The 126,357-nt window shown below is 40.6% G+C and overlaps 5 protein-coding genes and 1 long non-coding RNA gene across 9 annotated transcripts; 3 read left to right on the forward strand and 3 right to left on the reverse strand.

The window, feature by feature from the left end:
• Positions 1-38,863: 38,863 nt before the first annotated feature.
• Positions 38,864-40,309, reverse strand: LOC310985992. The gene is made up of 3 exons (XR_014595387.1): positions 40,196-40,309; positions 39,178-39,241; positions 38,864-38,929 (listed from the first exon to the last, which is right to left on the reverse strand). It is a non-coding gene; the product is annotated as an uncharacterized lncRNA (long non-coding RNA).
• An 18,474-nt stretch (positions 40,310-58,783) lies between these two features.
• On the forward strand, positions 58,784-62,265 carry cnpy2 (canopy FGF signaling regulator 2). Its single transcript, XM_083971516.1, has 6 exons — positions 58,784-58,881; positions 59,242-59,338; positions 59,443-59,558; positions 60,174-60,371; positions 60,498-60,594; positions 60,700-62,265. Exons 2-6 carry the CDS (start codon positions 59,251-59,253, stop codon positions 60,741-60,743), a joined length of 543 nt encoding a protein of 180 aa, XP_083827642.1. The 5' UTR covers positions 58,784-58,881; positions 59,242-59,250; the 3' UTR covers positions 60,744-62,265.
• Positions 62,266-69,822: 7,557 nt separating this feature from the next.
• LOC310985835 (EEF1A lysine methyltransferase 3-like) lies at positions 69,823-72,726 on the reverse strand (the record flags this gene model as incomplete). Of its 2 annotated transcripts, none has more annotated exons than XM_083971498.1 (3): positions 69,823-70,209; positions 72,275-72,386; positions 72,483-72,726. In XM_083971498.1, 3 exons carry the CDS (start codon positions 72,626-72,628, stop codon positions 69,850-69,852), a joined length of 618 nt encoding a protein of 205 aa, XP_083827624.1. In that variant the 3' UTR covers positions 69,823-69,849. The 2 variants fall into 2 exon arrangements, with proteins under 2 accessions (XP_083827624.1, XP_083827623.1); XM_083971497.1 differs by having other exon boundaries at positions 69,823-70,253; positions 72,483-72,647.
• Positions 72,727-73,733: 1,007 nt separating this feature from the next.
• On the reverse strand, positions 73,734-85,659 carry stx16 (syntaxin 16). 3 transcript variants are annotated; one of them, XM_083971654.1, is made up of 8 exons: positions 85,218-85,659; positions 80,957-81,064; positions 79,759-79,899; positions 78,538-78,700; positions 78,286-78,374; positions 76,485-76,628; positions 75,450-75,530; positions 73,734-75,358 (listed from the first exon to the last, which is right to left on the reverse strand). In XM_083971654.1, exons 1-8 carry the CDS (start codon positions 85,296-85,298, stop codon positions 75,257-75,259), a joined length of 909 nt encoding a protein of 302 aa, XP_083827780.1. In that variant the 5' UTR covers positions 85,299-85,659; the 3' UTR covers positions 73,734-75,256. The 3 variants fall into 3 exon arrangements, with proteins under 3 accessions (XP_083827780.1, XP_083827782.1, XP_083827781.1); XM_083971656.1 differs by having other exon boundaries at positions 80,957-81,090; positions 85,157-85,659; XM_083971655.1 differs by lacking the exon at positions 85,218-85,659 and adding an exon at positions 81,208-81,275.
• Positions 85,660-89,535: 3,876 nt separating this feature from the next.
• dgkab (diacylglycerol kinase, alpha b) lies at positions 89,536-107,636 on the forward strand (the record flags this gene model as incomplete). The annotated part of the gene is made up of 23 exons (XM_083971837.1): positions 89,536-89,608; positions 91,650-91,726; positions 92,260-92,404; positions 92,703-92,777; positions 92,896-92,945; positions 93,984-94,058; positions 94,165-94,281; positions 95,265-95,382; positions 96,638-96,726; positions 97,813-97,923; positions 98,922-99,020; positions 99,125-99,175; positions 99,944-100,017; positions 101,058-101,132; positions 101,716-101,801; positions 101,902-101,991; positions 103,514-103,674; positions 105,033-105,097; positions 105,187-105,277; positions 105,356-105,554; positions 106,348-106,468; positions 106,610-106,670; positions 107,556-107,636. 23 exons carry the CDS (start codon positions 89,536-89,538, stop codon positions 107,634-107,636), a joined length of 2,184 nt encoding a protein of 727 aa, XP_083827963.1.
• A 6,906-nt stretch (positions 107,637-114,542) lies between these two features.
• On the forward strand, positions 114,543-121,619 carry LOC310986076 (putative nuclear hormone receptor HR38). The gene is made up of 7 exons (XM_083971833.1): positions 114,543-114,709; positions 115,945-116,888; positions 117,924-118,053; positions 118,316-118,479; positions 118,610-118,812; positions 119,288-119,466; positions 119,575-121,619. The coding sequence occupies exons 2-7, from the start codon at positions 115,947-115,949 to the stop codon at positions 119,835-119,837; spliced, it is 1,881 nt and encodes a 626-aa protein (XP_083827959.1). The 5' UTR covers positions 114,543-114,709; positions 115,945-115,946; the 3' UTR covers positions 119,838-121,619.
• The last annotated feature ends 4,738 nt before the right edge of the window (positions 121,620-126,357 follow it).

The following is a 126,357-nucleotide window of genomic DNA, read 5'->3' on the forward strand; positions in this document are numbered from 1 at the left end:
TGGTTGAGAGAAGTCAACAGGAGGATTTTATTTGCACATGTGTGGTTAACGTTCACCCACCAACTATAATTTAAAATTTCAGGTTAAATTCATAAATTTAAAGAGGCCCAGAGAAGGTATGCTTTTGGTTATAAAAGAGTCTCCATCTCATCAGAGTGATGACAATATTCTACCAGCCACTCAATGTTTTTTTTACCAGCCACCATTTCATTTTTGTGTCATTTGTAATTTGTATAATTATCCCACCATCCATAAGTCAACAAGAACATTTGGACAAAAACAAAACAGCTTATCTACCTTCCTGAATCACCAGCCTCTCAACACACACCCTTCTCTCTCCTTCCCTCCTCGGCTCACCTCGCTCCCTCTCCAACTTGGAATAAATAGCCTACCTGGTTCTGAACGGTAGCTTTTTAAAAAAACATGTGTGAGAAGTTTAACGATGTCCGCAACATTTGCGTGTGTCTGTCTCGCATGCATTATTATGTCTGACTCCAGCAATAAAGCTGCAGTGACTGTTTTTGTTGCTGCAGGTAGCCTAAAATTTACAGTGGTTCTCAACCTTTTTGGGGTCCGGGACCCCCTGCATATTTTTGATCGACCCTGAGGACCCCCCCCAGTTTGCAATTTGATAGAAACGGCGGGAAAAGTGCATTTTAAATTGCATTATGGCATTTATTTACTCGTTGAGGCAAATATAAGCTTTCAGTTGTAACTTCCAGAACAAAAAAAATCATAGGCCTACTTATGCAGTGGCTGCAGACACCTTGAGGGACATTCAAATAGGCCTGATTGAAACTGAATTAACCTTTTTCCCTAATAATTTGGTTGTTTAGATTTTATATTTTTATTTTACAGTACTTGTGCACATCATTTTTCAATTATACACATCTTTGGTGTTTTGTATGATATAAAATTTAAAATCTTGACATAGCCTATCATCATTTATCATCATAATTTTGCTGACCATCAGGTCTGTTGTGATGATACATGTCATTGGTCCTGACATGTGTTTCTCTTCTGTAACACACATTGTATCTCGGAGGCGACGTCTCTCCTCTTTTTTTCAACTTGAAAGTTGCAACAACAACAAACAGTTCAGTAATTCCAGCTCACGTAACAGGCGACGTCTTTCCACACACGGGCTTCCTTCACCTTTCAAACGAGGCAGAGCTCAGTGGGAAACAGTAGGAGAGACACAGGGCGAAGGCAGCGGGACACAACACCGGGGGAGAAGCAGGTCCGTGCGTGCAGCTGTGCGCCGTGGACGTGCACGGAAAAACAACCGCACACCGCTACGGTTTATGAGTTGGGAGCATGCATGAAGCGCGTCTACATAGAATGGGTTTGAGTGCGCGCAAAAGACGCTTCATCTCAATGGCCCCTCATGCATGATGCACAGGGCACACACAGTTGAACCAAGGCGGCGGCCAAAGTCACCCACGGCCTTTGCAGACAGGGAAAACCCTGCGAGTCCAGCCGGCGGTACCTGGGTGTTTCCTTATCCCAGTGCTGGGGCTCACCGGCACACACAAACACTTTGAGCGTGTTTTCGTGTCCCAGCGCATTGACTTACAGGCGCACACAGACGGAGAAATACAGTACGCAAACTATTAAAACTCGTGGAACCGGATTGGAACGTCCGGCGGATATTTTCACGGACCCCTGGTTGAGAACCACTGGCCTAAAACATCAACAGCTGCTTGTCAGCAGTGAAACAACGCGGCCACACGCACACGCGCGCACACACACACACACACACACACACACACACACACACACACACACACACACACACACACACACACACACACACACACACACACACACACAGCCTACAGCTCTGGCTGATGTGCCCCCTGAACCCACAACCACAGACAGTCTCTGCAGCTCACAACAGACACTCCACCTTTAGTCACGCTCGCAGGGCCGCCGGCGCCTCATCCTCACTAGATCGCAGGATTTTCAACCTGCTATTTGAGTGATTTCTCGCAAAATCTGGCGACTTTCCAAACGCTCTTGACGACTAACGGCGAGCAACGGGGTTATTGTTATTAACATACCGGTATGTGCTTTGTATCACGGAGCTGCACGGAGCTCGAACAAGCTGCCGAGCCGCCATATAGCCCCGCCGCCGCCCCCTAAACTCGAGTTACCGCCGGTATCTCGTCTTTGGCAGTCTATTCTAGGCTAACATTAGCTTAAGTTAGCTAAAACACTCACCACACATTAGCTGAGCTCAAACAATTTTTTTTGCAAATTCCCCAGCGTCTAATCTGACAATAATAGTAATGATGGTTTAATACAAGAATTTAACATAATAGCAAGACATGCCACTCACCAGTGTTGATAGCTCCTTGCTGCTGCTGCTGCTGCTGCTGCTGCTAGGGACTGCTGCTATGTAGGCTTGTTCAAAATAAAAGCGCGCAGTGACCGTTATGTACACGTGACTGGAACTCCTCACACCATTGGTCAACTGCACAGGCAGCAACAAGTAATTCACAAAAAAGAAAAATATCTTCTGAAAGTATATTTTTAAGAAACATATACATTTAAAGCAAAACATAACTATTTTTTAATGGAATTTTTATGAAATAGATGAAATGATTTTATAGTTTTGATATTATGTCTACTGCACACTTTATATATTTTTGTTTCTTGTTCTATTTTTAATTATTTACTTTATTGTTCTGTATTATATCTCCTAATAAGGAAATACAGTCATTACTGATAGGGGGGGGACAAACGGGTCTGTTGTCCCGGGCCCAGGGGGGGGGGGGGGGGGCAGAACTGCGCCCTCATTCAATTATGGAATCTTTTATTTATTCAATTATTTTATTCAAAATAGGCCCATTTCTGGGGGAAATTTTTAATATTTTTTATTTGTTTTATTCCTAATTGTCTTGGAAAAAACGGCAAAGAACCCCCCCAAAAATGGTTTGGCCAAGGACGCACGCGGAGCTCGGTCAGCTGCAGGTGAATGACAGGTGATTGTGAGCCGACTGGAGAGCGCAGTGCCGTCCTTTTTTATTTGTGTGTGTTTTTTTCTCTGAATGGAGGCCGCGGTTGAAGTAATGTCACATAACTCTGAGACCCTCTTGATAACTCTCCCTCCTGGTAGTTGTAGTCTGTGTGGTAGTGTCCTGTGGCAGGTTGACCCGTCACGTCAGAATCGCCTCATAGCGTATTTGATACCGTTTTAAACCAGTACAGGACGGGTTTGCTTTTGGGTTTGACCCTTATTATCCTACTCGCATTCTGTGAAGAGCTGCTGCACTCCGCCTGTGATCGGATAAAACTCGTCTGGAGTTTTTTTTTTTTTTTTTTTTTAGACGATTGACAATGTTCACCACCGCGAGTAGACACGGTGAGCTGTCAGATGTACGGCAGCCTCAGAAGGACAAGTTCTCCATTCACAAAAAGCCTGTGATGAAAGTTGAAGTGTAGCCTATAACTAAATTACATCCTTCATTAAAGACTAACAGTAGTTGGTATTAAAAACTGCATTCACCAATAATAATAATAATTTATTTCATTAACAATATCTCCCTGCTCCTATTTTAATTTGTTGAAGCATGCAGTGGACTATACATCACATTATTGCTGTATCTTCCTTTATACTAATGGTTTGTTGGAGATTTTATTCAAATCTCACATGTGCCTGGTTGGTCTCTCTGACACATTTTAGCTCTGACAATATGGCCACTACAGAAGCCTGCAGAGTTAGAAGAAAGGGAATGAATGGAGCTGCTAACATTGATTTCCATTCCTATAGGAGTTTATGATTAAAAAGTTGGACATTGGTTTATTTCTATAATATTGTCCATTAGTAACAAAGCACTAACTGTCAGTCTTTTGTGTGAATTGTGTTTTAGTGATGAAATTCACTAGGCTACTTATTGTTTTTAGAGGTGGTAACAAGTATTTTCATACCTGTGCTACAACCTTTCCAGCCACAAAATGATCACCCTCTGTAGCACCAGCTATGTGCTCAAAAAGTTAACGTACAGCCCCAGCCCTAGCCTACTCCCGTGTCAGTTTTTTGCTCCAAAATATGACTGAAGGCATGCGTGGTAGTTGGCATGTGTTGAGTTAACTGCTAGTATTACAGTAATCAATGTTATTATTGGTTAAAGGTGAAACGGTTAATTGGTCACAGAAAAATTGGGGGGGGCCCTCTAAGATTATCTTGTCCCGGGCCCAGGCAAGACTGTCAGCTGGCCTGCAGACAGTCATCAACACAGTTGTCAACCTGCCTGGCCATTCCATTCTGCTCCTGCCTCACAGAACTGCAGCTGCTGTGATGCGTGTTTTCCCCCCTGCAATGTGTGATAGACGTCAGACGTGAGGGGGGACTAAAATGCTCAAACCATTCACCATCAATCAATTTTCAATGTTGTAATAAAATGTAATGGTCGTTGTGTTGGTTGTTGGTATCTATAATAGCCTAGGACCGTGTGAAATCCAAGATTATGGAGAGTCTACCCCATCTCTCTCTGTCTCATGTCAAACCAGATGACAAAAATGTACAGAAACAGGAAAACTGGTGGAAAAAAGAAAGGCAGAGCCAGTCGCTGCTCATTGTCATGGAGGAAATGCATCCTTTGTGGGCCATCAACAGCTCTCTCCCTGTCTTTCTTTCTTTCTTTCTTTCTCTCTCTCTCTCTCTCTCTCTCTCTCTCTCTCAAGTTCAAGTTAAAATTTGCTTTATTTGACAGTTAAAACAATGTTGCCAAAGCATTAGAAACTCATGAAACCAATTAAATAAAAAAGTACGCTAGGCCTATTTTGTTTCCGAAACAATACTGAGTAAAATTCAAGCTGGTAGCCTATCGGTGATATCGATCCGATACCGATACCTTGTACAAATGCACCTAATGGGCCTGGTAAATCTAATAAAATCGAAAAGTACTATATTTCAAGTCATAGCTTGGATGCAAGACTTCAGAGTAACATATTTATTTTAAACTCTGGACTATAATGAGGTAGTGGCCTCGTTTACTGTAGAATGTTGCCAAAAATAGTAAAATAAAATATAATAAAACCATAAATTAAATAAGAAAATGATTAAAAAAACATATTTTTTTATTCATTCATATATAATATTATCTATAATTTAGAAATTACAGACTTCATCTTCATTGATTGTGGCACCATGTTTTGTGGCGCCACTTTGCTGCTGCACTTATGCATTATGCACTTACCCAGGCGGAAGAAAAGTAGTTCCTGCCAATCGTGTGTTATTTGGACAAGATCTGACTAGTTTGGTTATTTTCCACTGTGTTCCTGTTAATGATAGCCTATTACCACAAATGATTTCAGTATCAAAAGTATCAATCTTTTCATTTGAGTATCGATTCTAGAGCAGACAGACCTGGTATCGGAAGTATCGATATTTCAGTATCGATCTGCACCAAGGCCTATACATAAAATTATTTACCCCATGCGTGTGTGAGTATGCACGTGTGTTGATTACGTTCCCTCTCTAGTCTAACTGACAAATTAAAAAAAACAGTTGTGTGTGTGTGTGTGTGTGTGTTTCAGCTCATCAGGCATCATTAGACTGTTGCAAGTTAAACATACTGTAGGCATCAGAAATGATGACAGTAAAGAATGATAATAAAAAAAAACAATATGGTTCTGACCAGCATTCATACTTTTCTCTAGGCAGTTACACGCTGTCACTCATTCTTTCTATTATGTTTGTGGGAAAATTACATTTGCAGGATTATTACATTAAAAGCTGCATATTTTTTTTTATAACGTTTGTGGTTTATTACGTTTGTGGGCATTACAATGGCGGGTGTTACAATGTCACTGTTACTGAAGCAGCATGGGTACATGCCTATGTTGCCCAACTGTATCCCCTATGGGGCCTATAGAGTAAGCCCATATGGGCTTACCATGTGGGACCAATGTTGCTTCAGTAACATGGGTCCCAGATATTGTTACCGAGTTCCACCCCATGCCCACTTTGCCCCATTGTATCCCTTATGGGACCCATAGAGTAGACCCATATGGGCATACCATGTGGGACCAATGTTACTTAAGCAACATGGGTCCCAGGTATTGTCACCATGTTCCACCCCATGCCTATGTTGCCCAATTGCATCCCTTATGGGGCCCATAGAATAGGCCCACATGGGCTTACCATGTGGGACCAATGTTGCTTCAGTAACATGGGTCCCAGATATTGTTACCGAGTTCCACCCCATGCCTACTTTGCCCAATTGTATCCCTTATAGGGCCCATAGAGTAGGCCCATATGGGCTTACCGTGTGGGACCAATGTTGCTTCAGTAACATGGGTCCCAGATATTGTTACCGAGTTCCACCCCATGCCCACTTTGCCCCATTGTATCCCTTATGGGACCCATAGAGTAGACCCATATGGGCATACCATGTGGGACCAATGTTACTTAAGCAACATGGGTCCCAGGTATTGTCACCATGTTCCACCCCATGCATATGTTGCCCAATTGTATCCCTTATGGGGCCCATAGAATAGGCCCACATGGGCTTACCATGTGGGACCAATGTTGCTTCAGTAACATGGGTCCCAGATATTGTTACCGAGTTCCACCCCATGCCCACTTTGACCCATTGTATCCCTTATGGGGCCCATAGAGTAGGCCCACATGGGCTTACCATGTGGGACCAATGTTACTTAAGCAACATGGGTCCCAGGTATTGTCACCATGTTCCACCCCATGCCTATGTTGCCCAATTGTATCCCTTATGGGGCCCATAGAATAGGCCCACATGGGCTTACCATGTGGGACCAATGTTGCTTCAGTAACATGGGTCCCAGATATTGTTACCGAGTTCCACCCCATGCCCACTTTGACCCATTGTATCCCTTATGGGGCCCATAGAGTAGGCCCACATGGGCTTACCATGTGGGACCAATGTTACTTAAGCAACATGGGTCCCAGGTATTGTCACCATGTTCCACCCCATGCCTATGTTGCCCAATTGCATCCCTTATGGGGCCCATAGAATAGGCCCACATGGGCTTACCATGTGGGACCAATGTTGCTTCAGTAACATGGGTCCCAGATATTGTTACCGAGTTCCACCCCATGCCTACTTTGCCCAATTGTATCCCTTATAGGGCCCATAGAGTAGGCCCATATGGGCTTACCGTGTGGGACCAATGTTGCTTCAGTAACATGGGTCCCAGATATTGTTACCGAGTTCCACCCCATGCCTACTTTGCCCAATTGTATCCCTTATGGGGCCCATAGAGTAGGCCCACATGGGCATACCATGTGGGACCAATGTTACTTAAGCAACGCGGGTCCCAGATATTGTTACCATATTCCACCCATGCCTATGTCGCCCAATTGTATCCCTTGTGGGGCCCATAGAATAGGCCCACAAGGGCTTACCATGTGGGACCCATGTTACTGAAGCAACCTGGGTCCCAGGTATTGTTACCATGTGCCACCCCATGCCTACGTTGCCCCATTATATCCCTTATGGGGCCCATAGTGTAGGCCCACATGGGCTTGCCATATGGGCCTCATGCTATTGAAACCACATGGGGCCCACAAATCTTGCCTACTTCCAGCCAATGCCCACTTTGCCCATTCTTATCACTTACAGGACCCACACGGTCAGCCCACATGGGCTGACCATGTTGGACCCAAGTTGAAGGAACCGTATGGGGCCCAAGAAATGATACCCAGTTCCACCCAATGCCCACTCTGCCCACTTATACCCCCTATGGGACCCTTAGATTTGGCCCACATGGGCTTCCCATGTGGGGCTCATGTTAAGTGACCCATATGGGACCCAAATAAACCACCTACTTCTATCCCATGCCCACTTCGCCGACTCATATCCCTGATGAGACCCATGTGGTTAGCCCACATGGGCTTCCTATATAGGACCTGTATTACTGAAACCATACGGGGCCCAGACAATTTGCCCAGTTCTAGCCCATGCCCACTCTGTACCCATGCTGCCCATTTGTAACCCATATGGGGCCCACATGTACATGTTGGCTGGGACATGACATCACATGACATGACATGACATGACATGACATCACATGACATCACATGACATGACATGACATCACATGACATCACATGACATGACATGACATCACATGACATCACATGACATCACATGACATCACATGACATGACATCACATGACATGACATGACATGACATCACATGACATGACATCACATGACATCACATGACATGACATGACATGACATCACATGACATCACATGACATCACATGACATGACATGACATCACATGACATGACATCACATCACATGACATCACATGACATCACATGACATCACATGACATGACATCACATGACATGACATGACATGACATCACATGACATCACATGACATCACATGACATGACATCACATGACATCACATGACATCACATGACATCACATGACATGACATCACATGACATGACATGACATGACATCACATGACATGACATGACATGACATCACATGACATCACATGACATGACATCACATGACATCACATGACATGACATCACATGACATCACATGACATGACATCACATGACATCACATGACATGACATCACATGACATGACATGACATGACATGACATGACATCACATGACATCACATGACATCACATGACATGACATCACATGACATGACATGACATGACATCACATGACATGACATCACATGACATCACATGACATCACATGACATGACATCACATGACATCACATGACATCACATGACATCACATGACATCACATGACATGACATCACATGACATCACATGACATGACATGACATCACATGACATCACATGACATCACATGACATCACATGACATGACATCACATGACATCACATGACATGACATGACATGACATCACATGACATGACATCACATGACATCACATGACATCACATGACATCACATGACATGACATCACATGACATGACATGACATGACATCACATGACATCACATGACATCACATGACATGACATGACATGACATGACATCACATGACATCACATGACATCACATGACATGACATCACATGACATCACATGACATGACATGACATCACATGACATCACATGACATGACATCACATGACATGACATGACATCACATGACATCACATGACATCACATGACATGACATGACATGACATGACATGACATGACATCACATGACATCACATGACATCACATGACATCACATGACATGACATCACATGACATCACATGACATCACATGACATCACATGACATGTCATCACATGACATCACATGACATCACATGACATGACATCACATGACATGACATGACATCACATGACATCACATGACATGACATGACATGACATGACATGACATCACATGACATCACATGACATGACATCACATGACATGACATCACATGACATCACATCACATGACATGACATGACATCACATGACATCACATGACATCACATGACATCACATGACATGACATCACATGACATGACATGACATGACATCACATCACATGACATCACATGACATGACATGACATCACATGACATGACATCACATGACATGACATGACATCACATGACATCACATGACATCACATGACATGACATGACATGACATGACATGACATCACATGACATCACATGACATGACATCACATGACATCACATGACATGACATCACATGACATCACATGACATCACATGACATCACATGACATGACATGACATCACATGACATGACATGACATCACATGACATCACATGACATCACATGACATGACATGACATCACATGACATGACATCACATGACATCACATGACATCACATGACATGACATCACATGACATGACATCACATGACATGACATCACATGACATCACATGACATCACATGACATGACATCACATGACATCACATGACATGACATGACATCACATGACATGACATCACATGACATGACATCACATGACATGACATCACATGACATCACATGACATCACATGACATCACATGACATGACATCACATGACATGACATGACATCACATGACATGACATCACATGACATGACATGACATCACATGACATGACATCACATGACATCACATGACATCACATGACATGACATCACATGACATGACATGACATCACATGACATGACATCACATGACATGACATGACATGACATGACATCACATGACATCACATGACATGACATCACATGACATCACATGACATCACATGACATCACATCACATGACATGACATGACATCACATGACATCACATGACATGACATCACATGACATCACATGACATCACATGACATCACATGACATCACATGACATGACATCACATGACATCACATGACATGACATCACATGACATGACATCACATGACATGACATGACATCACATGACATCACATGACATCACATGACATCACATGACATGACATCACATGACATGACATCACATGACATGACATCACATGACATCACATGACATCACATGACATCACATGACATGACATCACATGACATCACATGACATCACATGACATCACATGACATGACATCACATGACATGACATCACATGACATGACATCACATGACATGACATGACATCACATGACATCACATGACATGACATCACATGACATCACATGACATGACATCACATGACATCACATGACATGACATGACATCACATGACATCACATGACATCACATGACATGACATGACATCACATGACATCACATGACATCACATGACATGACATGACATGACATGACATGACATGACATCACATGACATCACATGACATGACATCACATGACATCACATGACATGACATCACATGACATGACATGACATCACATGACATCACATGACATGACATGACATCACATGACATGACATCACATGACATGACATGACATCACATGACATCACATGACATGACATCACATGACATCACATGACATGACATCACATGACATGACATCACATGACATGACATCACATGACATCACATGACATCACATGACATGACATCACATGACATCACATGACATCACATGACATCACATGACATGACATCACATGACATGACATGACATCACATGACATCACATGACATCACATGACATGACATGACATGACATGACATGACATGACATCACATGACATCACATGACATGACATCACATGACATCACATGACATGACATCACATGACATGACATGACATCACATGACATCACATGACATCACATGACATGACATGACATCACATGACATCACATGACATGACATGACATGACATGACATCACATGACATCACATGACATGACATCACATGACATCACATGACATCACATGACATCACATGACATCACATGACATCACATGACATGACATCACATGACATCACATGACATCACATGACATGACATCACATGACATGACATGACATCACATGACATCACATGACATCACATGACATCACATGACATGACATGACATCACATGACATCACATGACATCACATGACATCACATGACATGACATGACATGACATCACATGACATCACATGACATCACATGACATGACATGACATCACATGACATCACATGACATCACATGACATCACATGACATCACATGACATCACATGACATCACATGACATGACATGACATGACATCACATGACATCACATGACATGACATGACATCACATGACATCACATGACATCACATGACATGACATGACATGACATCACATGACATGACATCACATGACATCACATGACATCACATGACATCACATGACATCACATGACATGACATGACATGACATCACATGACATCACATGACATCACATGACATGACATGACATGACATCACATGACATGACATCACATGACATCACATGACATCACATGACATGACATCACATGACATGACATCACATGACATGACATCACATGACATCACATGACATCACATGACATGACATCACATGACATCACATGACATGACATGACATCACATGACATGACATCACATGACATGACATCACATGACATGACATCACATGACATCACATGACATCACATGACATCACATGACATGACATCACATGACATGACATGACATCACATGACATGACATCACATGACATGACATCACATGACATCACATGACATGACATGACATCACATGACATGACATGACATGACATGACATGACATGACATGACATCACATGACATGACATGACATGACATGACATCACATGACATGACATGACATGACATCACATGACATGACATGACATGACATCACATGACATGACATCACATGACATCACATGACATGACATGACATCACATGACATCACATGACATGACATGACATCACATGACATGACATGACATGACATCACATGACATCACATGACATCACATGACATCACATGACATGACATCACATGACATGACATCACATGACATGACATGACATGACATGACATCACATGACATGACATGACATCACATGACATGACATGACATCACATGACATGACATCACATGACATGACATGACATCACATGACATCACATGACATCACATGACATGACATGACATGACATCACATGACATCACATGACATCACATGACATGACATGACATCACATGACATCACATGACATGACATGACATGACATCACATGACATGACATGACATGACATGACATCACATGACATCACATGACATCACATGACATCACATGACATCACATGACATGACATCACATGACATCACATGACATCACATGACATCACATGACATCACATGACATGACATGACATCACATGACATCACATGACATGACATCACATGACATCACATGACATCACATGACATCACATGACATGACATCACATGACATCACATGACATCACATGACATCACATGACATCACATGACATGACATGACATCACATGACATCACATGACATGACATCACATGACATCACATGACATCACATGACATGACATCACATGACATGACATCACATGACATCACATGACATGACATCACATGACATCACATGACATCACATGACATGACATGACATGACATCACATGACATGACATCACATGACATGACATCACATGACATGACATCACATGACATCACATGACATGACATCACATGACATGACATCACATGACATCACATGACATGACATCACATGACATCACATGACATCACATGACATGACATCACATGACATGACATCACATGACATGACATCACATGACATCACATGACATCACATGACATCACATGACATCACATGACATGACATCACATGACATGACATCACATGACATGACATGACATCACATGACATCACATGACATCACATGACATCACATGACATCACATGACATCACATGACATGACATCACATGACATGACATCACATGACATGACATGACATCACATGACATCACATGACATCACATGACATGACATCACATGACATCACATGACATCACATGACATGACATCACATGACATCACATGACATGACATGACATCACATGACATGACATCACATCACATGACATCACATGACATGACATGACATGACATGACATCACATGACATCACATGACATCACATGACATCACATGACATCACATGACATGACATCACATGACATGACATCACATGACATGACATGACATCACATGACATCACATGACATCACATGACATGACATCACATGACATCACATGACATCACATGACATGACATCACATGACATGACATCACATGACATGACATCACATGACATCACATGACATGACATCACATGACATGACATCACATGACATGACATCACATGACATGACATCACATGACATCACATGACATGACATCACATGACATGACATCACATGACATGACATCACATGACATGACATGACATCACATGACATGACATCACATGACATGACATCACATGACATCACATGACATCACATGACATGACATCACATGACATCACATGACATGACATGACATCACATGACATCACATGACATGACATCACATGACATCACATGACATGACATGACATCACATGACATCACATGACATCACATGACATCACATGACATGACATCACATGACATCACATGACATCACATGACATCACATGACATGACATCACATGACATGACATCACATGACATCACATGACATGACATCACATGACATCACATGACATCACATGACATGACATGACATGACATCACATGACATGACATCACATGACATGACATCACATGACATGACATCACATGACATCACATGACATGACATCACATGACATGACATCACATGACATCACATGACATGACATCACATGACATCACATGACATCACATGACATGACATCACATGACATGACATCACATGACATGACATCACATGACATCACATGACATCACATGACATCACATGACATCACATGACATGACATCACATGACATGACATCACATGACATGACATGACATCACATGACATCACATGACATCACATGACATCACATGACATCACATGACATCACATGACATGACATCACATGACATGACATCACATGACATGACATGACATCACATGACATCACATGACATCACATGACATGACATCACATGACATCACATGACATCACATGACATGACATCACATGACATCACATGACATGACATGACATCACATGACATCACATGACATGACATCACATGACATCACATGACATGACATGACATCACATGACATCACATGACATCACATGACATCACATGACATGACATCACATGACATGACATCACATGACATCACATGACATGACATCACATGACATCACATGACATCACATGACATGACATGACATGACATCACATGACATCACATCACATGACATCACATCACATGACATCACATGACATCACATGACATCACATGACATCACATGACATGACATGACATGACATCACATGACATCACATGACATCACATGACATCACATGACATGACATCACATGACATGACATCACATGACATGACATCACATGACATCACATGACATGACATCACATGACATCACATGACATCACATGACATCACATGACATCACATGACATGACATCACATGACATGACATGACATCACATGACATCACATGACATCACATGACATCACATGACATGACATCACATGACATCACATGACATGACATCACATGACATCACATGACATGACATCACATGACATGACATCACATGACATGACATCACATGACATGACATGACATGACATGACATCACATGACATGACATCACATGACATGACATCACATGACATGACATGACATCACATGACATCACATGACATGACATCACATGACATCACATGACATCACATGACATCACATGACATGACATCACATGACATGACATGACATCACATGACATCACATGACATCACATGACATCACATGACATGACATGACATGACATCACATGACATGACATCACATGACATGACATCACATGACATGACATGACATCACATGACATCACATGACATCACATGACATGACATCACATGACATGACATCACATGACATCACATGACATGACATCACATGACATCACATGACATCACATGACATGACATCACATGACATGACATCACATGACATCACATGACATGACATCACATGACATGACATCACATGACATCACATGACATGACATCACATGACATGACATCACATGACATCAGATGACATCACATGACATGACATCACATGACATCACATGACATGACATCACATGACATGACATCACATGACATGACATCACATGACATCACATGACATCACATGACATCACATGACATGACATGACATGACATCACATGACATCACATGACATCACATGACATGACATGACATGACATCACATGACATGACATCACATGACATCACATGACATGACATCACATGACATGACATCACATGACATCACATGACATCACATGACATGACATGACATCACATGACATCACATGACATGACATCACATGACATGACATCACATGACATGACATGACATCACATGACATCACATGACATGACATCACATGACATGACATCACATGACATGACATGACATCACATGACATCACATGACATCACATGACATCACATGACATGACATGACATGACATCACATGACATCACATGACATCACATGACATGACATGACATGACATCACATGACATGACATCACATGACATCACATGACATCACATGACATCACATGACATGACATCACATGACATCACATGACATCACATGACATCACATGACATGACATGACATGACATCACATGACATGACATCACATGACATCACATGACATCACATGACATCACATGACATCACATGACATGACATCACATGACATCACATGACATCACATGACATGACATCACATGACATGACATGACATGACATCACATGACATGACATCACATGACATCACATGACATCACATGACATGACATCACATCACATGACATGACATCACATGACATCACATGACATGACATGACATGACATGACATCACATGACATCACATGACATGACATGACATGACATCACATGACATCACATGACATGACATGACATCACATGACATGACATGACATGACATGACATGACATCACATGACATCACATGACATGACATCACATGACATGACATGACATGACATCACATGACATGACATGACATGACATGACATCACATGACATGACATGACATCACATGACATGACATGACATCACATGACATGACATCACATGACATGACATGACATCACATGACATGACATGACATGACATGACATCACATGACATGACATGACATCACATGACATCACATGACATGACATGACATCACATGACATCACATGACATCACATGACATGACATCACATGACATGACATCACATGACATGACATGACATGACATCACATGACATCACATGACATCACATGACATGACATGACATGACATCACATGACATCACATGACATGACATCACATGACATCACATGACATCACATGACATGACATGACATGACATGACATCACATGACATCACATGACATGACATGACATGACATGACATCACATGACATCACATGACATGACATCACATGACATCACATGACATCACATGACATGACATGACATGACATCACATGACATGACATCACATGACATGACATCACATGACATCACATGACATGACATGACATCACATGACATGACATCACATGACATGACATGACATCACATGACATGACATCACATGACATGACATGACATCACATGACATGACATCACATGACATGACATGACATCACATGACATGACATGACATGACATCACATGACATGACATGACATCACATGACATGACATGACATCACATGACATGACATGACATCACATGACATCACATGACATGACATGACATCACATGACATGACATGACATCACATGACATGACATGACATCACATGACATGACATGACATCACATGACATGACATGACATGACATGACATGACATCACATGACATGACATGACATGACATCACATCACATGACATGACATCACATGACATGACATCACATGACATGACATGACATCACATGACATGACATGACATGACATGACATCACATGACATGACATGACATGACATCACATGACATGACATCACATGACATGACATCACATGACATCACATGACATGACATCACATGACATGACATCACATGACATCACATGACATCACATGACATGACATGACATGACATCACATGACATCACATGACATCACATGACATCACATGACATGACATCACATGACATGACATCACATGACATGACATGACATGACATGACATCACATGACATCACATGACATCACATGACATGACATGACATGACATCACATGACATCACATGACATGACATCACATGACATCACATGACATCACATGACATGACATGACATCACATGACATCACATGACATCACATGACATGACATGACATCACATGACATCACATGACATGACATCACATGACATCACATGACATCACATGACATGACATGACATGACATCACATGACATGACATGACATGACATCACATGACATCACATGACATCACATGACATGACATCACATGACATCACATGACATCACATGACATGACATCACATGACATCACATGACATGACATGACATGACATGACATCACATGACATGACATCACATGACATGACATGACATGACATCACATGACATGACATGACATGACATCACATGACATGACATGACATGACATCACATGACATGACATGACATCACATGACATCACATGACATGACATGACATGACATCACATGACATCACATGACATCACATGACATGACATCACATGACATCACATGACATGACATCACATGACATGACATGACATCACATGACATGACATCACATGACATCACATGACATGACATCACATGACATGACATCACATGACATGACATGACATGACATCACATGACATCACATGACATCACATGACATGACATGACACGACATCACATGACATCACATGACATGACATCACATGACATCACATGACATCACATGACATGACATGACATCACATGACATCACATGACATCACATGACATGACATGACATCACATGACATCACATGACATGACATCACATGACATCACATGACATCACATGACATGACATGACATGACATCACATGACATGACATGACATGACATCACATGACATCACATGACATGACATCACATGACATCACATGACATGACATGACATGACATGACATCACATGACATGACATCACATGACATGACATGACATGACATCACATGACATGACATGACATCACATGACATGACATCACATGACATCACATGACATGACATGACATGACATCACATGACATCACATGACATCACATGACATGACATGACATCACATGACATCACATGACATGACATCACATGACATGACATGACATCACATGACATCACATGACATGACATGACATGACATCACATGACATGACATGACATCACATGACATCACATGACATGACATGACATGACATGACATCACATGACATCACATGACATCACATGACATGACATGACATCACATGACATCACATGACATGACATCACATGACATGACATGACATGACATCACATGACATCACATGACATGACATGACATGACATGACATGACATGACATCACATGACATCACATGACATGACATGACATCACATGACATCACATGACATCACATGACATCACATGACATCACATGACATGACATGACATCACATGACATCACATGACATGACATGACATCACATGACATGACATGACATCACATGACATCACATGACATGACATGACATCACATGACATCACATGACATCACATGACATGACATCACATGACATCACATGACATGACATGACATGACATGACATGACATCACATGACATCACATGACATCACATGACATGACATGACATCACATGACATCACATGACATTACATGACATCACATGACATCACATGACATGACATGACATCACATGACATGACATCACATGACATGACATGACATGACATGACATGACATCACATGACATCACATGACATCACATGACATCACATGACATCACATGACATGACATCACATGACATGACATGACATGACATGACATGACATGACATCACATGACATCACATGACATCACATGACATCACATGACATGACATCACATGACATGACATCACATGACATCACATGACATCACATGACATGACATGACATCACATGACATCACATGACATCACATGACATCACATGACATCACATGACATGACATGACATCACATGACATGACATCACATGACATGACATGACATGACATGACATGACATCACATGACATCACATGACATCACATGACATCACATGACATCACATGACATGACATCACATGACATGACATCACATGACATCACATGACATGACATCACATGACATCACATCACATGACATCACATGACATCACATGACATCACATGACATCACATCACATGACATCACATGACATCACATCACATGACATCACATGACATCACATGACATCACATGACATCACATGACATCACATGACATGACATCACATGACATGACATCACATGACATCACATGACATGACATCACATGACATGACATGACATGACATCACATGACATGACATGACATGACATGACATCACATGACATCACATGACATCACATGACATCACATGACATCACATGACATCACATGACATGACATCACATGACATGACATCACATGACATCACATGACATCACATGACATCACATGACATGACATGACATGACATCACATGACATGACATGACATCACATGACATGACATCACATGACATCACATGACATGACATCACATGACATCACATGACATGACATCACATGACATCACATGACATGACATGACATGACATCACATGACATGACATGACATCACATGACATGACATCACATGACATCACATGACATGACATCACATGACATCACATGACATCACATGACATCACATGACATCACATGACATCACATGACATCACATGACATGACATGACATGACATCACATGACATGACATCACATGACATCACATGACATCACATGACATCACATGACATGACATCACATGACATGACATCACATGACATCACATGACATCACATGACATCACATGACATGACATGACATGACATCACATGACATGACATGACATCACATGACATGACATCACATGACATCACATGACATGACATCACATGACATCACATGACATGACATCACATGACATCACATGACATGACATGACATGACATCACATGACATGACATGACATCACATGACATGACATCACATGACATCACATGACATGACATCACATGACATGACATGACATCACATGACATGACATCACATGACATCACATCACATGACATCACATGACATGACATCACATGACATCACATGACATCACATGACATCACATGACATCACATGACATCACATGACATCACATGACATGACATGACATCACATGACATGACATCACATGACATCACATGACATCACATGACATCACATGACATCACATGACATCACATGACATCACATGACATGACATGACATCACATGACATGACATCACATGACATCACATGACATGACATCACATGACATGACATGACATGACATCACATGACATGACATCACATGACATGACATGACATCACATGACATCACATGACATCACATGACATCACATGACATCACATGACATCACATGACATGACATCACATGACATGACATCACATGACATCACATGACATCACATGACATCACATGACATGACATGACATGACATCACATGACATGACATGACATCACATGACATGACATCACATGACATCACATGACATGACATGACATCACATGACATGACATGACATGACATGACATGACATCACATGACATGACATGACATGACATCACATGACATGACATGACATCACATGACATGACATCACATGACATGACATGACATGACATCACATGACATGACATCACATGACATCACATGACATCACATGACATCACATGACATGACATCACATGACATGACATGACATGACATCACATGACATGACATCACATGACATCACGTGTGTGTGTGTGTGTGTGTGTGCTTTTTTTTTTTTTTTTTTTTTTTTTTTTGTGTGTGTGCGTTTGGACCGTGCCCTCATAAATAATTCCTCTCCATATTGCTTTTAAACGATAGCATCCCACCGCTGCAGCTTCGCCCATAAATGATTCTGTCACGGCTAAAACTAAAACTCAAACACGCCAAACACGCCTTCCATTATGAAGGAGGAGGAGGAGGAGGAGGAGGAGGAGGAGGAGGAGGAACGCTGCTCCTCCTCCCCCCCCCACCGCTGCAGCGCTCTGGCCATGCAGCGCTGCAGAGGAGCAGCAGCAGCAGGTTTTTACCCAGAATCCCCGGCTGCATGCAGGAAGCTGATGGATGAGCTGAGCCCGGCGTTCCCAGCATTCCCCCGGGAACGCCGCCGCTGCTGCCGTGACTCAGGCTGAACGTAACACAGTCCAAACCCGAAACCCGGGGGGAGAGGCGGGTCTGAGAAAAGCTGCTGAGACGTGACGGGTCGCCACGGAGACACAGACACACACACACACACACACACACACACACACACACACACACACACACACACACACACACACACACACACACACACACACACACACACACACACACACACACACACACACACTGCTCCACAGTAAACAAAACAGTTACCCTCCAGGTGAGGCGTGTCCTTCATCAGAGCTCCTTTGTTTTAAAAGAAGAAGATGACAATGATGATGATGATGATGAATTTGATACATTGATGTAAATCAGAGGTCACAGTGACCTCACACAAACCAGCTGAAACACTTCATACCTTCACCTGCATCATATGTTCTATTTATCAATAATCCATAAATACATTACATGGTTTTCACTTCACAGTCTCCCATTAGAGTTAATTAATGTTAACAAGCTCCTGTAACCTCAGACAGATAAACTGTGATTTCATCAGTTAGATTAAAGTGATTGTTTCAAACATTTTCCCTTCATGATGCAGTTTTGACAAAAACAATTCAATGGATTATTGGACAGTTTCACTCTGCTGAGCAACAACCTGAACAGGATCAGTCCTGATTCTCAATTATAAAAATATCAAATTTTACCAATGCAAACTTGCAAGGCAAGGCAAGGCAAGGCAAGGCAAGGCAAGGCAAGGCAAGGCAAGGCAAGGCAATTTTATTTGTATAGCCCGTTTTTACAAACAGTTTGTCTCAAAGGGCTTTACAAGGCATCGTAACAACATCCTCTGTCCTTAGACCCTCACATCGAGGAAAAACTCCATAGAAAACCCTTTTAACAGGGAAAAATGGGAGAAACCTCAGGGTGAGCAACAGAGGAGGATCCCTCACCCAGGACGGACAGACGTGCAATAGATGTTGTTACAGACAAGACAGTTTACAGTTTATGTCACAGAATGTGTGAAATATGGAAATGTTAGCAGGAGTTGATGAAGTCAGCCTCTGGTGAAGGGTGGGGGGGGTAGGGAGAGCTCAATGGGAGGACTGGGTGGCAGACTAGTCCATGGGAAGGGAGGGCAGGCCGGTCTAACAGCAGAGGAAAGGGTGGGAGGGGGGGTGCAGGTGGCGGCTGGTGCAGAGAGATGGAGCTCCGGTGGATCCATATGGAAATGTGGATCCGGTGGAAATGTAGTTAGAGTGTCTGCCTCTTTGACCCATGGAGAGAGCTGGTTCCACAGTAAAGGAACCCGGTAACTGAAGGCTCTACCTCCCAGTCTGTTTTTAAGAGATACTGGGAGTCACTAACAGACCTGCGTTCTGGGAGCGGAGTGCCTCTGGTAGGACAGTAAGGAATGATTAGTTCTTTCAGATAGGTTGGAGCTTTATCACCGTGGTGATGTTCGCTAGCTCCGTTTTCCCTGTCTGTAGCTCAGATTTGATGCAATGTTATAGCTTTCTGTTGATGTAAGGTGTCTAAAGATAACTTTTGGCCCTAATTTCTTCAGAGCATGTTGTTTGCTCCATTGGCTGCTTGCTATGGCCTGGCTTCATTTACCTTAAGAGTGATTTGCATCGTCTCCCCGTGACTTTGGGTCTCGGTTGAAATGCAAACAACAGTGGGCTGCAGGACCAACCTCTAAAGTAACAGGAACCAAATACACACATTCACGTGTTTATTGAATTACTGTATTTTCACCTGACCTGCTGATTTACATTAATATCAGATGTCAGGATTTGAATGACTGCATCATCATCTTCCTCTCAAACAGAGGAATTCTGATGAAGGACACGCCTCACCTGGAGTGGAACTGTCATGTTTTGCGTGTGTGTAGGGGGGGTCAATATAAGACAACAGGTCTTTTATTTTGAAGGTATATTGTCGTTCCTGTAAAGTCTGCTTTTATTTTTACATCATTGTGACACTTTGGTTCTGTGATGTCTCTGTTTGACAGCTTCAATCATGGAGAGGACAGGACTCGTCCTCCTGCTGCAGGTCACAACGCTCTGGTGGACAAGTTGTGACCTGCACATTCACCACGCTATGAGATAATAACAGAACGTTACCAGACAGAGTTGTTTTAGAGGGAAATGCAGAGACTGCTTGATGAAAAACTGTCCCTTAAAGCAGAAGTAAGCGATCCGGTCGTTTTGGCTAATGCTGCGTTCCAGGCAGGCTTTTGAAACCGTAAATTACAGCTTCAAGTCACAACTTACGACTTTGTAGCGTTCCAGGCAACCCACTCGTGTTTTTCCGACCTGTTTTACCGGTGAAAGTCACTATAACGGCCACTCGTAACTTCCGACCGGTGAACTCGTACCAGATCGAACTGGTACCACTTCACAGGTCGGAAAAACACGAGTTACGAGTTTCCTTGAACGCACCATAACAGTCCTCGTCCCTACGTCTCCACATTCACGGCGTCCCTTGGCTGCACACACAGCCCTGCATGCCGTTCTCTCTCCTCATTGGATAAAAACTGTAGGATACGATAAAAGTTTTCTCCTCGACTCAGAGCAGAGCAGAGTGACTGACAGACCCGTGTTTCAGACCAAACACTCTATGTAAGTGATTGCTGTCGGAAGATATAACTATTTAAGACTTATATTAACACAAATATATCACTTACTTCTGCTTTAAGGCAACGCGCATGAGAGGCTTTGCATGAATTTCCCTCTAAAACAACTGGTAACGTTGTGTTATTATCTCATAGTGTGGTGAAGAAACACCCATCAGTTGCCTCCTCATTGTCCTAGTGAAGTCAATTAACACATAGGTTAGTGTGTAAGAGATAATGGATTCAGATGATCAATTGAGCACACACACACACACACACACACACACACACACACACACACACACACACACACACACACACACACACACACACACACACACACACACACACACACACACACACACACACACACAGAAATTATGGTATGATTAAACATAATGGTAAGATCCACATGTCTTTAGAAGTTCTTCTTGCAGTGAGTGAGGTGTTTGCTTTCAGCTTCTGTGGGAGGCAGATGTTCCATAAATATTAGGGTCGACATTCCCCACCATGACCATGATGGCACAACCTATGACTCTTTAGCAACCCTGTCTTAAACAAAATATTGAAGCTGTAGGATTCAAATGTGCACAGTTTGCATGCAGCCCATTTAAAGAATACAACAGATGGTTTGATTCAAGCATTTTGCATACAGTGGAACAATACAGCCATGGATAAACAAATGATTTTCAAAAACTGTGGCTGATACTGAAATTAGATACTGTAACATTACGTAGCTTACAGCCACATGGTTAAACAAGCAAAACTTGAATAATGCTTTTCTCATCAGCTCTCTTGCTGAGCACAGCACCATGTTCCTCACCATGAGATGTCATTTATATCGAGTTTCTTCACACTGTAACACACTGTTACAAAGCCAACTTTATTCCAACCTGAATTTTGTTTAAAACCCGTTTAGAATGAAGTTTGATTTTATATCACATCACATGCAAAATTAAGTTGATGTAATTACCAACATTATTATTTGATACCATCAGAATATTCTCAATTTTTTTCAGGAAGATTGAAAATGTATTTAGCAAGAATTTGATGGTATATGTTTACAGTACTGTTTACAGTCAAACGTTTTCATGCACTGTAGGCTCAATTTTTGCTTAATCAAAAATCCGAGAAACAAGTTTTGTGGAGGACAGTCTGGAGATGCTCTGTAGCAAGTTTGGTGACAATTGAGCAAAAATTGTGGGAGGAGATACATTTTAAAAGTTTTACAGTTATTGAAAAAAACAGAGTGATGGACTTCATAATTTGTAATAAGTTTAAGTGGACAAAAGTTTCAGCAGTATTGAGGCTACATCGTGGTGAAGTTTCAACACTGTAGCATCTACCGTTGGTTTGGTAGGAATTTTTAAAGTTTTTAAATTTAAACGCTTATTGTGCCCCCCCCCCCCAGTTGAGTGAATCTGGCATGGGACTGGACCTTTGTGCAAAGTTTGGTGAGTTTTCACCCATGGGAAGTATGACTTCCTTGGAAGAAGAAAGAAGAAGAAGAAGAAGAAGAGGAAGAAGAAGAAGAAGATTATAGCTGCTGCGCAGCGATGGGTCGGGTCCGGGCTACTTTTGGGCAAATTTTGGCTGAGCAACAAACAGGAGAATAGGAAGACAAGACAGTTGACCTTATAATGTCCAATTTGCACCAGTTGAGGATTGAACCCACAACCTCGAGAATCAAAGACCGTTGTCTATCGCACTGAGCTAATTGACAAGTGGCAGTTTGACAGTGGCTTCACAAATTGAGTAAGCCATTCACTGTCGTGTAGGCAGATTTGAAACCACAGTAAAAAGAAAAATCAGTTTTTGAGGTAATGATAGGCTATGTATTTGTTAAACATCTACTATGAGTCTAAGATGTTAGGAGCCTTCGCACATGGTCCAGTCCAAGCTATTTCGATTTTTAAATTTAGAGGCTTGCTGTGATGCCACCATTAGGACAATTGTCTTGTGTTTCGTGTTGAGGACATCTGACATTTTGATCTGTCATCATCATCATCACCCTTGCTGGGTCTCGAACCCACAGCCTCTGACACCAAGAACCAGCTCCTAACTCGCTGAGCTAATTGGCTGGTAGTGAGACCTGCTGTGTAGCTTCATTTATCGATTCAGGGGGTCAATGCCCGGGCATCTGTTGTCAAGGCAGATTTCGGAAATGGTCAAAATGTCAGAAATTCTGTTATCTAAACAAAAATCTGATAATACATGGGATCTGGCATGGGGTTGGACATTTCTGTAAGGTTTGGTGAGTTTTCACCCATTAGAAGTATGATTTCCTTGGAAGTAGAAAGAAGAAGATGACACTGGACCTTTGTGCAAAATTTAGTGAGCTTTCGCCCATGGACCGGTCCAAGATATTTCTTTCTTTTTTTTTTTTTTTAATTTAGAGGCTTGCTGTGATGTCACCATGAGGACATCTGGCATTTTGATGTGTCATTATCATCATCACTCTTGCTGGGTCTTGAACCCACATCCCCTCGCACCACAAACCAGCGCTTTACTCAGTGAGCTAATTATCTGGAAGTGAGACATGGTGTGTGTCTTCTCAAATAGACTCAGGGAGCAGTTGTAGAGGCAGATTTCAAAAATGGTCAAAAAGTCAGAAATTCTGTTATCTAAACAAAAATCTGTTAATACATAAATTGGATCTAGACAGCAAAACAGCTTGAGGACATCAGACATTTTGATCTGTCATCATCATCATCATCATCATCATCATCATCACCCTTGCTGGGTCTCAAACTCACAATCTCTGACACCAAGAACCAGCTCCTAACTCGCTGAGCTAATTGGCTGAGAGTGAGACCTGCTGTGTAGCTTAATTTATCCACTCAGGTGAGCCAGTGCCCGGGCAGCTGTTGTGATGAAATGGTCAAAATGTCAGAAATTCAGTCATCTAAACAAAAATCTGATAAAACATAAATTGCATCTTGACAGCATGGAAATGTTGGTGATTTGTTTTTAATGATAAGTATTTTGCTTCATAAGAGAAAATCTGATGTTTAAAAATTCCACTCTCACGTTGACTGCAGTTGTTCCCATGAGAGCAGAATTCAAAATGTTCTCAAAAATTCAGTTTTTGAGATGAAATTCTGATATTTGCCAAACTTCATCAACCATGACTCCAGAATATTGTCATTTTTTTCAGGAAGATTGAAAATGTATTTAGCAAGAATTTGATGGTATACGTTTACAGTACTGTTTACAGTCAAACGTTTTCATGCACTGTAGGCTCAATTTTTGCTTAATCAAAAATCCGAGAAACAAGTTTTGTGGAGGACGGTCTGGAGATGCTCTGTAGCAAGTTTGGTGACAATTGAGCAAAAATTGTGGGAGGAGATACATTTTAAAAGTTTTACAGTTATTGAAAAAAACAGAGTGATGGACTTCATAATTTGTAATGAGTTTAAGTGGACAAAAGTTTCAGCAGTATTGAGACTACATTGTGGTGAAGTTTCAAAACTGTAGCATCTACCGTTGGTTTGGTAGGAATTTTTTAAGTTTTTTAATTTAAACGCTTATTGTGCCCCCCCTAGGAATTTAATATTCATCTTAACTTGTAATTTTCTCTAAATTAAAGATGAAGATATTAAGCTCAAAAAGTATCTTCTAAATATCACTCTTACAGTAAGCAAGCACTTGATTATTACATCATTACTCACATCTCCTCTGCAGGTTTTAGTTCCTGTCGACTTGTGTTGCAGCTGTATGATGAAGCTGTTGCAGGTGTGAAACTATTTATACATGAAGTGGGAGCAGCCACTGAGTAATCACATTCAAAGTTCTTCAAGAGTTAATGTTTGACAGTAAAGCCAACTATACAGAAGTATATGACCAGATTTTTATATACCTGTAGGCTATATAATGAGACATGAGTCATGTTCTGATCTATCCATCCATCCATCCGTCCGTCCGTCCATCCATCCATCCATCCATCCATGCATCCATTGCTGTGCATATTTAGGGTCCGGGCAGCTAAGCTGCCGGGACACTATTGTATTCCTAGGAATTCTTCTTCTTCTTTCTTTCTTTCTTCTTCTTCTTCCAAGGAAGTCATACTTCCCATGGGTGAAAACTCACCAAACTTTGCACAAAGGTCCAGTCCCATGCCAGATTCACTCAACTCCAAGGACATGTGCCCCCCCCTCCTAGGGGGGGCACAATAAGCGTTTAAATTTAAAAACTTAAAAAATTCCTACCAAACCAACGGTAGATGCTACAGTGTTGAAACTTCACCACAATGTCGCCTCAATACTGCTGAAACTTTTGTCCACTTAAACTCATTACAAATTATTAAGTCCATCACTCTGTTTTTTTCAATAACTGTAAAACTTTTAAAATGTATCTCCTCCTACAATTTTTGCTCAATTGACACCAAACTTGCTACAGAGCATCTCCAGACCGTCCTCCACAAAACTTGTTTCTCGGATTTTTGATTAAGCAAAAATTGAGCCTACAGTGCATGAAAACGTTTGACTGTAAACAGTATTGTAAACATATACCATCAAATTCTTGCTAAATACATTTTCAATCTTCCTGAAAAAAATTGAGAATATTCTGGAGTCATGGTTGATGAAGTTTGGCAAATATCAGAATTTTATCTCAAAAACTGAATTTTTGAGAACATTTTGAATTCTGCTCTCATGGGAACAACTGCAGTCAATGTGAGAGTGGAATTTATAAACATCATATTTTCTCTTATGAAGCAAAACACTTATCATTAAAAACAAATCACCAACATTTCCATGCTGTCAAGATGCAATTTATGTTTTATCAGATTTTTGTTTAGATGACTGAATTTATGACATTTTGACCATTTTATCACAACAGCTGCCCGGGCACTGACTCACCTGAGTGGATAAATGAAGCTACACAGCAGGTCTCACTACCAGCCAATTAGCTCAGCGAGTTAGGAGCTGGTTCTTGGTGTCAGAGGTTGTGAGTTCGAGACCCAGCAAGGGTGATGACGATGATGACAGATCAAAATGTCAGTTGTCCTCAACACGAAACACAAGACAATTGTCCTAATGGTGGCATCACAGCAAGCCTCTAAATTTAAAAATCCAAATAGCTTGGACTGGACCATGTGCGAAGGCTCCTAACATCTTAGACTCATAGTAGATGTTTGACAAATACATATCATTATTTTACCTCAAAAACTGATTTTTCTTTTTACTGTGGTTTCAAATCTGCCTACACGACAGTGAATGGCTTACTCAACTTGTGAAGCCACTATGGAACTGTCACTTGTCAATTAGCTCAGTGTGATAGACAATGGTCTTTGGTTCTAGAGGTTGTGGGTTCAACCCTCATCTGGTGCAAATTGAACATTATAAGGTCAACTGTCTTGTCTTCCTATTCTCCTGTTTGTTGCTCAGAATTGCCTAAATTTGCCCAAAAGTAGCCCGGACCCGACCCATCGCTGCGCAGCAGCTATAATTATTTTTATCTTTTTATACTGGTCATTATCTTGTGGTGTTGTTTGTTGTTGTTGTTTGTTTTGTTGTTGTTGTTTTTTCTTTTTTTTCCTTTTGCATGTATGTGCGCGTGTATGTATCTGTATGTGGACACGTGTATGTATGTATGTATGTTTGTATGTTTGTATAATTAGTATGTATGCATAATTAGTGTGTATAAGTAAATTATTAGTAAACGTAAATTAAATTAAAACGTAAAGTAAATTATAAATAAACTATATTCATGATTTTGTAACATAAGATATGTTTAGACAAGGATCTTAGCTAGACATATATAAGGAGAGGGGGTGGGAGTTTATAAGTTTTACTTCTTCTCACTCCTTTTCGAATATGTATTCTATTTTTTCATGTTTAAATGTTTTGTCTTATTCTCTTTTTTATTACTTTATTTTCATATTCGAAATAAACATTTCAATCAATCAATCAATCAATCAATCAATCAATCAATCAATCAATCAATCAATCAATCAATCAATCAATCAATCAATCAATCCATCCATCCATCCATCCATCCATCCATCCATCCATCCATCCATCCATCCAGAATAAAGACAGGAAATGTATGAGCTCCTTAAAAAAATCTTTTTTATTTAATCCTTTCTATGAACGCTCTATGACGACTCTCATCCTTTAACAGTTGTTTGTTGTCAGACACTGGTCCAAACAAAACTGGTTCTGTGAAAAAGACAGTTTGTCACGTTACGGAATAGCAGGACCTACAGTAAATGCAGACTTGGCAAAGAGCAACCAAGTGTTTTATTTAGGGAAAAGGTAAATAAAAGGTAATCATAGTAGCTACAACAGAAACAAAGTAGCAACAAAAGAGTCAACGAGCCTAAGTCTCGGACAGGGGAACAAACGAGGAATCCGAGAAACAAATTTTGTGGAGGACAGTCTGGAGATGCTCTGTAGCAAGTTTGGTGACAATTGAGCAAAAATTGTGGGAGGAGATAGGTTTTTATAAGTTTTACAGTTATTAAAAAAAAACAGAGCGATGGACTTCATAATTTGTAATAAGTTTAAGTGGACAAAAGTTTTTGCAGTATCTAGGCGACATTGTGGTGAAGTTTCAAAACTGTAGCATGTAAAAGCAAAAATCTTCGCACATCCACTTCTCAGGCAGGTGCGTCGGAGGGCGACAATCAAGTCCAAATTAGAAAAAGAAGAGTTCCCGCACACTAAGCCAACTTGCAGAATTTTATTATGCAACGTTTCGGTACTAGACCAAATGTTTGCGCCACCACAGGAAGCCAAGATGGCTTCCTGTGGTGGCGCAAACATTTGCTTGAGAAAGGTCTAGTACCGAAACGTTGCATAATAAAATTCTGCAAGTTGGCTTAGTGTGCGGGAACTCTTCTTTTTCTAAAACTGTAGCATGTACCATTAGTTTGGTATGAATTTTTAAAGTTTTTAAATTTAAACGCTTATTATTATTATTATTGTGTGTGTGTGTGTGTGTGTGTGTGTGTGTGTGTGTGTGTGTGGTTCATGAATAAATTCTGTCATGATCATATTCTCTATATCCAGCAAACAAATCTGTGTTTTATTGTAGTGTGAGGCAGAATGCAAACTTGGGCGTGATGAGACAAAGGTCCATGAAAACCCACTTGTACTTTGGCAGGTAGATACGACCATGACTTACAGTAAATTGGTTGTTGAAATCTGAAATGAAAGTGAAAGTTGTCTTCTTTCAGTATGAGTGTGATTTTGTTTATGAGGACATGGGTTTTCTTTCACTCTCTGTTTAGTAAATTGAATCATTGTTCACACACATCTAAGAAATCTCTAAACCTCCAACACTGTGGATGGAAACTAGTGTTTATGAAAACAGTGGGTCAAAACTATAAAGTTGTGGTTTGTAGAACCAAAACAATGAGCTGAAAGGTGCTAAAATGAATGACCCGTGCCACCTTTCACACACACACACACACACACACAATGGATTTTTATTTTATTTTAATTTTTATCTTTTTCTCTACAACACACCTGTGTGCCTGTACTCTGTTTTTACTCTGAGAAGGAGTTGAAGATTTCTGATGAAGAGGAAGATGTACCGTTTCCTCTGAGAGCTCACTAACTGTCTGTGACACCACAGGTTCACTAGAAAATCTGAAAACCTGTCCTTTCTCTGCTGAGATTTACAATAGATTGAATAACAAAATGAACAATGTGAAATAAACATTTTCCATCTGGTCCATGGGAACGTTTTGTGTTTATAAGCACAAATCTTTATTGTACCTTTCAGCATTTCCAACATGGGGAAATAAAAATCGACCTTGACATAGAAAGCAAAACAGAGCAACAACTGTCACAGGTGGGAATAAGTAGTTTTTTTAAGCTTGATCCATTATTTGTTTATGAGTTTGATGTGCCCTTACTTTATATTTACAGTACATATATTTATTGCTTATGATGTGTTGGTGCCTGGTTTGTGTTTGCTTTTTTTGCTTTTTCTAATTCATAGCTGGATCAAGTCAATCAGACTATCAGGTACACCTGTGACAGACTACTCTTGGGATTGGGAGGAGCTCACAGCAGAGAGCTGCACTGATTAACACAGGTGTGAGTAGCAGAGAGGAGGTCACACAGACAAAGGAAAATGGTGTGAGAGGAGGCAGAGGGAGAACAAGCTGCAGTGGAGAAAGACAAGTGAGGCGACGGGAGAGCGGTGTAAGGAATGGAAGACAAGAGGCTGGATTCAACACAAACAACTTGATAAGTAAAACAGGAACAGAGGACGGATTCAGAACACCACAACAAGATTGGAACAGAGGAGTTGACGGCCAAGACCCCCATCTTCACCTTGCCACATTCTGGCGTTGTCGGCAGGATCCATGTAGCACTAGGGGTGGGTCCATGGATTCCTAATATGTGTGGCAGCCTGCGCGGAAGCACGAGGACGTGCTTGTGAAAAGAGGGGGAGAGATGTGACAGTGGTGGTCCTGTCACTATGCCTCCAATTGATCATGTGCCCTGGCTACTTGGCCAAGGGGATGTCCCTTTGGGTGACTGGCAAGCGCGCATGACTCTTACCCGGGAGGTGTGGGTTCAATCCCCGCCCGGGCCCTCTTCACCTTGCCACACAACTTTAACATCAAATCCAACATGCAGTTTTTAAAACCTGGTAATGTCAACAAGATGATCATCATGTCCGTCCTGGGTGAGGGATCCCTCCTCTGTTGCTCGCCCTGAGGTTTCTCCAATTTTTTCCCTGTTAAAAGGGTTTTCCATGGAGTTTTTCCCCAGTCGATGTGAGGGTCTAAGGACAGAGGATTTTGTTGTGATGCCATGTAAAGCTCTTTGAGACAAACTGTTTGTAAAAACGGGCTATACTAATAAAATTGCCTTGCCTTGCCTTCCTTATCTGTGGTCTTCTGTAGAATCAGGGTCTTTGTTATCTACGGTGGTTTATTATGTCATGGTCCAGGTTGGTATGTTATCACTCTCCTCAGCCTCCTCCCTCTTGTGTCCTACAAAGAATTGCAAAAAAAGTGATAACACAGAACAAATGATCTATTCTCTATATATACTCAGTCTGAGTGCATAAAGCAACAGCAACTGCACGAATAACATGTTACAGGGATTTCAAAGGAGGTTAAATCGAAAGCAACTGGACTTAGTTATTTGTCTAGGAAGACGTTTCACCTCTCATCCAAGAGGCTTCATCAGTTCATGTACGCAACTGACCAGGCTGTTACAGGGATATATATTTGATTACGTCTAAAGGAGTCAAAGTTTGTGTGCTGTGATGAAACAAAGCGCAGTGACATCTCTACAGAAATGATAGCTGCTATTAAATACTGTACAGCACAGAATACAGTACATTCACTCTCTACAATGTGTTACAAATCTATCTATATGTGTTGGATGGATGAACTTCATGTTACACCTTTATATTGTGATAAATTCAACAAAATGGAGCTCAGAACATTATTAAAAGATAATCCTGCCACATCTAAATGCCAGTACTAACATACTGTATATCCCTGTGCAGCTGGTTCAGTTCAACAGAAGAATCACGCAAATGATAGAGACTAGAGGTCAAAATATGTTTATTATCCCTTTACCATTAAAGGTGTATACAGAAAAGAAAATTGAATTTGAGCCCACTCTGGGTAATACAATTTGTGTAATAATAACTCATCTATCAGACGTTGTAGGCCAAACTTTGTGCAAAATTCTATTTTTGAGTAAATCCGGGATGAAAGTGTGAATTTTTTTTCCGCATTGGATAATGCAGGCGCACGGATTATGCGTCAGTCTGCTCACGATTCATCAGCCACTGATATTGGATCCGTCATTCAAACGTCTGAGACACACACATACACAGGGACCTCGGTCTTGCCCCAAGCTTTGAATATCCTGCCCGCTCGATAACGTCCAATCAAATTCGTTTTCCTTACTCGGGTAAACTCGTGTTGCAGCTCGTGACAACTCGGCGGGACAAACTGGACAAACGGCCATTTCTGTACACCTTTAAAGCAGAAGTGAGTGATATATTTGTGTTAATATAAGTCTTAAATAGTGTCCGACAGCAATCACTTCTATAGAGTGTTTGGACTGAAACACGGGTCTCTCAGTCCCTCTGCTCTGCTCTGAGCCGAAGAGAAAACATTTATCGTATCCTACAGTTTTTATCCAATGAGGAGAGAGAACGGCATGCAGGGCTGTGTGTGCAGCCAAGGAACGCCGTGAATGTGGTGACGTAGCGACGAGGACTGTTATGGTGCGTTCAAGGAAACTCGTATTTTTCCGACCGTGAAGTGGTACCAGTTCGATCTGGTACGAGTTCACGGGTCAGAAGTTACGAGTGGCCGTTATAGTGACTTTCACCGGTAAAACAGGTCGGAAAACACGAGTGGGTTGCCTGGAACGCTACAAAGTCGTAAGTTGTGACTTGAAGCTGTAATTTACGATTTCAAAAGCAGCATTAGCGAAAACGACCGGATCACTCACTTCTGCTTTAAAGTAGTTTTAAGCTTCTATGTTCAAAACTCATTGAAAAGTGAGTTTGTTTGTTTTTTACATTAAAGCAGAAGTGAGTGATCTGGTCGTTTTGGCTAATGCTGCGTTCCAGGCAGGCTTTTGAAACCGTAAATTACAGCTTCAAGTCACAATTTACGACTTTGTAGCGTTCCAGGCAACCCACTCGTGTTTTTCCGACCTGTTTTACCGGTGAAAGTCACTATAACGGCCACTCGTAACTTCCGACCCGTGAACTCGTACCAGATCGAACTGATACGACCTCACAGGTCGGAAAAACACGAGTTACGGGCTGCCTTGAACGCACCATAACAGTCCTCGTCCCTACGTCACCACATTCACGGCGTTCCTTGGCTGCACACACAGCCCTGCATGCCGTTCTCTCTCCTCATTGGATAAAACTTGTAGGATACGATAAATGTTTTCTCCTCGGCTCAGAGCAGAGCAGAGTGACTGACAGACCCGTGTTTCGGTCCAAACACTCTATGTAAGTGATTGCTGTCGGAAGATATAACTATTTAAGACTTATATTAACACAAAAATATCGCTTACTTCTGCTTTAAGTTTATTGTAGCCTGTGTAGTCATTGTCTGTCAATGTTGACAAAGTAGGCCCATATAGGTTGGTGGTTGAATTGGTATCCTATAGTCTGAATTATTTTACAGTGAGCATTTTTACGTTTAATAGATGCTTAAAAAAACGTCTATGTTCAAAACTTGTTCAAAATTAGTTGAAAAGTGAAAGTTTTCTTACTGGCTATATGTAGACGTTTAATGAACGTTCATCTACCATATTTAACCAAAATTACCAGTTATGATCCACCATAACAATATACTATGTCTGCACACTAAATAAGCAGAACATTTTCAATATAGCATTTCCTGGTGAAATATAGTTTATATATGAACGTTGAAAAGATGTCACCAAATAGCCGGTAAAAAAAAACTTTCACTTTTGAACCATTTTTTGCTTGCTGTTATGATGCTATGTGAAACCCTTTGACACAAACTGTTTGTAAAAATGGGCTATACAAATAAAATTACCTCGCCTTGCCTTACCTTTGTCCCTGCACTCTGTTTTTACTCTGAGAAGGAGCTGAAGATTGCTGCAGAAGTTTTCAGTATTTATCAAATGAAAGTGCCCTCCCAGCTACTGTTTCCTCTGAGCTCACCAACTGTCTGACACCACTAGGTTCACAAAGAAAATCTGCTGAGATTTACAATAAAATCGAATTTAAAAAATCAACAATGTGAGATAAACATTTTATAAGCACGAATCTTTATTGTAGCTACATTTGAGCATGTCCAACATCTGAAAATAAAAACACAACGACTTTGAAATAGAAAGCAAAACAGAGCAACATCTTTAACATCAAATCCAACATGCAGTTTTTAAAACCTGGTAATGTCGACAAGATGATCATCATGTTCCTTATCTGTGGTCTTCTGTAGAATCAGAGTCTTTGTTATCTATATGTTTAATCATGCCATGGTCCAGGTTGGTATGTTATCGCTCTCCTCAGTTTCCTCCCTTTTGTGTCCTGTTATGTGTTTTATCCCTGTGTGGGTGTGTCTTGTCTGTCTATTTTTTTTTACATGTAATTTTTTTTTCAGTTTTATATACAATTGTATTCTGTTATATTAGCTAGACAAAAAAAATAGGACAGTAACTACTGTCAATGAAGGACTGGGCTAAGACTGAGAGGTGGACATGAGGAATATTTCAATGCTCCTCTGCCATAGTGACAAAATATCCAAACATTTTGACTTACAGTGCTCACACGATGCCAAAGGGACGATGCATTTTGGGGGCAATGACTATATGAGAAGGAAACGTAGTTTTGACACATGAGTGAGCTGTTTTGAGAGAGAGAGATGCGCTTTTGCAAGTGTTGTGCTGAACTGTAACACTGTTTTGCCAAATGATCTTAAAGCAGAAGTAAGCGATATTTTTGTGTTAATATAAATATTTATATCTTCCGACAGCAATCACTTACATAGAGTGTTTGGACCGAAACACGGGTCTCTCAGTCACTCTGCTCTGCTCTGAGCCGAGGAGAAAACTTTTCTCGTATCCTACAAGTTTTATCCAATGAGGAGAGAGAACGGCATGAAGGGCTGTGTGTGCAGGGACGAGGACCAGTAGATCCATGACGAGGGCGGGGGCTGCTAACTCCATCGGCTCACAAGACGTTATGGTGCGTTCAAGGCAGCCCGTAACTCGTGTTTTTCCGACCTGTGAAGTCGTACCAGTTCGATCTGGTACGAGTTCACGGGTCGGAAGTTACGAGTGGGTTGCCTGGAACGCTACAAAGTCGTAAGTTGTGATGTGAAGCTGTAATTTACGGTTTCAAAAGCCTGCCTGGAACACAGCATTAGCCAAAACGACCGGATCGCTTACTTCTGCTTTAAGAGTTTTGAGATTGTAATTTCTGTTTTCAAAAATGAGCCAAACCAATGGAGAAAAACTGTAATAATAAAGAAGACACTCAGTCAAACAGTTTCCCTATTTTAAGCCCTAACTTCATGACTCCTGCTCCAACGCCAGCTCCCACTGCTGCACCGATTGGTCCTCCTATTAATCCAGCTACTCCTCCTACGGTTGCCGCTACATCTACTGCACGTCTGTCCACCTTTAATAGGAGATTAGACACACACACACAACAAATGAAACTTAACAAATTTGATCTACATGGTATATGTATTTATTTTTATTTTAGTGTTTTGTCAGTCTAACAGAACATGTTTTGCCTAAACTTGATTGTTGCCTCCTAATTGTCAGGCAGATTCCTGTAAATCCACCTACCTGAGCGGACTCAGCTTCTCCATATCGTCTCATTGTGGCAAAGTGCTCACAGTTCCAGTCCATGACACCGTAGTCCACATCGGCACCCACCATGGAAAGAGCCTCAGACACAATTGTCTGGGTTGGTCGAGGATTATATTTGTTATCATATTTATTATTTACTTTCCAATCGTCACCCTTCACCACATCCTTGAGTCTCTCTTTCAGTATTTTGCCTTTCTTCCCTGAGCTGGAGGAGCTGGAGGAGCTGGAGGAGCTGGAGAAGCTGGAGAAGCTGGAGAAGGCTCCTGATTCTAAGGATATTAAACATTTAATAAGTTAACATGTTTTATGAGTTTCATGTTTTGTTATGTTCATCACTTCAGTTTAAAAAATAAATGGTGGTTGGTTTATTCAACTAAATAATCATGGTCTACACAGCACTGTGTCATGGTGAAGTGAGTGTTTGTGAGCAGCAGTTCAGACTCTGTAAAGACGGTAAAGATGTGACTTACTGAGGTTCACCAGGTGAACAACGTATTCATCTCCAGCGGACCATCCAACATACACAGCCCAGTGTTTATACAATCCACGGGAGATTTCAATCAAGTCACCAGGTGAAGGCTTGATGGGAGAGACCATTATTCAAGAAAGAAATTAAATATATTTGACAAATTATGGTGCTAAATGAGATTAAATGTTGCTGCATTTTTATCTCAGCTCAATATTTTTCAGGTCATCAGTCTCTCGCTCTTTCTCATGATCTACTGTATTTAAGTTTTATTTAACTAAACAACAAAAGGTGGTGAAGCCTTGGCAGAGGTCTGTGTGAGTGCTCTGCAGTTCACAGTGGTCGATGGGAGTTTACTCACCATAGTTTGAGTTGTTAGTCTCAGATGTTTGGCCTGATTTGACCTTTTCTGACAGAATCAACACCTGAAGGAACAAATCAATAAAAGATGACAAAAAAAAAGATTTGATTCGATCATCATGTGAAAAAAAAACAATAAGGAATAGAAGTTGGCAATCGGTGATACTGATTATAACTAACAAGGTTACATTTAATTGTACTTCCTGCAACACCGACCCAAAGATGAGAGGAGATCTGAGGCCTAACAAATATCTTCCAAACATCACTCTTAAAAATAAGAGAACGCTTGATTATTACGTATTTACTCACACCCTCTGTTAGAGCCGTTTTTGTTTTCAATGTACAGTGAATGTGGATGTTTATTTTGGTGTAAGTACCTCAAGGCCACACATGCAAATAACCTATATTATAAAACAAGATGAACATACACTTTAGTCCTTAATATTGATTATTTGGCCTTCATAATAATGTGTTGTTTTGGCTTTAAACTCATATTAAATAATTTAGTTTTGGGCCTATAATATTCTAAAAATGTTTTACACATCAAATAAACATTATCCTTAATTTTCATAATGAATTATAGTTTTAATTATCAGTTATCAAAGGCTAAAGTGCATCATGGTGTAAGCCTTTGTCTCACACTTCATTTAGTTTGTCTTTGCAGTGCAGGAAATTTATCTTGCACGTAAAAATGCCTACTTGCAAGCGTGTGTGTGAGAGAGAGATAGAGTTGTGTGTGAAATATGCATGACAGGAAGGAAGAACAGACCGCACACTCTCTTTCGAGACTGAAGTCTATTGTATGATTTGTTGTCGCAAGGTTTTAAAGTCTTCTGTGTCTATGTTGTCTAGGAACCTGCCTTGGGACTATATATGGCTGAAATGTAACAGTTATGCTAACTCCGGCACATTTACACTGATGTTTAACGCATTAATGCTGATGAATGTGCAACTCAATAAATCAATAAATACATGAAAAAAAAATGAAATGAAAGTGCAAACAGAAATCACTTTCTTACCTTATCAGTCGTGAGGCGTGCAAGGACTTTGATTCAAATCGTCTGCTTCGTCTAGTCTACTTCTCACAAGGAATGTAAAAACTAACTATCATTAAAAACCAAGTTCACTCCTTGACGAGACAAAGAGCAGAAAGGATAGATTTGAGACCCCTCTTATAGTCTCTCCACAGGGGAACTCCCATAAGGTGGAAACAGTAGGTGAAGGCTACACCCCCTGTGTGAAATACGTATGAAACATCTGATAACATCAGGAAAGGGCTCTGTGTGACTTTTGGCCAAATAAATGATTTAAAATATTTAGATGAAAAGAAACAGAGAAAAGCAGATAATCACTAAACTTTCACGACTGGGTCAGAGCGTCTCAAAAACTGCAGCTCCTGAGGGATGTTCCCGTTCTGCAGTGGTCAGTATCAAAACTGGTCCATGTACCTGATAGAGATATTTGTTAAAGGGATAGTTCAACATTTTTGAAAATTGGCCCATCGCCATGATCCCCCTAGTAATAGCAGTAGGTTCGTTACCTTTAATTGTTGGTCCAAGCTGCTTTTAGATCGGGGGAGAAGAATACCGAGCGGCGCAGCTACACTACGGAGGCTAATGGAATTTCTTGGTTTTGCTCATCAAACTCAGCAAATACACAACCAAAAAACTCAAAAATGCTGTGGTGGACAAGTTGTGACCTGCACATTTACCACGCTATGAGATAATAGCGGAAAGTTAAGAGAAGTGAAGCAAATACTCGGAACTACTTTCTTCAGTGAACCACTGGTCGGAGGGACACAGTGTGCGCACCTCAGCCAGTGCCGTAGTATACGGACGTATCTGCAGTAAACAGGCGCTTTTGAAATCACTCCGCCGAGCAGCCGTCTAGAGTGTAAAGTCCGACTTTGCCTCTAAAACAACTCCATCTCGCAACTTTCCGCTATTATCTCATAGCGTGGTGAATGTGCAGGTCACAACTTGTCCACCACAGCGTTTTTGAGTTTTTTGGTTGTGTATTTGCTGAGTTTGATGAGCAAAACCAAGAAATTCCATTAGCCTCCGTAGTGTAGCTGCGCCGCTCGGTATTCTTCTCCCCCGATCTAAAAGCAGCTTGGACCAACAATTAAAGGTAACGAACCTACTGCTATTACTAGGGGGATCATGGCGATGGGCCAATTTTCAAAAATGTTGAACTATCCCTTTAAAGCCTATAAAGGAAACTTGAGCAGAAAGCTGATCTCCACGATTTATTCGGCTTTACAGAAGGACAGGGGTTTCTCCACAATGTATATTAAATCAAGGTGGGAAAAAGAAGCTAACATACAGATATCTGAAGATGATTGGATAAATATTTGTAAGACAATGTCCACTACTTCTGGCTCAGATCTGTGGAGGGAATTCACTTGGAAAAACACCATAAGATTCTTTATAACTCCCAGAATCAAAAGTTTACAGACCAATAACCCAGCTCAAGGACGGTGTTGGAGAGGGTGTGGTAATGTGTCAGCTGGCCATTTTCACATATTCTGGGAATGTCCCACAATTTCATCTTATTGGGAAGACATTATAGCAGCAATCACTTCAATAATCAATTTGCAACCTGATCTCAGTTTCAATGTTATATATTTAGGAAACATACCAACTGAGATAAATAAACAAGACAGATACCTATTACAAATACTATTGGCTAGTAGTAAAAAGGCAATAACCAGGAAATGGCTGAACAAGGAGTGTCCAACAATTTCAGAGTGGACAGGAATAGTTGAAGAAATCTATAACATGGAAAGGTTAACATTTTCCCTGAGATACAATACTGAAAAAGGTGACCAATACTGGAAGAAATGGAGGGACTACATAGATGAGAGGTAATCGCATATTCTGTGTGGGACAATCTGTGGTTTTTGTTTTGTTTAGTTTAGTTTTTTTTAAAATTATTATTGTATTTTCCCCCTGGGTCATGAGCCATTGTGGACCCAGAGAGACTGGAGAACTGTGGGTGCCTTAGCCCCTGGACATGATCCATCAGCCTGATTTCTGTTAGCCCGTTGTTTAGAACAATAACCTGCCATTGTGTTTTGCTATGGATGACCCTGTCTAATGTACCTGTTTTGTGTGTATATTTACATGTTTGTTCAGTTTTTTCTTTTCGTTCAATAAAAATAAAGTAAAAAAAAAAAAAACTGGTCCATGTGGTGAACTGGTGACATGTTCATGGGCGGTCAATTGGCTCACTGATACACGTGAGGAGTGAAGGCTCACCCGTGTGGTCCGATCCAACAGACGAGCTACTGTTGCTCAAAATGAGTACACATTGTGCATTGCAGTTTGTTGCTCATGGGAAATGGTTCAAGAAAATGGTTTGAGGAGCTCAACAACTTCCATCCTGCTTACTTAACCAACATGTCAACATTGTGTGTGTGTCTGTGTGTGTGTGTGTGTGTGTGTGTGTGTGTGGTGTGGTGTACTTCAGCCTATGCCAGTGTTTTGCAGATGTTTCCTGTTGTTCTACAATATGACCCTGTTTTACAGTAAATCGGTTGCTGGCATCTGAAATGAAAGTGAAAGTTGACTTCATTCAGCATTAATGTGATTTTTATTTTTATTTTTTTAATAAGAAAATTACCCTTGTCACCTTTCACATAGGTGGACAAAGGTGTGTAGTAGAGAAAAAGTTCTCTACAACACACCTTTGTCCCTGCACTCTGTTTTTATTCTGAGAAGGAGCTGAAGATTGCTGCCGATGAAAGTGTACTGTTTCCTCTGAGCTCAATAACTGTCTGTGACACCACAGGTTCACAAAGAAAATCTGAAAACTTTATTGTACCTTTGAGCATTTCCAACATCTGAAAATAAAAACACATTAGCCTAGAAATAGAAAGCAAAACAGAGCAACATCTTTAAAGTGATAGTTCACCCAAAATTCAAATTTCACTCATTATTTATTCACCCTCATGTCGACTAAGAGCTGTGAGAAGTTTCAGAGTCCTCCGTGCCTTCTCAGAGTTACGGTGGGGGGGGGGGGGGGGGGGAAGCAGTATTTGTCCATATAATAGTTGTCAATGGATACCAACTTTCTTCGTCCAAAAAGACACACCAAAAAAACACACCAAAAAAACCTCCAAATACCTCCATACTACTCGTCTGTAATGTCCCTCTTGTATTGAAGCCCCGACATGAGAAATTGTTCAGAAAAAAATAAAATATGTCTATATTTCAAGCTTGTTTGTAGCGGAAGCTCCCAGTGTCTCAGTTCACTGCATTTACAGTAAATCGGTTGCTGGAATCTGAAATGAAAGTGAAAGTTGACTTCATTCAGCATTAATGTGATTTTTATTTTTATTTTTTTAATAAGAAAATTACCCTTGTCACCTTTCACATAGGTGGACAAAGGTGTGTAGTAGAGAAAAAGTTCTCTACAACACACCTTTGTCCCTAGCCTGGCTCTCGCCAGACCCTTGTAGTTCCGCAAAGCTCCACCAGAGGCGCTACGCTCAGCTTCACACAAGGGTCTGGACTCGAGGCCAATGCAAACTTCTTCCCCGGAGCAAAAAATAATGAACCAATCAGGATCGCCGGGCGGGACTTTCTGAGGTGTGACGTAGCGCTGAAGCGACTGTTTGAGTCAAACAACAATGGCGGCTCGCAGTGAGGAGTCGTGCGTTGGCATTGATTCTGCTATTTCAACTGTTTTGTCGAATCTATCGAATATTAATTCTTTGAAAGATGAACAGAGAACGGTTTTGAAGGCGTCACGGGTTGATTACGATGTGAGTGGCTGAAGTAGCACGTCATTCAAGATAACGGACAAGTGGTTTATCCAATCACATATAAGATTTTTTTACAAGGCCCCGCCTTCTGAAATGAATCGCCTATGGAGCAGTCCCAGACCCTTGTGTGGAGCTCAGCGTATAGCTTTGCGGAACTACAAGGGTCTGGCGAGAGTCAGGCTACTTTGTCCCTGCACTCTGTTTTTATTCTGAGAAGGAGCTGAAGATTGCTGCCGATGAAAGTGTACTGTTTCCTCTGAGCTCAATAACTGTCTGTGACACCACAGGTTCACAAAGAAAATCTGAAAACTTTATTGTACCTTTGAGCATTTCCAACATCTGAAAATAAAAACACATTAGCCTAGAAATAGAAAGCAAAACAGAGCAACATCTTTAAAGTGATAGTTCACCCAAAATTCAAATTTCACTCATTATCTATTCACCCTCATGTCGACTAAGAGCTGTGAGAAGTTTCAGAGTCCTCTGTGCCTTCTCAGAGTTACGGTGGGGGGGTCCGCGCAGCAGTATTTGTCCATATAATAGTTGTCAATGGATACCAACTTTCTTCGTCCAAAAAGACACACCAAAAAAACCTCCAAATACCTCCATACTGCTCGTCTGTAATGTCCCTCTTGTATTGAAGCCCCGACATGAGAAATTGTTCAGAAAAAAATAAAATATGTCTATATTTCAAGCTTGTTTGTAGCGGAAGCTCCCAGTGTCTCAGTTCACTGCATTTACAGTAAATCGGTTGCTGGAATCTGAAATGAAAGTGAAAGTTGACTTCATTCAGCATTAATGTGATTTTTTTTTTTAAATAAGAAAATTACCCTTGTCACCTTTCACATAGGTGGACAAAGGTGTGTAGTAGAGAAAAAGTTCTCTACAGCACACCTTTGTCCCTGCACTCTGTTTTTACTCTGAGAAGGAGCTGCAGATTGCTACAGATGAAAGTGTACTGTTTCCTCTGAGCTCAATAACTGTCTGTGACACCACAGGTTCACAAAGAAAATCTGAAAACCTGTCCTTTCTCTGCTGAGATTTACAATAAAGTCGAATGAAACATTTCAACAATGTGAGATAAACAAGCACAAATCTTTATTGTACCTTTGAGCATGCGGGGTCCGCGCAGCAGTATTTGTCCATATAATAGTTGTCAATGGATACCAACTTTCTTCGTCCAAAAAGACACACCAAAAAAACATCTTAATACCTCCATGCTGCTCGTCTGTAATGTCCTTCTTGTATTGAAGCCCCGACATGAGAAATTGTTCCGAAAAAAATTAAATAAGTCTATATTTCAAGCTTGTTTGTAGCGGAAGCTCCCAGTGTCTCAGTTCACTGCTCTGCCTGTGTCAGTGCACTGACCGGCGGAACAATTTCTCATGTCGGGGCTTCAATACAAGACAACCGCTGTTGAATTAAATCACCGTGGGCGATCAGCACCGGAGAGAGCTCCCCAAACAACCCAGACCCTATATGCTACACTGTCCGTTAACTAGCTACATCCTACTAGAAAAACTGACAAGTCAAGCTGTAGTTTGTGTTAGAGGACTAATTCATCTGACATAACCTGACCATCTCTCTCTCTCTCTCTCTCTCTCACGGGCAGTGACACGTTGTCATTCATTCATATTTCAGCACTGAGACAGTGGACAGCGCACTTGGTCACAGTCACACGGCTGCCACAATTGTTAGATTTCACCAATGAGACCAACATTTATCTCCTAAATATAAAACCAGCCAGCAGGTAAACCTCTAAAAACCTAGTATGGGTAAGTTAAAGCAGATATCAGTGGAATGTTTTTGTTAATATAAGTCCTAAATAGTCCTATTTTCCGTCAGCAATCACTTACATGAAGTATTTCAGCCTAAACACGAGTCTCTCCGTCACTCTGCTCTGCTGTAACCCGAGGAGAAAATTTTCCTTGTGGGATACAAGTGTTATCCAATGAGGAGAGAGAACGGCATGAAGGGCTGTGTGTGCAGCCAAGGGATGCGCGTGAATGTGGTGACGTAGCACGAGGACCAATTGATGCCTGACAAGGGCGGGGGCTGCTAACTCATGGTGCGTTCAAAGAAACTCGTACTTTGTGTTTTTCCTTCCTGTGAAGTCATACCAGTTCGATCTGGTACGAGTTCACGGGTCGGAAGTTACGAGTGGCCGTTATAGGGAACTTTCACAGACAACAGGATGGTAAAAACACGAGCTACGGGTTACCTGGAACGCTACCAAGTCGTAGTTGTGACTTGAAGCTGTAACTTACGGTTTCAAAAGCCTGCCTTGAACGCAGCATTAGCCGAAACGGCCGTGAAGCTGATATCTGCTTTAATTAGCGTTTGTTTTCTCCTCCGGGAGGACGACGTATAGGCTGGCCGGCCGAGCACGTCAGCAGACCGGCTGGCTGCCTCTGTGAGGTCCCGGTCATTGCTCCACAGGTGGAGGAGGGTGCGCACTTCTCCAAGAGCAAGAAGCAGACTTCTAAACAGCCGTCATTTGGATAAACTAACCGCACATTGGGGGTCTAAACAGTTACTTTCTCACTTGAAAAAATGTTAAAAGTTAATAAAGTGCATAAAGGCTCGTGTAGACTGGTAAAGTAGGCCTATCTTTGAAAAAACTTTGCGAGATCTCGCAAAAAAAAAAAAAGTCCTTCCATGTCCCTTTAGGGGCTCCGTAACATTTGGTGCTATACAGTTTACTACAGAATGAAAAAAAAAAGTGACTTTGTTGAGTAAACCTGTTGGCAGTGATGACAGGTGAGGTGAGCTGTATGGAGCTAATAAGTCACTAAAGCAGTAAAATAAGTATTTCATTTCAAATATATTTTTCAAATTAGTACATATGTGAAGCCTTGGCAGGGTTTAGGCCTTGGCAGTGCTGTCCACAGTGGTTGATGGGAGTTTACTCACCTTAGTTTGACACCTGAAGAACAAATCAATAAAATATGATCCAAAAATGCAAAGATTTGATCATCATGTAATAAATAAATAAGAAAAAAAACAATAAGAAGTGGGAGTTGGCATTTGGTGGGAATGATTGTAACTAATTATTTAATTTTACTTGAAAACTTCCTTAAAGTCCTGCAAGACTGACAAAGTGACAGCTTTATTTTGAAGGTCTTGTCATACATTAGCCTAATTGTATAATTATAATTGTATAGGCAGATCTCACCAAGACCCTTTAGTATAATTGGAGGCTGTCAACTTTTACCCAGCAGTTATTTATTCAATAATGGGTGTGGTCTAGGCAGAGGTAAATTTGTTTTACTCCTTTATTTGTGACTTTATTTACAGCTGTGCTTGTAGGAGCACAGGAGACCAGTGGACCTTATCTCATTTCAGAAAATTGTTCATTAGCTTTTCACACTCTCCATTCATACAGTAGATGTCATTTTTGTTGTACACTTTTTTTTTATACATACAGTAAAAATGGTACTAAATACAATAAAATTAGCCTCATGAATGTATGTGGAACTCAAAACATTCCTGTCATATCTACCTAACAAATTTCAAACGTGAACATGGAAATAACAATAGATTTTTTTTTAACATTATAGCTTATATCAAAATTAATTGGTCCAATTTTTGATTGATAAATTATCAGTGATGGCTAAGCACTAAAAAATCGGGATGAAGTTTTCTCAACCATAAAACAAAGAGTCATCCAGTAGAGGATCAATATTAAAGTATGGTGACCCTCATGCCATGTCAGGGGCTGATGAGTTTCCACGCTTCCCTGGGCAGGGCTGTCCCTCTTGATGGTACACCTGACACCGAACGCACCAAATGGTTAAGGCAACACCTGCTCCAGCTGTTAGTCCAAGTGCTACTCGTTCCTAGGAGATCACACATGCACACACATACAAAATGTAAATTATTATAATTATTAATACAATAAAATTAGCCTCATGTCATGAATGTATGGAGCTCCTGTCATGTCTAAACAAATTTCAACATGAATTTTCATTAAAAAAAACAACCAGAAAAAAAAACACACATACAGTATATGGAAATAACTTGATTTTTTTTTCAACATGTAGCCTATATCAAAATGAATTGGTCCATTTTTTGATTGATAAATTATCAGAACCGGGATGACGTTTTCTCAACCATAGAACAAAGAGTCATCTAGTAGAGGATTTATATTATTGTATGGTAATACCATGCGCTGACGAGCTGATGAGTTTCTGTGCTCCAGTTGTTGCCGCCCTCAATATAAAATGAGGGCAACCATTGCTGCTCCTCGTAAGACCTGTGCAGGAGATCACACACACCACAATGTAAATACATTATTTTATCGAAGTCCTTATTCCTGACAGATTCCAAACTGTAAGTCCACCTACCTGAAAAGATTCCTCGATGCCATATCGTAGCTTCATGGCAAAATGCTCACAATTCGAGCGAAGGAGATTGTACCTCTCATCGTCACCCACCATGGACAGAGCCTTAATCACAATTTCACGGGCTGGTCGAGGTGTGTGTTTTTTGTCAATTTCGTTATTTACTCGCCACCTGTCATTGCCCACCACTTTATCAATTTTCTGTCTCTTTACTTCGCATCTGCCCTGTCCTGGTGAGACAGAAACATAAATAAATTTAACTTTGTATATGGTGAGAAGGTCTTGACCTGTTTATGTTGAGCTTTGTTTATTACTTTAGTTTATCATAAAATGTTGTTTGTTTTATTTAACTAAATAATCATGGTCTGAACTCTACACAACACTGTATCATGGCTGCCAAATTAAGGCCTTTATTGTGCATGGACAGTGACAGAGAGCAGCAGCTCAAACTCTGTAATGACAGAAAATAAGTGACTCACCGAGTTTCACCAGGTGAACAACGTATCCATCTCCAACATACACAGCCCAGTGCTCATACAATCCACGGGAGATTTCAATCAAGTCACCAGGTGAAGCCTTGATGGGAGAGATTATAATTAAGTGAGAAATCAATTCAATTGGAAAAAAAAACAGATTCAGAATTTATGTCTACAGAGTTTTTTTTTTTTTGCTTTGATGGTGGAAATCCTTCTTCCTCGTGCTTTTGCATTTGCTTGATTTCCCTCTCTTTTTCTTATGATCTCCTGTATTTGAAGGTATAGCGTCTGTAGGTTTGTTTGTTGCAGTTTGTAAACACAACATTCAAATTGGGCCCCAGTTTTGTGATGGTGAGACTCCTAGGTCAGAGCATCTCAAAAACTGCAGCTCCTGTGGGGTGTTGCCAGTCTGCAGTGGTCAGTATTTCCTTTTTTTTTTTTTTTTAATCTCAACTGCTAAGTTGATGGCAGTGTACTCACAGTTGATTCCTGTGATCCCATGTTTGGCCTGATTTGACTGTCTGACAGAACCAGCACCTGAAGAAACAAATCAATAAAAAATATATATACAAAAAACATGCTTAATGCTGATGAATGTGGTGCAACTCAATAAATCAATAAATACATGAAAAAAAAAGAAATGAAAGTGCAAACAGATCCGAAGCAAAGAGGTGCTGAAAGCTGCCAAAATGTAGTAGTTGTAGTTAGTTCATAGCTTGAGCAGTCAACTCTCAATTTTGACATTTCATTTTCAACTCACTAATTAAGGCCCAATTCCGATTCTATTTTTCATCCCTACCCCTACCCCTAGCCCTTGAAACGGAGCTACAAGGAGTAGGGAACCCCTACGAATTGGGACACCACTTCAACAATCACATGCGTCATCAGTCGTCTCTGCTGGCTTTCACATAAGCAGACGTGACAAGCTTTTGCCACAAATCCTCTATTCAGAACCACGTTAACTTAATAAAATAAAATTTAATGAAGAATGATCGGTTCATTGTAAAACATTTATTTATTGATGTAAATGTGGTGATTTCTGTACGTAGGCTACAGATCCCCCAGGCAGTGCTGCTGTGTCCAAAACACTTGAAGCTTCACTTTTAATTCAAACAAATTAAAGGTGTACAGAAATGGCCGTTTGTCCTGTTTGTCGCGCCGAGTTGTCACGAGCTGCAACACGAGTTTACCCGAGTGAGGAAAACGAATTTGATTGGTCGTTATCGAGCGGGCGGGATATTCAAAGCCTGGGGTGAGTCCGAGCTCTGTGTGTGTGTGCGTGTCTCAGACGTTTGAATGACGGATGACGGATCCAATATCAGTGGCTGGTGAATCGTGTACAGGCTGACGTATAATCCGTGCGCCTGCATTATCCAATGCGAAAAAAAAAATACACACTTTCATCCCGGATTTACTCAAAAATAGAATTTTGCACAAAGTTTGGCCTACAACGTCTGAAAGATGAGTTATCACATTAATTTTATGACCCAAAGTGGGCTCAAATTCAATTTTCTTTTCTGTACACCTTTAATGCGACAATTGTTACATTTCATCAATGAGACGAGCATTTATCTCCTAAAAAGAATGTAACTACGCGGCGGTAAACCTTTAAAAACCTGCGGGTAAGTTAAAGCAGAACTATGCAACTTGGCCGGAAATAGCTCGCTCCTTCGTTGGTTTCTCTTTTTTCCCCTCTCCGGGGCTCCCCCACAGTTCTGGGAGGCACATGTCACTGTCGTAAAAAAAAAACTCCGCCGCCACCTCCTCCACCCCCTCCCTACACGTGCTTGTGTTTACTGCTGAAGGTAGAGAGCTGTGTTTGCTAAGCACGGAGCTAATGCTAACACGGAGCTAACGCTAATACGGAGCTAACGCTAACACGGAGCTAACGCTAATACGGAGCTAACGCTAACACGGAGCTAATGCTAACACGGAGCTAACGCTAACACGGAGCTAACGCTAACAGGGAGCTAATGCTAACACGGAGCTAACGCTAATACGGCCACACACAGACAAAGACACAAAGACACAGACATACACACACACATGAATAAGGTTCCAAAACGCGAAGGCGTGTGTGTGTGTGTCATGATGTATTACATTATCTTATAAAAGATCCATGGTGTGTGTGTGTGTCTGTTAGCATTAGCTCCGTGTTAGCCACAAGCCGAACTTCATCAGTACAAACATGTTTCCATGGTTTCCTCCGACTTTCCGAACTCAAACCAATCACGATTCATGACATGCATGACGTCATCTGCGTTCTTATCTCGTACTGCCGTAAGGCAGTTTCTCGCGATAGTTCTATCCATTGATGAGATTTGGGACACCGAGACGGAGGACTGATCTTGCAAGTGCGGTTTTCAGCCAGTGGGGGGGGGGGGGTGAGCGCATTGGCCTAGACCCCATTCAGGTCACTCTACCATCACAGTGACTCTGAGCCACAATAATTACAGCCGAAATCCTGCATAGTTCTGCTTTAATTAGCGGTCGTCTTTTCTACCGCGACGAGGTCGGGAGGTTGGCCGGCTGACGAGCTCTCCGGACGGGGTGGTGTCTCCGTGACGAGCCGCTGATCTGCTCCACAGGTGGAGGCTCCACCGTGGAGCTTCACTTCTCCGAAAAACATCGGAGCAAACGTCTAAACAGCCTCATGTGGATAAACCGACCACACATTGGGGATCTAAACAGCTACTTTCGCATGAAAAAATATTAAAACTTAACAAAATGACGTAATAACAGCGCTACAGTGAGAAATAAATCAGCTGCCGGTTGCCGCAAGATGCATTCTGGGAAACTTGCCATAGCCCTCGGTCCGTAGTGTGCCCCTGAAAAATCTCCGTTTCGAGGGCGAGATAGCCCTACCCCTTCCCCCTAACCCTCGTCTGAACCAGAATCGGGACACCCCTACCACTTCACGTGAACGCGCAAAACGAAGGGTTAGGGCCAAGGGCTAGGGCTAAGGGGAGAATCGGAATTCGGCCTTAGAGTCAGTAGGTTACATCCTACCCACTAAATCACTTTCTTACCTTATCAGTCGTGAGGCGTCCAAGGACTTTGATTCAAATCGTCTGCTTCGTCTAGTCTACTTCTCACAAGGAATGTAAAAACTAACTATCATTAAAAACCAAGTTCACTCCTTGACGAGACAAAGAGCAGAAAGGATAGATTTAGATTTGAGACCCCTCTTATAGTCTCTCCACAGGGGAACTCCCATAAGGTGGAAACAGGAGGTGAAGGCTACACCCCCTGTGTGAAATATGAAACATCTGATAACATCAGGAAAGGGGTCTGTGTGACTTTTGGCCAAATAAATGATTTAAAATATTTAGATGAAAAGAAACAGAGAAAAGCAGATAATCACTAAACTTTCACGACTGGGTCAGAGCGTCTCAAAAACTGCAGCTCCTGAGGGATGTTCCCGTTCTGCAGTGGTCAGTATCAAAACTGGTCCATGTGGTGAACTGGTGACATGTTCATGGGCGGTCAATTGGCTCACTGATACACGTGAGGAGTGAAGGCTCACCCGTGTGGTCCGATCCAACAGACGAGCTACTGTTGCTCAAAATGCTGAAGAGGTTAATGCTGGTTCTGATTGAAATGTGTCAGAGTACACATTGTGCATCGCAGTTTGTTGCTCATGGGACTGCGTATCCACAGACCAATCCTTTCATGGGAACAGTATTCCCTGATGGCTGTGGCTCCTTTCAGCAGGATGATGTGCAACAGAGCAGAAATGGTTCAAGAAAATGGTTTGAGGAGCTCAACAACTTCCATCCTGTTTACTCTCTGGTTATCTCGATTCCTGGAATGAGGGGAACATCTCTGTTTCATTTATCTTGCACATTAATCAAGAGAATGTCACATTAATCAAGATGTCAACATTGTGTGTGTGTGTGTGTGTGTGTGTGTGTGTGGTGTGGTGTACTTCAGCCTATGCCAGTGTTTTCCAGATGTTTCCTGTTGTTCTACAATATGACTGTGATTTACAGTAGCTAAATCGGTTGTGGCATCTGAAATGAAAGTGAAAGTTGACTTCATTCAGCATTAATGTGATTTTTATTTTTATTTTTTTTAATAAGAAAATTACCCTTGTCACCTTTCACATAGGTGGACAAAGGTGTGTAGTAGAGAAAAAGTTCTCTACAACACACCTTTGTCCCTGCACTCTGTTTTTATTCTGAGAAGGAGCTGAAGATTGCTGCAGATGAAAGTGTACTGTTTCCTCTGAGCTCAATAACTGTCTGTGACACCAGAGGTTCACAAAGAAAATCTGAAAACCTGTCCTTTCTCTGCTGATATTTACAATAGATCAAATAAAAAAATCAAAAATGTGAGATAAACATTTAATAAGCACAAATCTGTATTGTACCTTTCAGCATTATTTTCCAACATCTGAAAATAAAAACACATCAGCCTAGAAATTGAAAACAAAACAGAGCAACATCTTTAACATCAAATCCAACATGCAGTTTTTAAAACCTGGTAATGTCAACAAGATGATCATCATGTTCCTTTAGAATCAGGGTCTTTGTTATCTATGTAGTTAATCATGTCATGGTCCAGGTTGGTATGTTATTGCTCTTCTCAGCCTCCTCCCGTCATGTTTCATCCCTGTGTGGGTGTGTCTTGTCTGTCTATCAGAGGCGTGGTTTCCTCTGCTCCCAGGACTCTGCTGCTCAGCTGCTCTGCTCATGTCTTCTCGTCAGTCCAGGCTCCTTTCTCCCACTGCCAGATTTTACCGTCCATCGTTCGCCACATGTGAGACTTCACCAAGCCAGCCACCTCGTCAACTCACCTCCCTCTGCTCTTCACTATCTTCTGCCACCGCCTCCCCTTCTCCACTCAACCAGCCCAACTCAGCCTGCTTGCCACCATTTGGCGACTGTTACCAATAAATACTCACCTATTTTCACTTTCAGTCTCTGAGTTGCGTGCGTCCTAAAGCAACAGAAACTACTTAAGAAAGATCTTAAGAAATGTCTTAAGAAGAAAGTTCTTAGAAACAAATTTACAAAAAGGCCAACATCAACCGGAAAGGGAATGTACCAACCCCGGGGTTGACCCGGAAGTGAACTTAATTTAAAAACTCAAGGGATCGCCCACACGAAAAACAAAAACGTGACAGTCGGCTCATGTGCTTGCCACAATAGGGGCAAAACATTACTCTTTCGCTCATCTCAGGTCTCCGTTAGCTTCTCCATTGACGACGAGAACTCGTCATGACCGCTCCTCGTTCACTTCCGGGTCCGGTTGGTACATTCCCTTTCCGGTTGATGTTGGCCTTTTTGTAAATTTGTTTCTGCAGTTTGTCAAAGTGTTTTGCCACTTGTAAATGTGTCTTGGTGTTTGTAAAAGTGTTTGGTGTCTTGTAAATTTGTTTTCTGAAATGTAAATTTGTTTCAGATATTGTAAAAGTGTTTTGGTCTTTGTAAAAGTGTTATGTTATTTGTCATTTTGTTTTCTGAAATGTAAATTTGTTTTGCAATTTGTAAATTTGTTTTCTGAAATGTAATTTTGTTTTACAACTTGTAATTTTTTTTCTGAAATGTAATTTTGTTTTACAACTTGTATTTTTTTTTCTGAAATGTAACTTTGTTTTGCATCTTGTAAATTTGTTTTCTGAATTGTAATTTTGTTTTGCAACTTGTAAATGTGTTTTCTGAGATGTAATTTTGTTTTCTGAAATGTAAATTTGTTTTCTGAAATGTAATTTTGTTTTCTGAAATGTAAATTTGTTTTCTGAAATGTAAATTTGTTTCAGAATTTGTAAAAGTGTTTTATGTTTTGTAATGTTGATTTGCACCTCCAGGCCACCGTAGCTTAGTCCTCCTCCTCTGCTGTCCTCTGATCAGAGCGGAGTCCCTAGCAACGGCCCGTTTTACCTAGCAACGGTCTGGCAATCGACTGCTGGAATTCTTTTTCTGTTGTTGTTCTTGTATTTCTACATAGTCAACCTTTAAGAAGATTTTTTTTCTTAAGAAGGTTTTGTGAATCTGGCCCCAGGTTTTTAAAGAGCTTGGGTGTCCTGCTGCCTTCCTCTGCGGGCCGTCCACATACACAGAGTAGCTCCCACAATCCTCCGGGACACGTCCCTGCTGTTTTCCAAATGATGTTAATATGCAAATAATGGTTAAATGTCTGGACTCACGAAAAGAACGGGACAAAAAGCTGCGACTGATATCTCATCTTTTTGATAAAAGATCGATCTCACCTCAGTCGTTTAGCATGGCACATTTCAAAAACAGTGTTACAGCAAAGAAAAGGAGAAAAAGCTGTGCAGAGAAGACACAAGACAACATGATGATAAAAGGTTAATAACAAAAAACAGTGGGATCCATCATGAAAAACCTCAGAGTTTTATAAAAGAAACCTTTTCCTTTTTTAGTCTACTTGCCAGCCCATAGGGCCCCATTGTGAACCCGGAAATGTTGAGTACCCCAAAGTTTTATGTTAGAAATATATAGTATGGGTCCCCAGTATTCAGAAACTGCCGGATGCTAACTTATATATATTGGGTAATTAGCATAACAGACACAATTAGCATAAATTAGCATAATTGTCTATATGGGCAATATTTCAACAAAATTGACTTGGCTGATCTGGGCAATATTGGAGTGGTTTTAGGGGTTATTGATGATGCTGAATCCATTTCTGACATTTTCAAAATTCAAAATGGCTGTCTAAACCGGAAGTGACCAGATTTTAACCGCCAGTGGGCCGATTTTGATGGACCAAAATGGTCTGGCAATTATGCTAATTTATGCTAATTGCCCAATAACAGGGTATCCGCGGGGTCTTAAAAAGTCTAAAAAAGTCTAAAATTTGAAAATCTAAATTTTAGGCCTTAAAATGTCTTAAATTTGTTGAATTATTGTGTTCAAGTCTTAAATAATTTTAGACAGGTCTTAAATTTTCTTTTGCCCACCATGGGCGAGCATGGGCGAGCATTTTTAAATAAAAAGATGTACCGTAATTTCCGGACTATACGCCGCTACTTTTTTCTCATGCTTTGAACCCTGCGGCCTGTACAACGATACGGCTAATTTATAGATTTTTACTGGCTAACGGCCTCCGGGAGGCGCTCTAGCAGGAAGCGCTAGTGAGACAGACATGTGGGGAAGGATTATGCGCCGAAGAAGACACTAATTTTGCGTTTTGGTGCAGTGTTTTATTTTCTAACCAGTCATGTTATTGTCTGTTGGTGCTGTGTTGATGCCGTGTTGGTGCCTCCGGAGTAATTGTGATGGTTTTGCGCTACATGACTTGTTACGAGTGAGAACGGAGGCTCTCTGTCTTCACCTGGCGTCTCACGGCTGAAAACCTGGTCGCTGGTGTCCCAGCTCTCGTCTCTGCTGCACCGCAACACAAACGCGCTCCGTAACCCATAATCTTTTGTTCATGACGGTACTACACAAACACACACGCGTATGTTATGTAACGTTATCCACCGCTCCATTTATTGATTTTTCGCCGGCTTCGTTGTCAACAAATGCACATGGCTAGGAGCGTAACCAAAACAGCGGAAAAGCGAGCGGACTTGTATAGTTCCACACATCTTCCGTGTACTGTCTTTCTGTGTCTCATGTTACAACATGAAAAACCTGCGGCTTATATTCAGGTGCGGCCTATATGTACAAAATCTATTTACTTTTAAAATTTAGCTGGTGCGCTTAATAGTCCGGAATTTACGGTAGTTCACATTTATTCAAGCATTATTTAATACCATAATATATAGGGCTGACCAAAAGCCAATGTATTTACTTCATGTGTCAAATATTGTGCTGGTCATAATACAGAACAGGTTGTGGCTCGTGTCTGTTGATCAAAGAAGTTGAAATATTTCCATGTTTGTCTATTCTGGGTCACATTTAGAAGTCATCACATTTCAGGCCAAAGGGGAAGTGTTGGTGTTTTTACTGTTCTCCAATGTAAAAAGGGGTCACGTGTGACCCTTAACATTATTCAAGGCTGCCTCAATTCAAGCCATCTGCCTGCTGGTTGCCAGTGAATTAAATAAATAATGTGTTACATAAACATTTTTAATTTCACTCCCCAATTTCTTTTTGTGCCCCCAAATAGTTTACTTTAGATGCTCCTGCGACACTTCATTGTGCTTTATTGAATGTATTTTTTTCAACTACAAACAAGCCTAACACGCAACTTATATATTGCAATCAATTTCTAGTTTTGTGACTCCGCATTTCTTTTGTACGTTTTTTATTTGTCATGATAGGTCTTAAATTTCATCCATAATGGTCTTAAAAAGGTCTTAAAAAGTCTTAAATTTGAGCTGGTGAAACCTGCAGAGACCCTGAATAAGTTAGCATCCGAAAGTTTCTGAATACTGGGGACCCATACTATCTATTTCTAACATAAAACTTTAGGGTACTCAACATTTCCGGGTAGGCTACTCATTGTTGGCAAGTAGACTATTTCCCCAAATATTCCACGTGTCTTCTAATAACTGTGCAGACGACCACGGTGCCTCCTGTGCTCACCACTGTGCCTCATTTATCTCTGGAATCTCTAGGTAATAATTTATTATCCCTGTCAGAATAAAGATAATAAAGTCAGAAACTCTTCCCCAGTAAAAAAAAATACAGAACAAAGTATAGACGGCCTCTCTATAGGTTTGTCTATGAATTCTTCATTTTCTATCATAGGCTACTCTGTCTGGAAAATCGACATCCATTCCACTGGGAAATGCACTACTGAATTCCTGAAACCTTTTTGACACAAACTTTGTTTTTGTTTGACTTTTGCAACTGAAATGATGACGCATCATGCCAAAATAAAAAGAAAACCCCACATGTACCAGCACTTCATGAGAAAAAAACGGTCCAAGGTGTAAACGAGAGCATAAAAGTTGACATTATAAGCTATAGGGGTTTTAAAAATGTTTTTTTGGGGGGGACCATTGAAGGGATCAGAGCAGAAAAACAATGATGAACTCTGGGAGGCAAACATTATATGATCTTCTGACTATTATCTGCAATAATCAATAAAAACATGGCAACGACCTCAGTTATTCCATATTTTTAATTGATGACTGCATCATTTATCACATCCTAAAGTTTTCTGAAGAATATTATCTGAGTTTGGGAATAGGTCCCTTGGCCAGATGGGAAACTGGTACTGTACTGTATTGTCAAAGTGATTTAATATGTTTTTTTTTTCTCTGATTTGATGAAGTTGTACAGTGTGATACAGTATGAGAGCTTATTAAAGGGCGATTTTCTTATCTGCTTGTCTTTTGGTCTGTTTTATATTTTTTATTAGTGTTTTTTTTCTTGTTGAATAAAAATAAATGTAGGCTAAATGTAAATGTATTAAATATTTTTTATGAAAAGTTAAAAAGAAACATATCCTTTTTGTGTCCAGCCAATAGTAGGCTATAGTAGTTGTAGAGAGTGAGTAGACTGAGCAGCAACAACTACTTTTACATGTTTTTTGTCCCTTCTGGGATCCTGTTGGAATCTAGGGATCCTTGTCTCTCATCAAACTCATCAAATACACAATCCAACAACTCCAAAACACCCTTGTGGACAAGCTGTGACCTGCACATTCACCACGCTATGAAATAATCATTTAATATTACATTACATTACTTTACAGAGGTAAATGCAGCCAGAACTACATTCAAGACACAGTTGCTGGGCGGAGTGATTTCAAAAGCACATTAAAGGTCTGAGTATTTGCTTCATGTGTCCTAATGTTACATAATTATACATGATTATTTAAAGGCAATAAACCTACTTCTACTACAGGGATTATGGCAACTAGGTGAATTTGCCAAAAATGTTGATCTATCCCCTTTAACCCTGAAGTTATAACTTTAAATCCTGCTTCATAGTACAAGTAAAGAGCTCTTGGCTGAGCTGACAGGTTGCCGTGGTGACGGTTGAGCCGGTGCGTTCCATGGTTTCCACGGAGACGTTTAGAATCCTCCCGGTCACGCGGGGGCGCCGTCGTCTCGAGGTCCGGTCCGGCGCCAGCTCGAGCTCCAGCTCCGGTGCCTACGTCACCACATTTCACCGAATGTGATGGAACATCGTGGAAAACCGTGAAGCTGGTGGTGGTCTAACTAACGGAAAAACACCGGCGGAGAAAGACAGGTAAGTTAGTAACGCAACAGCTCTGTGTCCGGAGCTACGGCGGTCGGACGCGGACAGAAAAGGGCTGCAGCGCGGTTACCGGCTGGATTAACACCAACACCGAATCACTGCATGTGTGTGTGTTCTCCGGTGGTGGTCGGTGGTTCGGTGTGTCCCCGGCTTCAGCTTGTTTGATGCAGAACTCTGAGGTTTCTCCGATTTTTCCCTGTTAAAAGGGTTTTCCATGGAGTTTTTGTGAGGGTCTAAGGGCAGAGGATGTTGTTATGATGCCATGTGAAGCCCTTTGAGACAAACTGTAAACCTGTAAAAACGGGCTATACAAATAAAATTGCCTTTTCCTTGAACTGTGTCTGTGTTTAGGTGCAAAAAATGAGGGATGAGGCTCTGCTGCTCGTGTTTTGTGTCCTGCTGAGCCTGAGCCAGGCAGCCAGGCAGGGACAGGACATCAAATGTGGAGGTATGTTGTGTGTGTGTGTGTGTGTGTCTCTGACCACTGCATATATTCACAGGGAGAGAACAAGCCTCAGTTTGTGTGTGTGCGTGCGTGCGTGCTCCTCTCAGCCTGCAGGGCTCTGGTGGATGAGATGGAGTGGGCCATCTCCCAGATTGACCCAAAGAAGATGATCCAGACCGGATCCTTCAGGATCAACCCGGACGGCAGCCAGTCCATCAGAGAGGTAACAGTACAGCCACGTAGTGAACAGTCTGTCTACTAACCCACCCCACTGTGTGTGGGCTGCACCACTTTACCACTGTTACACAACGAAGTAGCTGTGCAATATGTGTTTTTCTACCTGCTGCAATATTCTCTATATCTCTGTTAAGTACTTTAAATATCTAAGTCCCATTCTTATTGAAGTTTTGTAGATATTGTGTAGTCTTATCTTATCTTAACTCATCTTATCTTATCTTATCTTATCTTAGTGCTTCAAATATCATGTTTCATACTGAGATTAGATGCCAGAGATGTAAGTAAATATAACTGGTTTATCTTAGCTGCAAAACTTAAGGACTCTGTGTGATTAAGACCAGACTATATGACAACATGTATGAAAATGAGAAACACATTGATTTTTATATTAAGTTAAACAAATAATAATAAATAACACATGTATCCTTGTGCACAGCCATTTGTGATGTCATAACTTGACATTTAAAAAGGTGCAGTTGGGAAAAAAGAAGAATCCCAGTAATATGAGCAATTTAAAAACACAATGGATATCTCTTTAACAAACATATAATAAAAAAAATGTAAGAATAAAAGGAACATAAAAATCCTGTGATGCCGCCAGGTTCCTCTGGCTCGCTCCGAGGGCAACCTGCTGGAGCTGATGGAGAGTGTGTGTGAGAGGATGGAGGACTACGGCGAGCAAACCGACTCTTCAACAAACAGGAAGTCCTACACTCGGATCAAGTCTCGGAGCGGTGAGGCCATGGACCTGTCAGAGGCCACGCTGGATTCAAGAGTTACAGCCACCTTAAAATTTGCAGTGAGTTCAGTTTTCTATTCAAGAAATCAAAAGCATCATTGGGTTTTAATGGTGTAATAAAAGTATTAAAGCATTTGTGTTATTTTGTTTAGTTTCTAACACTTTATTTTTTACTATTTTCTCCAGTGTGAAACAATTGCTGAGCAGAATGAAGATGAAATCATCGAATTCTTCGCTCATGAGACTGATAATGTTAAAGACAAGCTCTGCAGCAAGAGGACAGGTACGTTTTCAGCTCGCCTGTATTTGTTAAAGTTCATCACATCATGACACATTTCTGTTGTGTGTGTATATCTGCTGACATGAACTGTCTCTATTTGCTCTGCAGACCTCTGTGACCACGCTCTGAAAATACCCCACGATGAACTTTGATATCACCTCGCCATGGCTGAGATGGAGACACTGGTGGTGCTGTAATGTTTTCAGTTGTCACTTATCACCGGTTTATGCCATGGCAGTGGTTCAAGATGTACACAAATCCTCAAAATCCATAGAATAGAAAATCCACACGCAAAACAAAAAGTGTTTTTCCTGTGATCATGGACATTTTCAGGACCACTTTGCCATTTTCTCCCCCTCATCTCTTATGTCATTTTTTATTTACATTAACTGTAAGTTATTACTCCTTTTGACTCCTTTCAATCTCACTCTTGTTTTGTCCTCACTAGATAAAACTGAAACTGTGAAACTGCAATAAATAAGGTCAGACATCAAAGCAGGTGCAGGATTTCTTACAGGATTATTGTGCATATCTCCAGTAAGAATTCCCGTCTCTAAGAAAAAGTTGGTAGAGTTTAGGTTAAAATTTGGTTAAGTGGTCCTGAAGTCCATATTCATGCACAATGGAAAAGTCTGAACTGTCGTCAAACTCTCAGCTTTAGAGCTTTTAAATCTCACTAATATATGTATGTAACAATCCGTCCATGATCACAAGAAAAACAGACACCAGTACTGTCTTGTTTATTTTCCTTCGGTTATGAGTAAAGTTACACTCCATAAGGTGCATCATGTTACATCAGAACTGAAATTGATTTCAGATGATTTGAGTGGGTTTAGTTCCTCTGTGGGAACTAAATGAGAAAATGTGCCTTTAATGCAAAACAGCTGTTTCCCAGGTAGCATCATCACACTCCTCACTGGACCAATCGTTTTCATCCACCAGTAGAAGAACCTCACTATTGTTATTGCTGTCATGAAATCAATGAGCTAATTAACTGATCGCTTTGAGATATTGACAACTGAAGATTAATTAAAAGACAGAGAAGTCAAAACAATCATAGTGAATTTCAGTAGTGAAAAACATTGTCCACTATTTTGTGTGAAACTATAAATTCAAACTTGACCCTAGTTTCCATGAACTTAGGTTAATACTTTGAAACATCTCCAGGAACTTTTGTTTTTCTCCATTAATTTACACATTAGCTTGAAAGCATTTACATTCATTACTGGAGTTTGCTGAGGTTTTATAGTAAGTTCAATTCTAACAACACAAAGGGCTGTAAAACAGCATGGCACAATGGAACTACTAATTATGTCTGGAAACATTTTGTTTGTCCTCTGTGTTGCCATTGAAACCCATAAAAGAAAAACATTTTAAAAATCACATAAAATAAGAATCAAATAGTCGGCTGGCTAGTGACACATCTTATTTTCATTAAACACTACCAAAACCAGCTGACATCCCCTCATATTATTTCATTTAAACAGTGTTTCTTTTTACTTCTCAGCCTCAAGAGTAATGTTTAATCCATTCAGTTTAGTAAACCCAACCGATTTAATCCACTAGAGTGTGCTGTTGTCCACTATTTGATTGTTAGATCCTAAGAATCATACTTGTATGGAATATCCTCATGTTGTGCTGTCAAGGTCAGTGCCATTCATTTTACAGTGTGTGTCGGGGGGGAAATGAACTCTCTGTCTCATGTGAACATTCTCTTGAAATTTCGTTTTTTTATACATAAATTTTGTAAGTTTTCTGCATCTTCTGTGTCTTCAATCGATCAGAACATCAACACAAATTGAACATCTATTTTCTAAGCTACAACCCATAGAGGTTCAACCACTTGAATCACAACTTAGTGTCACTAAAATGATCAGTAATAACCTTACACATATGGATTAGATGCTATTTTTGACTACATACAGTAGCACCCAAATTATTATGAAAGGGGTTAGAGTTTTAAAACATGTAACATCATTAAATCTGCCACAGTTTTACACATGAGAAGTTGAATAGTTTTCCCACTTTATTCTGTGATATTGATTAAATGACTGAAGAACTATCTGAGAATTTGAATATAAAACTAATAAGTGATTTTCAGTCTGATCTTCCAGTCTGATCGGAATACATTTCTACTTATTTTAAGACACATAAACTTTCCACAGCATTTATTTAATGCACTCAATTTTTTTTATTAACATTTTTTATATAAATGGCTTGATTTTAACCACACCATGCTGTCACTCCAAATAATGAAATCCTTTATTCTACTTATCTCACACCGCATATTTCTAGAGGTAGTACATAAATATTAATTTAGATTTTAAGAAAAGCTTGTAGCAAAACTTGGTTTACAGAAATACTTTTGTAGATAAATAGAGTTGGTTGTGAATATTCTAGGTTTCCTAACTGTCAAAATTACTACATTTCTATGACAGTAAATGCATCATCAATCAGTTAACAAGTAAAAACTATAAAACACATTTAAAAAGTCATTAGAAACAGAGTACAATACAGTATTGTTAGATTTCTATATAAGTATATTGTGCCAGTGTTAAATTATGTTACAGACTTACTTTCCTCCTCTACGGCTGTGCAATCTCAGTCTGGGATTTCATCAGACACCACAGCGACCTCAGTGGATGTGAAACCCTCCTTTTCATTTCCTTTTTGGTCCATTTCCATAATTTCCATAGCCTCAACTCTCTCAGCTGTGCACTCCTCATTCAGACTTAACTCCTTTGCATCGGCCTTGTCTAACTTGTCCTCTTTACCTTCATTAGCTCTAGTCTTATCGTTTACTTCACCAGAGCATCTTTGCTCTCCTGCAGCCTTGGGAAACTCCTCACAACCCTCTGTCTTGCTTTCTGCTGAGGCATCTTGTGGTGTTTCCTCAACATTGTCTTCCTCTGCTACAATAACGGTGTCTCCGGAGCTGCTGACACTGCTGCAGGACAGTGTGTCTTCTTCAGCATGACTGCTTGGCTCCCGTCCTACATTGTCAACACTTTCTCTCGAAACCTTGTGTTCATCAAAGACTCTTCTCTCATAGTTCATGTCTAATACCATATTTTGGCAACTCATTTCCTCGCCTAAGCTCTCTGGATCCCACTGCTCACCCACTTCCTCCTCTTCGTTTTCAGAGTCAGGCGCCGTATGTTTCCTAATGCGATTTACCGCATCCCACAGAGACTTGGGATACTGGGGCTCTTCTTCTTTGTCAGGTAGGTTGAGGGAAACACCTCCCACTCCAGCAAAAGGGGGGATAGAAGTGCTGGAAGCCAGACTTGGGTCGGATTTGGAGGTAGAGGAAGATGAATTCAGTTGAAGAGGAGGTGGGACAGTTTCTGAGACACAAGCACCAGCTGTGACAAGATCTAGAGCTGAGTCTGTTTCCATAAAGGATACAGTCTCTGTTTCTGCCTTGGGTAATACAGGAAGTTGAGATGGACATTCGGGAGGTGAGAGGACATCTGAAGGTGATTGAGACACCTGTGAGTTTGAAGGTAAGGGAGAAAGAGAGTCTGAGGGTTCGAATTGACTGTCTGTTGCATCTTCTTGGGATGTTGTTTGATCCAAAAGCTCCACAGGATCCTCATTAGCATCTGTTGGTGATTGCTTTTCCGTCATATCCAATTCTTGGCCATCATTACATTGTGGCTGTAAACTTGTGACTTCAGTGGCAGCTTCTGTGGATATTTCAGATGCTTCTTTTTGTTCAGTGGAACAATCTTCTTCTTGGCAATTATCAAATTGCTCCTGTGTTCGATTGTTATCTTCTAATACTGGAGTTTCCAAAAGGTCTGCAGGATACTCATTGGCTTCTTGTTGTAGTGGCTCTTCAGTAACACAACAAACAGCATCCTCTGCTTGGGCACATTCATTACTGACGCACTCCTCAGCATTTTCTTTGGATGTTTCATGAGTCTGTTCCAAAATGTCAGTAGGATCAACATCCTTTCCTTGTTGCTCATCAGTGGTGTCGCTATCCAATACACAAGCAGTACTGTCTGGTTGTTCGTATTCAAGTAGTTCCTGTGACACCACCTTTTGGTCCGCAAGATCCTCGAAGGCATCACTGATCCCATTCTGTGTTCCCTGTAACGTTTCACCCTCCCCATCCCGATCCTCAATACCAGTAGATCCAGGATCTTCTTCAGTGTTTGACTCTGAGATATACGACAAACAAGAGTCAGAGGAATCTGTGGCTGCATTGAGACACTCAGATGGATGTTCAGAGGAGGGATCATCTTCTCCCTGACACGGCTCAGTTGTACCGACATCAGCGGTTGGCTCAAGAAGAGTGTCCTCAGCCATTTCAGTTTCCTGTGACATTCGGACGTCCGTATCAAGTTGGGAGTCGGTTTCTATCTCCTCAGACAGATAAGTCACCCGTTGCTGAGGTTCTGCAAGATGCTCATCATCACGTTGATCTTTCGCCTCATCCTCGGCATCGTCACTCTCATCTTCAGTTTCTCTTTCGTCAACTGGGAGTTGTTCAGTTGCATCGTCAGTATCGTTTGTTGTTGGAGAGGGTTCGACCTCCACATCCTGCTTCTCAACAAGTAATGATGTGGCATCTTCAGGTTGTGGCTCAGTGATGCAGTCATGGAGAGGAATACCAAGGATCCTTTCAGCACGCTCCTCCAAAGTTTCCTTTTCAGAAATAATAGATGAAGGTATGCAGGAAAAGGAGAGGTCACCGCCTCCGTCAGGTTCCTTTTTCTCCCGAAGATCCAACTCTAATTGAGTCTCGGGCCAGTCGTTAATCTGGAAGGGGTTTGTTTCTGTGTCTAGAGTCTCTTCCTGGTCCAGCTGACTAGCTGACGAGTCAGGACAAACAGTGCTTGACTCATCATCGAGTGGACTGTCATCATTGGGGCCTACATAGTGAACATGCTCTTTCCTTGGTGATGGAATCAGCTCCATTTTGACAACGACACATGTGGTGTCAATGGCCTTAACGTCCTCAGACTCTTGTATGTCTTCCTCATTATCCAGACTTGTTTCCTCAGCATCGACTGGTTGAACTGTGTCGCACTCTTCTTGGTCTTGTGGACCATCCGATTCTGCTTCCTCACTGTTTGCCTTCAAAGCTGTTGATAGACTCTCACTTTCTACTTTGCTTGAAAAACTTGGCTCCCTCCACAAAGGATATTTGACCGACTGTGCAACTTGTCTCCCTGATGCAGAAATTGCATCGTTTAAATTAGTTTTTTCTGTGGAGACAAGATCTGTTTCTGCTTTGTTTGATAGATTCTCTTCAATTATCTCACTTTCTACACAAGTTGGTGTCTCTGTCTGTTTGGCTTCGAGACTTCCTATATCAGAAATATTTGACTGCTCGGTGAGTGCCGGTGATATGAAGTCTACTTCATCTGCAAGCTGTTGTACTTGTTGAATGTCCCCAACATCTCCAAGACCTTCAGAAACCCCTCCTAGTTCTGTGCTTTGAATATTTGATTGGGAAGTGCAAATTGGCAAGGATGGGGTTTCTGTGGCGTCGGCTATTCGGGACACAAGGCAGAATATGGTCAACCCGCCTGTCTTTTTATTTAATCTGAACTTCCGTCCTTCAATAACCTTTGAGGACGTTTGCTCATTTCTGGTAATATTCTGAATTGCTGGTATTATTTGTGGCTGTTGCAATGACGGGACACACTCAGGCTGTGTGTAAGTATTCTGGACACTGTTTGGACTGCCTGTCTGTAACATATTAAACTCTGGTTCTCTTTGCTTGAGTCCCTCAAACTCTGCACAGGTTTTATTCTCATCTGGTTTTGTAAATTCCTCTTTCTCTATCCTCCTCCTCTCCTGCAGATCTACAGGCGACACATCCGGCTTTCTGAGTGTGGGCTGTGACCAGTAGGTTTGTCTCTTACCGTCCTGCTCCCAGCTCATATCACAGTGGTGCATTACAGGTGGGCTTTTATGTGGGCTGCTATAGGGCGGGGGAGCAATATAGCCAGGAGGTTGGCTAAACATCCTCCTCTGGTAGGCCGTCTTCTCTTTAATATCCAACATGTGGCTTGTGTCGGGGGCGGGAGCTTGTGTTGGATAGTAGCCCAGAGTTTGCTGCCTGCCCCCTCTATCCCACACTCCCGGTTCTCTGATGTTTGCACATTGTCGGGCTTGTTGCAGCGCTGCCAATCGAGGATCCGTCCCACTCCTGCCGTCCCTCTCCGGGGCTCTGCTGCCGTCCATCAAGCCCCCCTGAGAAGCCCCCCTCAACTCCGCCTCTATACGCCGCCGCCTCGGAAGCGAATGGCTGTACCGAGCCGCCCATGCCTCCAGCTCTCGATAGCTGCTGTCGCTCCTCTTTAGAGACACTTCTCTGTTGTTGTAGCGAACCGGGCTGCAGGGCTCCCACCTCCTCTGCCATCCCTCTCTCAGAAATCCTCTCTCGTACTCCCTTGCCGCTCTCTGAGCCGCTGTCCACTCTCTGTCTCTGGCCTCGTGCGCCTGATACTCGCTCAGGTCCGGATGCTGCTGCTGCTTTGCGTGACGCTCCAGAATAAAAGGGAAGTGGGAAGAAGTTGTGGCAGCGGACAGTTCTGGGTCCGTCCAGTTGGCGTAGTCCTGTGGAGCTCCCCCTGTTCTTGATCCTGGTAAGGGCCAGTAACTGGACTCCCTGCCTGGGTCCTGCTGCTCCCCATAGTACAATGGATAATGGGTTGCCGGTTGATGTCTGTCATGATAGCTGTTGGTAAAATGGTGGTAAAAATGTTTGCATTAATTCAAACGCATCAAATATATAATGTCAGTTCAGCATCACTTAATGAAATACAGTTTCTGAAGGAAATCTCTACATGACCACTCACTGGTTGCTCTGCATGTATGACTGGATCTGAATAATAATCAGTGAGTGAATATGATGTTATGTAATAATAAGAACAATACAGGCCTGTTTTCTGCAGATCTTCTACAGTACATATTATTTTCACAGTGCATGTAAAGTACTCAACTCAACTACTCACTGCCTCAAGTTTGAGTCTACAATGAAATATAACTAAGTTTGTCAAACAAGCCTTGATTGAAGACAACACTCTTAGTATCAAAAACTGAAACGGTTTTCACAAGACTAAACTCACTTATGTGTACAGTTTCTTCCAGGAACAGTACCAAATTTGGCATAAAGGGATGATTGGCCCTGATGCTCAGGCCAGTACTCCATCATTTAGTCTGATAAAAAGATCTGAAACAAGAAAAAATGATTTTATAGTCAGCTTTTAATGCCTGTTTTCCAAATACACAAAATTAACACATCTAAAAACATAGTAAAGAGTTGAAGAGAAATTTTCTAATGTTAAATGTGACTGATGAATTTACGAAATAAAAATCTAACACTAATCAAATAAATAGATATGGAAATACATACACAGAGGGATAAACAAATATAACACGTACCTTTATTTGCTGGTTTCAGGTTATTGTCCTCAGTGCTCATGAGTTGACATGAGGTCTAATGAAGTCAAACTTGGATGACTTGTTTTAAAAGGATTGTGGTTTTCAATCCCCCCTCCCACTTCACCCACTGCCACCCCTCCACACACAGACACACACACTCTCACACACTCCCTGTCACCGCAAGCCCGTCCTCCTTTGATCGAGCCAACAGGCCGAGTTCAAATGGCACAGAGGATTTTTTTAATCATGTTTTTGAAAACACCATCTCCTATCTACATCTTCCAAACTTAAATCTGACACGACTCCAGTTGTAAATCTAGGCAAGGCAAGGCAATTTTATTTGTATAGCCCCTTTTTACAAACAGTTTGTCTCAAAGGGCTTTACATGGCATCATAACAACATCCTCTGTCCTTAGACCCTCACATCGACTGAGGAAAAACTCCAAGGAAACCCTTTTAACAGGGAAAAATCGGAGAAACCTCAGATTTTTATCACAACTTTGACCCACTCAAATTGGGTCCAATACAATTTTGTTATTAGTCTGATTATTATAATAGAAAATTTCACACCTCAGTTGTAGAGCTGAGATGGCTGCATCAACCTTTAATCCAAAAAAATTGGATAATGCAAAATCTAACAATATTTTTCAACCCTATGATTAATATTTAAAATGTAAATTACAGATCCTTGGATGTTTTCCTGTCTGTCAAACATCACCACCTGGTAAATCCCTGGTAGCACAGTTTTCCATAACTTTGCCCCGATAATGATAATAATAACGAATATCAACAAAACCATTGATCTGCACTTTGCCTGACACTCGCGTGGGAGGTGGCCGGCGTGATGGCGAGCAGACTCTGCATGGAGATAGGGATCTGTTGTTTTGTCGGCTGAATTGTAGCAGAGGGAGAGTCGGGCAGCGGACGGGGTGTCTCCCTTTCTTTAAAACTCTCCAGCGTAACAAACAGGCTTTCCTTTTCTGAACAGAAAGTCTGTACATCAGCAGAGAGCAGGAGAGAGGGGATGAAGTATGTACAGACAGCAGACAGCAGGCTGCAGGGAGGACAATCTGTTGATGTTGACAGAATAGTTGGAGTGGATGGGATGGACTTTTGTTTTGGGTTTAATGTACCTCAAAAAAATATTATTGACCCCCACACACACCAAAGAAAGGATGTTATCTTCTTTACGATTAAGTCATGCTGTCCTTGATGAATCCAGAATCCATGTTTGGTGCATTTTAAAGAAACACACTGATGTCTTCTGTGAAACTGCATAATGCTCGACAGTGACAAGCTGTTCACAGACAGATTACTTAACAAATCAGTGCTGCTCATCTTCATTAAATGCAGCACTGCATCATTTTCTAGAGAGCAATCGGGTTATTTTAGCATTCCCACTAGAAATCCACAAAAATATTTCTTCATGTTGAGGACGATACACAAATAATCAATAATGACAAAGGACACAATTCATTATTCAATTCACATAAATTGTAAAATTCAGCATTCCCTGTTGTGAAAAAAAAGAAAGAAAACATCTTAAATACTGATAATACCGAAATAAATATATAAATAAAACAAACCAATGATCAACGGAGAAGTAAGATCACAAATTGTGGTTTCACAGCTTGTAAACTCACCTCTGACCTTTCATAACACTGACTACACATTTCTTTGTAGGTGTAAACCAATTAATTCAACAAGCTGTATAGATGCAGGATCAAAAACAGTATCATCTTAAACTTTCACTGCCGTTTGATGGTTAAATTTTGCAGTATGCATCAAAACCTGAACCATTACATCTCTCAGTATAACAACTAACTCTGCAGTCCCAGGCCTGTGCACAAGCTACTGCTCTGTTCTCCTTAGAGATCCCCTGTAGATATTAATGTTTTGTTGCTCATCACGGTGCACCAGCTCCACGTTGAACCTGCTCGGTAGACACTCCTCGTAGAACCGCGGGGTCTCGTGCTCTTTGCGCATCTTGGACGAGAGGTAAACGGACGCGGCGCCGCTCTTGCACAGATGAGCGAGCGTCTCCACGAGCAGCGGGTAAGTCTCCGGGAGGTAAATTACATCCGCACAGAGCACCAGGTCCCAGTCGGACGGGAAGTTCCCGTGGTCCTCGCCCCAGGACAGAGGGAGGACGGTGGGCGGAGGAGAAGGCCAACCGGTGGACGGCGCGTTGGCCGACACGTTGGCCTGAAGCTGTGGGAGAGCCAGAGGGAGGTCGGTGAGGGTCACAGCTGCACCTGAAACGATACCAGGTTTGATTCCAGAGCGGTTTTTATTGATGAAAAGAGTAAGGAAACACTGTAAACTAGTATTAAACAAAATCCTTAAGCAATTTTGACAATGCTTATGACTGATGTGTACGGTGGCCCAGAAGGCAACTTAAGAAAACACTTGAAATGACACAAATGTGCAACAATTCAGACTTTATCAGTTTGAGAACACATGCACTGCAAAAACTGTCCACAATAATGTTTCTGGGCACATAAAAAAGTGACGAACCTGTCTTGAAGGGATAGTTCAACATTTTGGCAAATTGGCCGATTGCCATAATCCCTTTAATTGTTGGTGCAAGCTATTTTTAGAACGGCGGAGCAGAGCCGCGAGCTGCTCAGAGCTACGCTACGGAGGCTCATGGGATTTCTTGGTTTCCCTCATCAAATACACAATCCAACAACTCCACAACGCTCTGGTGGACAAGTTGTGACCTGCACATTCACCACGCTATGAGATAATAACAGAACGTTGCCAGACAGAGTTGTTTTAAGGTGCGTTCACACCGGACCTTTTATTTGATGAGTTTGATGAGGGAAACCAAGAAATCCCATGAGCCTCCGTAGCGTAGCTCTGAGCAGCTCACGGCTCTGCTCTGCCGTTCTAAAAACAGCTTGCACCGACAATTAAAGGTAACGAACCTACTCCTAAAACTTAGACTGTAGGGACTATGGCAATGGGTCAATTTGCCAAAATGTTGAACTATCCCTTTAAGACCAATGCTGCGCTAACATTACATTTATAAAAACCAAACAAACTCACCTTATTTTCAAACCCCACTAACACGTACCAATTTCAGAACGTCTAGGCAAGAAGCTTTGAACAAAAGTGTTTCCCAAACTTCATCACTTTATTGTGTCACCAGAAACACTCACATTGTGTTGTGAGTTTTTGCAACTTTTGTTGTCAAACTGACAAAGTTGTTTCCTGAAATTATTGTGTATTTGTGTTTTTTGCATATGTTTACTTAAGTTGCAGTGCAATAAGCCCTCAGGGGCTCCGTAGCTGTGGTAAATGTACAACTCTCCACAGACATGTCAGAGGTAAAGTTTGCAGTGTGTCTGATGGAGGCAGCAGTGAGTCGTGGACTGAGCCTCAAACAGCTGCAGGAGTGGTAGGTACATGTCAGAAAGACTGATGAGGAGGAACATACGGTACATACTCACTGCAAATATATAATATGCACACTTTCGGTCCAATTTATATCTTATTTATTAAAACAACAACCATATTATGCTTCTACATGTTTTTCGATTCAAAGCATACATGCCTTTCTTCTATATTTATTTACACATATTTACCTAGCATGTGTCAATGAGCTACGATAGGAGTGCATGTGTACAATGTTACATACATAAGGGATATTTATTGGTTAAATCTACATTACAGATATAGTGTATATACAAGGAACATATCATGTGAATAATAGACTATGCTTAAGTGTTATGCATTTATGAAAAATACAAATAAGTGTACATGATAAATAGGCTATGTATTTTTATGGTCTATAGACATGTCACTATAAGAAGTTTTTCCAATTTCAAATAGGATTTATTTATAATTAATATTTATAACATACTTTTTTTTTTTTTTACACTACATGTACACATTTTTCATATAAACTACATTTGCCTACAAGACGGGTACTTGTTAGAGGGGTTTGAAACTCAAGTGAGTTTATTTAGTTTATAGTAACATCATATAATTCAGATAATGTTGCAAAAATGTGCTTAACATTATCTCCATCATTTAGTTTGGGTTGTCAGTTTTTGCATCTCACAGGTGTTGTCAAATGGATGAAGATGTTTTCTGAGTTTGTGATTTCTGAACTTGCAGTGCACTGACCCCTCCGGGCCACCGTAGCCATGCAACAACCATACACTGACTGAATGAAGGTTCAAGAGGATAATCTATAGTTGTTGTATATGTCTAATTATGTCACTTTAACTCATTAATATGATAGTAGTTGGCACATCAACAGACATACCGAGGCGAGCAGCCAGGATACCGACCAGCCCGGTTCCTGCTCCCAGCTCGATGACGCGCTTCCCCCGCAGCTCCGCGCGCTGCTCCTCGAAGAACCGACACAAGTGTAGAGCCTGTTAAAAAACAAACAAACACAACATTATCACTGCAAACAACTCTAACTTAATAGCAACAACATGCCTGTGTGGAGACCAGCGTGCTCTTCTTACAGCCTCCCAGACCGGAGCAGCCACGCCGAGGTTTGCTCCGAACAGCTGCTGGATCTGCAGCTCCTCTCCGAACAGACGGTACCGGGTCTCCTGGGAGAAAGTGTCCGAGAACAGAGCGTCGTCCGCCGGGAAGGGGTCGTCCTCATCCCCGGCGACAGAAGTCATGGTGGTGGTGGTTGTTGTGGTTGTTGGTGGTGAGGAATTAAACCGCATGCACAGTGAACTGAAGTCTGAAGAGATCACGACGGCTGGTCGGTGATCTTCCAGGTCAGGTAACATGAAACCTTACGACTGCATTAGGCTACTAAGAAAACATTTAAAAAATATTAAAAGAAAAAAAAACAACAATTTATCAATTTCCATTTATCCATTAGCCATATTTTATTTTATTTTTTGAAATGTATTGTGTTTCCCTTCACTCTGACTCTAAGTTTATTTAACCTAATCGCTATTTAACTGTTGATTAATGGTCATTTCTCATCTTCACCATGAACTAAAACCGCGTTTAGAGTATGTCTGCACTGCAGTGCAAAGATTAGAGATTAAATTGCAAGGCTTTTACTTTGAAAGTAGCATGACGACACTTAGTTTCCGGGTTACAGAGCCTGTCAAGTAGGCTACACCAAAAAGAAAAAAGAAAAGCTCTATTTCACTGTGGTTTACTACTGTGGTTTTAAACTAGGCTACTTATTCACTGAATAACATGTCTGAAATCATTTAAATCTCTGTACATCACTCACTGCTGATGTTATTTGGAGAAAAACAATTCACACAATCCAATAAATTAATATTTACCACAGGTTCACCATTCATTATCTCTTTAAGGTGTTTTTATATTGCACTTTTGCTCACAAAATCCAAAATTACTCAACTTATGTCTTTTAAAAAATAAGAAAACCAACAGATGCTCACTCTTAAAAATTATTACCTTCTTCTAATATCAAAGTACTAAATAAATAATGAAATAATTAAAAAAGTGACTTGGTGCTGGATTAACTTTCATGTGTCAGGTGAAAGTAACTAATAATTACACTTATATTTGGGTATGTATTGTGTTTAAATATGACTGTAATATAGTACGGTGGCCCTGAAGGCTCAACACACAGCAACTTCAGAAAACACTGTTCTGATGTGAGTTTTTGCAGTTTGTGTGTTGTCAAATGTATGAAGTTTTCTGTATTTGTTTAGCTTTTGTGCCTTTGTGTTGAGCCCTCAGGGCCACCGTAGTGCAGGTAAAAACACAAACCACCATCATGTTCCAGGTTTATTTATTTAAAAAAAATGTTGCTGTCTCTTCACCCGTTTTGTTTTGGAAAAACAAAACTTCAGTGGACTCACCACTAAGACATAACCATTTTTCACGCACACACACGCGCACACACACACACAACTTCACATCAATGACAGAGATAAGATGATTTAACAGGGTGTGTATAGTGTAGCTGTAGCGTACAGATATGTTGAATAAAGCTCTTCATCGTTTCAGTTTATCAGTCTTTATAGAACACAAGGACACGTAGAGAAAGTCTCCAACACAATCAAACTAAAATATCGTTTGTCCAACATGAACAGAACAAAAAACAAACAGGAAGGACCTCCTGACGCCGCCTGGTGTTGGACTTTATCACAGTTTCCTCCTCAGGGACAAAAACATCATGTTGGGTTCAGACTTCAGATACACTTTGACTCAATATACAGTTAATTCTGCCTGAAAACAGAACCTCTGGATTATTTGAAGTTATTAAAAAATAAATAATTCTTTTCATCACATAGATGACAGTAGTAGTACATCCATAATAACCCCCCTCTCCCCCTTCCCCTCCCCCTTAGGCCTCAATATGTGCAAACTGCAAGAGTTTTTAAAAAGGTAGCACTTATAACGCAAGGACCATGGAAAACATAAACAATCAAGTGTTTTTTTCTTTTAAATGAGCACTTAATGCTAAGTACAGCAGGTGTAGGTGTTTAAAATTATAGGATGCTCATGTTTGTCTGAAAGGACCTCAGTGTTATCATCATTATTATTATTATAATATAATAATTAAAGAAAGAAGCGGGAGGAAAAAAACAAACTCTGCTGGTCCTTAAACCAAAGGAATAGTTTTGGTGCTGAACGACTGCTCTAATCAATGATTGGGTAAAATACTGAGACAGTTCATAAACATAAATGTTGAGATGACAATGATTTTGCATGTTTTCTTCTTTTCTTTCACAAACATTCGCTCTCAGAAACTGAACTGAACTGAACATTGGACAGAAGTGATGCATCTTCACACGACAAATGTCACAATTCGTGCTTTTTGAGCAGAGAAAACTCTGATCTGTTTTTATACACCAAGGATTTTTTAGTTTATAATGTTTTTTTTTCTTTCTTTTTTTTGTTTTTTTTCTTCGTTAAGACACAGATATGTCGACATGGTTGGGTTTGACAAACCGTCGTCAGAGAGTCTTGGAGTGATTGATTGGGATGCGAGTCCTTTGATAAAACAGCCGCGACTCACAAAGACAAAACTGTAGATTGTTTCTTTCTTTCTTTCTTTCTTTCTTTCGTTTAAAATGGACCGTTGTGTTTCTTCTTCACATCTCCCAAAGTGCACCCACAGAAAAGAAACGTGGAATAATTCTTCTTCTTCATCTTCTTCCGCTGGGTTTTTAAAAGGCATTCAGCTTCGTTTTTTTGAGCAGAACCAAAGACCAAGTCCAAGTCCACACAGACGCAAACAAACAAATGCCCACACACAGAAAAAAACAGAAGCAGCCGGAGGAATGCATGACTAAAACTTTGTTCCAAAAAGAATAATAATTAGAACAACGACTATGATAAAGAGAATCAAAATGACCAGCATCTTTCTGTTTTTCTTCTGATACTGTTCCGCCTGCAAAGAAGGAGAAAGAAGTTTCACAGGTTTGTAGATACAACAAGTCAAATGTCATCAACAGAATATAAAATAAACCGTTAACTTTTACCTTTTGTAACTGTTTCAGTCCATCGTCTGTTTTAACACAAGCCTGCTCCACGTTGAAGTCGATTCGGTCCAGAACGGTTCCCTTAAGGAGAAATCAAAGACGTCATTACTGCCCTACAAAGGCGAAGTGCAGTATCTGCATTTTTCCCAAAAATGTTTTTTTGACCAATCAAAAGTGTGGCATATTCTCTTCAATCTGGTAGAATTTGATATTGTTACTGCTAAAATTTCCAGAGTTATTGGGCTTTTTATTTTGCTATCCATCCAAAAAAGCACTGTGAAACCAAGGTAAAGTGCAGTATCTGCAAAGAATACTGTACTCCCTACATACTATAATAATTCCATTGGAAAACCAAGGCAAAGTGCCGTATCTGTAGCTAATACCAAGCCAAAGTGCCGTATCTGCACCAAAACCAAGGCAAAAGTGCAGTTATCTGCCATAAAACAGTCAAAATTGGTCACAAAATATGCCATAAAATTGTAAAATTTGGTCAGGAAGACAAACTACAAAATACATTTAATTCAGTCCACCTTTATCTAATCAATTATAGACTTGGTAGTTATTCATAATTTGATGCTTAAATCTGACAATGACAAACACAAAAGGCTGTTTTTCTCAGTTCGGCATTTTTACAGATACTGCACTTTGCCTTTGTAGGGCAGATTAGTGCAGGAAATTTTCCTTTAATACGTTTAGTTGTAGATTATTTATTATGTTTTAGCTGTTCAAGTATAACACTGGAAAACACCTTCATGACTTGGATTTGCCACGAAATCCAGTTCATCTTTAAGTGTTTAGTCCTTTATAGCTACGTAAATAGTTAAATTCTCACTTTCTTAATGAAAAAATACAAATTTTGAATTGAAACATCTACATATGTGAGATGTTTTACATTTCAGAGTCATCTCACTGACAAAAACACACTTGTATCTGGACGGACAAAGATTTTTTTGTTTCCTCTTTGTCATCGTTTTGAATCATGTGAATGGACTATTATTCAAAAACGCTGTGTCACTGTTTAGTTGCTTCAGATACCTGCTCCACCACCATCCCAGCTAAGTCCCGGAAAATCTCGTTCAGATCCGAGATGGACTGAACTATCTGTCGGATCTCCCGCTCTCGCTCCTCGACCATCACCGTGTTCTGCTCCACCAGCATCAGCTGGTCGTCTGTGAAGCCCTGAAAGACAAAGACACAAGAGAGCACAACACCAGGAGATTAAAACTAGTGGAGTTACAGAAGGAAAGATTTATATTTTCGCTTTTATTCCTCCAGTTCAATGTGTGTCACTTAAACTTTTTTATTTTATTTTAACCCTCCAGGGTCACGTGACATTTTCAGAGCGCTGTAACAAAAAACCTCGGCCACCTGAAGCGCTACTAAAAACTTCACTCAGATTTGAAATTATCTCCCAGTTTTTGTTTGATGTTGATCGACCAAGTAAACCCGGAGATAAGATTTAATTTAAAGGGATAGTTCAACATTTTGGCAAACGTTACAAGATGGAGTTGTTTTCGGGTGAAATACAGAGACTGCTTGATGAAAAACTGCCCCTGAAGGCAACGTGCATCAGCGGTTTTGCATGAATTTACCTCAAAAACAACTCTGTCCTGTAATGTTACATGATTATTTCATAGCGTGGTGAATGTGCAGGTCACAACTTGTCCACCAGAGTGTTGTGGAGTTGTTGGATCGTGTATTTGATGAGTTTGATGAGGGAAACCAAGAAATCCCATGAGCCTCCGTAGCGTAGCTCTGAGCAGCTCGCGGCTCTGCTCTGCCGTTCTAAAAATAGCTTGCACCGACAATTAAAGGTAACGAACCTACTGCTATGACTATAATTTGCCAAAATGTTGAACTATCCCTTTAAGTTTTACTTTGATAGTACAAAAATATTTATCGGAGTAAGAGTGGGATGAGATGGGCAGGTGTCACATTTTCACTTTCAATATATTCGTCTTTTTTTTTTGTCATTTTACAAAACGGTAAAAAGTGGAGGAACCAGCTGATAACTGCTCTACGTGATTTTTTGTGTATTGTGTATTTTTGGGCCCAATGTGTTAATAAAGTGAGTTAAAGTGAAAAAATATTTGTTAGATCATATCGGTAAAGTTGTGCTTGAAAGAAAAAAAGATACCACACATGCCTATGGTAAATATTTTTAAATATATTTATGTGGTATATACTGTACAGTAGGGAAAATATATGTATTTGATCCCCTGCTGATTTCTGTAACTTATTTCCCTTGATCAAATGTAAAGTAATTTATAACCTTTATATGATGATATTATTTCTGGATATTTTGTCGATATTCTGTCTCTTTCTGTTAAAATTAACTTCTTTATGGGGGAGCAAACTTACAAAATCAGCAGGGGATCAAATACTTCCACACTGTAAAAGCAAGTATTAAAGAAAAACAACAAAAAAAGCCAAACTCTAGGGCTCAGACCCCTAAAGGGTTAAGAAATGAAAAAACCATGTAGGAGCCATAGTGTTTAGTATGTGACATGTTTTATTGTTGTAACCTCCGTTGACACCGGAAGTGGCGTCACGCGCTTCCGGGTCGCGGGGGTATTTAATGCCAGGACAATTAGTGCCAGGTGTAGCTGGTCAAGGCAAACAGTTTTTGACCGTGTCATTATGCCTTTTGTGTCCTGCCTGCTACATGGAATAAGGTATTGTGTTGTAAATAAATGTGGTGTTTTTACCATTGCAACCTCGTTTTTGGGCAATTGTTTACGCACGCGTCCGAACACCAAGACCAGCCGCCGTGACCTTCTCCCATCACTGGGACGGGAAGAAGGCCGCTTCATTAAACCATAAAAACCAAACACACCTTGTCGTATAAAGCTAAATCTTCATCCTCCTCCATTAAAGGTCCCGAGTCAAAAAAGTGCTTTGATCTCTCCTCACGATTCTTCATCCCTGGTAGACAAAACAATCACACACACACAGAGCTCAGACTCCAGTGGAACAACTTGAAGATGAAAGTGATTCGACGTGAGATAAAAACCCGACATGAGTCCAGACATGTGAGGAATGAGGATTTAGGGGGAAAAGCATCACTATCGGTATCATCATCTCTTACGTTTGAGGTAGCCGGACTGCGTGTGTCTGAAGGTGGTGGACAGGTCCTGGAGACTCTGGGCCAGAGACGAGACCACGTTCCTCAGTAGTCGCTCCTCCTGCTCGGTGCAGTGGCCGCAGCGAGTCTGTAGACCCGTCACGGCTCGCTGGCACCGGTGGAACATCTGCAGGGAAAAACAAAAGTCACAGTTCAAACCCTTTAGTTTATAACATCAAATACTGTCAGACGGACAGAGGCATCGGCCGGTTACCGGGCTCAAGGTGTAAACCACCACCACTACGGGATGGAAAAGTCACGATTTCAAAACCACAGAAAGTTGCTGTCATACTGTATGAGCTGTTTTTAAAGGGATAGTTCAACATTTTTCAAATTCTCCTATCACTATAATCCCTATAGTCATAGCAGCAGGTTCATCGCCTTTAATTATCGGTGCATGTTGTTTTGAGATCGGCGGGGCAGAGACGTGAGCTGCTCAGAGCTACGCTACGGAGGCTCATTATGGGATTTCTTGGTTTCCCTCATCAAACTCATCAAATACACAATCCAACAACTCCACAACGCTCTGGTGGACAAGTTGTGACCTGCACATTCACCACGCTATGAGATAATAACAGAACGTTACCAGACAGAGTTGTTTTAGAGGTAAATTCATGCAAAACCGCTGATGCACGTTGCCTTCAGGGACAGTTTTTCATCAAGCAGTCTCTGTATTTACCTCTAAAACAACTCTGTCTGGTAACGTTCTGTTATTATCTCATAGCGTGGTGAATGTGCAGGTCACAACTTGTCCACCAGAGCGTTGTGGAGTTGTTGGATTGTGTATTTGATGAGTTTGATGAGGAACAGGGGACCTGCACCGTTTCACCTCCATTGTGTTCACTGAGCAGCTCACGTCTCTGCCCCGCCCATCTCAAAATAACATGCACCAATAATTAAAGGTAATGAACCTACTGCTGTGACTATAGGGATTATGGTGATAAGAGAATTTGCCAAAATGTTGAAATATCCCTTTAACAATAAGAGACTGTGTTCAATGGAAAAGTGATAGCCTACTATTTTTTTTTACCCAGACATTTTAAAACAACACATTTTAGAGCTGTAATCACAACAACGTGAAATACTGTGATGTTTTTGCTTTAGGTTATCAAACCTTCAGAATCTCATACCGACCGATGCCGAGTCAGATGTCGACAATCAAGAAAAACAAAAAATGATCAGTACCTGTGTGATCTCCTGGGTGGTGATTTCTATGGCGTGTTCCTCTTCACTGCTGTCGTCCAGCGTGGGACGGTTCATGTGCTTGTCGTGGAGTAAGGCCAGTTCCTTCATCTTCTGTCGAACCCGTGTGATTTCATACTGGATCTGAAAGTTCATTCACAACCAAGTTACAGACACTTTATCTTCTACACAAACGGCTACAGCGATGAGATGACGTCTCTATACAGCGGGGAGAATAAGTATTTCATTACCCTTAGAAATGCGCAAAAACTAAATATCGCAATAAAAAAAAAACAGTTAATGGAAACACCTTCCATTCGAAAAACCTCTCAAATATCTGCAAAACATTTTTACGCTCTGATGAGGTGGTTTTTCAGACGCGTCGACATCGAAGTGTATCGCAAAAGTCTAATGGAAACTCTTCTTCGCATTTACATGTCAATCCAGGTCTGATAAGATATTGTTTGATCCCACTGGCTATTTTTTCCGTTTCCCTTCGCTCTCCGTCTCTATTGTCTGTTTTGAGTCCTGTCGTCATGTCAACACAGTTGTTAAATGGCCACAGGTGCAAAATCACTAAACACAAAATGTTTTGAACGTCCCTTTTCCTTAAAATAGAGTCTCATGGGTCATGATTTCATGAAAACTTTGGGATGTCGCTGTTAAAAGTCTGTTCTTCATTCACAAGAAGAGTAGGCTACACACTTTGTACCGTTTCCACTCAACTGGGTTATAATGTTTATTAAAACTTAGGCGTGTGAGGTTCAATCATTCAACTCAGGCGATGTCACACAATAATATGTCCGTGTGAATAACCAAACAATAGTTCCTTCTGTTACAGTCGCAAGACTAGACTTTACAAGAATTACGGCTCATTTGCAAAACACCTGCAAATAGCAACTGTGCTTCTTCAAAATTTTAGAAATATTGCTTATATTTTGCTACTGACAGATTCCTGCTGCTTTCTGGTCTTTCATTCCTTTATGTGTTCAATACTTACTCACTGTATTACACAGAACTTCATTTATGGACATATATACTGTATATGTTTAGATTTCTTTGTATGTGTGGATTACCTGGGTTGTAATCAAATCCAGATGTTGTATCAACATCTGGATTAGAAATATATTTACTTTACATTCAATACTTATTTTCCCCGCTGTATCTACATCCTCATTCTGTTTCCTGCTTCACTTCGTACCTCATCGATTCCTTCGACCCATTTCGGGGGCAGTTTCTTGGTGACTCCGATAGCGGCTTCTGGGTCCAGACTAATTCCCGACACCAGCGCCATTCGATCGTCAGCCAACTGAAAAAACACAATAAACAGACAGTCTCATTAAATTAAAACGATGTTATGTCATGATTCAGCAACAGCAGCACCGTGATAATGATAATGATGCTGTACCATTTTATGTGTCTAAATTCTACCGTGAAGCGAAACAGCAGTACCTCATCAAGCTCCTAATGTGATTGGCAGAGAGCAGAGCAGAGCAGAGCGGTCCCATCCGATACAGAAGAGAAAAAAAAAAAGGGAAAAGGAGAGAAAGACAGAATGAACAGAGAGTCGTGGAAAATCAGCAGTGAATAACAGAAAGGTGTGTTCGCATCCTCTCCGAACATAAGTGAAACAGCATTTTTTTTGTTTTTTGTTCATAAATTATCCAGAAACTACTGACAAAATCATCCCAATTATAAAATAAATATAAGTAACAGTGAGAATAAAGACAGAGCAGAGATGACTGAGCTTCAGATCTGAGTGTAAGGAATAAAAAAAAAAAAAAGAGAAAGAAGTTAATAAGTGATGGAGAACAGGAGAAGACATGAAACTGATTCGTCACTACGACACTGACTGAAGGCTTCGTGTGCGTCTTGTTTTTGTCTGGCGACGTGTCATCGTGGCGGTGGTGCCTTCAGGCAAAGTCAGTTATTTTAAAAACCTGAGTTTTACAGCAGCAGCAGCAGCGGTTTCACTGAGCTGAATCTTTAAATCTTTTTTAACTGCACGACAGTAAAATGAAATGAAAACCAGTCATGGACGACAAAAAAAAACATCCGTCTCAGACATTTATTTTCAGATTTCCCTCTGAGAGCTTCAACTGTGCTCGACTGCTCTAAAAAAAAAAAGGAGATACACACTTCTCTGCACAGACATGTAACTGGAGAGTGTGATAGGAGATAAATAAGTGAAGACATCACTACATAAGAAACAATGTGGTTGTAATCATGTTTAAGTTTCCAGTAGAAGGCAGCTCTATTTCCTTCCTTATTATTTTTATTCTAGTTTATTTTTAGAAAAACACTGGGAACTGACAACCTACTAAAGAACAAGATGGACAACTTGTGTCTAAAAAAACAAGAACTACTCTATAATGTGGTTTAACTATCAATGGCAAAATCATCAAAAACGATCCAAAGCCAAATTTCTGAATTGGATAATGATGACTGTGGTAATTTGTGAATCAAATGACCAACTGATTAATAAATTAAAGGGACTGTTCAACATTATGGCAAACGAGCCCATTGCCATAACCCCTATAGTCATAGCAGTAGGTTTGTTACCTTTAATTGTCGGTGCAAGCTATTTTTAGAACGGTGGAGCAGAGCCGTGAGCTGCTCAGAGCTACGCTACGGAGGCTCATGGGATTTCTTGGTTTCCCTCATCAAACTCATCAAATACACAATCCAACAACTCCACAACGCTCTGGTGGACAAGTTGTGACCTGCACATTCACCACGCTATGAGATAATAACACAACGTTACCAGACAGAGTTGTTTTAGAGGGAAATACAGAGACTGCTTGATGAAAAACTGCCCCCGACAGGAACGCGCATCAGCGGTTTTGCATGAATTTCCCTCTAAAACAACTCTGTCTGGTAACATTGTGTTATTATCTCATAGCGTGGTGAATGTGCAGGTCACAACTTGTCCACCAGAGCGTTGTGGAGTTGTTGGATTGTGTATTTGATGAGTTTGATGAGGGAAACCAAGAAATCCCATTAGCCTCCGTAGCGTAGCTCTGAGCAGCTCGCAGCTCTGCTCCACCATTCTAAAAATAGCTTGCACTGACAATTAAAGGTAACGAACCTACTGCTATGACTATAGGGATTATGGCAACGGGCCAATTTGCCAAAATGTTGAACTATCCCTTTCATAATAATAATGACTTTTCTCTCAGCAGGAAAACAGACAACTAATGATCTGCAAGAACAAAGTAGCTGCTGCACCATCATCTCTGTTGTTGTTCCTGGTGGTCGTGAGTTAAACCACAGTCCATTAATACACAGTGTCTGTACAGGAACCTCAACCATGTACAGATGTTTCTCTACCAGCTGTGCAGAAACCTGACAGACTCAAATAAAAGTCTAAAATCATCATGAATCCAGCTCAGTGAGCAGGTAAGTGGTGAAACTGTTCACAGCCGAGTGTGAACGCTCACACACACACACACACACCTGCCTGCCAGTCGACTCTAGTGCAAAGTAAACACTCCTGGCTGCTGGATGAGGAGCCTCTGGCGAACTTGTGTTTGATAATTTCACAAGTTAAATAAGTTTTAGTTGACAGCATAATGTGTAGTAGGAAAAAATGTGAATAAGAGTCTCAGAAAATGGAGAGTCGGGGAAAATACAGAAGCTTTTCCCCCCAAAAAACTGATGAGTAGACGTCTTGTTTCTCTTCATGACCTCATTAGAAATAAGCTCAAGATAAATATCATTGGATTATTACTGAATGAAATCCGTTGTTTAGTTTCTATTTGCTATCTGACACACATGTACAGTATATACTCCTATAACCTGAGCAGCTACGTTCTAGTGAAGGGTTGGGCTGCAGAATAACAATATGTGACTTTGCCTTATTACTAATAATGAATGAAGTGTCTCTGTGGCTGGAAGCAGGAAGTGGGAAACAAACACCCAGTGCCATCCTCCTCTTATCAAGATAAAAAACGCACATAAAGAGTCTGAAAGTAATAAATGTGATTAATGTTTAAGGTCTAGTTCACTTCGCTGCATAAAAACAGGAAAATACAAGATTTATACACTGTATTATTTTAACATCAATGTCCTATTGTCCAAAAAACGTAACGATTCAGTCAACTACATTATCCACAACATTTACCATATAACCACAAACATCAACATCACAATATATACAGTACAGTTGTATATATCGTATTAACACCGACTTCTATTCTAATAGATCAATAAAACACAAATCACAACCACATTTTTTAGACTAAATCAGAACATGATGAAGGTTTGTAGCAGTGAGGAGCATCATGTGAACATAAAAACATGCTTTAACAAAACACAAAACCCCCCACCCACCCAATATACACTGACTGACCCCTCTATTACTGTTCATTATCTTATTTTCAGCTCAGGTTTCAGTTGTTCTAGTGTTATTTCCCACTGTTTAAATGAAATTGAGACCTAGAAAATAAGGAACTATAGCTGCACACTCATCCTCCTCCTCCTCCTCCGTCAGCTTCGTCAGTCCTGAGGTGACACGACGGGACACAAACAGAGACTCTACTACCGATTTATCTCTGAGTTGGAAAGATGTACTGTTTGGTTTCCATAATAAAAAAAGCAAAAGCAAAAAAACTTTAGGCTGCTAATAACATGAAAATGTCAAAAAATAGCCAAGAAATAACAATTAATTGCGTCATAATGTCTAGAAATAGCCTAAAAATAACGGTCAATTTCATAGTAATGTCAAGAAATATAGCCAAGAAATAACGATTGATTGTGTAGAAATAGCCCAGAAATAATTAATTGTTAAGTGACAATTGCAAAGACTTGGTGGAGAAAAATTCTGGCCTTTCCCCCCAAAAAATTTAAAGCATGAAAAGCATGTGTCATCTTTTGCCTTTATGAAAAACAAGACATTATTATGAAATCGTCTGTTATTTCTAGGCTATTTCTTGACATTACTAAGCAAATAATTGTTATTTTTTGGCTATTTCTTGACATTATCACGTAATTAGAGGCCTGAAAATTAAAGGGTCACCAAAAAAGAGTTATGTGTAAAGGAAATGCCATATTCATAAAATCAAATTCAGTCACTCAAAATCTTCATTTATAGCTTTTTAAAAAGGAAACTGAACAGTACATCCATAGTAATCTGACTCTAACAACAAAAAAAGCTGCTTTTGTGCTCCTCCTTATTTAATATCTTTATTAGAAAACTCCCCCTGGCTCCTGTTGAATCATTTGTGTTATAATAACAACAATAACTGCACTTGTACTTTGGTGCTGTTTTCAATAAAGATCTTCTAGGCTCTACAGGGCGGTCAAACCTTCCTGAGTGACTAAAACTAGGCTCTAGCTACCAGTTAACTCAGTGACTAGTTGTCTACATGCAAAAACACACACAGTAAAAAATGTCATAAACGATGCAGACCACTCACCGCAGCATTGCTACGTGTACTCAGACGGGGGTCGTATGTACTCACTTGCTCAGCCAATATCTGCCGGTTTTGGATCGCATTGTTCCGCATTAACAAGAAGGCATCGGTCAGACGCCGAGTGGCCATGCCTGCCTTGCTTGATATCTAACTAAACTCTGGGACAAAGTGCGGATCAGGCGATGATTTAGTATTTTTTTTCTTTCTAAAAGATTTGCAGCTACAACGCACCGCTTTAGCTTGGTTAGCTGTTAGCGGTTAGCTTCGCTGAAGGGATGCGGGGGGGTAAAAAGTCACGATTCAGCGCCTACAGCGGACCGCAAACGAGCTTAATCACATTCATCTGCGAAGCCTCTCTGATGCTCGAGTTAAAAATAAAGAAACATGACCGCGAGATTCTTCCTCAAGTTTGGATTTAACGTCAGATTAGTGAAATTTTTCAGTCCGCTTGGCTTCAGGCAGCTGCGGAAGAAGCAGGGAAACGTAAACACCTGCGTCAAACTACGTCACCAGCGTCACACGTATGACGTTGTCTTCTTCCACGTATCGAACGTTGGCTGTCATCAGGAAGTGAGGCGCGTTACCGCCACCTACTGACAACTGCTCTTCTTCAACAACATAGGAGGAGACTTTTAGTTTATTGATCCCAAAGGAAATGGGCTCTATGCACAGCTCCACTACTTCTTGAACTTGAGGCAGCTCCTTTATTTCCTGTCTTACATTATTGGATAAACTGATTAATCCAGGTGTGTCTGAGTAGGCACAATGGTCACACACACCTGGATTAATCAGTTTATCCAATAATGTAAAACAGGAAATAAAGGAGCTGCCTCAAGTTCAGGAAGTAGTGGAGCTGTGCATAGAGCCCATTCAGTAACCCTCTAATTTACAGGACGCTAATTAAGTGATAATGTGAAGAAATAGCCAAGAAATAACAATTAATTGCGTAGTAATGTCAAGAAATAGCCGTGAAATAACGGTCAATTTCATAGTAATGTCATGTCATTTTCATAAAGGCAAAAGATTACACATGCTTTTCATGGTTTGAATTTTTTTTGGGAAAGGAAAGAACTTTTCTCCACCAAGTCCTTGCAATTGTCAGTTACAATTGTTATTTCTGGGCTAAACACAAGCAGTTGTTATTTCTTGGCTATATTTCTCGACATCACTTACAGTATGTTATTTCTAGGCTATTTCTAGACATTATGATGCAGTTACTTGTTATTTCTTGGCTATTTCTTCACATTATCACATAGCCTAATTAGCGGCCTGTAAATTAAAGGGTTACCAGAAATTCAAGTCCAGTAGCGCACATAATACAATACAATACTATACAATAAAATAATATAATAATAAAATATAAGGGCATGGTAGGGTGGGGGGGAAAAAACAGAGATAAGAAAAGTAAGAACAAATATACACACTTTATACATCCATATAAATTATGTACATCAATATGTTATGAAATAAAAAATACTAAAATTTGAATTAATAGAGGAAACTGTGCCAAATAAAATGTGCATTATGTATAAACTGTGCAATGGCAGAAAGAACTGTGCAAATACAACTGTGCAAAGAGTTGTTGTTTTTGTTTTTTCCCAAGCCGTAGCTGGGCAGCGTTGTGCAGTCTGTCTGTCTGTGCAGCAGAGTAGTGACAGAAACCTGTCGCTGAACACATGCACTCCTCTGTCTGGTGAATGTGTTGTGTAGAGGATGATGGGCATCATTCAGGATGGAGGGAAGAGAAGAGAGAAGAGACTGCTGTTTTACTTATATATTCATCTTCAAGTGTAAAATAGTTTTATGGTGGTGACGATATGATATTTTGCGATAAATTGGGATATAAGCAGTTGATATATTGCATTTTTTCCCTGTCAAAAGTCAATTTTTAGAAAAGCAAAACTCACTTATAGTGTAAAGAACACACAATGTTGTATACAGTATGCACAAAAAATACAGTTTATTTTAATAGTTCAGACCTTGTATTTGCATTTCACAACTCCTATAACATACAGAACACCTGTCTCCACTAGTGAAAACTGGGAGGGATCAGATAAACATTAAAAAATGAAATTAGTTATTAACATAATCAATCTAATACATGTTCGCTGCGACATTAAACAACACTTCTCATGCAGTCTGAACAGAGGAATCAGCATCAGTCACAGACTCAAAACCTGGTCTATAATCTGTTCAAGTTCTGCACCGGGTGAATATTTCAACCATGACGTGTGAGTAAAGCATCATATTTCGGAGCGTCATCTGGACACAATGCTTTGGGAAGAGGCTGAGGAGGACACAATAATGTGTTACAGTAATATTACCCTGCCTTTCTTCTTTCATGTAACCTTTCTCCCCTTTTTTAATCTTTTCTTCTATCTGTTTGCTTTTAGATGGCTGAACAGGAATTTCTACTGATGCCATTCAGATGGGAGGTTCCTCTTCTTTTGTACTGATGTATATGTTTGAAATCCAGTCCTACAATATGTCTGCTGCTATGACAGTAAACTGGAAACAGCATTGCATTGATTCACTTTAGTGCGTAGCTATGTTTATTACTGTGCATGTCCACTGTCCTGTCAATAATAGCTTTTTATTATTTAATCATCTCCTCTTCGCTGCAGCTGTAATCACTTAACAACAGACCAGTGTTTACACTGTGGAAACTTTGGACCTGCCAACTCATCCACTTTATTAAGAGCAATTGAGGAACTTTATCATGAGATCATTTACATTTCCTTCAAATTTTTTTGACCTCAGTGTTAATTATGAAACAAGATGAGTCACAGTTTGATTCTTATTTCCCACTGTACGTCTATTTTTATCACTTCGTGGGTGAAAATCTAGATTTACTGTCACTTTTGGTAACACTTTATAATAAGCACACACTATTAAGCATTAGTTAAGCATGAATAAATACTGAATTCTTCATTTATAACGCATTAATACTCATTAGTAGCCTATGTAGTTTATAAACACAGTTAGGGCTTATCAATGAGTAAAACATTTTCAACTGTGTTTATAAACTACATACTAATGAGTATTCATGCGTTATAAATGAAGAATTCAGTATGTATCAATGCTTAACTAATGCTTAATAGTGTGTAGCCTACTTATTATAAAGTGTTACCGTTTATTTCATTCATTCATTTATTCATTCATTCATTCACTTATAATTCATTCATTGAACTTCATTCTAATTTTAAGGCTTAAATCCTCAATGCATGGACTTGACTGAATAGATCAGACAGGAGTGGTGGTGCATGGATCTGTGTTTGTGTGTGTGCATGCACGTGCGTGTTCGTGCACGCGCGAGGCGGTGCCACTAACTGTAATTATTATGTGGCCCGAGAAAGAGCTCGAGCTCCATGCAGCAGCTCCTCCTCCTCCGCCCCGCGCGCTCTTAATCCCCTATATCCGCTAATACCGCGGCGCTCATTTACCCACAAGCAGCCGCTGCCGTCAAACCAGCAGGTCAGAGAGAGTCACAGTCCGAGTCCGAGTCCGCTGAGCTGGAGAGGAGCTCCGTGGTTTGTTTTTGTGTGTGTTTTTTTTTGTTTTGTTTTACTGTTTCTCCTCCTCCTCTGAAGCCTGAGGACACAGGTAGAGCAGGTAAGGAGTCCTGCTGGTCCAGCCACCTGAGCAGCAGCAGCAGCAGCAGCAGCAGCAGCAGAGTGAAGTCCTGACCTGTCACTCATCTGGCCTCAGATTATAATCCCGCTTGATGGATGGATGGATGGATGGATGGATGATTCACCCCTTTTAACCTTAATTGTTGACTCCTGAGGCGCTGAGTGGAGCAGCATGGTGCTGATTAAGCAGAGTGGGGTTTAAAGGAGCAAACACACAGCTTTTTTCCCTCTGTTTTTAACCTGCTGCTGCACAGTCAAAACAACTGACAACAACTCTTTAATGTAATTGTGCAGAGCTAGAGAGGCTGTGATGGTGTTGCTCCACCTGTCTGAATCTGCTGCTGCTGCTGTCGTTTCCCCCCGGTGCTGTTTAGGCCAAACGATCCCAGTTCAGACACTTTTTGAAACCAGAAACTGTGTCTGCTGCTGATCGTTGTTGACTGTCCATTGACTGACTGGGGAGTGTTTCACTTAGGCTACTGATGTTGTTGTGTGCAATCCGAGGAATGGAGGCGAACCAGTTCATATGAGTCACTGGCAGTGCCACAGTGAATGGCCATGAGAGTCAGTCAACCTCCTCCTCCTCCTCCTCCTCCTCCTCCTCCTCCTCCTACACCTTGTTCCTGTAAACGCTGCCTCCACAGATCAGTGTTTTGGTCTCACGGTCACTGTCTTGTCTTTGTATGTGTGTACTGTATGTGTGTGTGTGTGTTTTTGTGTCTCAGCTCGTCGACATGGCCTCCTCTGATGAAACCGAAGGCTCCCTGACTCCCGTGGACTTCATCCAGCTGCAGCATTACATGGAGTGTAAGTTACATTACAGCTGTGTTTGTACATGTGACTCACGCAGGGAGCAGCTTTATTATGACTCAGACTGTATCTGTTACATGAGTTATTATCAGTAGATGGAGTCAGAATTATCAATGTGTGCAGCTGCCTTTATGTACAAGAGTTAAGACTTTATAATGTACAGTACTCCTACAAGGGAAATAATGTGGCTTTTATATATTTTATGACATCCTTAGTTAGATTTTACATGCAAATATATAATAATCTCATAAAAATATTGGATATTGTAAATTTAAAGCCCAATTATAGCCTATATGAGGAATATTTACCAGCTGTAACAGTAAAATGCTGCTTCCATAATAAAGCTCCATTCATAAATAATGGGTAAAACATTTCATAACCCTGCGGTTGGGTACAATCCTATTATATACCGTACCATATGTAAGATGTTTTGATACTTAAAGCACATTTAGTTTCATTTCCTTTCATTTATGTATTTGTTGAATTGGGTCAATGCACATTAATCAACATTACGGCATTAAACATCAATGTAATTGCGCCGGACTTAGCACGAATGTTTAATTTCATCCACAGCCCTGAAAGTTGGTAAAAATACATGTTTGTTTAGTCAGATTTCAGATGCACGACCTTTTAATTTAGTATTTTTTTTACTCCAGTTGCACAATTCATCTAATTTGCAATATGGCAGAGTGCAATTTTCAAATCACAGGAGCTGCAATAACGGTAAAAAATGTGTCATAACACTGTTGTGCACTGTGAGTGACATAAGATGTTGCGTCGCTACGGAGACAACCTGGTCAACATATCATATTGTCAAAACATAGAGGGACGGAAGACGCAACAAAAAATTCACATCATCAAATTTTAAAAGTGAAAATGAAGCAAAAAATTAGAATTTACACTCATTTATGATGCTTTTTTTTTTTTTTTGCATTTTGTGCAGACCCATTTTTTACATTGTCGTATGTTTCTTCTATTCAACTAAATTCAATTCAATTCAATTCAATATACTTTAATTGTCCCCGTAGGGAAATACGTTGTGGGCTTCACAGGTGGTCTGCAGTTTAACAATAAAAACAATCAAACAAACAAGCAATAAAAATCGAGCGATCAGTACCCGTACTGCTACAGTACACAGCTTCATAAAATATACATCAATCAATCAATCAATCAATCAATCAATCAATCAATCAATCAATCAATCAATCAATCAATCAATCAATCAATCAATCAATCAATCAATCAATCAACAACCTGTGATACAGTGATACAAATGATCTTAGCACTTCTTACAACACTACACGGATGTTTTTTTAGAGGAATAAAAGTTTGGAAGTTGAAAGAAGAGAAGCAAACTCAAGAAGAAAGCTGAGACAGATGCAGCGACGAAGATAAATAGAGCCAGAAATCAGTTTTACTGTAAACGCTCTGTCCCAGTTTAGGTCAGAGAGAGAGAAGGAGAGAGGGAAGTAAAAACACTGAAACATCTGCACCAACTCTCCTCACACTGAGAGTGCTGACATGTGCATCATAAAGTAAAATCGAGTGATGGAGTTCCTCTGGCTTCGTGCAGCATCAACAAGTGTTTCCCATCATGTTTTTTTTCTCTGGAGGGTCAAACAACAGCAATAACTCCTATAAATTGTGAGTGCATCCTGCTGCACCGGGGGGTTTTAGGGGCTAATGCAGAATTTGATAGACCTGTTGACAGGAAACAGGAAAAAAAAAAAAAGAAAAGTGGCATGTGGCTAAAAATATGTTGCTTTCCACTCAGAGGCTTTGAAAGAGAAATGAAATGGGTCTGCAGTGGGCTTTTAGTGGAGGGGATAATGGATGAATGGATAATTACACCTGCTCCTGTCTGGACCTGAGAACGTACGTAACTGCTGCTGCTGCCAAAAAAAGAAAATTTAATGTAGGATGCAACACACAGGACGTCCACGTTCATGTCTATGTCCACAATAAGAGACAAGCAGGTGTGATGGAGGTGAGTTATTATGAATTTCCTGCTGTTTGACGTCAGCTCATCTCTCTGCAGACAGCACGCTGAGGGTGAGAGACGTGATCAAGGACTTTCACCCCGGAGGTCGACTGGCCAAGCACAGCTTTGGAGAGGTCAGTCACAGGGGAAAAAACAACAAAAAACATCTGTGTGACTTTATTTTACAAGATAAAAACTTCACATTTCTTCTTAAAGCTTTTGCTGGAAGGTTGTTGAAGAGAAATATCCGTATTAATTATTGGAAAAATGCAAAATTTCCCTGCAATAATTACCAAGTAGATATTGTATAATTCATGAAATATTGGAAACATTTTTCTGCATACGCCTCGGATTGTTTGACTTGTGTTTGACTCTATATAAATTTCACTTTTTTGCACCCTCAGTATGTGATTATTTGGAATAATTTGCTGTTTTTCTGTAATTAAAGGGACAACGAGGAGTTTCTATTTGGTTATAAAAAAGTCTCATATTAATGTGGATGAATCTACGTTACCACTTGTTAATGGGCCCATTTTCAGTGAAAACGCTTCGCTTTTCCAAAACTCCTCGTTGTCCCTTTAAAGTAGTAAATTTCACTTCCTGTGAAACTCTTTGGATATAAATGTGACGCTGACACCCGTCTCTTGTCCCTGTTTTCCCTCCTCAGTGCATGGACGCAGCGGGTTTCTGTCTCTTTCTGAAGACGTATCTGGAGGTCGACGACTTCCCTGCAGATTTCTGCCAACGCCTGTTTCGTTATTTCCAACACGCGGAGCAGGATGGAAACACCAAGACGCCGATGCCCAAAGGAGGTCGGTGCCTGAGCAGGAAGTGTTTTAAAAGATCAACCGTCACAATCTCAGCTGCAGATTAAAACACCTGAGAGCAGATTTAGAAATCATTTCCCGTTGGTTTGCATCACAGGAATGCAGCTCTGCAGATTAAAACACCTGAGAGCAGATTTAGAAATCATTTCCTGTTGGTTTGCATCACAGGAATGCAGCTCTGCAGATCAAAACACCTGCTCCAATGACAAAACTTTGATAAAATGCCACGTCAAACAGTGAAATAACAGTTTGTAGTTTTAATCAGAAGCTGCTTCTGTTTCAGGAGGCGTCTTCCTCCGTGATGTGTCCTGTTACTTCTCGGTGCTGGAGGAGGCGCAGCCACGAGAGAAGCTTGAATGTCGGTGTCGTTTATAATCTCTTTTTGACTGTTTACATGTTTTTGTATGGTGCAATTTCCTTGTTCACACTCTCATGACAGAATAATCAACCTGTTGTGTGTGTTTGTTTTTTTTTAGTCACGTTTAAACTCTACGACAAAGATTGCAACGGACTGCTGGACAGCTCTGTAAGTTTCTCACACATTTTTTAAAGTTTGCTGTTTGGTTTTTCTTGAACCAGCTGAAAACCTCCGGGTCAAATCTTTAAAAAAGTTTTAATCACCACTGTGGAGTTTATCTGCAAACTGAAACAGTGGAAGGTGACGAAGCTGCAGAGAAAATGTCAAAGTGAAAGTCAAAACTATGAATTTTACACCAGGTAACGTCAGCCCTCAGGCTCCTGCTCGCCCACTAAAGATCTTTATAGTCTAATATCAAGCAGAACAAGTCCTGATTGATCCGAAAGAGAAAATAAAACAACATCATATCAGTGAACAACAAAGTAAATAAGACACTACTGCACATTTACCCTCATGTCGACTAAGGGCTGTGAGAAGTTTCAGAGTCCTCCGAGCCTTCTCGGAGTTACGGGGGGGGGGGGGTCCGCGCAGCAGTATTTGTCCATATAATGGTTGTGAATGGGGCTCACTTTTCCTCGTCCAAAAAGACACACCAAAAAACATCCAAATACCTCCATACTGCTCATCTGTAATGTCCCTCTTGTATTGAAGCCCCGACATGAGAAATTGTTCCAATAAAAATTAAATAAGTCTATGTTTTAAACTTGTTTGTAGTGGAAGCTCCCAGTGTCTCAGTTCACTGCTCTTCCTGTGTCTGTGCAAATCTCGCGTGATTTGCACAGACCGGCGGGACAATTTCTCATGTCGGGGCTTCAATACAAGAGGGACATTACAGACGAGCAGCATGGAGGTATTTGGATGTTTTTTGGTGTGTCTTTTTGGACGAAGAAAAGTGAGCCCCATTCACAACCATTATATAGACAAATACTGCTACGTCGAGACCCCCTGTAACTCAGAGAAGGCACAGAGGACTCTGAAACTTCTCCCAGCCCTTAGTCCACATGAGGGTGAGTAGATAATGAGTGAAATTTGAATTTTGGGTGAACTATCCCTTTAACTTTGTGTATTTACTGAGTCTGAGTGGTTTAGTTTTGAACTCAGATCGACCTCTGAGTTTGACCTCTGTCTCCGTCTCTCCTCCATCAGGAAGTGGATCGTATAATCACCCAGATGATGAGAGCTGCTGATTACCTCGGCTGGGACGTGACCGAGCTCAGACCAGTACGAGATAGATTTTTTATTTTTTTTTAATTCTGTGAAAAGATCCTGAGACTCCTGAAATCCCCAGTGACAGATGATAATGAATGTGTGTGTGATTGTGGTGCAGGTGCTGAAGGACATGATGACGGCCATCGATGTGGACGACAGCGGCACCGTCACACTGGAGGAGTGGATCAAAGGAGGCATGAACAACGTGCCGTTACTCGTTCTGCTCGGACTGAAGGTACAAAAAACCAACAAAAAAAAAAGTTTCACCTCGACTAGGGATGTCACGATTACTTGTTTTCACAATTAATCGTGGTATTTAACACCACAATTAATTAATCGTAAAGATTCCTAAATACCGTCACTTCCCAAAAAAGATTATGTCAGAACCGTGTCGGCAGATGTGCGCCAAAGGTAAATGCTGAGATACTGGTCCGTAACATTGAATTGGTAGGATTTTAATTGTTAGTGTGTCATTTGTATAAAAAACAACAACAAAACAAAACAAAAAACGATTAAAATAAACGTTAACATTTGGTATAGATAATTTATGACCTGAATATTTCAAACGCTTTCCCTGGTGGGTTAGTAATTGGTCCTATATTAATAGATACTTGAAATATTTAGTGTAAACAATGGGTAATGTAATCATATTTTGACTGTATTTGATTTTACACTTTCATAGTGTTGTGAAATGTATTAAGGCAGAAGTAAGCGGAATATTTATGTTAATATAAGTCTTAAATAGTTACATCTTCCGACAGCAATCACTTATATAGAGTGTTTGGTCTGAAACACGGGTCTGTCAGTCCCTCTGCTCTGCTGTAAGCCGAGGAGAAAACTTTCCTTGTATCCTACAACCTTTATCCAATGAGGAGAGAGAACGGCATAAAGGGGCAGTCCTCTCTGTGTGTGCAGCCAAGGGATGCGCGTGAATGTGGAGACGTAGGGACGAGGGCGGGGACTGCTAACTCCATCGGCTGACAGGAAGTTAACAAAAACCACCGGATCGCTTACTTCTGCTTTAATGTATAATAATCGTGATAATCGTAACCGTGATTATTTCTCTGACAATAATCGTACCAAGAAAATTTGTAATTGTGACATCCCTCACCTCGATGTGTTGCCACAGATTCTCCTGCTGCACCTGCATGTCAGCAGCAATTTTCCTTCTCTGAAACGTCCTTTTTTTCTTCTTCTTCTGCTTCTTGATGCTGGCAGATGACGGAGCGCGACGGGCAGCACATCTGGAGGATGAAGCACTTCAACAAGCCGACCTACTGCAGCGTGTGTCAGAGCATGCTGCTGGGCCTCGGCAAGCAGGGACTCTGCTGCAGCTGTAAGAGCTCAGAGCCGCCAGCAGGGGGCGCACACACACTCCTCTTACAACACACACACACACACACACCTCTTACAACACACATACACACTCCTCTTACAACACACACACACACCTCTTACTGTACATCACACACCTGCAGGCGTCACACCTCTGATTCACCTGTTACCGTCACCTGTTATTAACCCTGTGAAGTCTGACACATGAGATAATGATCACAGGAAGTGTTTGAAACTGAAGTCTTAATTTGACTTTTTGACCAAATCCCTCCCAAAAATGTGATTAATATTTAACTAAATGTGTTTAATTAATCAGATGAAGAATCAGGATCAACTATGTGCACACATAAAAGGAATTTGACTCCAATTTTTCGTTACTCACTTGTACTTACATATAAAATACGGACAGAACAAATGTTGTAGAGTTAAATAAAGTGGCCGGTGGAATAAATGTGGTCGATTAATAAGGCGAGGCATCTTTATTTATATGGCTCATTCCATACCAAGGCAACTCAATGTGCTTTACATCAAGACAAAACATTTAAAAAGAACAGCATAAAACAGCTTATATTTTTACGTAAAAAATGAAAAAAATTGTAAACATAATAAAAAAGTAGAGAGAGAAAAGAAAATAGATAAAGTTTAAAGTTCTTACGTAAAAAGAGTTCAGCCATAAGCACATGAAAAGATAAATGGTACACAGTAGTGCAAATAAACAATGAGGTAGTGCAATGAAATATATAATAAATAGGCTACTGGATAAACATGTCTATATATATATATATATATATATATATATATATATATATATATATGTTATTTACAGCAGAAGTAATTAAAACGTGTCAATTTGTCACAGTGATAATGCATTGATTGGGCATCATAATGCATTGCAATGAAATGAAAAACTTTGACGACTCAGGAATAAATCAGTTTTTATACCCACTAAAACGTTTTCAATACAGTTTTTCTCATGAAAAAAGTAATAAAATATTAAGTCATAAGTACAAATAAATATTCATTTTGAAATGTACATTTTGTAAAAGTTTAAGAGCGAGACAGAAACTCCAGCAGAGGGCAGAGAAGCTGCATCAGATTGTCAACAGCAACAGGTTTTTCAGGAAAGTATTGACCTTGATTGGAGATCTCAGAAACTCACATGATTCATCTGGAGTCACAGATGAGCAACTTTAAATATTTATTTTATTATAATTTATGTTTTTATTTGTCTGTTTTTTCTTTTGTCATTCCAACAGGCTGCAAGTACACGGTCCACAGTCAGTGCGCCAACAAGAACCCTGAAGCTTGTGCTCGATCCTTTGTCAAATCCAAAAGGGAGATGGGTGTAAGAAAAACACAAACATGTTTTATTCACCATATTTTTAAGAGAACACTTTCATATCCGCTCTGTTAAATGTCATTGGCTGTAAACACATTAACACCATCAGAGTGCATTAGTCAGCAGTGCAGCCCCATCAGCGTGTGTGTTTTTTATTAAGGTAGGATTAGGAACAGTCTGCTCCATACATCTGTTAAATGTCCTAATTTTGCACAATAATAATCTGCTCACTGTGTTTTTCCACAACATACTGATTAACTGCATCTATAAAAAAAAAGAAAAAAAGAAAAAGGATCACAGCACCAAATGTCACCGTGTGCTTGACTGACATTTGATCTCGGAGATGAGATGAGATGCTCGCCATCGTCGTCGTCGTCTGCTGCCAAAAGCGATGGTTATAAATCTTATGAGCTAAATGTGTGACCTGCTCTTCAGGAACACAGACTGAGCTGTGGTGCATTGATGTTGTTGTTGCAGCCACTGGAAAAAGTTGAAATTTATATATATATTATTTAACCTTTAGTTAAAACAGTTTGGCAAATCCCATCATTACATTATAATCACCAGCTGCGTCCGGTAAGAGGACATGTGCATTCAGTAGTCAAATAGTCCTTGATCCTAGCTTTAAAATCTTCCATCCAATTTAAGATGACTCTGTAATTTATACCAGGAAAAGGGTGCAATAATGCTTTGAAATGCACTTTCACCAAAGACAAGTCCGGGTACGAGGAATAGCGTATACATTATCAATCTATCGAGCCTGAGACTACAGCTTTTGGTGTTGACTTTAGGAGCCAATGAGAACATAAATAAGGAGGCAAGTCACACAGGAATGGGATAGCTTTATAAAGAAAACAATACCAGAGTTCCCATCTACGATTGTGCAGCCAACACTCTCATATAAAGACTACAGTGACGAGTACGGAGACCTAAATCCGTTACAAATCTTAATGCTGCATGATACGAATACCGAATCTAACATTTTATATATGATTATATTGATATAAAAAATCAAAAAAACAAAACAAAACAGAACAGAACCGAGGTGAGACAGCAGCTGAGTGTGTGTCGTCCTCTGCTCCTGTGTCTCAGTTAGCAGCTCACGACTGGATCAGAGCCGACTGCAACTCCACCAAGTGTCAGGTCTGCCACAAGAAGATCAAGACCTTGGCAGGGAGGCGCTGTGTGTGGTGTCAGGAGATGGTGAGGACTAGTGTGTGTCTTATTTCTAGCATAAAATACGATAATTTACTCACCCAGATAACTTTGGTGTATATCCATATAATGCGAGTACACGGCAGCGCAATGCAGCCTCTAAATAACACATTATCTGCAAAGAAACTCGTTCATTTCACCAATATTTAGTTCTGATAGGCTAGTGCTATTCCCCTCTGAGTCCGGGGTTAGCTGTTATCAACATCTGGGGTCTGTAGGTTGACCTACTGACCTCTGACCTGGATGATGTCATCTCTGAGCGCTGTGCTGCGCAGCTTGTTGCTAATGCTACGGTTCGTTTCTGCGTGTTTCCGACTTGTCAGAACAAAATGAGCAGCTGGATGAAGTTCAGCTTCTACAGGCTTCCTCTCCTCAACCTGGACTCACTAAAGCTCCGGCTAGTTGAGATAAAAATGAACCCGAATGACGAAGCGGAATGATTTTTATTTATTATTTTATTATTATTAGCAAATATTGCATGTACAGAACCAACAAGGTACATTCAGGAGGACCAGCACATCAAACATGAAAGGACAGTACAATGATGGAGTAAATTATAAAATATAGATTAAATAAGACCGTAGCAGAATGATTATTATCAGCTGCACTCAGAGATGACATCATCCAGGTCAGAGGTCAGCAGGTCAACCTACAGACCCCGAATGTTGATAACAGCTAACCCCGGACTCAGAGGGGAACAGCACTAGCCTATCATAACTAAATATTGGTGAAATGAAGGAGTTTCTCTGCAGATAATGTGTTATTTAGAGGCTGCATTCTGCTGCCCCGTGTACTCGCATTATACGGATATACGCGGCTCTCGGCTGAAGCTAATTTCGTCGGAACGACTTGTTATGACACCAAAGTTATCTGGGTGAGTAAATGATCGTATTTTATGCTAGAAATAAGGTCCAGATTGTAAAAAAAAAACAGTAATTATCCTTTAAGTGAGTTCAGTAGTTCACTGAGTCTTGTGTCTTTCAAAGCGTCACGACGAGTGTCTTCTCTCCGGTTTGTCCACCTGTGACTGTGGGTTGTTCAAAGATCACATACTGCCTCCGTGGGCCATTTACGCCCTCTCCAAGGTAAAAATGAGCTTCATCATTATTATCTATTATTAATTATTGATTATCAGCTGTGTGTGTGTGTGTGTGTGTTGGTTGACCGGTCCTCCTTTGTTTCCCGTCAGGAGGAGGACACCAGCCTGTTGAACGTTACTCCCGACGGCCACGTCCTGCAGGTCTGACTTGATCAAATCCTCCCACATTTGTTTTCCAGCTGTATACGACACTAATGCATTATGGGAAAAAACAAATCTAATTTTAGAGATTCAGCTTGTTATTTATATGTATTTATGTATTTATATTGAGAGGTGGGTGGGTGGGTTTTTAAAAAGACTCTCCCCTCACTAACATCCCTGCAGCTGATTCGGCTCAGAAAGATGAAAACTGTGATGGTTTCGTCTGACGAGTCGGTGATTCACCACAGACAGTACATCAACCTCCTCACATAATGTCTATTTATGACATATATATAAACATTATATATGAAACGTATTAGATATTAGCACAATTTCATGTATTAACATACGTATATGTAGATTAATATACATATGTATGATAATATTGTGGACATACGTTCCCACAGAGTTTAAAATGAATAAGATACATATAAGCAACTAGAATTTTCATATATGTGCTGTTAAATAAATGTGCATAAATAAATATCATTAACACATATGGTCGCAAAGACTTACACCAAATAAAAATGATCATATTCATATTTATAAATATTTTACTATGGGTATTTCAGATGTATATTGCACCGTGAGTGATGACGTTGTTTCAGACAATGTAAAAGCATGATCAGACGCATCTGTATTTAATATAATATGAATATAAAAACCTGTGTAATCACTTTAATTGTGCTTGTGTCTCCACACGTTGAAACATACAGTAAACTTCCGGATGAGTCGACGTGTTTCTGACTAATGCACATGTTTCTGCAGATTTCTCCAGTGGCTAACACCCACCCTCTGCTGGTGTTTGTGAACCCAAAGAGTGGAGGCAAACAGGGTGAAAGGTGAGAAGCTGCAGCTCTCTCTATATGGATAAATTATCTATAAAATGTTACTCACACACTAATATTGATGTTTCTTTTCCAGGTTACACAGATATTATGACGTGTTATTGAAGATACACTGCAAAAACTCAAAATCTTTCCAAGAATATTTGTCGTATTTCTTGTCAAAATGTCTCATTTCTAGTCAAAACTAATCTCTTTCCACTTTACATGTAAATAAGACTCATCACCAAAAAATATTAACTTGTTTTTAGATCATTTTCACTTGTTTAAAACAAATTTTCACTTGAAATAAGTAGAAAAATCTGCCAGTGAAAGCAAGTTTTTTGTGCTTGTAAAAGAAAAACTTGCTCCACTATCATATTTTTCTACTTATTTCAAGTAAAAATACACTTGAAAGAAGTAAAAAAGTGTTAAAAAAACAAGCTACTTTTTATGTGATGAGTCTTATTTTAAGTATAATGAGATTTGTTTTGACTAGAAATGACATTTTGACTAGAAATAAGACAAATATACTTGGTAAGATATTTGAGTTTTTGCAGCGTAATGATGTGTTGGTGTCTCATTTCCAGTGTCAGGGTCCGTCCCATTTCTCCACACTTGGCAGTGAGTGCGCTTGGTCATGCACACAGTGCCGTTTTGCATACATGCGTTCATTTGCATATAGTGTGCAAGTATGTATTAAGTGGCCACGCGCACGGTAATATTTAAAAGCAATTGGGACATAGCTACTTGACAAGTGCAGCCTGTTATCTGAGCGCCACTGTGCAACACACACACACACATAGCACAGAAACCAGCTGGTGCATTGTGGAATTTATACTTGGCCAAATACCGCTCCGATGCGGTCTTACCCTATAGTGTGGGGGTAAAGTGCAAATCAAGTGTGCTGCACTTTTGGTTGTTGGAGAAATGGGACACACTTGTGCACTCACACCAAGCCCATGAACGCTCACACCAAGTGCCCAAGCGTGTAAGTGTGATTGAGTGTGTGTATTGGGACAGGACCTTAGTTTACTGTTCGGTCTGTTTGTCCACAGGGTGCTCAGGAAGTTCCAGTACCTGCTGAACCCACGTCAAGTGTACAACCTGTCCAACGGAGGCCCTGCACCAGGGTATCCAACACTTTCTTCCATCATTCATTTGTCCAATATTTAATTTCTCTTTACATTTCATTTTGATTTATTCCATCATGGTTTACATACTTCACATGGTTGCACATATTTACATAATGTACACATGGTCACCATAAATGAAAAGGAGCAGGATGAAGAAAAACTTATAGTACCTGCCCCTCTCTATTGTTATAATTGCATTGGCTTAATATCAACTCCAATATTATACTCTATTTAAAAAAAATTAAAGATGATGAAACATATAAAATAGCAGTGGACACCGCTCGTCCATCTATCTTTTCTTTTTTCCCCCTTCTTTTTCTTTTTCTACTTCTTCTTTTTTGTAGGCGCTTATATTTTCTTTTTTAAACCTTTTCTTTAACTGAGATATACTTTATATAAACTTTTCAGTTCCTTGCTTTGTGAATGCCATAGTTTTACACCTGCAACAGAGAGCTTAATCTTGCAAAGGTCTGTTATCCTCTTCCTCCAGCTTGAACAAGTTATGTAAATGTTCTGGTAATGATCTGTTCTTTGCTTTATACATTATTTTTTAATTCTGACTCTCTGTTTTTTTTTTCAGGCTGCATTTCTTCCACAACCTGCGTGAATACAGGATCCTGGTGTGTGGAGGCGACGGGACGGTGGGCTGGCTGCTGGACGCTATAGGTAGGCTACCTCAGGTCTCAGTGACTTGACTCAGGTTAAATAATGATAATAATAATAATAATGATAATAATAATGATAATGATCTACCTGTGGTTTTCAGACAAAGCCGACCTGCAGGTGAACCCACCGGTGGCCGTCCTCCCTCTGGGCACCGGGAACGACCTGGCTCGCTGTCTGCGCTGGGGAGGAGGTAAAAACATCAACTTACACTCCTTCTCGCTACACATATTTGAAGAGTACAAAGCAGAAATGACTAAACTAAACCAAAAGTAATTGTTATGATGCGCAAAATGTCTAATTTCTAGTCAAAACTAATCTCTTTCCACTTTAAATAAGACTCATCACCAAAAAAATGTACTTGTTTTTAGATCATTTCACTTGTTTCAAACAAATTTTCACTTGAAATAAGTAGAAAAATCAGTTTTTTGTGCTTGTAAAAGAAAAACTTGCCCCACTATCAGATTTTTCTACTTATTTCAAGTAAAAGTACACTTGAAAGAAGTAAAAAGTGTCAAAAAAAAAACAAGCAACTTTTTATGTGATGAGTCTTATTTTAAGTATAATGAGATTTGTTTTGACTAGAAATGACATTTTGACTAGAAATAAGACAAATATACTTGGTAAGATATTTGAGTTTTTGCAGCGTAATGATGTGTTAGTGTCTCGTTTCCAGTGTCAGGGTCTGTCCCGTTTCTCCACACTTGGCTGAGTGCACTTGGTTGCTCACACACTTTGCTGACGTTTTGCATACATGTGTTCATTTGCATATAGTGTGCAAGTATGTATTAGGTGGCTAAGTGCAGGAGGATATTTAAAAGCAATTAGGACATAGCAAAGGCGTAGCCACGGGTGTGCCAGTGCCACCCACAGAGGAAGCTGGCACACCCAAAAATTTGATGCATTTTTTGTTTTTGTTATAGTCTCTATACTAACATGTTATCGATCAGTCAATAAATTTGTAAAAATTGCCGTCATGTGGGCAAAATGTTTATTTGTCCCTCTCTCTATTAATGCGTCAGATCAGGTCTGCGTTTGTATCCATCCAGCTCTGTGTCCACACTCTCCATGGCGGAAACGATTACGCGCAAAACCCTCATTTAAATACTGCGGGTTGTCATTTAGCGTGTTACTCTTAGTAGATCACCTATTGTGCGTGCGCTAACCAGACACGCAAAAGTGTGTTTTTTTATGACTTTGTTATTGATTTATTTGAGCACTTTATATGTGTGAATGTTTAGACCTGCTACTGTTGACTATAAGAGCAGTTACTAAGCTTTTTTTTTTTTACTCAGCGTTGCATATAGATTAGAAGATAAGTATGATCATACAGGCTTGCCATGATGCGACTGTTAAACCCAAGTTATTATGTGCAGTCTGTGTCTGATACTAGTTAAAGGCCTATGGCTTGTTGAGAGCGAATAACACATGGTTTGTTATTACTGATGAGAACGCACACAACATATAATGCTGGAATGGAGAGATACATTCTTTTGAATATTTATGGAGGTGTAACGCTCAGTTTGTTGAAAATAAATTTGGCACACCCAGTCTTTGCAGGTGCACACCACTGGGACATAGCTACATAGATATGTAAAAATTGTAATAAAGTTATATATATCAAGCAATGGTGGTTTGAAATCCATTATCAGGGGCGTTTATTGTTAAGAATCTGATGATACGATCGTCCTCCCTCCGTTGTGTTTCCCTGAAAGGCTACGAGGGCTCGGACCTGAGGGAGATCCTGAAGGAGATCGAAGCCAGCGAGGTGGTTCCCATGGACCGCTGGAGCGTCCAGGTGATACCAGAGGACCCTCAGGAGGCGGGAGACCCCGTCCCCTACGAGATCATCAACAACTACTTCTCCATTGGAGTGGTGAGTCGCTACGTCAAACAGTGAGAGACGTGAGAGACATTTAAATCTAAATATTTCAGTAGCATAGATTTGGATTTGCTGAGAGGAAAAGTTATTAGGGACAAATGAAAAAGGAACATACATTATCTTTTAAGGTACGTAATGTGCAAGATTCAAGATTCAAGATTCTCTTTATTATCATTCTGCAGAAACAAGATCAAAGATGCAGAGCAGAACGACATTGCAAACGCGCGGCTCTATAAAAACACAGATAAATACTAAAACACAAAGTGCTCAATGAATAGAGGGAGTGCAAGATGTGCATGATTTCTAAAATAATAAAAAGAAACAAACAGGTCTTTTTACTTTATGTTACTGAAGCTGAAACGCTTAAAATCACTGGAACCGAAACTACTAAACTATAAATAGGGAAACATGAGCCTCAGCTGCAAACGTGACCCACAGACACGGATCCTAGTCCTCCAACGTGCACGGACCTGCAGCAGCACTACACTGGAAAAGAAAAAACTAAATGCAAAACAATTAGGCTACTACACAATGCAACCGATAAGGAAAATAAACTATGATACTGAACAAAGTCCGTATAACTAAGGTAAAACAGATCAGAACAGCAGCAAATGAAACAAAACTAGTTTGCTCACTGCATTATAAAGGTACAGTTCACATAAAAAAGTGCAGATGAACCAGGCTAAGGAGGGAAAGACTGGGCAGAATCCATCAGGGCTGCGTTCATAAACCTGACTCCACATTACACAAAGCACATGATTATTAAAGGAATAGTTCACCAAAAAATGAAATTCAGTCATTAGTGACTCACCCTCATGCTGATGAATACTCCAGAGTAGTTTTTTTATTCCTCGATGTGCATCTGGAGACCCGGGAGGCCGATTCCTAGTCCAACCAAAACTTTATATGAGATTAATAGGGGCCAACACAAAGAAGTCCATAAAACTACACAAAAACCATTTAATATTCCTCCACACTGCTCGTCCGCTCCAATCCAAGTGTCCTGAAGGGAGATAGTCCAGAGTTTACTGGAAACTACGTCATTTAGGACATTTTTACAGCCTAAACAGTCCTGTATTGAATTTGCCTGGGGCGCACTCTATAGTTTATGCGATGCACACGGATGTGACCGTACTTGCCTATATCCCTTCTGGACACTTGGATTGCAGTGGACGAGCAGTGTGGAGGAATATTTCAAGGTTTTTGTGTAGTTTTATGGACCTGTTTGTGTCGAATTTCATTTTTTGGTGAACTATTCCTTTAAAGTGATTGTTTCAATCTCATTTTGCAATATTCAATCTTAAAAAAAAGTGGAATATACTTTGCTGAAACTGTGACTTGTGTTTGTGCAGGACGCCTCTATTGCTCATCGTTTCCACTCCATGAGAGAGAAACACCCCCAGAGGTTCAACAGCCGGTGAGGATCCACAGTGAAACAGTGGAAACTTTCATTTTTTTTTAAAATTTGTTTTATCAGATTTACATAGTTCTGTCTTGTTTTCTAAGGATGAAGAACAAACTTTGGTATTTTGAGTTTGCCACCTCTGAGACCATCTCGGCCTCGTGTAAGAAGCTGAAGGACTGTCTCACGATCGAGGTGAGAAGTGATTCATGATGAGACTCACATCACTGGGAAACAAGAATGGAAAACTAATTGTTGTTGTGTTTCCACCAGTGCTGTGGCAGGCAGCTGGACCTCAGCAGTGTGTCTCTGGAGGGCATCGCCGTCCTCAACATACCCAGCATGCACGGCGGCTCCAACCTCTGGGGCGAGTCCAAGAAGCCGGACGGAGCAGCAGCAGCAGCAGCAGCAGCCGAGGCCGAGTCCAGCGAGGTCATCACCGATCGCGAGCTCCTCAAAACCGTCTCTCAGGGTGAGGCGGCGCGGCTCGGTCCGGCCTTCTTCTGAGCTCCTTCTCTCCACGTTTATCTGTTTGTAATCATGCGTTAAAAAGGGAGAGTTCAACATTTTGGCAAATTGGCCCATTGCCATAATACCTATAGTCATAGCAGTTGGTTTGTTACCTTTGATTGTCGGTGCAAGCTATTTTTAGAACGGCGGAGCAGAGCCGCGAGCTGCTCAGAGCTACGCTACGGAGGCTCATGGGATTTCTTGGTTTCCCTCATCAAACTCATCAAATACACAATCCAACAACTCCAAAACGCTCTGGTGGACAAGTTGTGACCTGCACATTCACCACGCTATGAGATAATAACACAACGTTACCACACAGAGTTGTTTTAGAGGGAAATACATGCAAAATATTAATATTTAATGCTGATGCACGTTGCTTTCAGGGACAGTTTTTCATCAAGCAGTCTCTGAATTTACCTCTAAAACAACTCTGTCTGGTAACATTCTGTTATTGGGTTAGGGTTAGCGTGGTGAATGTGCAGGTCACAACTTGTCCACCAGAGCGTTTTGGAGTTGTTGGATTGTGTATTTGATGAGTTTGATGAGGGAAACCAAGAAATCCCATGAGCCTCCGTAGCGTAGCTCTGAGCAGCTCACGGCTCTGCTCCGCCGTTCTAAAAACAGCTTGCACTGACAATTAAAGGTAACGAACCTACTGCTATGACTATAGGGATTATGGCAATGGGCCAATTTGCCAAAATGTTGAACTATCCCTTTAACACAACACCAACCGTTTCTTGGTTCCTCTGCAGACATCAGCGATAAGCGTTTGGAGGTGGTGGGGCTGGAGGGAGCGATCGAGATGGGGCAGATCTACACCGGGCTGAAGAGCGCCGGGCACAGAATGGCACAGACGTCTCAAATCACCATCAGGTTTCTGCACTTTTACACACACACACACACACACACATGACCAAAAATAACAAGAACACCCGACAAGGCTTTCCTGTTATTAATAATTAATAATTTCATCTCACTGTCTCTCTTACCTCCTTCTCTCGCTCCCGTGTGCAGGACGACCAAAGCTCTGCCCATGCAGATCGATGGGGAGCCCTGGATGCAGCCGCCATGCACTGTGAGTGTGACAGTTACAACCTGAGCTCAGTGATTTATTATTATTATTATTATTATATTATTATTATTTTTTATCACACCGTTATTAACCACAACAGCACAGATTACAGCAATTTAAAGGGATATGAAAACCAATATGCAAATGTAAACATTGAAATTACATGTAAGATAGATAGATAGATAGATAAATACTTTATTTATCCCGAAGGAAATTCAGTTTCTCAGCTGCACAATAAACAACATCATTCAACAGCAAGACATAAAATAGTAAAAATGTGTGCATTGAGAATAAATAAAAGAAGTATAAGTACATATAAAATTACATGAAACATGAAAAATGGGCATAATGGCATATAGTAACACATGTCCAGATCATATGAATATGTATATTTATGTAGAGTTTACTAATAATAATCTCATGTATGTACAGTAGGTTATGTTTATTGTACTCATACATTACATAGACAGTAAACCCATTGACATATGTTAGTGTTATACGTCTAAATACATGTAAATATTAAAAGACAGACATGTATGTTAGAATTGATAAGAAAGGCATGTATACAGTAAACTTATTATTATGTTGTTTTGATAAATAATAACATATAGCAACATATTATGCTACATACAAATTCATTATCTAGTAATTTTCCATTCATGTGCAAATACAAATGTTATGATGGATATATCTGTTATTTCACCCAGTGGATATGTGATAATAATATATCACTTTATATGTGACATCTATGGTGGCAGCCTCCTTGATATAGGGCCATATATGTCATATATACTACATTTCTGAATGGGAAGGGAACACATCTTTGTTTTTAGTGTTATTTTACATATTTATTGTATTAATTCACACTCTGTTTTTGATCCGTCACAGATTCACATTAATCACAAGAACCAGGCGAACATGCTGATGGCTGCTCCGACCAAATCCTCCAGCTTCTTCCACCTCAAGTAGAGCAGCTCCTCCACACCTGCATCGCACCGGACCACCTGTATTACTGTGAAAATGAGTGTGTAACTGTGTGTTTTTAATATTATTATTATTATTATTATTATTATTATTATTATTATTATTATTATTATTAAGTGTCAATGTGTGTGGCTTTTTTTTTTTTTTTTTGCGTGTTTATCCCTGATACGACTCTCAGCTATTTCAAGGTACAGACGTGTTGCACTTACGCAGCGACCACACTGACAGACCGACTCAAACATGCACAACTCACCTCTCAGTCTGATCACTGCTGCTGTGTGCCAACTTCATTCATGTAATACATTGCATTTCTGTGTGTAAATAAAAGAGCTAAGTCCATCTGCAGTATACTGTATGAATAGAGAAGATTATATTATGTATTTTATGTCATTTTTCTGTGGTTTAATCCGTTTTACAGTGGTGTGAATTTCACCTGTCGTTTCCCGATGCAGCTTCTTTCAGACCCATCAACACCATCCTACCTGTCAGTGTTCATCCACCTGAAAGAAAAGTAAACACTGCATGTTTTTTACTGTTTCTTAAATAGGCAAGATACTGAATAATAATATGATGCACGTAGTTTTATAAAGTTTTGCTCTGCAGTTGTATCTGAATCCTCTACTTCAAGTCAAAAGCATAAAAAAAAACTCCTCAGTGTTGTCGTTCTGTAACATTTAAGGTTTTTAAAAACAGTCAAAAAGCAAAACAGAGACTTGAATAAAACATTATTGATTTCAAGTGTGCAAAAAAACCCAAAATGTGTGGGAAGTCACCCCTGAAATATCTACAATCTACGTTGTCAGTGAGTCAGTCTTGTTGTGTTGGAGTTCCGGTGTATTTGTAACATGTAACATGCTTAAATGTTCATTTATTGTCTGAATGTCAAATTGTGTCGCTGTCATTTGCATGTGGCTTGTGCGCTCGTTGTCAGTGATCGGTCATGGACTGCCCTCAGATAAAAGAAATAACCACAAGTTTTAATTTATAAAGCGATTTTTCTTACTGTATATCGACCTACTGCTTCTCTGTGGTACAGTGAGAATTGGCTGCACATTGCACCTAAAGTGAAGCTGTTAAAGGTTTGTTTACTCTTGCATCATAAGATGCTACAGTTATTATTATGAAATTATTCAGTTTTCCACAAAATCTTTTAAAGGACTCGTAGCGTGACATGTCCTTTACTTTGTCCTGGTGTCTTATCTGCTTACAGCCAAATGTTAAATAAAAGGCTATTTGAATGTAAAACAATGTGCTGTTGCTTATCTGTCATAAAGATATATTCGTTAATAATGTCTATATTTTGTATTGGGACCTGTGTGAGTTATGATTTATATGCCTAACTAAACAGCTTGGTAATTGAGGCTACTGTAAGTGGACCTAAGAAATCACTGACAGCATCAGGGAATGAATGATGAAACATTTCCCGCAAATCAAAATGCAAATCCAAGAACGTTGGTGCCGTGATTTCCCATTTTGACGTAGAATCAAGCCGGACTTGTTTGGAGTATAAAAGGATTAGGTAACGCTGACATAAGCAAGGCTCAATTAATTCTCCTAAAAGGTCACCTACTGTCTCTGGATCAGAGGCTTTTTTTCCTGTTTCGGTTATTTAAAAGGTGAGACACTGGGTGTGTCTGTCAGAACTTGTCTGATATCTCAGACCTGGCACAACATATGTTAAACACGCAAATCCGTTCAACACGAGCTGACTTGCCGAGACAAGATGCAAATGCTTAAGGTGCAATGTACCACGCTTATAGAGCGCTGCTTTACATGTTACAGAATAATTCACATTTGCATATACTGTATTGTAGTAGTTCATGACTAATTGGTGAATAGAGAAAACTCAGAAGCCCTCGGCTTTTCAGATTTTCATGCAACTGGAGGCTAATAGACTGTAGTCTGTGCATGTACGTACACCAAAACAGCAGTTCAGAGTATAACGTCTTCTCCAGGGACTATAATTATTCGTGGGGTGTATCTGTCTGAGAAACAGTCTAATCAATCAATCAATCAATCAGCCAGGCCGTATCTCTATAGCACTTATCACTGTGAAATCACCGATGCATGAGGGCTCTCAGACATTTATGTGCCCTTAATGAAGACTTGCCGAGAGACTTTGCAGACTTTGCCCAAGGGAAAATGTTTCGCAGGTCATGTTGTGGCACTGGCATCAGAGGAATGCAGGTATACGTAGGTTACATTACACACCTATAGCTCATTCATCAGCTATTGCTTTACAGTATATGTCCCCTCATTGGTGGAGTTTCGACAAAAACAAGGAGCTCAACAGAAACTGATTATCTGACAATTGGCCCTCGACCAAAGACCAGAGGCTGCACATCCAGAGGCAGTTGGTCCCTCGGTTTCCTTGGTCGTCTGGTGAGCAATAACCTTAACAGGATAAATCCTAACTGCACAATAGCTACTGAGAAACATTGCTGCACTTGTTGTTGGTGTCCCATTCCTCTTTATACAATTTCAAGCCACTGTTCACTTACCAGCAGATCAGTTTAGTCTGTTAGGGTTTAGGGGGGTATTGAGATTGGGCTAGTGTGCTGGTCAGAGTAGAAGAAAAAGACATTGTTGGAGGAAGACAAGAAAAAAAAGAGGGGAAAGACTTGAAAACAATGTGGAGACATAAAGTTTGAACTTTTATGTTGCTATTTCGTAACCTGACAAGCCAGACTATATCATTAAAATGTATAGTCTGGCAACGACCGGTAGACCTCGGCTCAAACTGCCTCTGCACGCAATAGGGTAGCGCTACGACCAATCAGAGCAAAGACCAGGATGACGTTAGCCTGACAAGCCAATTAAAATGTATGTCGTCATCGCGTTAAACCCGCCCAACGACTCTCTAAACAGATAGAGCGCTGTGATTGGTGAACACAAACGGTGTTCGAGACTCAAAAAGTTCCTATGGCTCGTTTCTAGACCCACCTACGGAGCAAAGAGATTTGCTGCCGCTAGGGTGCAGCTAGATTTCTAGGCTAGCTATTTTGCAGATTTCACAGTGTGGCCTGGTGTGGCCTTTGTTTGTTGGACAAGTGGAGCCACAAGAGTACGTCAATGCTCAACCGGGCAGCGATAGAAAAAAAAACTTGGTGTAGATGATTGGGAGGAACATCCTGTTGGTGTTTTGTAGTTGGACATGTGTGCTAGCCATAAGTTAGCCATAACAAACATCCAACTCGAGTTTGGTCAGGTACAGTGTGGTTCATAAACCCTCAGAACACCTGAGGCCTTAATCTATGATCAGTTTTGCGTCATATCATCTGATCTGTGTGGTACAGCTGCTTGCCACCCGGTGGTGGTGAGTTAGATCAGATTTTAGTCGGACGTGGCCAGACTGAGCTGGTTAAGACCCTTGTCTGTCCATGTGGTCTCCAACTCCCACCTCCGGAAGAGCTTCTCATGCTTCCTAGGGGAGGCTGGGAATGTGGAATCCAAGTGAGCCATGTTCAAAGCCTCCATTGTTACGGTGGCTGCCAAGAGTTAAGGCCAAAGGATCATCTGTGTCAGTTGTGGTGGCAAGTCAACTCAACAGCCTGCTGGTGAGGGAAGCTGTCATCCTGTCATTGCTGCAGCCAGATTTTCATTAGGCGTAGTATAGCGTGTTCGGGCAATTCATCCGGCATCTCGGGAAGGAGATCGAGGCAGGGCTTAGCTCAGGCTGTTTTCGGCAACACAGGAGAGCTGTTGATTCAGTGTGAGGATATTGCAGACTGTTAAAGAGAGCGCTGCAAAGAACTTCCGGACCAACCAACACGTCCTTGACAAAGAAGGCTCAGCCTGAAGACTTGAGGGAAGGGAAGCCGCGCCCAACATCCTTGGCAAAGGCTGCTGAGGTATTCAAGAAATTTTAAGGTGCCACAGGTGGATGGGATGAGATTCGTGCTGGGATGTTACTGGAAACTGCAGGCGCTCCCAGACCTCTTGCAGACATCTTCTTTAGTGTTGCCTGGAGGTTATGGAGTGCAGCCTACACCGGGGTGTGTTGTTGAACGTTGCAGTTTCTGCCCGGGAGCTGTGGAGCACCACTTTCTTGGAGGGTCATGGCCTCCAACTGTTTTTGTGATCTTTACAGACAGGATTTAAAGCAGAAGTAAGCAGAATATTTGTGTTAATAAAAGTCTTTAATAGTTATATCTTCCGACAGCAATCACTTCTATAGAGTGTTTGGTCTGAAACACGGGTCTGTCAGTCACTCTGCTCTGCTGTAAGCCGAGGAGAAAACTTTCCTTGTATCCTACAACCTTTATCCAATGAGGAGAGAGAACGGCATAAAGGGGCGGTCCTCTCTGTGTGTGCAGCCAAGGGATGCGCGTGAATGTGGTGACGTAGGGACGAGGGCGGGGACTGCTAACTCCATCGGCTGACAGGAAGTTAGCCAAAACAACCGGATCGCTTACTTCTGCTTTAAGGGTCCAGTCTGCAGTTTGTAGATGATTTGTCTCAGCTGACCTCAACATACACCAATGGTCAAAGACTGACAGTTTTGGTCCAGTCTTGGTAACTGTTAATCCAATGGGTGACATTTGGTGTTTTCCTTATTTGAAGTTTAACAGGTTTTACTCACAGAACCTGTGGTAATTTATGTGGCTGTGACAGTGAGTATTGCTGTGTGCTCAGGTTCACATGCATGTGGTTGTGGTGGTGCAGGCTGCATAGCAGGTGCTCTCCAGTCCCACTATTCTTAGTTTTTTTTTTTTTTTTTTTTATGAAAGAAGGTTTCATATGTGTTGTGTTGTTTTTGTATGACTAAGAATAAAAACGGCAGAGGGATCCATTTTGATCCGTTTGTGTGGTGGTGTTAGTGCTCAAACACCTGTTACTACGTCTATTCTCTCCCCATCCTGTGTCATTAGCGGCTTCTCGCCCTGACTCACTTTCATCGTACTTAAGAATGAAACAAGATGACGCCCAAAGGTCTCCAGAGAAGGTTCGAGTTTGCATGTCTAGAGAGAAGTTATGAAGTTATGTCTTTTTATGTGATGCTTAAACTGACACTTACGTATGCAGAAGCTCTTAACTCACTATGCTTTTTACATCGTGGTGTGTGAATTGTCTAAATATGAAATATGACCTTACAGTAGCACATGAAGGTCTGTGATGTCACATTTTTTTAATCCAAAGCATCAATTGTTGTAATTATCATATCATTGTCTTAATAGGTCATGTTAAAAGACAAGTGTGCACAGCGTGGAGGGATTTACTCTTATGATAATGGTCATCCTTCAATTCAAATGATCATTTATAACTGTTAAAAACCATATCTTCTCTAATGAGTTCAAATATTATCCACACATACACAAATATAAACACTACGTAAATTGTGTAATATAAACAAGACATGACCGCTGTCATTCACATTAATGTGATACAGTAGGCTATGTCACTAATTTATACAGTTGATTTGTATCACATAGATTTTATCAATGGAAACATCCAAATTAAAGTTGACTGACATGCTATGTAATAAATAGATATGTAAATAAATGTATATATTATAAGGCAGACATGTATGTTTAAAATGGTATTGAATTGAAGAAAAAACATGTATAAGGATATATGATTTTGATGTGAAAAACATGCAAATTGAACATTTAGCATTATACCATGATTGCAACATGTAATAAACATCATAATATATCCCCTTGTATGTAACATATATGTCAACATCCTCCTTGATATAGGTAAATATATAGGCCTATGTATATATTATATTTCCATGTGGCCAGTAAATGCTTCAATTATATTCATGAAGTTGTCTTTATGTTTTAAGTTACTCTTGAGTTTCAACTTCAATTTGATCAATGACACCCTTCAGTGATAAAATCTCAACTAAATTATAAAGGTAAGTACAAAAAATCAATCAATCAATCAATCAATCAATCAATCAATCAATCACTTTGTGCAGCAGTTAAACAGAAACACACAAAAAGCTCTTGAACACAGTGTTAAATGTGTTGAGGTTCAAAGTTCATTCTTGACCTGGAAGCTGCTGCAGTTCATAAAACAATCACACTTTAACGTCCATTTAGTGATATAAATAATATAATCAACTTTTTATTTTATTTTTCTACTTCAACTTTTGATCTGATTGATGATTCAGTTTTTTATAATACTCTCTTCTTCAATGAACTTCATCTCAACTTTTATGTGGACATGGTCAAGCAGTGGTTAAAAAAGTTGTCAATAACAAAAGGCTACAGTATCTCATGTGAACCTCATGTGACATCACCAAGAGCCCCAGAACAGCTACACATAGACCTTGGAGAAAGTTAAAAAATCTGAGTTCATGAACTTATTATAATAAGTTAACAATATGATGGCAATACAATTATAAACTGAAACAGTATTTTGTTTTAATTCAACAAGTTTTTATTTGATTAAACACTCTGATTTAAAAAAAGAAAAAGAAAAGAAGAGGCATGTATGTGTGCTCCTGGATCCTCTCCTCCTCCTCCAGAACTGTGTTGAAATGTGTCTTTTATGTATTTCCTCACCCCTCTATAAAAAAACAAAAGAACGATTATACGGAGGATCCCTCCAGGTGTTTCCTGGTATACCCTCGGATACCGCACCTTCTGTATTTCCAGTCAGAAAACGCCTGAACCCTCCAACCTGTGGCTATTTTTAGCATTTTTTCATCTAGTAATAGCCCCACGTGAGCTCCTCCGCTGTCGTTTGTCGGTTTATATTTAGCACGCACGCTCCCCCGGCTCTTGCGTCAATGGAATCCCGTGCGTGCGTCACACGGAGTTACGTGTGTTCAGAACGCGGCGCTGATTGGCCGGCGCTCCGGAACGTTCCACCGCCCCCTTTACCATCTATGGGCATGGCCACGCCCCTTTGTCGACGCAGCCAAAATAAAACAAGAGTATATGGAGCCGTGAGCGCCGTGTCCCAGAGCCAGTGTTGTGTGTGCGAGTGTGTTTGAATGAAGTGAAGTGTGTGTGCCGACAGCTGCTGGCAGAGGTGACATTCATCAGTTGTTCTCTTGGTTGGGAATAAATGAAAAGCGTCAAAATCCGGATATTTACATGAACCAGGTGAGTGACGGTGGACGCTTTGTTTACATTTTATACTCGTGTTAGACTGTAGGTGCATGTCGTCATGTTTCTGTAGTAATGTAAACTCACAGCAGAGCACCGAGCTGCTGTTTCAACTGTTGCATCTTTATACACAAACGAATCTGACGGAAATAATATTGAAATGTGTCAGACTGAGTTGTAGATTTGTTGATCTAGTATCAGAATAAGACTCAGATTTATCATCACCTAAAAAAAACATGTAATAACATAGTCAACCCTGCAGAAACACTTCATATTCAACTGTTTTTAAAATGTAATTAGACTGTCTTTATTGATATCAGATGGTTTTGGACAAAATATTAAAAACAACAACCAAACCTGCAGAACAACTTACAGCCAATGCAACAATTAAAAACTGAATGAGCATCTCTGAATCAGCATCAGTTTTAAATAAGACTGCATCTGACTTATTAATATAGTAATATACATGATATATATAGTGAGTATATTTTGTATTTATTGAGGAAACGTCCCAGTGTGCAGCTGATAATCTGACCTCTGTTAGTTATTGTAATAATAATAATAATAGTGATAATCAGATGCTTTTGTGAGACGTGAAGCTCAATTTGCAGTGAAAAACCCCACATTGTGTGGAAAGGCAGCGCTTGTGGACACACGCCCCTTCACCCAACTATATACACACGCACACATGCACACGCACACACACATAAACAGGCTTTGCCACCTCTCCCATCTTGGCTGGCATACAGCCCACCCCCTGTAATACAATCTGCAGCACTCCCTGGTACAGTGCATGTGAAAGAGGATTGCCCTCCACTGAAGGATGTTTTCAGAGCATTAACAGCCAGTAACAGAATATCTGACAATATCTTATTGCTCTGCTGGAACGGCCTCTGCATTTTCCAAAGGGGACTAATAGGCCCTGGACCTGGAGAAATGGCATGAGGGGGGAAACGAGACAGATGTATGTGCAGGGCGCTAATGGAGGCTACCGTTTGGACCGGTCTGTGGGCCGAGAGCTTTAAAAAACGCTGACCTGCGTGATTCGAGTGATATCTTATTTACAACACGTTTAAAAAATCATCTCCTTATCAGCTTCGGTGATTTAACTCACTTGTTTCTTCTTTTTTTTTAAATCTGTGTTGAATACTACACTATAAATGTGAACAATATTCAAGGTTTGTGTTCCTCTGTAGGTCCTCTAATTGTTGCTGTCTTCTGTCCTCCTATAGCGATGCCCTGTGTACAAACCCAGTATCCATCCCTGCCCCATGACACCTACTTCAGCTCTGAGTTTTTGAATCCTGACCTCAGTGCCAAACTGGTGATGGACATCAGTGGCCAAAAGGACCAGCTGTCTACGTCTTCGTTGCCCAGCATCAACACCTTGGTGGAAAATGGCTATGTGGGGGAGTTTGATGCTTATTCCTGCAAGATTACCACCTCTCCTCCCTCCCTCGCCTCTACGGTTTCATTCAATCACGCCGCGGTAGCCGAGAGCCCCAGCCCTCAGATGCAGAACCAGGCTTTCAAGTTGGACGATCTCCAAGTGTACGGCTGCTACCCGGGCTCCTTCGCGCTCAGCTGCCTCGATGAAACGCTGTCGTCGTGCGGCTCAGACTACTATGGCAGCCCGGTTTACACTGCAGCTTCTCCCCTAACGCCCGGCTTTCAGGCCCAGTCTGCTGCACCTGTCTGGGATTCCCCTTTCAGCCCCTACGCCCCCCCCTCCTCCTCCACCTCCGCCTCCTCCTCCTCCACCGTGGCTGACAACAAGGCCGCCATGGCTCAGCAGCTCTCGTTCTTCACTTTCAGCCCCGTGCCAGAGCAGCAGCAGCAGCAGCAGCAGCACTCCCCCCCGCTGGGCCAGGACGACCCGTTCTTCCTGCCCCACCACCACCACCACCACCACCACCACCACCACCACCAGCAGCAGCAGCAGCAGCAGCAGCATCATGTTTCCCCTCTCCACTGCCCCCCCATGTCCCTGGAGCTGGGGCCTCTGGACAGCCCCGGGGGCATCGTGGTGGTGGAGGGGACGGGGTTGTCGCCGAAAAGCCACAACAGCAACAACGCGGCGGCGTCCAGTGAGGGCCGCTGTGCAGTCTGCGGCGACAACGCGTCCTGTCAGCACTACGGGGTCCGCACCTGCGAGGGCTGCAAAGGATTCTTCAAGGTAAACAAACAAACAGCCTGTGAACTTTTTTTTTGCAGGTTTAAAGGGATAGTTCACCCCAAAATTCAAATTTCATTATCATTATCTACTCACCCTCATTTCGACTAAGAGCTCTGAGAATTTTCAATGGATACCAACTTTCTTCGTCCAAAAAGACACACCAAAAAACATCCAAATACCTCCATGCTCCTCGTCTGTAATGTCCCTCTTGTATTGAAGCCCCGACATGAGAAATTGTTCCGCCGGTCAGTGCAAATCATGCGAGATTTGCACTGACACAGGAAGAGCAGTGAACCGAGACACTCGGAGCTTCCGCTACAAACAAGCTTAAAATAATATAGACTTATTTAATTTTTTTCGGAACAATTTCTCATGTCGAGGCTTCAATACAAGAGGGACATTACATACGAGCAGTATGGAGGTATTTGGATGTTTTTTGGTGTGTCTTTTTGGACGAAGAAAGTTGGTATCCATTCACAACCATTATATGGACATGCACTGCTACGCCGAGACCCCCCCGTAACTCAGAGAAGGAACGGAGGACTCTGAAACTTCTCCCAGCTCTTAGTCGACATGAGGGTATGAGTAGATAATGAGTGAAATTTGAATTTTGGGTGAACTTTTAGAATAAACAGACAATAAACCTGCGAAACACTGACTACTAGACACAAATCGGTAAATACAGAAACAGTGACACTGTTGCATAATCGGTGTCGGGTAACACACAGCTGAGCTGACACACTTATATTTCAGCTGTAAACCATCCTGCATAGTCCAAGTATAAGGTATCTGTATTTTAAAATGTTGCTTACATTACGCGTCCAGCACAGCGAGACCGAACCACTGAGTCATGCAGATTAATTGGGACATTCATATTGAATATGCAGCAGCGTTTACTGGCTGCTGCCATTTTAATCCTGGTAGTAATATAAATTTAGTCAGGAAGACAGTTAAAAAAGGTCATAATTATGTTTCTTCTTTGACATAATTCACAGATTTATTGTATAACATTATATTTTTTTCCTTGTTTGACAGCGAACTGTACAGAAAAACGCAAAGTACGTGTGCCTTGCCAATAAAGACTGTCCGGTGGACAAGAGGAGGAGGAACCGCTGCCAGTTCTGCCGTTTCCAGAAATGTCTCGCAGTGGGAATGGTCAAAGAAGGTAATGCAATGTCAGACTCTCTTAAAGCTTTCAGTGACTAATGAATGATGACAAGAAACTGGGGGTTTGTAATGACAGTCTGGTGAAACCAAAGCTTGGAATGAGAGATATGTAACCAGAGCTTTTAAAGTGCCAGCTGCAAAAAAAAAAAAAAGGGAACAGTTGTTTTTTTTTAAAGTGTAAGGCTCAGCGACAACGATGGCCATGTGAGAGTCATAAACGTGTACTTGAACTTACTCTTTTCCGCTTTTCTCTCTCTTAGTGGTGCGCACGGACAGCCTCAAAGGTCGCCGGGGTCGCCTGCCCTCTAAACCCAAGTCGGTGGTCGAGGCCTCGTCCACGACCCCCAGCGTAAACATCATATCCTCTCTGGTCAGGGCTCATTTAGACTCCAACCCCAGCATCGGAAAACTCGACTACTCCAAGGTGAGTCTCAAAACTCTGAGAGCTACAGTAGTAATTTTGCATCGATCAGATTGTTCACATGATGCAGAATGAATCTTTGAATTGCCGCTGACCTTCGATCTTTCCTTCCTTCCTTCCTGTTGCTGCTCAGTATCAGGAGACAGTGGACAATCTGAAAGAAAAGGAGGATGCCGGTGACATCCAGCAGTTTTACGACCTGCTGACCGGTTCCTTGGACGTGATCAGAAACTGGGCCGAGACCATCCCGGGCTTCACAGACTTCTGCACGGAGGACCAGGAGCTGCTGCTTGAATCGGCGTTTGTCGAGCTCTTCATCCTCCGACTTGCATACAGGTTGGTTTAAAAAAAAAAGAAATAGATAGATAGATAGATAGATAGATAGATAGATAGATAGATAGATAGATAGATAGATAGATAGATAGATAGATAGATAGATAGATAGATAGATAGATAGATAGATAGATAGATAGATAGATAGATAGATACTTTATTTATCCTGAAGGAAATTCAGTTTCTTAGCTGCACAATAGACAAACAATCATTCAACAGCAAGACATAAAATAGTAAAAAGTAGTGCTTTGAGAATAGAATAAATAAAAATAATAAATAGCCCATGATAATAAAAATGCAGGATTGCAGTGGAAAGTGCAAGTGCATACATAGTATGTGGGACATCATTCCCCTCGTTCCACAACTCCTCTCCCTCCCCTCCCCAGTTAATAGTTAAAGGAATAATTACCTATTACTTGTCTTAGATTGAAGTTTCTGAAGCTACTTTTCTAATCTAATCTGAATGAATCTGTTGCAGGTCAAATCCAGAGAAGAGCAAGCTGATCTTCTGCAACGGCGTCGTCCTCCACCGGCTGCAGTGCGTGCGCAGCTTCGGCGACTGGATCGACTCCATCATGGATTTCTCTCAGAGTCTTCACCGCATGAACTTAGACGTCTCCTTGTTTTCCTGCCTCGCGGCGCTCGTCGTCATCACTGGTGAGGAAACGTTTTGTTATTCATTCTATGTGCCAGAATCCAACTGCATTTAAATTTTAATGCTGCATTCAGGACAGTTTATCTAACAAGAACATCTTTTGCACGCAGATCGCCACGGCCTCAAAGAGCCCAAACGGGTGGAGGACTTTCAGAATCATCTCATCACTTGCTTAAGGGAACACGTGAGTGGAAACGGATCAGAGCCGAGCAGGACCCAGCCCAACTACCTTTCTCGTCTTCTGGGCAAACTCCCCGAACTGAGGACTCTGTGCACACAAGGCCTGCAGCGCATCTTCTACCTGAAACTGGAGGACCTCGTTCCTCCTCCTCCGATTGTGGAGAAAATCTTCATGGATACTCTGCCATTCTGAAAAAAACTAAACAATACAAACAAAACATGAACGCACACACAATACGTCGTCGTTTTGTAAAACTGGTAGAAACACAGGAAGCGGAAAAGTCTCCAGTGTGAGGTTTTAGCACTGAACTCGACTGGTGAACCTCTTTGTGTGTTGACAGACATCTGACCTTGTTCAAGAGACCATTATTTTTCTAACGTACGTAAACTTTAAAAAAAAAAGTTGAACACGGTGTCTGTGTGAGTGCTACATAAAGATTCATTTCAGTTCCCTAAAACTGTCACAGACAGAGCTGAAGTGGTGTGAACAGTTCAGGACACAGTTTATATATAATATATATATATTTTCTGTGTGCATGTGTAAAAAGACTTTATTATTGCTGTGCTAGATGTGTGAATGTTGCTATGCAGACATGGTATGGCAAGGGTATTTGGGTAGATGCAATGCAGTGTTACATATTCAGAAACACACTAATTTCATTTTTTTTTTAAAAGCATGTTTTATAAAATTTGCTTTTTTGGGGGCCTCACTGAGAAGAAGTTGCGGCCGTAGATTTTTTTTTTTTTTTTAGTGGAACAAGGACGAGTCCTGTTTGTTAAACTGAACTGTGGAGTCCTACTTTTCAAAAAGGGAAATAGATACTAATTTCTTTATATCACGAAACATAGTTTTAGTCATAATCATGCTCCTGTGGAAGGTCTCGGACCAAAGTTTATGCTATGTTTTGATACTACCAGTTGCAAAAACCTTATTGCCTTACGCTAAACTTAACGCTCCGCCATAACTCTTGTGCTGCCATTTTGCAACAGCTTGTAAAGGACGATGGCAGAGCTCCTGTTGAACCACAATGTCCCTGTAGAAACTTTCTTCTTGGGTTAGCCTTTTGAGAACAAAAAATGGACTCATTGAATGAAAATGCAAAGTGCCTTTTATAAAAGCCTCTCTTCATGAACCACGCTAAGTGACACTAAGTATATTTTCATTCCAAGTATCACATACACAGCGAGCGAGCCCCGACTGGTAAGGGCATGAAGAAATATGACTTATCGTTGATGTACAGTAGTTTGAGATCAGGTCTGCCCAGATTTTTTAGTATGTAGGCTAAGTGCCTGAGGCAGACGCTGACTGTCTGTACAGTTTGATACCTATAGCGGCATACGACATATTGAAAACTTGAACGCACACTGCTAAACTGGAAGGGCATCAAGTGATGACAGGTGGTTTAGGATCCACAAGAAAATCCTGTTCACATGTTCATGAGGCAGTGAAAGTTACGACTGCAGCGCTCTGCAGCTGTCCATCTTCAGATTAAATTATGTGAGAGCACATTTCACAGTCTCCTTGAATCCACAGTTACAGTTTTACATTTCTACTCTTTTGATACATGGATAAAAAAAAAAACAATTTCAGATTTGACTGGTTTCTTCTGCTTCAGGCTCTTACATGCAGATACTTCACTTTATGTGTTTATAAAAGTTTCCCCTACGTCTTCCACAGATTTGTTTTATATGTTGGATTTTTTTTTTTTTTTTTTTTTTAAGTTCATCTCAAACCTAACTTAAGAAATACAGTACCTTAAGAAATCACAGTGGGATGTGATGAGAGGATGAGCAGCTAAACGAGCACTTCAGTGTTCATACGGGATGAAGAAAAAAAACTTCTTTCTCCTGCTGTATGAGTTTTGTTTGGGACATGTGTGTTGTACTTTTGAAAATATTGCCTGGGCTTTTGTAAGATAGTATTCAGATACAGAGAATATTTGATAAATTTAATAAATGTCTTTTTAAAAAAATACACCACTGTGTCGTCATATGCTCATTTCTGGAAATGAGGTTTCTGTAAATATATCTTCAGTTTTGTTTTTGATTTTAGTTGTTTACGAAAAATGATCAGTTTCTCCATTGGTTAGAGTTTCCCCCCCATCAGTTTTTATTCTAGTTTTGACATCGAAATAAACATGAAATGATACAACGAAAGAAGAGACAATCAGAGAGACAAGAGACAGTTTGACAAAGCTCAAATTTCAAAGTTATGTAATTAGTTTTTTTTTTTTTTTTATCATTCGAAGCGTTATCTCACAAAATACAAATGCATCTTCATATTGTCAACAAATCCCATATTAATCAATCAAAACCAACAAATAGTTTGCTTCTGATAACCTTTTGACCTTCCTGTCGTCTCTGTGGCGTCAACTAATTCCTCCTGAATGAAAATGTAGGCTTGATCTAAAGAAGAATCATATTAACCGCTGTTTTTGCTAATGCTAAATGGCTAAAATACTATATTTCCATCAGCCTACACATGTAGCCTATGTTGTGTTTAGTTAACTAAAGTTAACATACTTGCTAAACTAAGATGATTAATATGATAAACATTGTAGGCCTATCCGTTAAACTCCAGCTTTAGCATAGAACTCAACAAGGTTCAGCTACAGAGGTTTTCTCTGCTGCTGAACATGGTTTGTTGCAGGTGTTGATTGGCTTTGTGCTTTGTCTTCATGACAGATTGAAGGTTTAGCTGTTATGGGAACAAAGGCTCAAATGTGCTGACTTGGGCCTGGGCTAATTGGTTAGCATGCTAACAAACAGAACAAGTGTTTAATGTTGGTGTAGCTTTCCACCACTGGACACAGATTTTCACCATCTGATAAAATCACCAAATACATAAATTAAAGACGAGTTTGGCTAAATTTTATCACCCAACTTGGTCACAGCTCATTTCTGGATGTTGAACTGTCCAGATCTGCTGGTTTCGTTATGCCCTCTCTCTGCTCATGTGTTTTATGTGTAGTTATCCCTCCTGCCCCCTTTAGTAATGATGATACATACCTAAAGTAGTTTATTTGACCGCACCAGTCCGGTAACAGGAGTTGTATCTCTAAGATCCTGGTTGGCATCCATTCACTGCCCAGTTTAGATACCCCTCAAAAAGCAACAGTGTGCTAAGCTCGCAACACTGTGTTGCTGTAAACACCCACTAAGAAACCCTGTTTGCACCAGAAAGTCCAACTCAGTGGCCATGTGCACTCGGCTAGAAGTAGCCTACAATCGTCTCAGTCAGTCAGTCAGTCAGCCCTATTGGACTGGATCATTCTCACTGTTGTGTAGAAAACGGCTTCTCATTAGCACATTGGTTACAACCTGGTCAGTAACGACAGATATGGTCCGATCAGGCTGGATAGAAGTCCATCTGAGGCCCACAATCACATTTATTCCAACTTAGTGTTTTTCCCGGTTTTCCCCAATGAATTTATCATTTTTAAGACGTTGAGCAGAGTTTGCAGAATCAGCACAACCTCTGCAAACTATGTAGGCTATGTCCGCCAATAAGACTTACAGTAGGCTATAATATGAGTTTATATCCAATAAATCCCTAGCACAACCTCTGCAAACTCTGTATGTCCGTAAATAAGACCTCTGTACAGCATATTAGAGGTTTATATTCCTTAAAACAAAAAAATATGTAAGTGCTGGCCTTCACACTACTCTCTGCCACCATGTAGGCCTAGCTGTAGCTTCTTATTTAGGATTCAAGCATTCTAACTTAGATTTGTTTGAGGGGTAACAGCTAGTTTACATCCCCCAAGAATATCTGCAACTTATTTATTTTCTTAAAACCTTAGCGAAGCCTATATACCAATCCTCTATTTGCCATTTCAAAAGTCTTGCAAAGAATGTCTAATGAAGGCAAGAAGGCCAAGGCCCAACAGGAGGTAGCAGAAAGAGACTTCCTTCTGAGTTTGTTGAAAAGCCAATGTTTGATTTCTGGGGTGAACCTCACTCTTCATTGTCTGTTTAACATTGGAGGATGACGACGTTGGGTTTTTGACGTCTGCCGCCCGACATTAGATTCAAACATCTTTGTGATGATGCATTGACGTTTGGTACCAGACGGGCCGGAAACAAAGCCAAATCTAAATTTAACCCAGAACCCACTGTGCTATAGCTGCAGCTTCTTTTTCTTCCCTTATACACATCAATGATGATCTGATGAAGAGACCAATAGCGGTCACTCATCTCCTCTTCACTGTGTCTGTGTTGTTTTGTCACACACGGCGTTAACGTTGGCGACATCCCTGATCAGAGGAAGGCGACACCGTCCCACTCTCAGCCACGGCAGACTGCAGCAGCACCGACTGCATTCAGCCGCTCGCCACCCGATCCTACTGTACACCACGTACCGGTCATCTGGATATTAGTGTTGGCAGACGGAGTGGAAAAAAAGGACAAGGGGAGAAAAGAGAAGGAGGAGGAGGAGGAGGAGGAGGAGGAGGAGGCAATATGAAAGCTAGCATGCATCGAGGTGTTCATTATGTTACAAAATGGTAAGCATGTGCCCAAGTCAGATGTAATGGGAACAGCACGGAGTACAGTTTCAAAAGGGGGATTCACATGAATGCAGCAGCTCATTGAGTTCCTCTGGTTGTTACTAATATATGTGCACACATACACACACATATACATATACATACAGTACATGTATATATATCTACACATTTTTTTGGCTTTTGACAATGTTAATCCTTTTTAACTGTCAGTGAGACTTCTTCTCATTCTTCATGGTCATATATTCATGACAGCTCAGACGTGTTGGCCCGTTCAAGTTGCCCAAACCCAAACTCAAAATACATCCCCTGTCAATAAATCTCATGTTTGAAAGCGCCCGTGTTCCTTGACACCGTCAACTTTTTCCAAAAGTGGAAAGTTACCATCTGGAGCTGTGGCATTGGCCCTTTAACTTTTGACCAGTGCCCCGACATGCAGCACTCAGCATTCAGGAACAAAGTGTAGCCTTACACCCCGCACCCTCGAGACATTATGTACTGACCAGTAATATGTTCCTCACTTGTCATGATGATTTCTAGCACAAACATACCAAGCTCCACGTTTTTACACTTTGCCTCTGCACAGGTCTGACAACACAGAAAATGCATGAGAACATGTGAAATGTCTGCTGGGCTGTAAATCTCGACTCTCTCGCGTAGTTACCAGAGTTTTAATTCGAGTGGTTTGTGTGGCTTTAAACACTGAGTTAGTGGTTACTATGCAGAATAATGAAACACCAACCCAATCTGACTCGAAAGTATTAATAAAGAATTTGTATGTATAACATATAGGCTATGCACATAAAGTCATACATATATAATTATATCAGAAGTTTGAAACTTTCATAGATCAGTATGTTTAGGTCATATAAATATGTATGTATGCTAATATTGGAGACATAAGCTCCCATATTCCACATATGTGTAAAATGAAGAAAACAAAAATATATTTTTTTATATATTTGCTGTTCAAAATAACTCATATATAAACCATGTTAAGTTAGATAAATATGAAAAAATAAAATAAAAATACATATTTCTTTTTTAAAAATATATACGCAAATTTGACTAGGGATATTTCATTTATGTTAATATATTCTTATATATCCAGAATATGTTTATATTATTGTAAAATATGTGACATATATGGCAACTCACATCTCTCAACAAACAGTAAAATAGATAAAAGAGTAATAAAAATTCAGATTTTATTGAATTTATTGTCAATGTATCAGTTTCAGCTCTTTGGTTTGCACACATGCATTGTGCTCAAAAGCTAAATGCTAAAACATAATCACTGCTAACATGCTGATGATGAATATCCGCCCAAGTGTTCACCATGGTAACCATCTTACCATCACCTGTTACCACTGCTGCAGCAACTTGATGATTAAACCAAAGTAAATTGAATCTACTCAGGATTTGTCAATTTGACGTTTCATTCAAAACCACAAACTTGAAACTGGAGTCATGTAATGAGCTTGAGCACAAAAACTGAATTGTATTTCATCCAGTAGTTGTTGGTATTTCAGTCTGGACCAAAGTGGCTCGACGGACTCAGACACCTGACAGTAATGTCATCTGTAGAGCTGCAAGCACAGCTAAAAATAATCCTGTAAAATATTATACTGTATAATAATCCAACACTGACAGATCGGACTGGGACTATACTTTTAATTTTCACACTAAATGAAGTTTAGTTTGAGTTTAGCAAAGTAAAAACAGACTGACATTCCTTCTCTATTACACTTCTGTTATTCAACAGTTTAAGTCTTGTGTAACACTAAAACTGAGTGTGTGTGTGTGTGTGTGTGTGTGGAGGATATTGTTCCAGCGGGAGGAAAGCTAATAGGTTTGTTTGTGGGGATGCTGCACCTGTCGTTTGTTGATGGACCGAGCTGTAAATAACTTTGTGAAGCTTTTTAATGCTCCGTGGGGGCTTCTGTGTTTCTTCCTTTATTCCTTCCTCCAGTCCAGTCCTTTCTACATGTCATTATACACACACACACACACACACACACAGCCACTTGTCTTCTGCAGCAACAGCAGAGATTCATCACTTTATTTTCCAGAGTGTCTCAGCATGGGGCCGAATCACTCCTGCAGTATGCTTCACATTTAGCTATATAAAACAAAAAAAACAAGATGAATGTGTCTCAGAGGAGTTGGCGTTTGGTGTTTAAAGACGGAAATGATGAGCACTGAGTG

The sequence above is a fragment of the Trachurus trachurus genome (genome assembly GCF_905171665.1).
Source record: "Trachurus trachurus genome assembly, chromosome: 5".
Classification (NCBI taxonomy): Eukaryota; Metazoa; Chordata; class Actinopteri; order Carangiformes; family Carangidae; genus Trachurus; species Trachurus trachurus.

Excerpts from the sequence above, each read along its gene's own strand:
- cnpy2 (XM_083971516.1), top strand. The coding sequence starts at position 59,251 with ATGAGGGATGAGGCTCTGCTGCTCGTGTTTTGTGTCCTGCTGAGCCTG. Across the intron at positions 59,339-59,442 it reads ACAGGACATCAAATGTGGAG|CCTGCAGGGCTCTGGTGGAT; the intron begins GTATGTTGTGTG and ends TGCTCCTCTCAG. Across the intron at positions 60,372-60,497 it reads CAGCCACCTTAAAATTTGCA|TGTGAAACAATTGCTGAGCA; the intron begins GTGAGTTCAGTT and ends TATTTTCTCCAG.
- stx16 (XM_083971656.1), bottom strand. The coding sequence starts at position 85,298 with ATGGCCACTCGGCGTCTGACCGATGCCTTCTTGTTAATGCGGAACAAT. Across the intron at positions 79,900-80,956 it reads GGGTCGAAGGAATCGATGAG|ATCCAGTATGAAATCACACG; the intron begins GTACGAAGTGAA and ends ATGAACTTTCAG. Across the intron at positions 76,629-78,285 it reads ATTTAGCTTTATACGACAAG|GGCTTCACAGACGACCAGCT; the intron begins GTGTGTTTGGTT and ends TTTGTCTTTCAG.
- LOC310986076 (XM_083971833.1), top strand. The coding sequence starts at position 115,947 with ATGCCCTGTGTACAAACCCAGTATCCATCCCTGCCCCATGACACCTAC. Across the intron at positions 118,480-118,609 it reads GAAAACTCGACTACTCCAAG|TATCAGGAGACAGTGGACAA; the intron begins GTGAGTCTCAAA and ends GTTGCTGCTCAG. Across the intron at positions 119,467-119,574 it reads GGCGCTCGTCGTCATCACTG|ATCGCCACGGCCTCAAAGAG; the intron begins GTGAGGAAACGT and ends TTTTGCACGCAG.